Genomic DNA, 144,179 nt, shown 5'->3' with positions numbered 1-144,179 from the left:
TAGTGGCATGGCTAAGGTTGCACCTCTGACTGAGAAAGAATAGGCACTGGAACAATTTCAAAGGGGAAAGATAAAGGAGATCCAGACGAAGATAGCTCTGGAGCAGGGAAAAGGAAAAAAGAAAGAAGAACCCAAGACAACGGTGAGTGATGTTCAAACTACCAAAAAGGTCAAATGGGAGCCCAGCAACTAAAAAAGTATATTGAGGAAGCTCAGAAAATATCAGGATTCAGAAACCAAGATTGTGGTGGAGGAAGAATGGTGTGATGAAGGGGCGCGTGATGTTAACATGCTCCAGATAGAACCTAATGCTAGCCCGGCTATGACTGCAAAAGAGTGGTGGAAAGACAGCGACCTAAGTCATGCGTACACTAACAAATGGTGGAAAGATGAGACCCCGGATAACACTTGGTATACTGACGAGATCAACCATATGATCCGGAGTGGTTGGTACTTCAAACCCGCAGCATTAGACCAGCTAGAGACCTCTGGAAAAGAGACTGAGAGATCAAAAGAGAAGGATGTTGAGGAAAACTTGGTCTTGAAACAACTCAAGAATATTCAAGATGACATATCAATCTGGGGGCTAATAATGGCATCCCAGGAGCATAGGCAAGCATTGCTGGAGGCAATGAATCGGACCAAATTGCCTATCGATACCACTGCAGACCAATTGGTATCGTTGGTTACATTTGGAGACATTACGCCGGTGATATATTTTACAAATAAGGAGTTACCACCTAAGGGTGCCAACCACAACCGTCCCTTATATGTAACCTTGGAAAGTCGGAAAAAGTGGATTCTAGTAGTGTTAGTAGATACCGGATTGGCGATCAATGTATGTCCGGTAAGGACTGCCTGTGCCATCGGTTTGAGGCCGGTTGACTTTACACCCACGACCCAAGTCGTCCGGGCTTATGACAATACAAGCCAGGATGTTATGGAAAAGTTCAAGACCCATATCTTAATCGGTCCGTCTGAGCATGAGGTGGAATTCCATGACATGGACGTTTCGGCTACTTTTAATCTACTATTGGGAAGGCCCTAGCTACATTAGATAAAGGCTGTATCATCAACAGTCCATCAGTTAGTGAAGTAGCCCTTCAAAGGAGTGATAGCCACTGTGTACAGTAATTCTACGATCCATCCTCCCCAGGGAACCACTGCACCATTATTGGAAATCATATATGGAGAGGAGGACGTGTTCCTTTCTGGCTTCTCTCTAGTAGAAGCCAGACTGGTCCAATCCATTATGGCTGAGGGTGATGGGAACTACGTGTGACGACCCCACCACGTATAATAATTAGCATCTAATTAATTAAGGAGATTTAAATTTTAATTGCCCATTATTCTGATTTAATTTGGGATTTATGAAAGTTGTGGGGGCTGATTCATATATGATTCTTTTGAGAATTTATTTTGGAATTAGAAGTTAAAGCCTAAATGGCTCAAGAGAGTATAAATGGTGAATTGAATTATTGTAATTTCGAGTGTCGAACCATATGGGAGTTTAATTAAATATTCGATTCAGATTTATAAAATTGAGATTCGATTAATTGGGTCCAAATTGGAGTTAATTAAGTTATATGACTTAGGAATTAACATTATTATGAATTAAATTCATTTGTGAGGTGCCTAATTTGAATATGTAATTTATTGACAAAGATTTTAAAGTTTAATCTGAAATTAAAAGCCTTAATAATTTAAGAAACCAAAATTGAGTTTGGAAATAAGTTTATTTAATATTTGGAGCCTTTTGAGAGTTTAATTAAAAATCTGATTCAGAATGATAAATTTAAATATAATTAATTGGGCTCTAATAGAAGTCAAATTAGACTAAATAAATTATGTGAGATTTGTGATTAGTTATGATTAATTAAGTTATGTGCTAATTATAATTAATCAAGACTAAGTTGTGTTTAATTAAGCTAATGAGTAATTATGTATTAAGTTAATTCTATTTATGATTCAATTATAGAATTGTCTAGAAAGTGCAAGTGCGTATACGTGTTCTACTGCCAAAGAGGTGCATGTGTGTGTATAACTTCAAGAGTGTTTAGGTTAGCATGTATTTGATATACTCTAGAGGGAGAGAGAACCCAAAGAGCGAGAGAGAGAGAGAGAGCTCACCTCTTTGTGAACAAGAACCCATGTTGCTGGAATTTTGAAGCTAGCTCAAGGGATGAACTAAAGGAAAAAGAGAGGAAGCAAGAGGAAGTGAAAAATTAGGAAGAAGGCTCAAGAATTCAACAATATTAGGTAAATATTTATCTTAATTCTTGTAGATAATTTAGTTATAAGCTGAAATTAAGTTATGGAATCATTCTCATGAATTTTGTAAGAAATTGGGTATTGAGTAAGAAATTAATTTAAGTTCATGGTTATGGAAATTAATTTGAAAAAATGAATTATTTTTGGTTTGATTTTGTAGTGTTTTCTTATAATACTTGAGATTAAGAAGGATTTGAGATTCTATTCATGGAATTAGAAGGAAATTGGGTTCTAAACATGAAATGGGTTACATGCATGTTTATGGTGATGGAAATAATTGTGAGAATTCTTCAAATTGAGCTTGGGTTTGGAAACCTTGATATATATGAGATGTATATTTGCATGCACCATGAGTTTTGAAAGAATTTGAGCCATGCAAGTTTATTATGCATTTGATTTTGAAGAAAAAGTTTTGAAAACATTGAGTTCATGAAAAGGGTTTAATCATGACGTTAAATGAGGTTTTGATTTTTGTTTTGAAACCTAAAAATTGGTTTATTTTAATCTTTAATCCATGCATGTAATACAATTTAAGAGTTTTATTCAATTTGAACATGTTTTGGAATATATTTAGTTAGTTTTATTTGAATTACATATATGCAATGTTTGCTAGGAAAATTGACAGGAAAATGAAGAATTGGAGTTAAGATCAGGTTTATGAAGTTTAATTAGAAATTAATTATTTTGGGTTTAATTTAGAAAGTTATCGTTAAATTAAGCTCCATAAATTACATGGAACAAAGATTTATTGAAGATTGATCATGGCTCATAATTATGTTCATGTTTTGATGAAATTTTGCATGAGTTTTGAACATGAAATTGGGTTTTAAAAGCTTAATTTATGTTTTAGGATTTATGATTTTGAAATTGGGTTTGATATGAAGAAAATGAATTAAATCTAAAATTGAACAAATTAAGAAATAAATTATAATTTGAATTTGACAATCAATAATTAGTTTAATCTTAATTTGAATTTCATATATGTAGATATTTTTTTAAGAGCCTTGTTCATATTTTGTAAGAAAAAGGAAGAAAAGTTTTGAATCATTATATTCATGAAGTTATAGCTTTAATCTTGACAAATTAAGGAGATTTTTGCATTAAGATTTGGAAATTAAAGAACGAACAGAAATAACCGAACGAACAAGTACCGAAAAAACTGAATAGGTTTAAGAACCGACTGAATGAATTGAACATGTTTTGAGATATTGTGTTTGAATGTGTTTGTGTAGGTTAGACACCACACTATGATCACGTGTTTCAAAGAGCCAACTGTGATTAACAATGTTGTAAAGCTATGTTCAATTATAATTATTTTCTGAATGATTAACTATACTGCTTTCTGAAATGATATTGTTTACTGAATGAATGTTTGTCCTATTTTATGAACTGTACTCGTGGCATCCATAGCAACTGACTGTTACTGTTACTGCTAATGCTACTATTACTATTATTGCTACTGTTGCAGAGATCTTTGTCAGTTCCAACTCTTGGAACTACTGTTTATTGTACTGATGGCCATCAAATGATTGTTCGGTTTTTAAGACCTATTGTACTATTCTACTATTGGATGTACCACGTATGACTGCTATGATTTCCAAAATGACTTATATGTTATGAGAGATACTGATTGAGAAAATGATCTACTGATGAAATTGACTATTTCAATTACTGTAAGGACATCATTCATAACTCCTTTACACACTTGTTATTCACTGGGCTCTAGCTCATTATTTTATATTTATATGTAGGTGATCAAGTGCAAGAGCGAACTTAGTGGCGTCAACCTAAACTCTGTTTTGTCAAGCCAACTTTTGTGCCTCACTTTAAGGATCCTACTGAGACAAGCTTCAAGGTTTCATGGGTGGTTTAGAGTTCACCATTTTGTTTTGAATGTTACTGAGACTAGTTCTGAATGTTTTCATAGCTAAAGTTAAGACTGGTTTTGTTAATGGGATTTAATCCCTAATTATGTTGTGTTTTTGTACATAAGTTTGATGATTGGACTGATGTGTATATACATATATGAAAGTTATTTTGTTACATTTAAGTCCTCACAGCTCATTGGACATTATATTTTATTATTTACAAGCTTCCACCAGCCCTTATTATTGTGTTACTCTAAGCAGGCCTTTGGTAATCTCGGATTATCAGCCAGTCATGACACTAAAACTATAGGGGCTGGTTTTGGTCATGATACTACATGAGTGCATAATCGATCTACATGATGAACAAACAGGGGCATATTCCTGGATCAGGATTGGGCAGGAGTGGCAAGCAAGGAGGTACCGTTACTAAGGAGATGATTCACAACCCCTATGCTTTCAGACTAGGATACAAACTTACCGTTGCAAATTGGCAAAGAAAAGAGCAGGAGTTAAAAGAAAGGCTGAAAGCAAAGAGGACTAGGAGGCAATACGAGTTAGTCCATGAACGGACGTTTTGTCCGCAAAGGGGAAGACTTCCCCTTTTGTGGATTCCCAGAGCCCTGGTATGACTGGGAAACAAAAACAAGGTATCCGGGGGTTTGAGATCTTCTTCAGACACTAGTTACCAGAAGAGGAGGATAAACAAGTAGACTTGAGCCCTAGCACAGATCAAGACGGGACTACAAGCCTGGACATTGGAGAGGAAGAGCTATTGGGAAAAGCACTGGCTGACCTACTGGTAAGTTCTACTACCAGAGCTGAGACCACCAACTTGGGGGATAGTTTTACTATCTCAATGATCGGACATAACACAACAGCGGATTTCTCTAATCTTATCGTGGATGCATCTGAGGCTCCACGCCTGATCTGGAAGTTTGAGCAAGGTGTCATCAACAGTTCTTGATCGGATAATGTGTCCAAATCTAATTCCACTGAGTCTATGGAGTCGGAGTCAGATTCGAGTTCCTCTGAGTCTGGTACTTCTGGGAGTGGTAACCGGGATACCAAAGTCTTGTCCAGGTCATCTTTTAGCTTTTCTTTTGAGTCTACTATAATCGAAGATCCAAACTTTTTGAATAGGAATGCTGTGGACTTTGCCTACTTCTCTGTGCCTTTGGTTTGTTGTACTAATCTTAATTTTCAAAATTTTGACATAAACGACGAGGAAGAAATTCCTCGGGTTTTGAAAATTTTGATTGATCATAAGGATGTGAGGCGTGTTAAGCCCTGTACAGATGAAATCGTATCAATTAACGTGGGTACTGAGGAAGATCCTCGCTTGGTCCAGATCAGGTCCATGCTGTCTTCGGAGGAATGCAAGAGTTTAATCGCTTTATTAAAAAATTTCAAAGATGTTTTTGCGTGGTTCTACGAAGACATGCCTGGAATCGATCCTGAGATTGTACAGTACCGAATCCCTCTTGACCCTAAGGCCCGACCAATTAAGTAAAAGCTGCGCAAAGTTCGCCTAGATTGGGCTTTGAAGATCAAGAAAGAAGTTACCAAGCAGATTAAGGCAGGGTTCTTGCTTGTATCTGAGTATCCAACGTGGTTGGCCAATATTGTTCTAGTCCCAAAGAAGGATAGCAGAATCAGGGTCTGTGTCGACTTCAGGGATCTGAACAAGGCTAGTCCGAAGGATGATTTTCCACTATCGCATATTGACGAGTTGGTAGACTTCACCGCGGGCCATGCATTGCTCTTGTTCGTGGATGGGTTTTCTGGGTATAACCAAATTCTGATGGCACCCGAGGATAGAGAGAAGACCGCTTTCACTACTCCGTGGGGCACCTTCTACTATCGAGTCATGCCCTTTGGGTTGAAGAATGTTGGGGCCATTTATTAAAGGGCTGCAACCACCATTCTGCACGACATGATCCATAAAGAGGTTAAGGTGTATGTGGACAATATGATTGTCAAGTCCAAAGATCGAGAGGGTCACTACACCGCCTTGGAGAAATTCTTTCAACGGATTAGAGAGTATAGACTGAGGTTGAACTCGCAAAAATGCACCTTCGGCGTAATAATAGAAAAAATGTTGGGATTTCTGATCACACAGAGAGGAATTGAGGTAGATCCTTCCAAAATCAAGGCCATCTTAGAAATGCCACCACCAACAACTGAAAAGGAGGTGCGCGACTTTCTGGGTAAAGTGCAATTTATAAGACGGTTTATTTCAAAACTAATCTTGACTTGTGAACCACTATTTGGTCTCCTGAAGAAATAAAAGAAATTCTAATGGAATGATCGTTGTTAGTTCGCTTTTGAACAGGTTAAGCAATATCTATAGAATCTGCATGTGCTATCACCGTCAGAACTGGGAAAACCGTTGATTTTGCACCTGTCAGTCATGAATTCAACCATGGGGTGTATGTTGGCTCAGGAGTCGGAGGCCAAGGTGGAGAAAACCATTTACAACTTAAGCAAGAAAATGTTGGACTATGAGACCCATTACACTCCCCTCGAGAAAGCTTTCCTAGCCTTGGTATGGGCTACCCGAAAGTTGAGGCACTACTTGTTAGCTCACTCTGTAATCCTAGTTTCGAGATTAGATCCCATCAAATATCTCTTTGAGAAACCAGAGCTTACGGGTAGGCTAGCCCGTTGGTTGCTTCTTCTCTCCGAATTTGATAGTAAATATGTTACACACAAGTCGGTTAAAGGAAGAGTTGTAGCAAAATTCCTAGCTGATCACCCAGTAGAGGGGGATGAAACAGTGTAGTACTTTTTCCCAGATAAAGATATTCTGCAAATAGAGGAGAAAACGTGGATGATGTACTTTGACGGAGCAGCAAATCAATATGGTTATGGGATCGGTGTGTTGCTGATAGCACCCGATGACTCCCATATAACCTTAGCCTTAAAACTCTAGCTCAAAGTATCCAATAACGAAGCAGAGTATGAGGCGTGTATTGCTGGTTTAGAAGTCGCCCTGGAACTAGGAGCAAAAAGGTTGGACCTCATCGATGATTCAAACTTGGTTGTGTCTCAAGCCAATGGAGATTGGCAGGTTAAAGAGGAGAAAATGAAGGTCTACCATCAGGCCTTGGATATGTTAATTCTGAGGTTTGAAAAGCTAATGTTTACCCATCTGCTAAGGGAGAACAACCGATTTGCTGATGCACTAGCAACTCTATCTTCTATGGTAGATATTCCATTGGGAGTCAGGATGCACCTGATCATTATTGAACAGAAGTACACGCCGGCCTATGAAACCATTGACGCAATAGATGAGGCTTCAGACAAGAACTCCTGGTATTACAATATTTGGAATTTCCTGGAAAATGAGGCATATCCACCATGAGCAAATGCCAAGGACAAAAGGGAAATATGGCGTCTGGCTGTTCAATTTATCATTTGCAGGGACAAGTTGTACAAAATAGGCCATTTAGGAATGCATAAACTGTGTGTTGAGGAAGAGAAACCAAAGCACCTGATGGAGGCCATTCACGGAGGAGAGTGCAGAGCCCATATAAACGATGTGATGCTCACTCGGAAAATCCTTAGACAAAGCTACTACTGGTCAACCATGGAAAAGGATTGTATTGGTTTTGTTCGGCGCTACCACAAATGCCAGATTCATGCTAATCGCATAAACATTCCGCCGTCGAAGCTCTACAACATGACTTCACCATGGCCATTCTCTATTTAGGGAATAGATGTTATCGGTGCAGTCACACCAAAGGGATCAAATGGGCATGAATTCATCTTGGTAACAATCGACTACTTCACAAAATGGGTGGAGGACCAGTCCTACTCTGTGCTAAAAGCGTCACATATGGCTAAATTCATCAAGAACAATATCATCTGCCGGTACGGGTTCTAAATGAGATTATCTCCAATAATGGGTCGCACTTCAAGAAAGAAGTAATAGACTTGCTTGAGAAATATAACGTGACTTTCCACAAGTCATCAACCTACAGGCCACAAACCAATACAGCTGTCGAGGCCGCGAACAAAATTTTTAAGAGAATTCTACAGAAGATGGTGGAAACCTACAGGGACTGGCCAGATAAATTGCCATTTCCACTCTGGGGCTACAGAACTTCAATCCGAACATCTACCATATTCTCTCGTTTATGGGATGAAGGCTGTTTTACCGATCGAAATTCAAGTGTCGTTGCTACGAGTTATGGCTAAGTGTCAGATAACGGAGGCAGACTGGCAACGGAATGCGTTTGAGGAGTTAATGTTGTTTGATGAGAGAACCTTAACTGAACTACGTAAGGCCTAATTCCCATCTTTGGGATACATAGGCAACTTCACCCTAAAGTTCAGCTGTAATTATCTCCAACTCAACTGTCCTGCCCGATCAAAGTTGCTTTTACATCTTAAAACTTGAAAAGAAAATATCAAAGCAGTAAAACTAGGGGCACAGCTAAGTTAGGTGGCTCTATGCCAAAGACAGCCCAACCTCTGCCTCCTCTTCGGGCCAAGCCAAACACTCCTTAGACAAGGTGTAACTGAAACTAATGGTAGGGGCCAGAATCTCCCTCGTCCTCCAGGCCGCGAAATATCGGGGCAGGTGCGAGACATGAACCGGAAATGAAGTTGTGTATTTCACTCCCTCATCTGGACGTATCTGATCATGCCCGAACTGGCGTCTGAACCGAAGAGGAAAATAGAATACGCAATGTGTGAGGCCAATTAACTCTACACCCGATTGTCGGGACATGCTGTAGCTCATTTTAGCCAAATTAAGCCAGGGGGCAACGCCTAATTATGCCAGTTGCAAATTTGCTGCACATCCAATCACACCATAACCCCATTGAGGGGAAATCGACCAGTCGTTAGCGAAAGAAGTAAGCTCAGGCTGATTACTTGACGCAAGGGTCCACTACTTGCAGTTTATCCATCAACCATACCTGGGGAGGGATGAAAAATAAGAGAGATTAAATAATAGAGAGTGTACAATGAGAGAAAAGTAAAGAAGAGGTTATGAGAGAAAAGCATAGAGTGAGTGTTAAATGATGTGAGAATCATAAATTAGAAGGGTGAAAAATAATACCTAGAGAAGTAACGGACTCCCTGCAAAACGGGTAGTCTCTCGCCGATGAAAGGTATCCAAACCCATCAAGGTTTCAGCCAGGGCCAGGCCCATGCAACTCTTACCCTCTTTCAAACATTGGGCCACTTTGATTAACTAGATGCTAGCTCTACCGAAACTAAGGGCAAGAAGGAATTGTACAAGTAGACATAAACAAAAAGCATGTTGCCAGTGGCCTCGCCAAAGAAGGTCACACATGTCTCCAATAGCGGAAAATTGATGAACTAAACTAAGGATGTCTAGCTCCCCATCATGTGCCAAAGACTGAGCCTCGTGTAATGTTAGCCCACACATCCATCCTAAAGCTTGGGCATGGCTAAAACGGGTGTCACGACCCGAACCCGGCCCTATGGGTTAAGGCCATAACCGGCCAGTAATCACGAGTTTACCTACGGCCTCAAACCAAATAAAACAAAACTCATTAGAGTAAAGGGGCTGAACAAAAGCAATTTAAAACTTTGTCCATAGAGCTGTGCTTATGTGCACACCATAACATTTCAAACATTTATATGTTAATAACTCAAATCAAAATATGTACTAACGCAAAACACTGTACATACAGGATCATACAAGTTCAAGTCAGTCGAACCCAAGACTTATATACAAAGGTAGTCCAATACTTTCACTAACATAACAAAACTATAAACAAGATGCAAAGGCGAAGACAGTCTTGTGCGTGAGACGTTTGGGCTAACTCCTCAAAGCTTTGACTGTTCCTTACAATCTCACCGAGGCTAGTTCTGGACGTCCCTTGGCTCACCTACATGTACATGAATGAGCGTGAGCGAAAGCCTAGTGAATAATATCAAATGAGGAAGATACATAAGTAATCTTTGAAACAGTTACAGCAGACGGCCCTTGGCCCAATCACTTGTATCAATCGGCCTTCAGCCCAATCATTTATGTCAATCGGCCTTCGGCCCAATCATTCATGTCAATCGGCCTTCAGCCCAATCATTCATGTCAATCGGCCTTCAGCCCAATCATTCATGTCAATTGTTGTCCTCCATTCAAATTAATAAACTTACAAAACTTACATAAGAATAAACAATCGGACAACAACATGTTCAAATATCTTGTTAAGATATTACTCACAGTGATCGGCTTATGGATTTGCCCTGAAGCTTGATCCTACACATCATATAACACATGTGGGTCACAAACGATTCAATCCGTTCTTAAATTCACATATTCCTCTTTAGGCTTCATTCTTATCTCTTTAACTCAATTACAACGCATAATGCATGCCTAAGAGTGCTTGCAAGTGAAAGAGAACGGGAAACGAAACACAGAATACACTTTCAAATTTCAGAAAACAAGGTCCTCGCTCGAGCGTGGACTTCCCCACTTGAGCGGACCCTTGAGGCCTGCAAAAGTACTAGTTAACTGAAATTTACGCTCGATCATGAATTTTGATGCTCGAGCAGAAGGCCTCTCTACATGGCTCCCCACTCGAGCGTGAACTTTCCCGCTCCAACAGACGCCATGTCTACAAAAATATGCTGGGAGCTTGTATTTTACGCTCGAGCGGACGCTCGAGCGGCGGATTCCCCGCTCGAGCAGACACCATGAATTCTGGGTTTTCCAGAATGTGTTCTTGAGCTCAAATCCGACCTTCCAAGGTTCAAAACCCATAAATTTGGTTCCAAAACATGTAAACACATTATATAATATGAGCATATAAACAAGGTGAGGTCAATTGCTCAAAATCATGGTCCAATTCATCCAAATTAATCCACATTTCTTTGTAAACTCAAGGCTCATGCATTCAAACTTTACACAAGCTTCATGTCTTCCATAATCAAACATGCATGTCAAATTTTGACCTCATTTCCATTTCAAATAGCACCAATAATGCTCATAAACATGAAAATCAATAAAACCATGCTTACATGTATACTTCAATGCTCAATTCTTCGCAATTCACACATTACTTGCTAGATTATGCAATTTCATAGCAATTATATACATGCATGCATACATTGACCTTCAATTCAACATAAACAACTCAATTCCTCTTCAATCCTTACTCTTGATCATTAATCAACTTTGGATACACAAAATTACACATAAAATTCATGGATTCACTTACCTAGAGGCTCAATTCTTCCAATCTATAGCAAATTCTTAAGTTTAATTCTCCAATCTTCACAAAATTGAGCCAAACACCCCACTCTCCTTCTTTCTCTCTCTCTAGCCGACCCCTCCCTCTTTTTCTTAGAGTTAAATTGGCCAAGTTGATTAAAGAGAGAGCTTGAGTGTATATGGCCTATTATGTATAAGTTCACTAACCAATATAATCAATATTTAAATAATTTGAGCACTATGCCAACATTTTAATCTAATTAATTTGATCCTAATCAGTTTTCAATTAAATTTCACCGTAGGCTCTAACAATTATGCCAATCACCATGGCGCCGTCAATTTTGGTTTATCTGGCCGATATGGCCTTCAATTTAATTTCCAAAGCAGACAACCAAACAGATATTCCTACGGTGAACAGATAGAAATTCAAAACCACATATTTTCACATAATGGCACACAAAATCATATTAAACACATAATCACACTCATATTAAGGACCAATTAACATAATACAGAGCAGGGGTATTACAGTCTCCCCCCATTTAGGAAGTTTGGTCCTCCAAACTAATTTTACCTTCGTCGGGAAACAAATGTGGATAGCGTAGTCGCATCTCCTCTTCTTTTTCCTATGTAGCATCCGTCCCATACTGTTCTTTTCATTCCACTTTCACCATTGGGATGGACTTGCTTCTCAATTGTTTCACTTGCCGGTCAACAATCCGTTCCGGCCATTCGGTGTATTCCATATTTTCATCAATAGCTACCCGGTGATAGTCAATCACATGAAACGGGTCTCAGGGGTAACCCCTCAACATCGACACATGAAACACACTATGGATTTGCTCGAATCCGGGTGGCAAGGCAACTCTATAGACAACTGGGCCAAGTCTTTCCAGAATCTGAAACGGCCCAATATAACGGGGCGACAACTTGCCCTTCTTTCCAAACCTGACTTGGCCTTTCATCAGAGATACACGGATGAACACATGGTCACCAACCTCATACTCAAGAGGTCTTCTCCAAACATCTGCATAATTCTTTTGTCGGTCTTGAGCTGTTTTGAGCCTTTGCCAAATGATCTTGATCTTTTCAGAAGTGTCTTGCACAATTTCAAGCCCAAGCAAAGCTCTATCCCCGACCTCTGTCCAACAAATTGGTGATCTACACCGCCGACCATACAAAGCCTCATACGGTGCCATACCGATGCTGGAGTGGAAGCTGTTATTGTATGCAAATTCTACAAGTGCCAAATAGTCTTCCCAACTCCCCTGAAAATCTAAAGCACACATCTGAAGCATATCTTCCAAAGTCTGTATTGTTCGTTCTGATTGCCCATCTGTCCGTGGGTGGAATACAGTACTAAATCTCAGTTCTGTTCCCATAGCTTCCTACAAACTTTTCCACAATCTAGATACAAATTTCGGATCTCTATCCGACACAATAGATACCGGAACTCCGTGTAAACGGGCAATTTCATCAACATATATGGTAACCAATCTATAAAAATAAAAATACATCAAATTACAATTCTAAATAGTTTTAAAGTACATTTGACTCCTTAAAGTAATTTTGCATTCCTTTCCACTAACAGTAGCAGCCTCTAAATATATGGCACCCTTTTGAATGCTTCCAACACGGAGAAGTAATTGTGTCGTCCGTGGCTTCTGGCCCAGGCGGTTTTGCCTGTTCTTGAGGGTCCTTCGAGGTAGAGGGAGATTAGGCGGATGGGCCTCTACTCTGGTTCCTGTTATCAGAGGAGGAGGAGAGTTCTTCGTCAGTATATAAATTGTTTATATTATTTTTGTATATCCCTAATCTAAGAAAATCGTCTTCCTTCCAAACAGAGAGACAACAATTTTGACATAACTCGTACTGAATGCAATTTCGACTTACAAACAAAATATTATTTTCTGCCTATTTTTTTACTTCTTCATTTAAGAAAGGAAATGAATTAAAAGGGCTAGTATATGGGGGCCTCTCTCTTTTGTAATGATCTCTGGAAAATGTTTTTAATTGGGGGTATTTTGTGACGTAATCGGTGGGACATCTTTCTTTACAGAGAGCAAAGAATTGTTCCTCCGTTTCTGCTTCGCCAAGTATTCCCCTCCAGAGTCCGTCTCTGTTTTTCGAAGGACTTTTCCCCTTAGATGAAAATTCTCCCCATTCGACGAACTCGCCCCCTTTCTGTATATACTGTCGACTTGCTGCTGGCGAGTGGAGTTTTTCTATATTTGGATGGTAGATCCTCCCATTGGTTCCAGTGAGATCGAAAAATCTCGGGTTGGAGATTTGGATCTTCTTCGTGCATTGAACCATGGCATGAAGGTGAGGGTTTCCATCTTCATGGAGCTCCCTTGCGACAAGTATGTAGTATGGCTGACAGGCTAGTTGGAGGAGAGACTGGAGGAGTTCTAAGAGTTGTTCTTTTGGGCATGGGCATTATGGGTAGGTGAGGAAAACATTCTTAGATAAAAACGGAAAGAGGCTTGGAGAGGCATTATTTAGCTTATTTAGTGATTAACACTTAACTTACACAGGTGTGAATGTTGTTTGTCGAGGCTTTATATAGAGGGAGGTCACACCAGCTTGGGGGGCGCTATATATAATATTACTAGCGCCCTCCCTGTTGAAATTGTACCCGTTAGGCAATTTCATCCGTTGATGGACGTACGGATGGTGACATGTAAGGCGGAGATTAAATCCGTACTCACACCAAATAGTAATCACTATTTAGTGTGAGTAGCCGGGGCTTGGTGTGAGTAGACGTGGCCATCTCCTGTCCACCCACGTGCCACGATCGTGGTGGTTTTGCTTGGATATAAAGCAAAGGTGCACAAAATTCTACGTGAATGAACAGTAATGGGGAGCTCCATGAAGATGGAAACCCTCCCCTTTACTCTGACCAACCCACTAGCATTAGGTGCGCAAATGGGGGAATATTTTATCAATATTTTATCAACCTTAATACTTTTTTGTTTGTATCTTAACCTCAATTGAGAAAATAAATTAGGCAACGCAAGTTCAATACAACTGAAATCACTTGCCGAAACACCTTCAACAACCCCAGTTTTTATATCGTCCACCTCCATTAACCTGAACATTAAAAATAAAAATACATCAAATTACAATTCTAAACAGTTTTAAAGTACATTTGACTCCTTAAAATAATTTTGCATTCCTTTCCACTAATAGTAGCAGCCACTAAATATATGGCACCCTTTTGAATGCTTCCAGCATTTCCCAACAGCGTATCTTTGTAGTCCGTCCAAACATCAACTAGGAAGAACCGGTCTACAACTTCTATCCTGTGACGAACGTACTCTTTGTCCTTGCCACCAACGAGCTTGAATCTCATTTTCTTTAGCATCCGAAAACGGTCAGACTGGTCAGGATCAACAATCCAGGTCTCAGGATTACCCTCGCCAACTCCAATAAATATCTTGTCAGGTGTAGGGACGGAATCTGACAGACTATTATCACTGATGACAAAAAACAACACATGGTGGACCACAGCTTCGTCCTTAGCATCCTGTCCCAATTGAACATTACCAATGAATTTGATACCCTTAACCACGATCTTGTCTGATTGACGGTCAGATCTCTTATTACCCAACTCAATACCATTAAGTAATCTCGCCACGCCTTTATTATCAAACTTAACGTCCCTTAATTGTTCATCGTATATCTGTAATTTCCTTACTCCCCTCTTAGTCTTCTTAATAAATCGGGAAATATTCTGAACGTACCGTCTGCGAACATACTGGGTCTTAAAAGGTGCACGACTACGGTAACTACGCCTATATCCACTGGCCGCCGGTGTCCTTGACCTCCGGTACGCAAGGGGGGTCCGGTAATGGCTGCTTCCTATTCCTTCCATTTTTTATAAATAACTCCAAATCTTTTATACGAACACTTCTACAGGATCTATTACCTCTGCTAACCCTTCTGTTCAGACACCTTAGCTTTGATATTTTTGCCCTCTGCTCTCCGTACACCGGAACAAACTTCACTGGAGCTCTCCGCCGGCTCTCTTTCCACAATCCTAGTTGCCACGTCAACATTAAACGTAGTTCTAACTAGCAGAAAATGTGCAGATTTAGTCAGTCTATCAACTACAACCCAAATTGAATCCATACCTCGAGGAGTCCGAGGTAGGCCAACAACGAAATTCATAGTCACATGTTCCCACTTCCATTCAGGAATAGGGAGAGGTTGCAGTAGACCGCCTGGTTTTTGATGTTCAACTTTAACTTGCTAACACTGAAGACACTTGGACACATATTCTGCAATTTCCTTCATCATTTTCGGCCACCAATAGGTTTGCTTCAGATCCCGATACATTTTATTATTACCCGGATGCATAGCAAATATGGATCTGTGGGCTTCATCTAAAACCCTCTTCTTTAGTTTCGGAATGTTTGGGACACACATTCGGTTTCGAAACTTCAACACTTCATTTTCAATACTGAACTCTGCCTTCAGACTTGTCTCAAATTCATCAATCACTTTCTTCAGGAATTCATCCTCTTCTTGTTTCTGCTTGATTTCATCAATGATTGATGGCTCGGCTATAATGGCGGCTATCAGTCCGCCTTATTCACACATTACCACTTCAATTTCAGATTTTTCAAAATCTTGCAAGATCTCTTTCTGTTCAGTAAGCAAACAAGCTATACTCCCCGTCGATTTTCTACTCAAGGCGTCAGCAACTGTATTAGCTTTCCCGGGGTGGTACTGAATCTCTAAATCATAATCCTTTATCAATTCCAACCATCTCCTCTGCCGCATATTCAACTCTTTCTATGTGAAAAAGTATTTCAAACTTTTGTGATCCGTGTAGACTTCACACTTTGCTCCATACAGATAATGTCGCCAGATTTTCAAAGCGAAAACGACTGCGGCCAATTCTAGGTCATGTGTTGGATAATTCTTCTCCTGTGGCCTCAACTGTCAGGAGGCGTAAGCAATAACCTTTCCGTTCTTCATTAACACACAACCCAAACCTTTATAGGACGCATCACTGAAAATTACAAAATTTTCCATACCTAAAGGTAGTGTCAAAATTGGTGCAGTGGTCAATCTTGTTTTCAATTCATGAAAGGCTGATTCTCTTTCATCGTTCCACTCAAAAGGTTGCCCCTTGCGAGTCAGTTGGGTAAGAGGCACAGCTATTTTTAAAAAATCTTTCACAAACCTCCTGTAGTACCCAGCTAAACCCATAAAACTGTGGACTTCTGTTACATTGGTCGGTGTATGCCAATTCACAATTGCCTCTATTTTCTGTGCGTCCACTGAAATCCCTTCCTTGTTGATCACATGCCCTAAGAAAACAACTTCATCCAACCAAAACTCACATTTCTTTAGTTTAGCAAACAATTTCCTTTCCCTAAGTATTTGCAAGACAGTTCTCAAATGTTGTTCATGTTCAAGTCTATCTTTAGAGTATATCAAAATGTCATCAATAAAAACCACAACAAATTCGTCAAGGTAGGTTTTAAAAATTCGGTTCATTAGGTCCATAAATGCTGCCGGAGCATTAGTTACTCTAAATGGCATAACAAGAAACTCAAAATGTCCATACCTCATTCTGAATGTGGTTTTCTCAACATCTTCTACCTTTACCTTCAACTGATGATACCCGGATCTCAAATCGATCTTGGAAAACACTTGTGATCCCTGTAACTGGTCAAATAAGTCATCAATACGGGGTAAGGGATATTTATTCTTTATTATTACCTTGTTCAATTCCCGATAGTCGATACACAAGCGTAGGGTTCCATCTTTCTTTTTCACAAACAACACTGGTGCACCCCAAGGTGAAGTGCTAGGTCGAATAAACCCCTTATCAAGCAGGTCCTGCAATTGTTCTTTCAATTCTTTCATTTCAGCAGTAGCCATTCTGTAGGGAGTTTTAGAAATGGGTTGGGTGCCTGGCACAGTTTCAATAGTAAACTCTATCTCCATGTCTACCAATTCCCCTGGTAATTCATTTGGAAACACATCTGGAAATTTTCTAACAATAGGGATATCATTCAATTCAACATTCATAGATTGTTCAGACAGCCCATAGCACAAATAACCCTGGCACCCTTTCCTGATCAGTTTACATGCTTTCATTGCAGATATCAAATAAGGTGGAGGCACTACCCCATTACCCACAAACACAATCTCTTTATGTTCTGGTGGTTTAAACACAACCCGTTTTGTTACACAATCAATGGTAGCACAATATTTGGTCGACCAATCCATGCCCAAAATTACATCGAAATGCCTAAAGTTCAAGGGTAACAAATCTACATATAGGATATCATCCTCAACACGCATATCACAAAATTGGTATTTAGAATCACACAATACAGATTCCCCAAATAGAGCAGACACACATAGCAGATATGGCAGTAATTCTAAAGGTCTGTTCAATCTAGATGCAAATGCACATGTTACAAATGAGTGTGTTGATCCAAAGTCAATTAATACAAGGCGTCCTGATTACATATAGAAATGGTACCTGAGACAATTGCGTTGGCATTCCAGGTATCGCCCGGAACAAGCGCAAAAACTCTCCCTTGTCTCGCGGTATCTCCGACGGGAGTAGATCTCGTAGCATTTCCTGGTTTTGGGACTAATGCTGTCGAACTAGCAGCAAATTTTCCACTATTCTGTTTGCAATCTCTGGCCATATGCCCTTGTTTACCACAATTAAAACAAGCTCCTGACACACGGTAACAAACCCCACGATGCCTGTTACCACAAGTAGTACACAACGGGGTTGTATCTCTGGAAGAATTAGAAGTATTCGAGGAGCCCATATTTTGCTTCTTTGAAAACTTCTTCCTTGAAAAGAAGCCCTGCCTTTTACTACCCTTCCAGTCAGTTGTCGGTTTAGTTTCTCTAGCTATATTAGCTTCTGATATTATGGCCCTGTCTAGTACCCCAATGTAGGTTTCCAGCTTCAAGACATTCACCCTCTCTAGAATGTCGCTTCGAAGCCCGCCTTCAAAATGTCTCGCCTTCTTATAGTCTGTATCAATCGCGTGTAGCGCAAACCTGGCCAATTCGGTGAATTTGGCCTCATACTCTGCTACAGTCATACTGTCCTGCCTCAGTTCCACGAATTCTGCCACCTTCCTATCCCGGACACACTGCGAGAAGTACTTGTCATAGAAAATTTTCAGAAATTTTGCCCAATCAGCATCTTTGTAATTCTCACGCATTAACATCCACCATCTTCTCACTTCGTCTTCTAGCATAAAGGTGGCTAGGAGCACTCTCTGTGTCTCCGAACATGGGACACTTCAAACAGTTTTTCGATGCCAAGGACCCAAGCTTCAGCTTTCAAAGGATCTAATCCACCATGGAACTGTGGTGGTTTCATTTTCTTAGACTCTTTGGTGAGAGCTATGATTCGGTCATCATTCTGATTATCTGGCACAGGAGGTGCCGGAGGTGGAGGATGTTGCTGCTGCCACTGTTGTTGCCATTCCTGTTGTTGCCTCAATGTCTTTGCCATTTCCTGAATCAGTCTTTCCATTCTATCCAGTCTGGCAGTCGAAGATTCCTCTATCTCGTCACCTCTTGTTCTCACCATCTGACTAAACTTGCATTATAATTTATACAAAAGATACGCAGGTATGCATACACTAAAGAGCATACATAATCAAATAATTTGAAATGCAAGTGGTTCACAAACGTATAACACATAGTTGTTCACATTTAATAGTTAAAGTGTATTCTTGATGCTTTCAGATTCATACTTATCACATGAATGCATCCTAGATCTTTTCTAGACGCTTATTGCTCTTTTGGACAAGTTTATAAGTTATTAACTCGTGCTCTTATACCACTCTGTCACGACCCAAACCCGCCCCTATGGGTTAAGGCCATAACTGGCCAGTAATCACGAGATTACCTACGGCCTCAAACCAAATAAAACAAAACTCATTAGAGTAAAGGGGCTGAACAGAAGCAATTTAAAACTTTGTCCATAGAGCTGTACTTATGTGCACACCATAACATTCCAAACATTTATATGTTAATAACTCACATCAAAATATGTACTAACGCAAAACACTGTGCCTCAATGAAGCCCGGTCGTGCCTATTTGGGCCCAGCCAAGTCTAAATGGTGGCTCAGATCAGTGCAGTTGCAGAAAAAACTGGCCTTTGTCCTGACATACCACGACTGTGTTTTAAGTTTTGTTTTATTTGTACCAAATATTTTTTAGTATTTTCAAGTTGTTTTTATTTTGTTTTCTTATTATCGAGTTGTATTTTACATTTTGTCTAGTTGTGGGTTACTATCTGACTCAAGAATGAATGCAAGGGTAGATATTCATTGTTTTAAGTCGTATACGAAGTTACCATACAAAGGTTACGCCATTCATCACATTTTATGCAATGAGATCATTCAAAAAACTTGTCTTTTATAAACTAGAGGGTCCAACCCCCATCATTGTTTTATAAAGCAGTAAAACAAAAGAAAATCCTTCAAAAACAAAATGGTCTATCTGAAGCTAGTCTTTAACTACAAAGCAAAATAAAAACAAAACAGAAAATCATCATCATCATCAGTAACCCATCATCGCTCTCGTCCTTCTTGGCTGCAGAGGAAGTGCATCGCTGTCATCACTGGGGCTGCTAGACTGCATGTTAACCACCTCCTCCTCCTCCTCAAAAGTCGTGTATTCCTCGAAGGACTCCTCGGGAGGTGAGCGCTGCCTCACTCTGCCTCTTCCCCCGTTAGCTCCTCCTCTGTCCCTCACTAGACCCCGTCTCCGTCTCCTAGCTGGAAGAGGCCCAATCGGTGTAACTGGTGCTGGCTCAAGCTAAAGAAGAAAAAGAGAAACAGAATGGGATATCAGAAGAGGCCAATAAAGATATGAGCAAGACTATAATGACTGTAAACTAAAGGCAAAAGCATACCCCGATCCCATGAGCGGCCAAAGTAATCTGCCTCATCCGTTCCATCAGAAGCAGTCAGTCAATCGTCTAGAGGAGGTCATCAGCATATGCCCTGGGTACCTGCGAAAGGAAAAGCATTTGAGAATAGTAAACAGAAATAACAGGTGTGGGAGCCGAATATCTGGATGAAGACGGCCCAGGAAGGAGAATGTATTCGGCTCTAATCTAGTCCAGGGACCATAAAGCTGAATATTATAATCGGCATTTTAAACAACCGAACAAAGGCCGAATAAATAAACATGCAATGGACCAAAGGTGGGCCCAAAAAACATAAGGCCCAAGAGAAGAAGATATAAATAGGAGAACATCAGCCAAGGAGAGGTATGTGAGAACGAATACACTTAACTTTAAATCCAAGCAACTAAAAGAGTATACACTGACTTGTCCGTCGGAGTGCTAATTCCAACACCCCCGACCGGAGTGTTCATTCCTTTTCAGGTGGGTAGAAAAGGATCACGAGCATCCCACGGGAGCCAAAGAGTATTTCCAAACCACTTCTCCACAATTGGCGCCATCTGTGGGAATACTCAACTACATCCATGGCGGGCGTAACGGAAGACCCTCTGATAGTCACTGACAAAACCACACAGAGAGATGACCTCACTCCAACAAACATGCTTGGACCAAAGACTATCGCCGCAAGACGTGCCTTGAACTTCGACTCACTTGCCCAAAACTCACCCTCGACTTCAGCACATGAGACAATGCAAGCGATCATAGAACAGGCAAAGCAAAACGAACAGAGGCTGGAAAATATGATCACTGAGAACGAGCGCCTCTGTCAGGATTTGGCCCTGGAAGTAGCAAAATCCAAGCAAGCTGCACGCCAAGATCCCAGACGACCTTTGAGAGAAGATGGTCGATAATCTCGAGTTCGAAGACAAGAAAATGATAGTGATTCTGACTCATTATCCCCGGAACCCAAAAGGAAGGGACGAGTTGAAACCACCAGCTCCTCCAAAGAGAGTCCACGTGCACGCCATAAGTGAAGGCGAAATGGTTCAGGCGAAGAGGACTAGCATAATCCCTTTATGCGATAGATCACGAAGGCAGTACTACCCAAAAAGTTTAAAGCCCCATCGTTCACCCTGTACGACAGGAAATTAGATCCCACTGATCACATCCGACATTACAAGCAAGCTATGACGTTGCATGCGGACGACGAAGCCCTCATGTGGTGAATATTTCCGAGCAGTTTGGGACCGTTGGCCGTCCGATGGTATTACAAATTGGAACCGGCATCGATTAAGAGCTTCCATCAACTCCAAAAATCCTTCAGGGCAAGGTTCATCACCAATGAGGTCCAGCTGAAGCAGCCCGATTCTCTTTGGGCAATGCAAATCCAGTCAGGGGAAATATTACGGGCGTATTCGGCGCGCTATTGGGAATGCTTTAATCTTGTAGATGATGCCTGCAACGACTCCATGGCTATCACCGCCTTTAAAATGGGGTTGCATCCTGATAGTGCCCTCCGCAGTTCCTTAACTAGAAGGTCCCCCAAAATAGTCTGGTCGTTGATGAAAAAAGTCGAGGAATATTGCATAGTTGAAGATGACGCACTGCGGGTCAAAGCTGGGCACCAATCCATCCAGGCGGCCCCATCCGAAATTATTCAGCCGATAAGTTCTGTCCCATCACGGAGCCTTGAACCATGGGGTCGGGCTAAACAAGATAAAAGAAATTCGCACCGATCAAACGACCAATGCTCCTACCGAGCTAATGAACAACTTCAAGTGGATAACAGGCGTGCAAGGCGCGCAGCCAAGAAATATACGGAGCTGTCAGAGCCGATCAGCACGGTTATGACTAAAATTCAACATCTGCCATTCTTCAAGTGGCCGCCCAAGATGGTGGGACCTCCTCCAGACACAAGGAGACGGGACAGGCGGTGCGAATATCACAAAGATCACAGTCATGACACCGACAGTTGCTATGCTTTGAAAGACCACCTTGAAGAGTTGGTAGAAGACGGTCGGCTCTAGCAACACGTCTGAAAAAACAACCCAACCAAAATAGTTGCCCTAAGGTAGGATTCATCTCTGCTCGGCGTAATCCATATGATATACAGCCTGTTGTAGACGTCCCTCGAACGTCCCGCGGGGGAAATCCCCCGTTTTGTTCGTTGTGGGCTCACTACAGTTCGGACTCAAATTGTCACGGTTCTTAATCTGAACCAAAGAGTCCAAATCTGGCAAATCGTTTTTAAAAATAGATTTTTGTAAAGAAGTGCCAAACATGGACTGCTTTGCCAGATACAAAGTCGCCACCTAAATATTTTATTTTGGGAGAATTTAGGAAACCCTGACTCGTTTGCCTAAGGCCACGTGTCCGTCATCACCAGAGTTGCCTCGGCTCGGGAACTTGGGTACGATTGAGGAAGGTCAGCTATGAGCACCCCCTCTCGCCCAATCCGAAGATCGGCCTTTACTAATCATGATATCTTGTTTTGAAAACATTATGCGTTCTTATTCCAGTTATTAGCCTAGATTTACAATGTGATGCGCATAGCATACAAGTATAGACTGAATCGCCTGAGTTAGAACAAAACATTTCATGTTTGTTTTTTAAAGCAGTTTGCTACCCGTAAGTAGGCTAAAATGTAGGTTTTGCCACCCTCACGTGGGCTTTAGAAAATATGGTTTTTGCCACTATCAAGTGGGCTTAAAACTCACAGTTTTAATGCATTATTCCAATTTATGTAATTCAACCTTCATCCACAGGCATTCAAGCAGTTATATCACATAAGCAAATAGCCTCATGTTAATCAGGCCGTCATGGCAACACTCATACGCATGCAAGGATGCTAAAGCGTAAAAGCTTACCGAGTACTCCAAGCCAAAACAAAAGCTATGTTAGAAATCCATGCATAATCCTAACTATATAGAAATGCCTAATGCAACACATGCAGGAATGCAAACACAATAGGCTCGGCTATTCTAAAATGACATACGAAATGCTACAACTAGCACGTATTCAATTTGGAATTGAAGCACAAATGCAGTTAGTATGATGCGTCGAGCCCGATGCATGCAAGACAAATGTATGAATGCACGCATGCATAACATAAGGTATGCTAATTTAAATATGTCCTAATACTAACCATCGAAAGCTAGTAAATAAAAGGGAAGAAAGAAGTGGGGTTGGAAGACATACACACACTCACACACACTTATTACACAATTGCCCTCGCTCGGAGGGTACAAATAATATTACATAACCAAATGAATGCTGCTAAATTAATTATTACAGAACTTCTAATTAATTAACGAATTAAATATAGAAGGAAGATGGCCGCAGCCCTGCCTCGGAATGCGGGAATGGTGCATACTTGACTAGTCTCGCCTGGAAACCCGTACCATGCCACTGTTGCCTCTGTTTACACTGCCTCGCTCCTCTGAAAATTTTCACGGGTCCCAAGGATGCTCCTCTGAACACTGAGGAGCATCACCGACCAAGTGGGAACATCACCGGCCAAAGGGAATAGTCACCGACCATTGTTTTAACTATCGGCTAATTGTATTTGGTCGGTCGGCACAATAAGTAGTCGGTCGGCCAAATGTTCCTGCAAAAATCTGTTTTGACAGCAGCAAAGGACAGACAGTGTGTGGTATGGGATTTTCAAACAAATGTGTACGTGGCCGCACTCCCTATCATGCAATGCACTCAAGGGAGCGTGACTCTCGACCCTCGGGCCATCAATTATGCATTTTGATGCATGATGGCCTAAGAGGCCAAGCTTGCCATTCAATGTAAAAATGCATGCAACAAAAGAGACAAGTGCCTTACTCCCTATCATGCTTGAGATCAAGGGCATTGGCAACCGAGGAGTGAGACGTGTTTCGTCACTTTGACTACGAACACACCCCACCCCTCATGCTTGGTTTGACACCCCAAACCAAGCAATGCAATGCATGTATACAAACATGGCCCAAGTGTGCGAAATGACTAAGGCACAAAACATGCCAAATGCAATGTAACCTATGCATGCAAATGTAATGTATTAAGCATGCGAGATGCAATGCAATGCAACCTATCATGTAATGCAAACATGGTATATTGCAAGCATGCAACTGGAGGCAGTAAATCAAACATACTACTATACACAAGTATGGACTTAGACTGAAATGGGAGGCCTCAGCCACACCCCAAAACAGTGGCCAAAAGAGCCAAAAATGGCACAAATTATGCATGCAAGCATGCACACACCAAGGCCTATCATCTAAGCATGGAAGGGGACAACTCTAAGCATACTTAAAGGCAATATGCTTGGACATTAAACACTCATGTTAAACTCTGAAGAGCATGCAAAAGATGACACCAAGACATGCTAGGGAATGGATGCAAAATAGAAGGTATTCAAGGCCACAAAAGAGAGCATTGCTCAACACCTACCCCAAGCAAACATGGCATGAACTAAGCAACCCAAAACAGAGTTTTTATGCATCAAAATATGCCCCAAAACCCACTGATATGGCAGCCACAAAGACTTAAATACATAAGCATGCACAATGCTCATTTCAAGGCACAAAAGGACGCCTCTTCAAGGCATGAAAAGGGTGATGGATGCAGGCATAGGAACATGGATTAGGGACTGACATGGCATGTGAAATGACTCTAAATCATTGAAACAACCCAACTAAAACATGCTCATAACTCACACCCTCAAGGCTAACAAGCCAAAATGCAAAGAGGCTATTCCAAACATGGCAAATATGATCAAAACAGCACCCCACAGACCTCAAGTATCGTAAGACATGACAAAGAACTCCACAAAGTTTGGCCAAAATATGAGAGCATGGTAGGCTAGATGCAAGATGCACTTATAGGCAAAATAGGGGAATACAAGGCAAGTATATTAGGCATGAAAGGGGTCATTAATCCGACCAAAAACAGAGGCATATTGTGACCTAACAACATCCAAAAACCTCTGAAATGGTACCAAAGACAACTACTCATGCATGCTACCATTAAGAGCCAAAAATGCAAAAGAAAGAGAGACAAAGGGAGAGGGGTGTCCCTCCCCTATGCAACACCTCAAAACCCCTTCTTCAACACTAAAAATCCATTGGATTTCAGTGGTGAGAAGGCCAATACACAAGAGGTTCCAAAACTTAACAAAGAGAGTACAAAAGGGCCAAATAAGGCCTAAGAAGGGGAGATCGACCCCAAACAACAAAATGACCTTAATGAAGTATCGTAAGCATGCAAATACAAGACTTTTTTCAGTTATACACAAAGCTCAAATCAGTATGAAAAGTAGGTCAAAAGCTAGTGCAAGATTGGGAAATCTAAAGCAAAAGTGTTACCCTTGAAGAACACCTCAAGAACAGCAAGTTCAACCACCTTCTTCTGATCAAAACCAGCTCAAAACCTCAAGAATAAACCCTCAACACCTCCCAAAGTCGAAGTATGGTGTAATGGTGTGTGTTTTAGTAAAAAAGTAAGAACAAATCACCCTTTTAGGCCTTCAAACACACACAAATGAAGAGAGAGAGGGAGATATAGAGAGAAAAGATGTATGTATCAGAATATATATGTTCTAGGTCTGATTTTGCTAAACCAAAACAAATGAGAGGGGAGGTCTCCTTATATAGACAAAGCAAAGGCTTGAAGCTTCTTAGAGAAGCTAAATGAAAGGGTCAAAGGGACCAAGCTTCTAAGAGAAGCTATCCCAAAGGTCCAAGCTTCTTGAGGAAGCTAAGACAAAGGGTCAAGCTTCCTCAAGAAGCTTGAGCAAAGGGTGCAATCTTCTAGAAGAAGTTTGGATCAAAAAGGGTGCAAAGGGGCCAAAATAGCCACACACGTGTGGGGGGTAGGGTCTATGCATTCCAGCTGGCATCTGTGCATTCCAACTGGCACAGCTGGCATGCACCACGCCTGAAAAAGGCAAAAAGGTGGTACTGGCCAGAAAACAAGGCCATCGGCCAAACAGGTGGTCGGTCGGCCACACAAAGTGCCGACCGGCCAATGGACTATTTCACCAATGGCCAGTAGCCTCAAAACACGACCGGTGGCCTCAAGCCATGGCCGGTGGGTATCAGGGGTAGCTAGCAAGCTACTCTCTACCCTCAGGTGCAAAAACAAACAAGTCCTTGGTGTAAAACCAATCACAGAACAAGCAAGTCGAGAGATCCTGAGGCAAGGCGCGTAGCCAAGACCTCCGGGAACTCAAAAAAAACACGAACATGGATGATCACCGAGTGTTCAAGTGGTGACGTCCAAGTCTTGAGGACGGTCAAAAATGGGGTGTCTACAGTTGCCCCTCTTTGACAGAACTCGAAAGCCATAACAATGACAGGAGTGAGTGTCAAAGCCCAGAGACGACCCATTTTTGACAAGGCCAAAGACTTGGACAAACATACAACCTACAGATAAGATATGCACCCAAGGGCAGGGGCAAAATGCAAGACAATGGACAAAGCCGAGCATAACTTATGATCATGCAAGAAACATAGGGATGTGTCTCGGTGTTTCGGAAAGGTATAAGCATTGGAATGTATTCCAAATGCTCTTAACCAAAGAGGGAGAGACATAGGGACATATCCCGGTGTTTCGAAACGAAGGAGAAACATAGGGACGTATCCCAGTGTTTCGAAACGAAGGAGAAACATAGGGACGTATCCCAGTGTTTCAGAGTGGTTCAAGCACCGGAACGTATTCCAAATGCTCTTAACCAAAGAGGGAGAAACATAGGGACGTGTCCCGGTGTTTCAGAAAGAGAGAGAAACATAGGGACGTATCCCGGTGTTTCAGAATGGTTCAAGCATTGGAACGTATTCCGAATGCTCTTAACCAAAGAGGGAGAAACATAGGGACGTATCCCAGTGTTTCGGAGAGGTATAAGCATTGGAACGTATTCCAAATGCTTTTAACCAAAGGGGGAGAAACATAGGGACATATCCCAGTGTTTCAAAATGGTTCAAGCATTGGAACATATTCTGAATGCTCTTAACCAAAGAGGGAGAAACATAGGGACGTATCCCAGTGTTTCAGAATGAGAAAAGAAAACATAGGGACGTATCCCAGTGTTTCAGAAAGGTAGGAGGAACATAGGGACGTATCCCAGTGTTTCAGAGTGGTTCAAGCACCAGAACGTATTCCAAATGCTCTTAATCAAAGAGGGAGAAACATAGGGACGTATCCCGGTGTTTCGGAAAGAGAGAGAAACATAGGGACGTATCCCAGTGTTTCAGAGTGGTTCAAGCACCGGAACGTATTCCAAATGCTCTTAACCAAAGAGGGAGAAACATAGGGACGTATCCCGGTGTTCAGGGACGTATCCCGATGGTTAGGAACATATCCCGATGGTTAGGGACGTATCCCGGTGTTTAGGAAAGAGAGGGAAACATTGGGACATATCCCAGTGTTTCGGAAAGGGAGAGAAACATTGGGACGTATCCCAGTGTTTCGGAAAGAAGGGAGAAACATAGGGACGTATCCCGGTGTTTCGGAAGGAGAGAGAAACGTAGGGACGTATCCCAGTGTTTCGAAAAGGTATAAGCATTGGAACGTATTTCAAATACTCTAAACCAAAGGAGGAGAAACATAGGGACGTATCCCGATGTTTCGGAAAGAGAGAGAAACATAAGGACGTATCCCGGTGTTTCAGAAAGGTATAGAAACATAGGGACGTATCCCAGTGTTTCGGAAAGGAATGAGAAACATAGGGGCGTATCCCGGTGTTTCGGAAGGAAGGAGGAACATAGGGAGGTATCCCAGTGTTTCGGAAAGAAGAGAGAAACGTAGGGACGTATCCCGGTGTTTCGGAAGGAAGGAGAAACATAGGGACGTATCCCAGTGTTTCGAAAAGAAGAGAGAAACATAGGGACGTATCCCAGTGTTTCGAAAAGGAATGAGAAACATATGGACGTATCCCGGTGTTTCGGAATGAAGGAGAAACATAGGGACGTATCCCGGTATTTCGGAAAGGAGGAGAAACATAGGGACGTATCCCGGTGTTTTGGAAATAAGAGAGAAACGTAGGGACGTATCCCGGTGTTTCGGAAGGAAGGAGAAACATAGAGACGTATCCCGGTGTTTCGGAAGGAAGGAGAACATAGGGACGTATCCCGGTGTTTCGGAATGAAGGAGAAACATAGGGGTGTATCCTGGTATTTCGGAAAGGAAGAGAAACATAAGGACGTATCCCGGTGTTTCAGAAAGAAGAGAGAAACGTAGGGACGTATCCCGGTGTTTCGGAAGGAAAGAGAAACATAGGGACGTATCCCGGTGTTTCAGAAAGAAAGAGAAACATAGGGATGTATCCCGCTGTTTCAGAAAGGTGGAAAGGGCGTGCATAACAATGCAAGTGGAATGTGCGTGACTACGCAAGTGAAGAGGTGCATGACAATGCAAATATAATGTGCATACCAATGCAGGTGTAACGGTGCATAACAATGCTAGATAGATGTGCATAATAATGCAATGAATGGTGTGCGTAACAATGCGAGAAATGGTGTGCATAACGATGCGACGAATGTGCAACTTCAAAAGCGCGTTTGAAACAAAATGCCGAATAAGGAAATACAAGCCTTAACAAGACCAAATCCAAACGCGACCTCCGATTTACCTCTCGGAGGGGTTTGTAACACACTCCGCTTGAAAAGGGTACACCCTGTTTATATTGGCGAGAGATAACATCTGCTGCTGCTTTAATTGCCATTCTGACTTGAAGCAGGCTTAAGCTTGGAGTAGAGGCACACTCATTCTTCGGAGCACTGACAAGGCCTGAAGAGGTACATCCGGAGTACAATCACGAAATTTGCTGAAGGTGAAACACATTCAGATGCTTCGGTTTTCCCTCTTTTCTTTTGCTTTGTAGTCTGGAACTTATATAGCTTCAAATAGGTCCATGTTTTATTGTTTTCATGATCTGGGTTGAACCCTACGGTTTTAAGAAAGAACAAATTCTTGTTTTGCACAAATGTGGAGAATGGCACAGCACTCCGAGCACAGAACGATTTGATTGAAATTGAGAAATGAGTTCTGGATCGGGTATTGAGCCTACGACTGAACACAGCACACTACGACTCAACAACGGAAAACAAAAGGTAAACAACCAAAACACATCGAGTCATGCTCGGGATGACTCAAAGCAAGAATCGAGACAAACAAAACAAAAGACACGACACACAGACGTGTTACAAAGACGAGAGACCTCTCAGTACGCGAGGAGCCAGTTTTTTTCCGGGTATTATTTCCCACCCTTTTTCTCATTTGTGATTCTCACATCACTCGGCCCTCAGGCTCTGTTTTTCTAAAAAAGCCCTTTTTCTCACTTTTTCTCTCAGCGCACATCTCTCTATTCTTCAATCTCTCATTTTTTATCCCTCCCCTGGGTGGTTGATGGATAAGCTGGAAATTGTCGACTCTTGCCTCTGGTATTCTACCAGATTCTCATTCTTGTTCACAACAATGAGTTTCTCCCATAGAGGGGCTGCGCTACACTGGGTGTGTAGCAAATCTGCAGCTAACATCGGTTGATGATGCTCTGCTGGGAAGTTTGGACGTGATCAAATCTGTCCAGATAAGGGAGTGGAATATCTTGTCCCATTCCGGTTCGTGCTTCGCACTTGCCTTGATACCTCGCTGCTCGGAGGGTGAGAGAGCTTTCTGCCCTTTGTTGTTAACTTCAGTTGTGCCCTCTTCTGGCAGGTAGAGTGCCCTTTCTGGCAAGTAAAGTGCCCTTTTCTAGCAAGTATGTTGACAACGGGGAAAAGGCAGAACACCTGACTCAACTGTGCCCCTATTTCATCATTTTGACCATTTTTTTTTGGTTTTCTACTAAAACAGTCTTGACTAAGACGAGAGTTAGATCAACATACTTGTTCGATTTTTGATTTGAAAATCATGCAAGTCAGGCTATGAGCACTGAAAATTTTCCCTTTTTTGAGTCCAAGAAATGGTTCAGTTTTGGAAAAAATGGAACAATTTTCGAGAAAATTAGTCAACCTCAGTAAAAATTCTCAAAACTATTTTTGCAAACGATCACTGCTTAACAAGCGTAGAACTTACTCTCGAGATGTACAACCTCAGATCGGAAGGAAAACTTCCCCTTTTCTGAAGGACACTGCAAGGCAACGGAAAGTTGCCCCTTGTTTGAATGGCACCACAACACTTTGAATGGCAATGGAAAGTTGCCCCTGGTTTGAATGGCGACTCATGGCAACGGAAAGTTGCCCCTTGTCTGGATGACGCCGCAGCATACTGTAAACAGTCCTCCTTAGTGATGATCACAACCGAACTCTCGGATGCAGAGAAGACGAAGATGGTCAAAACCAATATATGGACACAGTCGCTTTGAAAACGTTGGGGGCTGGACTTCAGGATGAAGCTGCCTACGCATCCCAAACATGGGAATCAAGGATGATTAAAACCATTACATGGACTTAGTCGCTATGAAAACGTTGGGGGCTGGACTTCAGGATGAAGTTGCCTACGTATCCCAAACATGGGAATCAAGCCTTACGTAGTTCCAGTTAAGGTACACTCAGGTATTAACCTTCACTTTTTAGGCTCTAACTTTTGCCAAGGCGCCCGTTGCGGGTTTTCGACCTTGCGAGCTTTGTTCTTCTTTCCTTTTTCAATTCTTTTCTTTTCTTTTTTTTCTTTTCTTTTTTTTTTATTTTTCTCTTTTCATTTCTTTTGCATTTTTTTTTCTTTTTTTTTGTATTTTCTCTTGCTCTAACTTTTACCTGGGTTGCCCTCCCGGGTTTTCGGCCCAGCGAGCCTCTCAAAGGGTAAAAGTGTGACAAGTCCATGCCATATGGTTTTAAGATCCTGAAGTCATCTGAATCCAGGAAAATGACTGTTGTATTGATTTGCTGAAGGACCCATCTTCGGCTCTTCGAGCACATCGGACATTTTTTCCCCTAGTTGGAGGGGTGCTTCTGTTCTAGCTTCACAAGCTTCTTCTGATGAGATCTGATCTTCTTAATCTAACTTTGGTGCCTCTTGTTCGAGGGCTGCTTCCAATCTGGCCACACAAGCCTCTCTTGATGGTCGATCGTTGAACACTCTGAATTTTGGTTCAAGGTTTTAAAGCAAGGGCTCAAGTCTTGAGGCTGAGAGCGATCCTAAGCTGCACAATCTCAAGAGCGATTCCACACAGGTCTTCGCAGGACCGTGCAAAATATTTTGTTTTTGAAAGTTTTTAAAGAAGCGACAAATCTCTCGTGCTGAAGATAGTGTGAAACCAGTCTGGGTCAAGCCAGGGTCCTTCTCAGTACTCATGCTGACAAGCATGATTTCAATCATTAAGGGCTTAGCACGCCTCTCTTTCTCTCAATTTGATCAAAGTTTTGCAAATCCCGAGGAATTCCTTCCCCTTTGTTTTTACCGCAGTGTTCAAAAAGGTTTTGAAAAACTTAGGTCAATGCAATGATTTTCAGGGCACAAGAGAGCAGGTGGAATGTACTGCTATTCCATTCAAATCCTCTGGCACAACTAGCTCAAAATAGCAGTAAGCACGGAAACATGATAGCCGCAGCTGTTTCATTTAGATTCCCTTGTTGCAACTGGCTCCACCGCAGAGACAGACTCAAAAGAAAGCAAAAGGATAATTACAAAACAAAACGGTGTTCGAAGCAACAACCCTGGAATCACCTGACATTTTATACAATGGGACTAACTCGACACAACAAGACAGACCCTTTAAGCAAAAAGACTGACTTAAGACAATGAGACAGACCCAAAACAAAACAAAGAACTGACTCGACACCCAAGTCAGAAATTACAAAATTGCATTCGCAAATGCTCCTGACAGTGCGTGCCAAACGCCACATCTGAAGTACACCGAGCGCCGCCCGCAGGTTGTCCAACCCCTGATCACATACTTGCAGTATCCTCGAAGTCCAACAACTCAGTGGTAACAGACTTTGCTGAGGTAGGTGGGAGGATGACCTCATTGTCGATCAAATCTTGCACTTCATAGCGAAGGCGAAAACAACCGTCGGTGCTGTGACCGGTTTGCTGGTGGTACGCGCAGTACAAGACAGCATCATGTGTAAGAGGGAGATTCTTTGGGAGAGGTCGGGGTTCGAGGGGTTTAAGATGCCCCTTTTTAGCCAAAATTTGAAATGCCCTAGACAAAGGCATGTAGAGGGCATGAAAGACTCTGCGCCCTCAAGGCAGGTACTTCGAAATCTGAGGGTTCTTGTTAGACGTACTAGCGAAAGGGTCGGCAGGCACTGCCTTGGCTTTCTGATCTTTTCCTGGTGCAGGGTTGGGAATGGAAGGAACTGTCTTGACATGACGGGGCCTATCCCGATTTTCTGCCTGGCTTGAACTGCCCTCGGCTGGAGTGGGGAAAGCATCATCCACAACTTTAGTCATGACTGCGAATACTTGCTGCTTATTCATTCTCCCGGTTTTCAAAGCCTCGACTGCCTACAGCAGTTGTCCAACAGGATCAGCATCTGTTCCCACTTTGTTCTTACCTCTAGCCTCAGCCTGATCGAGGGTTTGGGTTACTACATCAGAGCGAAACCTGGTTGTTGTTGACACGTCGTTGTTGTAGCTGGAGGTAACCTCTAGTTGGTTAAGCTCGATCACAATCCGCCCCAGTAACAGGGGCTCCTGTGGTACAAAATTCCCGGCATATGATGTGGCTGGTGGCGAAGCCGACATTCCATAGGCCAGATCTGCCACGGATCTCAGGAGGTCGCCGATCATTCCCATTAACTCAAACGTGGTGGGCTCACAAGCCTGATACAACTGGGGGGTCCAGATCGGGTATGCAGCAGGCGACCTGGGCGGATGCGGTACATCAACATTGGTCTCATCCTGCAAGATGATCCCTTGGTCTAACGCGGCTGCCATAACCACAATTTCCTCTGAACTTTGGGTTATCATAAGTCCACTAAACTGAACGGTGACTGACGGATCAGATATCTGTCTTGCCTCAGCGAAGGAGAACACCAAGTCTCTGAACCCAAATCTCTAAACTGAAAGGGAAAACAAGCAGTAGTTCAGCCCAGACGGAACAGACACAAACATGACTGAATAACTGTACTCTACTACTGATCACTGTTCCCCAAAATCGCTGTCCCAAAACTGAGTCTGATACCCACAGATATAACTGATTCCCCAAAACACTGATACTGATGCCCTCAAGCCTGGTACTCAAACTTGTAAACTGATATGCACATTCCCTATAGAGATACACTCTAAAAGCACATAGCAAGTAAATGAGAACCAAAACACCCCTATGCTGGGGTAGGGTTTCCCTGTCCTATTTTGTCAAGAGCTAGGGTTTCACTACGCACGCAGCGGTTTCAAACAACCTATAATCGGGTAAGCAACCTGTCCTAGTTTGGAATTGTCACTATGGATTCCAAATATGCATTAGGTCGAATGGTCAAAAGGGTGCCCCGGTAAAAATCGGGATTTGTGTTCCCATACTAGCAAAGCCCGCAACCGGTCAGCCTTATGGTCATGCCTTGACAAGGCAAGCCTCTGGCAAACCGTTCAGGAATAGCAGATGGCCAACACGGTGTCCTAGGCGCACCAATGCACATGCAATGCAAAGAAACACATAAGTGTAATCAAAACAAGATATCATGAGTTCAAGTCAAGTTCTCTATTATCCCCAACAGAGTCGCCAGAAACTGTGGACGCGCCCTCGGGCTTTATGCCACCACAGTTCGGACTCCCTTTTGTGTCATGGTTCTTAATCAAACCAAAGAGTCCAAATTCGGCAAATCATTTTTAAAAACAGATTTTTGTAAAGAAGTGCCAAACATGGACTGCTTTGCCAGATACAGAGTCGCCACCTAAATATTTTATTTTGGGAGAATTTAGGAAACCCTGACTCGTTTGCCTAAGGCTACGTGTCCGTCATCACCAGAGTTGCCTCGGCTCGAGAACTTGGGTACGATTGGGGAAGGTCAGCTATGAGCACCCCCTCTCGCCCAATCCGAAGATCGGCCTCTACTAATCATGATATATTGTTTTGAAAACATTATGCGTTCTTATTCCAGTTATTAGCCTAGATTTACTATGTGATGCGCACAGCATACAAGTATAGACTGAATCGCCTGAGTTAGAACAAAACATTTCATGTTTGTTTTTGAAAGCAGTTTGCTACCCGTAAGTAAGCTAAAATGCAAGTTTTGCCACCCTCAAGTGGGCTTTAGAAAAGATGGTTTTTGCCACTATCAAGTGGGCTTAAAACTCACGGTTTTAATGCATTATTCCAATTCAGGTAATTCAACCTCCATCCACAGGCATTCAAGCAGTTATATCACATAAGCAAATAGCCTCATATTAATCATGCTGTCATGGCAACACTCACACGCATGCAAGGATGCTAAAGCGTAAAATCTTACCGAGTACTCCAAGCCAAAACAGAAACTATGTTGGAAATCCATGCATGATCCTAACTATACAGAAATGCCTAATGCAACACATGCAGGAATGTGAATACAATAGGCTCGGCTATTCTAAAATGACATACGAAATGCTACAACTAACACATATTCAATTTGGAATTGAAGCACAAATGCAGTTAGTATGATGCGTCGAGCCCGATGCATGCAAGACAAATGTATGAATGCACACATGCATAACATAAGGTATGCTAATTTAAATATGTCCTAATACTAACCATCGAAAGCTAGTAAATAAAAGGGAAGAAAGAAGTGGGGTTGGAAGACATACACACACTCACACACACTTATTACACAATTGCCCTCGCTCGGAGGGTACAAATAATATTACACAACCAAATGAATGCTGCTAAATTAATTATTACAGAACTTCTAATTAATTAACGAATTAAATATAGAAGGAAGATGGCCGCAGCCCTGCCTCGGAATGCGGGAATGGTGCATACTTGACTCGTCTCGCCTGGAAACCCGTACCATGCCACTGTTGCCTCTGTTTACACTGCCTCGCTCCTCTGAAAATTTTCACGGGTCCCAAGGATGCTCCTCTGAACACTGAGGAGCATCACCGACCAAGTGGGAACATCACCGGCCAAAGGGAATAGTCACCGACCATTGTTTTAACTATCGGCTAATTGTATTTGGTCGGTCGGCACAATAAGTAGTCGGTCGGCCAAATGTTCCTGCAGAAATCTGTTTTGACAGCAGCAAAGGATAGACAGTGTGTGGTATTGGATTTTCAAACAAATGTGTACGTGGCCGCACTCCCTATCATGCAATGCACTCAAGGGAGCGTGACTCTCGACCCTCGGGCCATCAATTATGCATTTTGATGCATGATGGCCTAAGAGGCCAAGCTTGCCATTCAATGTAAAAATGCATGCAACAAAAGAGATAAGTGCCTTACACCCTATCATGCTTGAGATCAAGGGCATTGGCAACCGAGGAGTGAGACGTGTTTCGTCACTTTGACTACGAACACACCCCACCCCTCATGCTTGGTTTGACACCCCAAACCAAGCAATGCAATGCATGTATACAAACATGGCCCAAGTGTGCGAAATGACTAAGGCACAAAACATGCCAAATGCAATGTAACCTATGCATGCAAATGTAATGTATTAAGCATGCGAGATGCAATGCAATACAACCTATCATGTAATGCAAACATGGTATATTGCAAGCATGCAACTGGAGGCAGTAAATCAAACATACTACTATACACAAGTATGGACTTAGACTGAAATGGGAGGCCTCAGCCACACCCCAAAACAGTGGCCAAAAGAGCCAAAAATGGCACAAATTATGCATGCAAGCATGCACACACCAAGGCCTATCATCTAAGCATGGAAAGGGACAACTCTAAGCATACTTAAAGGCAATATGCTTGGACATTAAACACTCATGTTAAACTCTGAAGAGCATGCAAAAGATGACACCAAGACATGCTAGGGAATGGATGCAAAATAGAAGGTATTCAAGGCCACAAAAGAGAGCATTGCTCAACACCTACCCCAAGCAAACATGGCATGAACTAAGCAACCCAAAACAGAGTTTTTATGCATCAAAATATGCCCCAAAACCCACTGATATGGCAGCCACAAAGACTTAAATACATAAGCATGCACAATGCTCATTTCAAGGCACAAAAGGACGCCTCTTCAAGGCATGAAAAGGGTGATGGATGCAGGCATAGGAACATGGATTAGGGACTGACATGGCATGTGAAATGACTCTAAATCATTGAAACAACCCAACTAAAACATGCTCATAACTCACACCCTCAAGGCTAACAAGCCAAAATGCAAAGAGGCTATTCCAAACATGGCAAATATGATCAAAACAGCACCCCACAGACCTCAAGCATGGTAAGACATGACAAAGAACTTCACAAAGTTTGGCCAAAATATGAGAGCATGGTAAGCTAGATGCAAGATGCACTTCTAGGCAAAATAGTGGAATACAAGGCAAGTATATTAGGCATTAAAGGGGTCATTAATCCAACCAAAAATAGAGGCATATTGTGACCTAACAACATCCAAAAACCTCTGAAATGGTACCAAAGACAACTACTCATGCATGCTACCATTAAGAGCCAAAAATGCAAAAGAAAGAGAAACAAAGGGAGAGGGGTGTCCCTCCTCTATGCAAGACCTCAAAACCCCTTCGTCAACACTGAAAATCCACTGGATTTCAGTGGTGAGAAGGCCAATACACAAGAGGTTCCAAAACTTAACAAAGAGAGTACAAAAGGGCCAAATAAGGCCTAAGAGGGGGAGATCGACCCCAAACAACAAAATGACCTTAATGAAGTATCTTAAGCATGCAAATACAAGACTTTTTTCAGTTATACACGAAGCTCAAATCAGTATGCAAAGCAGGTCAAAAGTTAGTGCAAGATTGGGAAATCTAAAGCAAAAGTGTTACCCTTGAAGAACACCTCAAGAACAGCAAGTCCAGCCACCTTCTTCTGATCAAAACCAGCTCAAAACCTCAAGAATAAACCCTCAACACCTCCCAAAGTCGATGTATGGTGTAATGGTGTGTGTTTTAGTGCAAAAGTAAGAACAAATCACCCTTTTAGGCCTTCAAACACACACAAATGAAGAGAGAGAGAGAGATATAGAGAGAAAAGATGTATGTATCAGAATATATATGTTCTAGGTCTGATTTTGCTGAACCAAAACAAAGGAGAGGGGAGGTCTCCTTATATAGACAAGGCAAAGGCTTGAAGCTTCTTAGAGAAGCTAAGTGAAAGGGTCAAAGGGACCAAGCTTCCAAGAGAAGCTATCCCAAAGGTCCAAGCTTCTTGAGGAAGCTAAGACAAAGGGTCAAGCTTTCTCAAGAAGCTTGAGCAAAGGGTGCAATCTTCTAGAAGAAGTTTGGATCAAAAAGGGTGCAAAGGGGCCAAAACAGCCACACACGTATGTGGGGATAGGGTCTGTGCATTCCAGCTAGCAGAGCTGGCATGCACCACGCCTGAAAAAGGCAAAAAGGTGGTACCGGCTAGAAAAGGAGGCCATCGGCCAAACAGGTGGTCGGCCGGCCACACAAAGTGCCGACCGGCCAATGGACTATTTCACCAATGGTCGGTAGCCTCAAAACACGGCCGGTGGCCTCAAGCCATGGCCGGTGGGTATCAGGGATAGCTAGCAAGCTACTCTCTACCCTCAGGTGCAAAAACAAACAAGTCCTTGGTGTAAAACCAATCACAGAACAAGCAAGTCAAGAGATCCTGAGGCAAAGCACATAGCCAAGACCTCCGGGAACTCAAAACAAACACGAACATGGATGATCACCGAGTGTTCAAGCGGTGACGTCCAAGTCTTGAGGACAGTCAAAAATAGGGTGTCTACACCTGCCGACAGCCCCCGCCGTATATTCAATTCAGTCACATCCTGGTCCCCAAACGCAAATCACACCCGCAAAACGGCCCTATGAAGCTCCTAGTATTACCTTCGACGATTCTGATTTGATTGGCGTAATACTCCCCTACATTGATCCATTGGTCATCGAACTACGCGTGAACCGATTCACCGTTGAACGCGTTCTCATAGACCAGGGGAGTACTTCAGAGGTTATGTATTACAAGACCTTCATCAAACTCAGGCTCACCGAGTCTGACCTGTCTCCGGCTCCCTATCCGTTATTTGGCTTCAATGCTAATCCAGAATATCCGTTGGGAAAGATCACACTACCAGTTCGAGTGGGCTCCCAAACAGTGGATGTAGAATTCCTGGTTGTAAAGCTTCCTTCGCCGTATAATCTCATCATGAGACGAACTTGGCTACATACAATGCAGGCTGTGCCAAGCACCTATCATCAACTGCTCCGCTTCCAGACTGAATACGACATTGAACAAATCCACAGCTCCCAGAAATCAACCCAATCTTGTTACCTCCTTGCCGCAAAGACTCCAAGAGAGCTAGAAGTGAATTCTATTGAGGTACCAGATCGCGAGAGCCTCGATGATGTTGGATGGCTCCCAACTGAAAAGGCCACGGAAGCCCTGGATTGATTTGAAATTGACAATGATCTTGACAGGTTCTTCATGGTCAGCGCCTCCTTGAGTAAAACTCACAGGCAGCAGCTAATTACCTTCTTACTCGGCAACTTGGATGTATTCGCGCGGTTGCTGTATGAAATGCCGGGGGTAAATCCATCTGTTTCTCTGCACCGTTTAAATGTCGAACCCAAATGCATGCCGAATATTCAGAAAAATCGACGATCAGCAATAGAACACAACTGCCGTTGTTGAAGAAGTTGACCAATTGCGTGATGCCAAGGCAATCCGGGAAGTGACATATCCTAAATGGCTGTCGAATACTGTGGTGGTAAAGAAGAAAAATGGGACATGGCGAGTCTGTGTGGACTTCACGAATTTAAGTAAAGCTTGCCCCAATGATTGTTTTCCTCTCCCCAAAATTGACCAACTAGTAGATGCCACGGCCTGCCATCAACGTATGAGCTTCCTCGATGCCTACAGAAGCTACCATCAAATCGCCATGCATCCGGAGGACCAAGACAAAACTGTATTCCTCACCCCAAGAGGAACCTATTGCTATAAAGTTATGCCTTTTGGGCTGAAGAATGCGGGGGAAACGTACCAAAGACTAGTCACTGCCATGTTCAAGGAGCAACTCGGCCGAACTATGGAAGTGTACATTGACGATATGATGTTCAAGTCTAAAGAAAAGCAAACTCATCTAGCCGACCTGGAAAAGACATTCGACATTTTACGCAAGTACAAAATGAAGCTGAACGCTTCCAAGTGTGCATTTGGGATCGGATCCGGCAAATTCCTTGGCTACATTGTCAAGCACCAAGGAATCGAAGCCAACCCGAGGCAAATCACAGCAATCTTGGAACTCGGCTCCCCTCGTTCGGTGAAAGAGGTTCAAAAGTTAATGGGGATTGCCGCCGCACTCAACAGGTTCATCAGTCGTTCCACAGATCGCTGCCGACAATTCTTTCATACTCTACGACAGGGTAAGGCCTTTGAATGGACCTCCGAGTGCGAAGCCGCTTTCAACGGCCTGAAGAGCTACCTCCGATCAGTTCCACTCTTGACAACACCTTTGGCAGGTGACCCGCTCATTTTGTATCTGGCAGTTTCAGACCGGGCCGTCAGCGCCGTACTGTTAAAGGAAGAGCTTGGGGAGCAGCGGCCAATGTATTATGTGAGCAAGGCAATGGTTGACGCCGAAATGCGTTACCTTCCATTGGAAAAAACTCATCCTAGCCCTCGTCATGGCAGCAAGAAAGCTGATGCATTACTTTCAGGGGCATACCATCGGAGTACTAGCAGACCACCCCCTCCGGTCAGTACTCCATGGCGCAGAAGCATCAGGGCGCGTTTTAAAGTGAGCTCTTGAACTCAGCCAGTACGATATTCAGTTTCTGGCTAGAACCTCAATCAAGGGGCAAGTGCTTGCCAACTTTGTGGCCGAATTCACTGGGGGTCTTACTGATTTCAGGTCTGATGAAATTCAACCTAAGCCGAACTAAAAAATTTATGTTGGGGACATTTAGCAGTTGTACTGTGATGGATCGTCCAATCAACGCGGCAGCGAGGCCGGAGTAGTGATAATGGCTCCTGACGGGCCAATAATTGAGCAGGCTATCAAACTCGACTTCGAAGCATCAAATAATGAGGTTGAATATGAGGCCCTGCTAACCGGCTTGTGGAATACACATCTCCTCGGTGCTCGGCGTCTGCTTATATTTTGCAATTCAAAGCTGGTGATCAATCAGCTAAATGGGGAGTACGTGGCAAAAACGACTGTATGGCCGTTTACATTAAAACGGCAAATTCCTTGCTGGCAAAATTTGACCATCATGAATTGAACCAAATAACCCGTGATTAGAACACACATGCAAATGCCCTGGCTTGCCTAGCCTCCGCCATTAACTCAGAGATTAAACAGACAATTGAAGTGGGTTTCATTCCTAAGCCGAGCATTGGCCCTTTAGAGGAAGTCCAAATCAATGTCTTAGAGTCAGGTCCGAGTTGGATGGACGCCATTGCTGCATTCCTATCTTTGGAACAGCTCTTGTTGGATAAGAAAGAAGCACACAAGCTGCGAAACAAAGCCCTGCGATACTACTTGGATCCGCAAGGAAAGCTTTACAAAAAATCCCTGGCCCATACCTAGAATGCGTTCATCCAGATAAAGTCAAGGAACTCCTGACTGAAATTCATGAAGGTAGCTGTGGTGCCCATTCTGGCAGGCACTCTTTGGCCCATCGAGCTGTGACATAGGGGTATTATTGGCCGACAATAAGAGCTGATGCCGAATGTTACATGAAGAAATACGAACAGTGCCAGAAATTCTCCCTTAACCCATCTGCTTGCTAAAGAGTTAAGCTCTATAACCAATCCTTGGCCGTTCGCCCAATGGGGACTTGACATCGTCAGACCATTGCCTCGCGCCCCAGGTAATAAGCGATTTTTGATTGTCACAACCGATTATTTCACAAAATGGGTGGAAGTGGAGGCCCTAATGCACATTCAAGATACTAATGTGAAGCGTTTTGTATGGAGAAATATCATAACGCGATTCGGTATTCCAAGAGCACTTATTTCAGACAACGGCACCCAGTTCGATTACGGTGTCTACCGAGAACTGTGCAGCAAGTATGGTATTCGGCCCTATTTCTCCACCCCGACTTATCCACAGAGTAATGGCCAAGCTGAAGCTTTCAACAAATCTATTTTGAACGGCATCAAGAAGAGGCTGGAGAAAGCTAAAGGCAGATGGGTCGAAGAATTGTCGAGTGTGTTATGGGCTCATTTCACCACACCGAGGCGGTCCACCGGGGAGACGCCGTTCGCTTTGTGCTTCGAAACGCAGGTGATCATCCCCTTAGAGATCGACCTCCCAACCTTGAAATCAAAAGTCTTCGATATGGGCCGAAACAACATGATATTGGCCTTAGATTTGACTCTAATTGAAGAACAAAGAGACCGCGCCCTCGCATCCATGGCACGATACCAGCAGCATCTTGCTAAGTCATACAATCAACATGTTCAGCTACGCCGCTATACACCAGGAGAGTTGATCTTGAAGAAAATGCTTCCATCTTCTAGGAATCCGGCTGATGGAAAATTGGGTCCTAACTGGGATGGCCCCTATCAGATCGACTCAATCGCGGGAGTAGGGGCATATCTGCTCAAAGACATGTCTGGGAGGAGTCTGCCGTGGCCTTGGAATTCAACGCACTTGCATAAATTCTATCATTAAACCTGACCTGTGGGGCATGATACTTGTTTTGAATAATTCACCATGTACATACTTCACTTTTGCAATGCAAAGTTCCATATTTTCTCATTGTTAAGTTCAAACGAAAAAGCCTCCGAATTTGGAGCCCCATCCTTGCAGGTCACGTTTGGGCCGAATAAGACTCTGGATTCGGAGCGCCTTTCGTGGATACCACGATTGGCCAAGACGAAAAAGCCTCCGAATTCAGAGCCCCATCCGTGCAGGTCACGTTTAGGCCAAACAAGACTTCGGATTCAAAGCACCCTTCATGGATATCACAATTGGCCAAGACAAAAAAGCCTCCGAATTCAGAGCCCTATCCGTGCAGGTCACGTTTGGGCCGAATAAGACTCCGGATTCGGAGTGCCCTTCGTGGATACCACGATTGGCCAAGACGAAAAAACCTCCGAATTCGGAGCCCCATCCGTGTAGGTCACGTTTGGGCCGAATAAGACTCCGAATTCGAAGCGCCCTTCATGGATATCACGATTGGCCAAGACGACAAAGCCTCCGAATTCGAAGCCCCGTCCTTGCAGGTCACGTTTGGGCTGAATAAGACTCCGGATTCGGAGTGCCCTTCGTGGATACCACGATTGGCTAAGGCGAGAAAGCCTCCAAATTCGGAGCCCCATCCGTGCAGGTCACGTTTGGACCGAATAAGACTCCAGATTTGGAGCGCCCTTCGTGGATATCACGATTGGCCAAGACGACAAAGCCTCCGAATTCAGAGCCCCATCTGTGCAGGTCACGTTTGGAACGAATAAGACTCCAGATTCGGAGCGCCCTTCGTGGATATCACGACTGGCCAAAACAAAAAAGCCTGCGAATTCAGAGCCCCATCCGTGCAGGTCACGTTTGGGCCGAATAAGACTCCGGATTCGGAGCACCCTTCGTGGATATCACGATTGGCCAAGACGAAAAAGCCTCCGAATTCGGAGCCCCATCCGTGCAGGTCACGTTTGGGCCGAATAAGACTCCAGATTTGGAGCGCCCTTCGTGGATATCACGATTAGCCAAGACGACAAAGCCTCCGAATTCAGAGCCCCATCCGTGCAGGTCACGTTTGGACCAAATAAGACTCCGGATTCGGAGAGGCCTTCGTGGATATCACGATTGGCCAAGACAAAAAAGCCTCCAAATTCAGAGCCCCATCCGTGCAGGTCACGTTTGGGCCGAATAAGACTCCGGATTCGGAGCGCCCTTCGTGGATATCACGACTGGCCAAGACGAAAAAGCCTCCGAATTCAGAGCCCCATCCGTGCAGGTCACGTTTGGACCAAATAAGACTTCGGATTCGGAGCGCCCTTCGTGGATATCACGATTGGCCAAGACGAAAAAGCCTCCGAATTCGGAGCCTCATCCATGCAGGTCACGTTTGGGCCGAATAAGACTCCGGACTCGGAGCACCCTTCATGGATATCGCGATCGGTAGAGGAAAAAGCCTCCAAATTCAGAGCCCCATCCGTGCAGATCACGTTTGGGCCGAATAACACTCTGGATTCGAAGCGTCCTTCGTGGATATCACGATTGGCAAAGATTAAAAAGCCTCCGAATTCGGAGCCTCATCCATGCAGGTCATGTTTGGGCCGAATAAAGACTCCGGATCCAGAGCGCCCTGCGTGGCTATCACAATACACACCGAAAATTGAAGCATACAAGCATTCAAAATGAAATGTTTCATTCAATTGAACTGGGACAAGCCGTATAAACGTAAGCTGAAACATGCAAACATTCAAAATGAAATGTGTCCTTAGATTAATTGATTGGCACGAAGTGTATTAATATAAGTAGAAAATACGCTCACACTTGAAAACGAAGCCTTTTATTAAATTAGCCAATAACTACATAATTTTGCACTTAATCTGCATTTGAGCATTACAATGTCTACTTTTATCCGGCATCTCCCTCATCATCACTTTTCTCGACTTCGAAGGTGAAAAGGGGGAAATGATCACGTTGGTATAGCGGCGACGCCGAATCAACGCCTGCTACCCGAATAGCCTCCGCGGCCTGAAGTGCCTTGATCCAACCATGCTTAAATCCATGATTTTCACATCGGTAAACTTCCTCGGCGAGCTTTTCCTTGGTCTTCCCTATCCCAACTTTCCGGCCATCATGGAAGCCTTTTTCATAAGTCCTTCCCTTCACGGCCTCTATCGCAAACATGCTCACCGTATCACAATCAGTAATTGCATGACTGATAAGCCGTTGGGTCACCCTTTCTTCCACAATTGGATTAGCTTGTCCGGCTGGTTGTGTCTGAGCAACTTTGACCTTCCTCAGCTCGCACTCAGCCACTTCCACGCGAGCTTCCAAGTTTTGAATGCGTTCATCCTTCTTCTCTATTTCACGTTACGCGGCACGAGGCCACATGCCGATTTCATAGGCGATGTACAGCCCTTTCACCGCCCCATGAACACCCTCTCGAAACACCTCGAAGTCAAGTCGACCAACCATCGACTGCTGGACTTCTGGCGGAAAAATCTGTCGTGCAAATTCAACTACCACGTTCGGATCGCGAATGATGGAATCTGCCTCTGTCATCGGTTTGTCCCCGATAAAAACTGAAAAGCTCAATGGTCATGGTGGCCCACTGGGCTCACTTCGCGAACAAGGGGAGCTCCCCCGTTGGCGCTTATCCTTCCTCAGTGACCTGCTTCGTCGACGTGGAGAGTGGCGCCTCTCATGTTCTGCAGATGCCCTACCTCCCGTACGAGGAGGCTCACCACCACGACTCATTGCTGAGTCCAACTCAGCCAGCGTCCTACCCTCTCCCTTGCTGTTAAAGAATAGTCTAGTTTACATTCACACTTTTCCGACCACGTCTAACAGACAGAATTGAGTTGCTTTTTGAAATACAAATGGAATCTCCCCTCCTTTTTAGTCACTCAGGAGTGCACCGCACTCTCGAGGCGACCTCATAATACGCGCACTCCATAAGCCACCGATATTCGACGTTATTGATTCGTTCCGAACTAGGGCAAAGGCAAATTCGTTAATCTTAACGGCTAAAGGATGGCCAATCAAATCGGCTAAATCCCTAAATCCTATGGCCTTATGCCGAAAGGATCACGTGCCTCAGTCATCTTACGAACCGTCGATATTCGGCGTTTCGGTTCATAACTAAGACAAGGGCAGATTCGTTAATCTTAATAGCTAAAGGATGGCCAATAAAATCGACTAAATCCCTAAATCCCATGGCCTTATGCCGAAAGGATCACGTGCCTCAGTCATCGCACAAACCGTCGATATTCGGCGTTCCGGTTCATAACTAAGGCAAGGGCAGATTCGTTAATCTTAACGGCTAAAGGATGGCCAATCGAATCAGCTAAATCCCTAAATCCCATGGCCTTATGCCGAAAGGATCACGTGCCTCAATCATCTCACGAACCGTCAATATTCGGCGTTCCGGTTCATAACTAAGGCAAGGGCAGATTCGTTAATCCTAACGGCCAGAAATTTATGCCGAAAGGATCATGTACATTTATATGCAAGGGTATGCTCATGAGTTTATTCGACTAATTTGAAAGTCTAATCGCGAAGATACGCCGCTATCTCTTTAGCAACATTTAATTTATTCATCTTTTTAATGGAATGTTTATCTACCGCGCAACAGACAGCAGTAGTCTTATCCAAAATAGTGAAAAGCCATAATTTTCATTGATAACAACAATTGCGTATAGGCAATAATGCAAAAAAAGGGAAATTTTCATTCGTAAAGTGAATACAGATAGTCATCATTTTATACATGAAGATTACCCCAAATAAATAGAAGCCTACTAAGAAAACAAACATGTTTACAAAAACATACACTGAAATTCCTAACAAAACTAAAGCGTCGCCCAAATCAATCCTCGGGGTCAGACTCAAGCGGCTCAACATCCACTTGCTCATATGGAATCGGCATGGCCAATGTCACATTAGCGGCAGCAAGGGCTTTGAGTCAGCCGTGTTTGAATCCCCGATTCTCGAATTTGGGGACTTCTTTTACATAATTTGCAAGGGCGGCACTCTTCCCAGCCTCGAACGCTTTGGAAGCCTCAGAGTCGGCTATTTCCTTTGCCTTCTTCGACTCTTCCAATTCGGCCTCCAGCTTGGCAATCACCTCCTTGGCTAACTTGAGCGAACCTTCGCTCGCGTTTACTCTCTCCTCGGCAGCTAACTTGAACTGGTCACAACTCCACGCCCTTTCCGCCTCGACTTCTACCCTTGCACTTTCCATAGTTGCTCTCGCCGCCTTGAACTCGGCCCTGCTCCTTTTACCTTCAACTTCCGATTTCAAACGGCCAATCCGTTCAATGGCGTCATGCTAGCAACGGCCTATTTCAGCTATCCTTCCGACCGTCTGCAAGACAAAGTTTAAACCAAAACGAAACCAAAACAATATACGCAGAAAGCGAAAATTAGGATCAAGTCACATACCAGAAAAGCTGATTGAGCGGCTAATGCTATTGCCAGCAAGTCCGGCTCCGCCCGAAAAGCTGTCTTGTCAGCCGACAATGAGACCGAGGAAGCCAAGCTCAACGCCACAGCTGGATCTTTCAAGGCCGACGCATCAGAGGAGATCGGCACGTTTTTTATCTTCGGTTGAACAACAAATGGCACAACCACATCTGACTCCTCTAAGCGTGGCCGTTTGTCAATGGGATTTTCCTTAGCGCTGACCTCGCTCTCGGCGGAACGTTTCTCCTCCCTCTGTTCTTGGCTTTGCCGTTCGACTTCCTGCACCATCTCGGCCACCTCCATTTGGGCTGTTTCTTTTATAATAATAGGCTCAAGAGATTCAGTTGGAGGTTCAGAACAGATGGACTCAACCCTCCGTCGGGCGGCCATCCGTTCAGCATTTTTCCTTTGTGCCATTTGCGAGAGCGTTTCCCTAACCATGTCCTCCGGATAGGAGCCAGGGAGATCTCCCAAACCAAAATATATATCTTCAAAAGAAACTTCCCCCCAACCTGAAGTGGAGAGAGGGTTGTCCTGGTTAAGGCCTGCTGCTTCGAATGCCGAATTAAGAGCCTCGTCGACTTCTTCAGCTTCTAAAGCAGACTAGCTCGGCTGTTCGGTGATCTCCTCAGTTATTGGCTCTTCAGCTTGGTCTGAATCAGAAGCTTTGAAACCGATCTACCTAATGCTTTTGAAGCGAGGGAAGATGCGAGCCGTGAGATGTTGTTCGCCACATGGAATCGAGATGTTTTCCGCGGCCGAGAATGTTGTATAAGTTGGCTCGTACCTCAAAAGTATATGGGCGGCTCTCCCCTACTTCTGGATATTGGGACGGCCAGAAAACTAGAGTGCAGTTTTGATTTCTGCAAGAATCGCGTCGTCGACCGAAACCAGAACTTTCTTCAAATGGTTGCCTGCACAAATAAAAAGATTACTTAGAGAGAAAGTCGAGCAAACGAAGATTAGATAGGCGAAAGAAGCTACATGGCAACTTGGTTCGCCTCTCCGTCTAGGTATAGGGTTTAGGTGGTCTTCGCCCTCGCCGAATTCCCAGTTAACTCGGACAATGACCATTACATCATCAACCCGCTTGCCAGAGCTGGCAAGCATAGTTACCAAGTGATGATCAGTGTCCTTGGCCCTGAGAAAATAGCGCCCTTGCCGACCGGAGGATTTGGCCAAAGCATAACAGTGCCGAATAGCGGGAATGCCAAGGTTGATCCTAAGGCGCCGGTTTAACTCTATGATCCCCATTACGATTCAAAAAAGTTTACATTAGGTTGGGAAGGGATCAAACCCCAATGGCGAAGGACAACCATAAGAAATGGGTGTAGGAGAAAACGGACCCCGCCCTCTGTAATTGACAGAAGAGGAAAGATGATTGTACTCTCATCAGCCCTCTCCATATCAAGAGTGTTGTCTGCCACGAGGGATAAATGGACATCATCAGGGATACAAAAATGGCATTAAAACCCAGTAATACGATCCGCAGAAAGGAGGTCTTTTAAATGCTTAGCCATCCTAGCAAGTCTAAGAAGTATGCTAAACTAAAAATAAGCAAGGAAATAGGATTCAAGAAGAAAAGAAAAGAGAACTTACAAGAAGCAGAGGAGAAAATGAGAGACGGAGGGAAGTTGCAAAGGACGCAAGACGGAGTAAGTATATCGACTGACAATCCAAGAGGTTCGATATTTAGAAAGTATGCACTCGAATAGACAACAAAGTTTCAAATCATAATAAATGAAGAGAGCGTATGAAGAGGTGGGAATATGTAATAGTGCTTAGAAAACGTGTACTCTAACACACGTTGAGATAAGTTTAGCTGTCATCCCTCTGGATTCTCAAACTCGAGTAAATATGCCGTATGAAAGCAAACATGCCGAATAACCGAAGTTAATAAGATGTTTGGGGGGCAATTGTGGGAACCGAATATCTGGCGTTCAATAAGGCCGAATATCTGGATGAAAACGGCCCAGGAAGGAGAATGTATTCGGCTCTGATCTAGTCCGATGACCATAAGCCGAATATTATAATCGGCATTTTAACCAACTGAGTAGAGGCCGAATAAATAAACGTGCAATGGACCAAAGATGGGCCTAAAAAACATAAGGCCCAAGAGAAGAAGATATAAATAGGAGAATATCAGCCAAGGAGAGGTATGTGAGAACGAATATGCTTAACTTTAAATCTAAGCAACTAAGAGAGTATACACTGACTTGTCCGTCAGAGTGCTAATTCCGGTACCTCCGACCGAAGTGTTCATTCCTTTTCAGGTGGCTAGAAGAGGATCACGAGGGTCCCACGAGATCCAGAGAGTATTTCCAAACCATTTTCCCACAACAGGGTACAGTGGACAGAAATAACACAAGGTAGTGAAAACATAAAGTAACACAATGGGCAAAAACAGGAAGAAGTGTGTACTTGCTCGACACCAGGAGCGAACACCAATCTGCGATCCCTCTCCTCAATGTGCTCAAGGGGGATCTGCTCGATCACCCCGTCTAGCCGCATGTATATGACCTCAGTCAGAATCATAAGAAACCCTGGAGTGAAAGCGGCAGCGGGAACGCCTCTAGTAGCAGCAGCAGCAACAACAACCTCTAGAACAGCGCGGACCATGCTCGGGATAAGAGATGCCATCACCCAAGTCTGTAAGAAAGTGGTGAAGTCGTCGGGCTCATGATGTCGGTCACCATCCTCTCCCAACATCAGGAAGTCGATCTGAGGACCGTCATGAAGATCATCCACCACTCTTACACCGAGAGGAGGAGGATGTGGAATGTCCGGATCTGCTACCGCTCGTGTCTGGCGAATGAACCTCTCCCCCAGGTAATAAGCTTAGCTAAAGGGGTTCTCAAACAGAATCCGCATGGTAAAGGCGTTCCATGCAGCAATGTAGGTTGCCATCGCTGCTTGAGGGATACTCGTCTAGGGGTGCTAGTCAACCTGTGGAAGCAGATGTCAGATGTCAAGGATCTAAGTAGCATGGAGACACAGTATGGAAACAATGGTATAAAAAGCAACAATGCAGCGGAAATAATGTAGTATGGAAACAATACGATATGGAAATAGTACAATATGAGAATAATAGTAGTATGGAAACAGTAGTATGTAAATGTGAAGACTAGCATTTTGTTACCTGATCTGTAGTGATGGGGTCAAAAAAAGGGCAAAAGTAAGGGAAGTCTCGGTCTACGCGGCAACGTCGCTCGAATCGAGAGTTGTATTACCAAGAGTGGGGTATTGACAACTCAATCGGCCTCACCAGGACCGCAGTTAGAGAGGTGAAATATGTGTAAACCCATAGCTGCAAGCAGAAAAAGATGGATGAAGTAAATGAGTAGATAAACAGGAAATGCAAAACAAAGATGAGCAGGAAATGCAGAATGGAATAGAATGCATAGAAAAAGTAAGTGTGAGGCATACCTCCCAAACCCTCCAGTAGCCGCCGAGTGAATCCTCTTTACAGCTGGATACGAAGCTCATATAGCAGTAAAAGGTGGCCAGGCCAACGCCACCTCAGTCATACTCTGTCACCTGTGGTAGGTGCATCAATTCGCAAACAGGGTAGTGCCGAGGAGATACATAAGGAAACCGCAGGTGTACTGGGTGACCTCATCTAGAGTAGCAGGCTGAAAATCAGAGAAGTGATCAAAAAACCAACTATACCTCACCATCCCGTGACTAGTGATGTCTGGGATTGCCTCGAGAAGCTGACGCTATGCGGCTCTCCACTGTGTCATATCAGGATCACATGGGATCGGGCCGCCAATCCCTACCTGTAGGCCAGTGGGCATTGAGAAATCGTATGGAGTCAAGGTCAACTCCCCAATCAATCAAAAATGGAACAAGTCGGTGGTGTCCTACCATCTCTCTACCAAGGCCCTGTAGAGCAATGACTCAGCCCTCATCTGTATGAGCCCTGAACAGAAAGGCCCAAAACTGGCGGCGTCAACCAGTGTGTGGACCTCTGCGAAAAGCCTCTCATACCAGCACTAGAGGCCGGGATATGGATCCATAGCTGCCAATCCTCCTAGCTATCACCTGTAAATGGGGACTGTATGTAGCATTAATGAGTGGTTTGTTTATGAGATTCAACATATGTCCAAAACAAAGGAATACCGTGGAGGAATCGGCGGACAAGTGCTTCACGGGCTCTAGTAGCAAGATGTCGTCATCTATCCCGAGGATGAGGCCCTCAAATCTCAAAATACCGTATAGGGATGGAGCATGTATACGTGGTCGATAGGTGGCCGCATCAAATGGCCTATCAATAAGGAGTGGCAGCGCGGGAGCATCCTCGGCCTCCATATATGCACCTAAGATGGCCCTAATACCAATGGCAGGGTTCAGGATAGGGACCTCGTCACTAGCCATAGAGAGAAAGTGAAAAAGTGAAGAAAATGTGAAGGAATGAGTGAAAGTGAGTAAAAAACCCCAAAATCCAAGCCCTATGAGAGAGAAAGTAAAGAGGGATGGAAAATCAAATGGGAAAACAAGAAAAGCGTGGGCAAATGTGAGAGAAATCAAGAGAAAAATTCAAAACTCCACCAAATCAAGTTTTGTTCGGTTCAAAATATAGAGAATTAAAAGAGTTTTAAGGAAAATTTTGTGAGGATTGTTGAGTAACTCAAGGAAAGGGGAAATCTAGAGAGAGGGGGAGGTTAGAGAGAGGGGAGAGAGAGTTTCGGATGAAAGGGTGTGAGAAATGAGGTTTGAGTTTGCTTAAAACAAACATGGCTTGTGGAATGTTCGATTTGCCCCTGTCTCACTATCAAAGCCCGACCGGTCGTATTGAAGCCCGATCATGCTTCATCGAGGCCCAACCGGTCCTCAATGTGAATTCAGTCAATTTTTGTTCTTTTTTTATCTCTTGTATTGTCTAATTTGAAAAAATATATATAACAAAAGCAAAAAAGGAAAAAAATAGAGAAAATAAAAGGGGAAAGAGAGAAAAGAAAGAGAAAACAATAAGGGGAAAAAACAAAGGAACAAAGGAAAATGAAAGAAGAAAAAGGTGAGCGAAAAAATAAAAAGGAGAAAGAAAGGAAAATAGATGAATTTTGTTCATTCTATTTTGTTTTATTGTGTGAATGCATAATCTGATTTATTTGATTCTTGATTTAATTTGTTTAAACTTATTTATTTAACTCATAGTTTAAACTTATAATGTGATTTGCTTTGTTTAAGACTTTTAATTAGTTTAAGCTGTTCCGTTCGCTTACAAATTGTTTTGCCTGAATCGTAATATGTTCTGTTATTCCGTAAACACACGATATTGTATGTACGGTTCATTCAAAGGAATTCTAAATAAAATCATTCATGCCACAGCAAAATCATCATCCATTTTACAACCAATTTGAAATGTGGTGCGTTCTGTTCAAATTAAAGCCCATTTTCAACACATGGCCAAATTGGCCTTCACTTTACTAAATTGCTTTGATTGTTTTGATTTTATGTGTCTCTGTGTAGAATCTGTGTTTACTTCTAATTCACGTTTATGCGTTGTGTCTTGACTTAAGCTATCTCCGTGGGCCTTATGGCTTCATTTCCGAGGCCTTCCCGAGAATGAGATAATTTCACTTTAGAGTTTGCCTGCTTCTAATTTCGACTGCTTATGCATTATTCTGATCTCTTCCTCTAGCGTGCGATGCGTGAGGATTGTTCACCTTTCCTCCTGTAGCGCGTGACACATTAGGAGTGCTCGGTTAAAAATGACAGGTGCACCTGTTCGTTCACACCACCTTTTCTCTTCTTGCGTGTGACGCGTTAGGAGTGCTCATCTCGGTTAAAAACGGCAAGTGCGCCTGTTTATTCACACCAATATTTTCCCCTCTTGCGTGCGACGCGGTAGGAGTGCTTTTCTCGGTTAAAAACATCAGGTGCACCTGTTTGTTCGCAACACCCTTTCTCCTATTGCGTGAGACACGTTAGGATCTCAATCGAAACCTCGAGTGCGCTCGATGGTTACGTTACTTCACCCTTCCTACGCGAGGCGTAGTTAGGTCTACATTTTCTTACATCCTTTCTACGTGAGACATAGTTTGGTTTGTGCCTTTTTCCATGTGAGACATAGCGGGGTTGTTTGCATTTTCATTCAAACGTTACATTCTTGTTTAGATTATAGCATTGTTTCATTGCTTCATTTACATTCGAATGTTTCATTACATTGCTTCATTGCATGATCATAAGTTATTTGCTGCATTTCATTTGCGCTTTGCCTTCAAGTTCAATCTTTGCATTTATGTCTTGATTTCTTGCCCAAGCCTTGCGGCCTCGTCAAATAGGTCATCTTTGGGCTTTAACATTCACTCACGTCACTTTATGACTTCGAGCTCTATCAAAGAGGGGCAACTATAGACACCCCATATTTGACCGCCCGCAAGGCTTGAGCGCTTTGCCTGGTACACTAGATGATGAAAGTGGTGTTGTGCGTAGATCGAGGTTTCAATGAAGGGGCTATGTTTAAACTCCGAAACAATCCCAAACCTTTCATATTCCCACTGATTATACCCCAAGAATCCATTTTTACACATTGTACCACCCTGTGCTAAGTCTGAAGTAGGGAAACAGGGGATCCCTTTGAGGCCCGACCGTGCCTCATTGAGAGCCGACCGTGGCTATTGATGGCCAGCCGTGCCTTAGTAGTGAGAAACACTGTTCTGGGTGGGAGCCTGCCAACTATCCATTTTTTGAAGATATTTATGAACCCTCTTGCTCAAATTCTATAAAAATGAAGTTGCATCTCTGTTTTGAGGGTTAAAGAATTCCTAAAAAGCTTATACACCTTCTTGAGAGCTCCTTCTTCTTGTGCAAGCAACCTTTGAGCAAGCTTACCACCTTGAACTTATATCCATACACCTTCACACCTTAGCCCAGGAACCTTGATTGAGCCTTGAGCATCACAATTCAAGATTGAGAGTGTGTTTGGACTTACTTTGATTCACAACAAAAAGCTTACCTTTCAAGAGGTATAAGCTTACTATTCTCTTCTCTTGCTCTCTTTTCTATCATTAGCTATCAAGTTCTTGTATTTTTTGTATTGTTTTGATCTTCCTTCAAGTGTCTAAGCTTGGGTTTGGAGAGCTAAAGAGTTAACACTCTTTCTTACACCTTCACCTATAGCTCAAAACCTTGCTTGTACACCATTTTCTTTGCTTTCTAAATTGATTTTCATAGTTTAAAAAAGGCTAAAAATCATACTTTGAGGTTGCAAAAGTGGAGGGGTTAGCCACCCTTCCTTGTTCTTGCTTACTAGCCTTATTTTCTTTCTTTGTTGTTTAGCTTTTTAGGCTCTTTTCATGCACTTTGAACCATTATTTTTTACTCATTAAGGGCTGTTTTAGGGCTGTCATAGGTTGTTTAATTAATTCATACTTTGATTATTTTGCTTGTTGTTTCATATGTTTGCATACATAGCTTGTTGCATATTGTTCTTGGCCTTTCCTTGTCTAATTTGCTTGTTTAAGAGCCTCATTTTAATAATCAATTCACCATTCATTTCTTTCATTTGAGAGTTGTTTCAATCAGTTGACGGTTATTCAAAACATGAACTAGAGATCTATGCTTAATGGCTTAATCTCTATGGAGATTCATTATCAACGGCGTAGTCTCTTTTTCATGTTGAGAATCACTTCCCGTTTGACATGTTTCTCACTTAGTGGACGTAATCTTTAGTGGACGTAGCAATCATCTTCGACAAATGGGTTAAAGAATGGCAAAAAATAATGAATTTGGCTTAAAATGAACCAACCCATATAAAGAAAATGAGTTATATTGCTTGGGCTCGGCCGAACGTTATGCCGAGTCTATTGTGTCAAGAGTCGTCACATATCAATTCATGGTGTTTTGACGACCCTTGAAGCATCTTTACTCCCCCTTTTGGAGCTCATCTCATGACAAAGGGAGGATGGTTGTTACTCATTGCATTCATTAAATTTTGTCTAAATTGTAGTCGAAATCATCAAGCAAACAAATTGCTCATTGATGGTTTTGGAAACGATTCCAACCTCCTCTTAAGGCTTTCCCATGACAGAGAAGTGTGAGAGGGACAAATAGAGTTCAAAATAACTCTGTCTGCACTGTTTTCACTTCAGAGCATAAAACAGAACTTTGCATAAAATTAAGGCACGACGGCCTTATTTAGGCTCGGCCGAGCTTCATTAGGGACCGGCCGGCCATCAATATTTGGTCAGCAGTATGTTTTGTAGAAAACAGAGGGCAGTGGCTAAAAGTGAAACAGAGCAGACCTAGGCAAACAGAGCAGTTCTTGGACACTATGCATGCAACCCTTGTGCATTCTTGCTTACATCAATGTTGTAAATTAATGCTCCGATTATTGTTGTAATCATTATTGTTATTGTTTATTTGTAATTGTTATAGCTAATTAACTTAGATAGCTAGTTTATTTCTCATTATTATCCTTATTGTAACAGAGTAGCTAGCTAGTTAATTCTTTACTTAGTTATTCATTCGGTTTTGTAATAATTAGTTTAATTCGGACTTTCGGACCTTGATTCGCACCCTCTTATGTAAGGGCCAATATGTAATAAGTTGTATGTCTTCCAACCCCACGTCTTTCTCTCTTTTACTTACTTGCTTACGATGGTTAGTATAAAACATCATTTTTCAAATTAGCGTTCTTATGCTTTGCATCCATTGTCTTGCATGCATCCAAGGTTCGGCTCATCATACTAACCCAATATCAATGTTCGAATTCATTGATTGAATACGTGCTTTATCATATGTCTTGAATGGAATCACATACCATGCTCATAGTCGAGCCTATAAATTACATAATGTGTGTGCGTTGCATTTAGTCATATTGCATTAGTTAGAAACATGCATATTTTCTAATTATTTTGCTTTGTTTTGGCTCATAGTACTACATGAGAAATTTTGAGTTTTAGAATCTTGCATCGAATGTTTGTGTTGTCATACCAAGCATATTTCCATGAGGCTAATTGCCTAAATGATATACCTGTTTGAATGTCTGTGGATGAAGGCTAATTGCCAAAATTAGGACAAATTGATTAATGTACAACCTCACCTTTTCGAGTGACGAGTATCAAAAATAATTTTCAAATAAACATGAAATCAAATGTTGCAATCTTTGCAAATTAGTCTATACTTATGTGCATCACATAGTAATGTTAGTCTAATAAACCGAGACAAGAGCATATAATGTAAATAAAAATTACATCATGATTAATAAAGGCCGATCTTTGATAAGGCGAGTGGGGTGCTCAATTCATGATCTTCCCCTCTCGTACCTAAGTTCCCGAGCCGAGACACTTTAGTGATGACGGATAAGTGGCCTTAGGCACAAGTCTCAGGTTTCCTAGATTTTTCAAAAATATTTAGTGGCGACTTTGAAATCTGGCAAAGCAATCCATTTTTGGCATTTGATTCAAACATCGATTTTCCAAAGAATTGTTAGATTTGGACTCTTTTGTGTTTTCACTATTTCACATTGCACTTTGTGAAATCAAATTCAGAACCACAGGAGTCCAAACTATGGGGCTAGTTGTATCCGAAAGGAGCACGAAAAGCAAGCCATACCTACATATCACACACACCACTTGATAAGTAATTCATTCTTTTCTTAGCTTTTTTGATTAACTTTAATCCATTCCTATTCGTTCTTTTGTTTTCTCTTGTGTTTATATAATACGTATGCTCATGAAATTAGTGGGACACTATGCAATTGGAGGCCCAAAAATCAGAGACAACAGAAGAAAAATAAACCTAGGTTGGTCCTGCTGGCCGCACATGCGGTGGCCCCAGCCGCACGTGCGGTGGTCTAGCCGCTCGTGCGATGGCCTTGGTCGCACAAGTGGGCGAACTTCAAAATTCAATTTTGGCCAAAACAGGGTTGGTCGCTCGTGCGGTGGCCCAAGCCGCACGAGCGGTTTGGGTTGAAAACTTCAGTCCGAAAATCTCCAAATTTTAAGCTTTCCAAATGCCTTTCTAAGGCCCAATTCAAGTAATTTCACTTCAACAACATCTCATATGATCACGATAAACATGAAACCTAAACTCAAGTAGATTTTAATTTGGCATATAGAACTCTAATTTCCATATTTCCTTCATCTTCTTCATCTTTTCATGATATATATATATATATATATATATATATATTGTAGACCGCTCGAACTTCGCTCTACGTGCGAGGGCACGAATCGTGGTTCTTAGCTACTACAGTTCGGACTCCTGTCACAGTTCTGAATCTAATCTCACAAAGTGCAATGTAACACTGATAAATCACCAAAGAGTCCAAATCTGGCAATTGGTTTTGAAAAATCAATTTTGAATCAAAAAGCGCCAAACATGGACTGCTTTGCCAGATTTCAGAGTCGCCACCTAAATATTTTGTTTTTAGAAAATTTAGGAAACCCTGACTCGTGCCTAAGGCCACGTGTCTGTCATCACCAAAGTTGTATCGGCTCGGGAACTTGGATACGAGAGGGGAAGGTCCTGAAATAAGCACCCCCGCTTGCCTGATCAAAGGATCGGCCTCTACTAATCATGATATGTTGTTTTTTAAAATACATGTGTTCTTATTTCGGTTTATTAGCTAGCTTACTATGTGATGCGCACAGCATACAAGTATAGACTCAATCACGCAAATTGGAACAAAACAACTCATGTTTGTTTTTTAAAGTGGTTTGAAAGTGCTACTCGCAAGTAGGCTAAGACACGGATTTGCCACCCTCAAGTGGGCTTAGAAAAACATGATTTTGCCACTTCAAGTGGGCTTAAAACTCACAATCATCGAGTTGTTCCAATTCAAGCAATCGAACCTTCATCCATAGGCATTCATGCAGTTTAAACAATTAAGCAGTTAGCCTCATGGCAAGCATGCTATCATGGCAATATGCAATCACACTCATGCAATATGCTAAAGCGTAAACACTTATAGTGTACTCCGAGCCAAAACAAAAGCTTGTTAGTAATCATGCATAATCCTAGCTATGTCAACAATGCCTAATGCAACACATGCAAAAATGCAACTAAGATGGGCTCAGCTATTCTAAGATGTCATGTGAATGCAACTAGATAACATGTATTCAAATTGGTATTGAAACACAATGCAGTTAGTATGATGTGCCGAGCTCGGTGCATGCAAGACAGATGAATGAATGCAAACATGCGAAGCATAAGTATGCTAATTGAAACATGCCCTAAAACTAACCATCAAAAACTGGTAAATAAAAGGGAGCAAGACGTAGGGTTGGAAGACATGCATCACGCATCACACATACGCACACTTATTACAAAATTCACCCTCTCGACGAAGGGTCCGAATGAATACGCTAAGCTAGCTATGCTAAGCTAATCAACTAATCTAATAATCTAATTAGACTAATTATTACACAACCAAATTGAATAACTAGCAACAACTAATTATTACAAAACTTTAACTAATCAAACGAGTTAATTAAATTACAACACCAAATGCTAATTAACAAGTAAAGCACTAAATCAGGTTGCCTCAGCTCTGCCTTGAACAAGGAAGGATGCACGCTCTAGATTTTCGTCCCGAAAAGCTCTTCAAATGCTCTTTAGAGGCTCTGCCTGCAGGGTGTCTTTCAGAACTATCTACTAGATCTCACCAAAACAGTGCTGGGGAGTGCACCAGTGGCCTGCCAGCCATGAGGAGTGGCTGCCGACCCCCTTGTCGACCAAGAGTGCACACTGCTGACCAAGGATGAAGGCTTGCCGGCCAGAAATAAGAGGGTGCTGGCCACTGATGTACTGGGACACCAAGCTGTAGTAGAGCACAAAATAGAGAAAATTGAGGGTCTCTCAAAGGTATGTACGCACTATGCCACTCCACATCACTTCAAAACATCAATGGAATGGGCATCATTAGATCCAATACCATCAATCACGCATCTCAATGCATGATGGCCAAAGATTCAACATGTGCAAATTCAATAAATGCATGACAAACAAGACACCAAGACCATCTCCTTATCATGAGAAATCAAAGGTAATGGAGACCAAGGGAGATTGGCTCATTTCATCACTTCAAGTATGAAATGAGCTAATCCACCTTGTGTTCAAACACAAGACTGTGTTGAACACAATGCAATGCACACAAACAACATGACATGCAAAACTCTCATGCTAATCTTGACATGTTAAGATGGCATGCAAGGCTCTATCATGCAAGCATTCATGCACAACATGTTAAGGGGCCAAGAACACCAAGGCTAGTGAAGAGGATAACACTATAAGCATGCATGACAATGCTCAAACATTCAAACTAGCTCAAAACAGAGTTACATCAAACCCAAAACAGTGGCAAAACATGCTGAAATGGAGACTCAAAGGACTAGCCAAGCATGCATACATGTTAGTGCAAGATTAAGGCACAAGACACAACTCTCCAAAGGCATTGAAAGTGTGAAACTTGGAGTACAATGGCATATGTTCCAGCACTGAAATAGCATGCAAAATGACTTAAAATCATGCAAACCACCCATGTAATGCATGTTGCAAGGTTTAGGCGTCAAAACTAGTGAAGTGTATTACACTAGAGGCATGCAAGGAAATGCTCAAATGGCCAAACCAACCCCAAACAGACCTTATACAGGCCAAAACAGTAGCCAAAATGAACTGAAATGATGGCTTGAAAGGCAAAAAAAATGAGGCTCGTGTAATGACTCACCAACAAGGCATAAAGGTAAAACTCTCAAGAGCACTTAAAGAGTGAAAAACATGGAAGTGCAACAACACTATATGCTCTGAAATATCATTCCAAATGATGCCAAAACATGTAAATACCTCAAGACAAGCATGCAAGATACCTCAAAACTCAAGGCTAGTCAAAGCTATTGCACTACAAGCATGCATAACAAGCATCATTCGACCAAAAAGCCTCAAAACAAAGCTAAAACATGTTAAAACATGAGTGAAAACTTGCTGGAATGAAGTCAAAACATGCTAGAATAATGGATCATGACATTGAACACACAAGGCTAAATGGCAAATTTACACTACAAGTGTAAAAAAGCATACATGAGGTGACCAAACTAGCCATGAACAGAGTTATACCAGACCTAAAAACTCACAAAAACATGCTCACACTAAGCTTCAAGAGGATAGAAATACATGCTCATTCGATAGGCCAATAACACAAACAAACAAGACAAGAAGAGAGGGGACCACCCCCTCTCATTTGAGGCCTCAAAACCACATTTCTACCACTGAAAATCCACTAAATTTCAGTGGTTAAAAGGCCAAATAAAGATTGCCTCAAGGGCCTTAAGAGATGGCTCAAAACAAGTCCAAACAAGGTACACAAGAGGGTAGAACACCCTCAACGCCAAAGAGGCCTTAAACAATCATCAAAAGCACTTAAATACATAACTTTTTTCAGTTGAAAGTAAGGCCTAAAACAATATGCAAGGATGGCCAATATGGTATACAAACAAAGGCTTAGAAGGGGAATACACTCACACTTGAAGCACAACTTCGAAACCAGCAGCTTCTGAGGCAAAAAACAATTTTCAAAGCTCAAATAACACTCCCAAGAACCTCAGCTCAAAGATGGTAGTGTGTTACTAGGTGTTGTAGTGCAAAAGTGAAAATACACTTTAAGGCACAAACTAACTCAATATAGAGAGAGAGTGTGAGAAATATATATATATATATATAGAGAGAGAGAGAGAGATATTACCTCCCAAGGTTGCTGAACCTCTGTAAAGAGGGAGGAGCCTCCCCTTATATAGAGGCATGCAATGCAAAGCTTGTCAAACAAGCTTGGAATGGGTTTCATCCCTCCATACGTGGAGGAGGGATGAGTGAAAACCAACTGGCTCAAAAGATCTGGCGTGAAATCTGCTAAGACAAGGTGTTCTGCCGGCCATCAGTGATGGCCGGCAGGCTTCATCAATGGCAGGCAGGGACAACTCCAAGGCCGGCAGTACCAAAAGGGGGCCGGTAGTGCACTACAATAAGCATGCTGAAAAGACCAACACATGGTCCAAAAATGGGGCAGAAAGGATACAGGGTTTGGAAAGCTCAAACCTGTGACATTCCACCGCGAAATTCGAATACTCGGCGAGCAATCGAACTTGTCATTGGATGTACCTACAAGCATATCCAAGTCTTGAGGATGGTCAAAAATAGGGTGTCTACATATATCTACAAACATTTATACATGAGTTCAAAGCATGCCAAAAACCTAAAGATAAAAAGGCAATGACTTACAATCTAACTCAAGGCAACTCAAAACACAAGAATCAACCATTTATTTAGCCAAATCCAAAGATTACATGTTCAATTTCATGAAATTGGTTAAGTTAAGATCATAACCCAAAACCCTAACTTAGATACATGTAAGAAACTTCATCTTAGGTCTTGATTTTCATCAAGTGAAGAAAGAGTTAAGGTATTCTAGGTGATTTCCACTTACCTTGAGTTAATTCTTTGAATCTTCTATCAATTTCTTCAATCTTCAAGCTCCTATGTTGAATCCCTTTTTTTCTCCCTCTTTTCTCTTCTTCCTTCTATAGAAGCTCCCCCAGGAGATATGTTTTTATGTTTTAGTCTAAGTCTCCTAAGGCTCTTGTATATATCTCTATTAAGTTTATTGAGTCAAAATAAGGCTTAATTAAGAAATTAGCCAAGTAAAGCTAATTAATTCATTACGAATCAAATTTTTACACAACTTCATATTATATCCTAAAAATCATGATATTCATAACTGTAAAGTCAATTTCCCGTTATCGCGCCTCCAAGGCCTTTAATTTTCAATCCAAATATTGTAATTTCAACAAATTTTCTCATAACCGACATATACAAATTGATAAACATATAGTTCACACATTAAAACATGGAATTTCACATCAAACACATAAACACACATATAACCGCACATGTAATGAGGAATTAAAGCATATTAGGGCGTCGGGTTATTACATCTTTCGTCGATGCTGCCTTCGACGGTATTAGGTTTCCTAGTTGTGTTCCCTGTATGTACATAAATAAAAGAAAGATTTGCTAAAGAGTTTTTTTAAAGTAATTTAAATTTTTGAATTTGTTGTATTTGGATGTACTTCAAAAGTGTAATTTAAGAGAAAAAAATAAGGTGTACTAAGAATAAATTATAATCTTAAATAATTTAATAAAGTGTTAAAAAATTAGACTCACTTAAATATTTTTTTTGTAGTGTAAATTAAATTCCTCGTTGACTATGGTTTAAAGTTTTAGGCTAAGATCGGCTTCAAAATCGGGTTAAACACTCTTGGAATGAATTGATTGACGAATAATACTTGAGGGCTCGAAAACCATTGCCCCAAATTAACTCAAATACCCAAAAACGACGTCGTTTTGGGTATTCCTCCTTTTTTTCCCCCCTTTTTTCTTTTCGTTCCCTTCCCTTTTTGAAACAGAGAAGAAAGAGAGGAAGCGAGAAAGAGAGAGGAGGAGAGAAGGAGGAGAAAGAGAAGAAGGAGACGATGATGGTGGTGATGGCGGCGCTGGTTGGCCGGTTGGTGGCTCTCTCTCTCTCATATGTATATATATATATATATATATGTATATAGATGTGTATGTGTATGTATAGATCTGTGTAGTGTGTGTATAGATTTGGTGGCTCTCTCTCTCTCACACATGTATGTATATATAGATATGTGTGTATAGATCTGTGTGAGATCTAGTGTTGATGATGATGTGTTAATGTGATGAGAGGGAAGAAGATAAAGAAGATGATCTAGTGTTGATAATGATGCTCTCTCGATTTTTTTTTTTTTTTTTTTTTTTTTTTGATGATCTGTGTATAAAATTTGATGATCTATATATATAATTTTATTTTTTATTTTTTATTTTTTTTGTGATTGTTGGTTATTGATGTTGATGATGTGTTGTTGTTGATGTTGATGCTCTCTCTCTCTCTCTCTCTCTCTCTCTCTCTCACAGTTCCCAGCTCCCTCTTCTCTCTTTCTTCTCACTTCTTCTTTTCTATCTTCATCTTCATTTTCATCCTCTCTATTTCAGAACAGAGAAAAGAAAGAAAAAGAGAAAAAAAATCCTAAACAACGTCATTTTGAATTCGAGCCAAACTTTTTTCGGACTACGTAGCAGCTCTGTTGATTGAAATTGCTTCAATCACTTTAGCCCCCAACTCATTACCACTCAATTTTGATCCATATAAAGTCAAAGCTTGCTTTGGTGTGATTTTTATAATTTTTTTAAAAATATTAAAAATTAAATTGATAAAAAAATTTAAAATACTTTTTATAAAATTTTATTTTTTAGGAAGACATAAATACTTAAAAATAATTTTTTGATATTTCTTTTTGTTAAACTAAATTATATATATATATATATATTTAAATTGAAAATAATTTCAAAAAACTAAAGATTCGTTTAAGAATTATCTTTTCTAGTAATTTTTTAATTTTTCTTTATGAAAAAGACGTGGAAAAAAAGTAAAAGAATAGATTGACTTTATGATTATTTTCCTTTCTTCTTAAATGACCCCAAAACTAATGTGTATTTGTGGTTGCTCCGCCATCAAAAAAAAAAAAAAAAAAAAAAAAAAATTGAATATTTTATACCCTCGTAGTGAAAAATTATTGGTTGATCTTAGAGTATCTATTATAATAATAAAAGGGTAAATTATATAAATAATCTCTGTAGTTTGCATAATGTGTCAATTTGATCCATATTGTTTCAATTTGCTCGATTTTGTGTCTTAATTTAACGAATTGTGTCATTTTAGTCTAATAAATAACAGTTGTTAAGTTTGGTGGACGGAAAGTCAAACAATGGTGTCAATTTGATCCTTATAGTTTACACAATGTGTCAATTTGATCCCTTTATAGTTTACACAATGTGTCAATTTGATCCCTGTCAAAATCAAGCAAATTAAAACAATAGAGACCAAATTGACACATTGTACAAACTACAGGGACCAAATTGACACATTATATAGACTTTCCGTCTACCAGACTACCATACTTAACAACGTTTATTTATTAAACTAAAATAACACAATCCATTAAATTAAGGGAAATGTAAACTACAGGATCATTTGCATAATTTACCCATAATAAAATGTCATTATGTTTTAGAATTGACCTTTCTATGAAATGTGTTTTCTCTTCCTCGCATGAAATGTAATATCTACTGTACAGCATATAGTTCACACTTCCTGTATAGAGTTTACAGAACTCATGTCCTCTCCCTCCATATATGCATGGTTCCTTTCCTTTCTATAATCTATGAAGTGAAATTCCTTTGCATGGCAGATGATGATGATGATACATGTGGTTGAAAATTAAACCAAAGTGGTAAACAGAAATTCAAAACACCTATATAGCTGACATTTGCATTTACTTCCCCCTCAACCATTGTTTGTACATTGTAAAAAGACTCCCTGAGCTACTACAGTCAATTCCCAGAGCAAGCTGTCATGGCTCTGCCTCCTCTTCCCATCTTTCTCTCTCTCCTCCATAGGGCTATTTGATGAAGTTTTCTAAAATTTAAAATTGATAATCAAAAAATAAAAATTAAATGCATTTTCCTATGGATATGTTTGAGATGTGGGTTTGTTTTTTAACTTTTTAGTTTTTTGGTTACAAGTCTGGGGTTAAAAAATCTCGTTTGAAATGAGGTTTTTAACTTTTGTAAGAAAAAAAATAAAATGATTATAGTTTGAATGTAATATTTTATTTTATTGACTTTCTGGCTTATTTTATCTTTTTGTGACTATTTTAGTTCCGTAACCTTATGCCAAACGAGTGCATACGAAGTTGGAGATGCTGTTGTGCGACGAAATGAGTCCATTTCGGGGCCCATTTTAATAATCTGAACCGTTCACATTTTAGAGCACATCAAGTAGAATATACCTGTAAAAAATCAAGTTAATCGGATATCGTTTACTTCTTTATCCACTCACATATGTATCTATAAAAATAAATAATAATTGTGATTTAAAGTATTAAAATGAATACAAATATGAGTGGATAAATAGATAAACGATATCCGATTAACTTAATTTTTTACAAGTATATTCTAATTGATGTATTCTAAAATGTGAACGATTCGAATTATCAAAATGGATCCCGAAATGAGTCCATATCACCCACAGTAGCATCCCCCATTCCGTGCATACTCTAGCTTCAAAAGGGTTGTTTATAACCCTTTTTATTTTTAAATAAAATTATTTTAAGAATCTTTGTCAAATTTTTTTATTAAACAAAAATAACTTAAAATTAAGTTTACAATATCAATTATTTGAAAGTTGAGACAAAAGTGTTTTTGATTTTTATTTTCTGATTATCCGCTTCCAATTTACCAAAAAAATGCACCAAATAGTTTTTTTTTTTTTTTTTCCATTTCTTCTTCTTCTAGTTATAAACAAAAACAGTATCAAATATTTTAATACACGCCTCAAAATAAATTAAGAGGGAAACACTTGGTATTTTATAAGGGTGAGAAAACAAACTTCTACCATGTTAATCTAACAACTAATAATTGACTTTCGTCAATATTAAAAAAAATAAATAATGTTTGAGAATTCTAATGCAACTCTAATGATGTGGAGAGTAACAATGTAAAAATAGGGCCTACACTCTTCTCTCTATCTCTCTCTACTCTCTCTCTCTCTCTCTCTCTTATCTCACTAGTACTCCAATTAGAACACTCAAATTAGAAGCATCTATCATTACTAAAAAAAAATACACATCTCAAAATAATTAAAAATTGTAAGCATCCCCAAAAATACACGAAACAAGATCGGAAAGCCATACACTTGGAGGACTGATTTAGGCATACTGGAACGCAGTAATTGCTTAATGTTAGGAGGAGTAACTATTTCTGAAAAGCAATTGCAGAGTAAGAAAGTAATGACCCTTTCTATATATAGTACCTGACCTCACCTAACCATATTATTGACTCCCCTGCATAATCAGCTTTGCCTATCCATATTTCAAGCTTTTCTTGTATTTGTGATCTTTTGAAAATCAATCAAGTTCATGTAAACGACAGGATTCAATAATCTTGTTTCATTTAGTCACCTGACTTTGCTTTGTTTTTGTTATAAATGCTGTAGGTTACCCACTACTGAAAAAAAAAAATGCTTTTGATTTATTAGTATTTGAAACTCATTATATAAAAACAAACTTATATATACTGTTCAGTTGCATGTACATATTATTGGTGATGAATCTTGTATGGAAATAACCAAGACTGATGGCAAAAGAGTAACGAAATGAAATATAAGAGTATAGTTTTTGAAGTATAAAATTTTAAAACACGATTCAATTATGATCTATATTTGTCAATAGAGTGAGGCTATACAAATATAATTTTTATACATGTAGCCATTTATTAATCTTTTCATTTCAAATTGAAACAATCATAACTCTGACTAGTAATTTCAAAACTGTCAATGTCACATTATTTGAACATGTTTTTGTGCAAAAAATTAAAAAATGTTATGTATAAACAAATGTTTTATTTAATTTTATTACCACTAGATACAAAAGTATGCCTCATACATGAACCCTATTGTCTTTGTTTTTATATAGTACTAAAAAAATTTAAAAAACTCTATTTATGATTGGCTGATAATTAGAAAAATATGAGAATGATTGGTTAGTTGATCATTGAGTTTTAAAAATAAATCTAATTTTTTTATTAGAATATGATTATTTTTGTAAGTTTTTTTTATTTGTGAATCATTTTTCCTTGTAACTATTTTAGGACACGAGAAGAGAGCCACAAAACTAGTTTATATATTGAGAGAGCAAATCTACACTCTGTCGTATGTATTTAACTCCATTTAATAATCCCAACTGTTCCCAACACCCCAGTGCTGTCTTTAAAAAGGAGACCAAATCACCACAATACTCACCAGGTCTTAAAGTAGAAGAAAAGAAGAGAAGAGCAAGAGAGAAAGAGTGAGAGAGAATGGCAAGGTGGTCAATCATAGTAGTTCTTGCTCTAGCAGCAGTATTTCAACTCATCACTGCTAGAAATGTGCCTGTGGCTCCTAATGACAAAGGTCTCAATGACCAAAAGAACTTCATCACCTACGGTGGAGTCGGTGGCTACAGTGGACTCGGTAGCAATGGACTGCCAGTCGGCGGAGTCGGAGGCATAGTCGGTACGACCGGAAACATTGGAGGAGTCAACGGTAATGCAGGCATGGGCGGTGCGGTTGGGTACGGTGGACCCGGCGGCTTGACCGGTGGCGTATACCCTATTGGCGGTGTCGGTGGTACAGGTGGTGGTGTTGGTGGTGGTGCTGGTGGTGGCGCTGGTGCTCTTCCATTTCCTTGAAAGTCATGCATGGTAGTGCGTACTACGTAACTTAGGGTTTCGATGTTTTAGTGTTTGGCAGTTATATTTTTATAAGTTAGTTGTTGTTGTTGTTGTTGTTGTGTGTGTGATTTCTGTTTCTTTTTTGAGAGTCTTTGCTTTGTAATCTTGCTTTCTGATCAGGTTGTTTTAATTATGTTGAAAAAAGAAGAAGGGTAGTACTGTCTGTTATTTTACGCATGTACTTCTGTTAAGAAATGTTTACAACTTCTATGGAGGTTAGACTCAAAATGTTTAGGTGTTTTATATGATTGAGTTCGAACTATGCAAATTTGCAAAGAGTAATGTTAGGTATCATTAAAAAAATATTATGAAAATGATCATGAAAAAATTTTCACCATTAGATTACACATACAAAAAGACACCACGCACTAATTAAAAAATGAAAATTCTTCATGAAATATTTCATGATATTTTTTTCATGGTCCCTAATATTATTCTTTGCAAAGTACGAAGTTGGAGAGAGTTCGTGGGAAGGAAAAGTTTAGGCAAAACAAAAATGATATACAAATTTATTTTTAAATATGTAAATAATATAATTGATTGATAATTAGAGAAGATATAAGAGAAATTATTATTGTTAATATGTTAATTGATTATCAATCAATTTAAAAATTAAATCTAATTTTTTATTTTAAATAATAGTGTACATAAATTAATTATAAAATTAAATACGATCTTTTTATGTGAGTTATGTCTCATTTTTTTATAAAACCCATATTCATGTAAGAATGTATGAATTAAAAAAATCGTACCATGAGTTCAAACTTCTGATGTGATAGGTCAATCCAACTTTAGGAAAAATTATTGTGTACGGATAATATATCACGTTATACCATGTAAGTGCAATCTTAATATACTATTATGTACTATCTTATATTAAGGTTGTCTAGTGTAACATTTTACGAGTTAAAAGTTATAATTAAAAAATAAAAATTAAAAATATTCCCTCCATCTTAAAATAGTAGTTTATTTTGGAAGATTTAATGTTTTTCTGATAGTGCAATTATTGTATTTTAAAAAATTTGTTTTTTCAAAATTTCATTTGATAGTATATTTTTTGAGGAATATTAATGTCATAATTGTATCTTTTATGTTGTTAATGAATTTAAAAGAATGGTAAAATAAAAAATTTACATTATTTTTGTACTTGACTATTGAAATGGGATTAATATTTTAAGATAATGAAAAATAGAATAAGCGATTAATGTTTTAAAACGGAGAGAGTATATATTTTTTAACTTTTTAATAATCAGTTCTTTTTTAAATAAAAACAAAAATTTATTTAAACTATTTTATCTTATAAATTGTAATAAACAACAGTTGTGATAGGGATTTCCAAGACCCCCATATCCCCACACACATTTGTGAGAGGGAGAAAGAGGAGAGAGGAGGGAAAAAATGAATAAATAAATAATGAGTGGTTAAAAATCAATTGAGGGTTGTGAGGGTTACAAATTTTAAGAGTCTCAAGTATTATTCAATAAACAAATGTACCCTAAATATTTTGAGACTGATTTTTAAAATGAAAAAATTAATGTTATAGAGCATCAACCCAACATAATTATTAATTGTCATACTCATGGTGTTAAGCAAAACATCAACATGAATGTATTGAGTCACACTATTAATGAATATTTTGAGACTGATTTTTAAAATGAAAAAATTAATGTTGTAAAGCATCAACCCAACGTAATTATTAATTGTCATACTCATAGTGTTAAGCAAAACATCAACGTGTGAATGTATTGAGTCACACTGTTAATATATTCTTTTTGAGTATGGTATTGTTTAGGGTGCTACTATTAGTTCCCTACCAATTATTTTAAACTCTCTATTTTTTAATTTTTTTTTATTACAATAATAACCTTTAATAACATTATTAAAAAGGACATCAACAATTTTGGGACATACCAGCTCACAATTAAGCCCACGTACCTACTACATCATGAGTTAGAGTTTATGAGATTACTCACCTCCATCACCACCTATCCATCTTTCCAAAATCTCACATTCAAAACATACCCACTCTCAAAACCTTGAAAATCTTTTAGCACCAATCACCACAACATTTTCTTAGTTTAGTGACATTTAAAAGTGCCACAAAACTATTCTTCTAATGACATTTTATAGTCTTGTGGCATTTTGAACAAGTGTCATTTCTATCGGTGCCACGGTAGATACTTGCAAGTGTCACTACACCATCATGACTAAAAACTTTCAATGACATTTTGATATCATGGTAGATATTATTTGTGGCATTATCAAGCGCCATTAAAAAAGGAGTTAGTGGCACTTATAAGTGTCATTACACCATCAAAATTAAAACCTTTCAGTGACACTTTAATGTCATGGTAGGCATTATTCGTGACGCTATCAAGTGTTATTAAAGAAGACTTGCATTCTAAAAGATGCCACGATATGAATTTTTAATGACGGGTATTATGCCACAATTGATATTTATAACACCTTCATAAATGCCACTAAATCCAATTCATTTGTGCCATTAAATAAATATAAGTGCCATAAGAAATATTTTAGTGACACTTTACAAAGCTACTATCACTACTACAAAATACCACTTATATATTTTTTTAATTGACACTTTTAAAACCTACAATTATGCATGCATAAATACCTATAAAAATTGAATCAATTTTATAAACAATTAAATATTAATTGCCACATCATATATTAATTTGACATCCATTCATCCCGTAATATTTTCATAATAATAAACAAATATTACCACCATAAGATCATCACATCAAAAATTAAAAAAAAAAAATTCAAACCACAATCAATTATTTATTATTGAAATATAAATTTATTTATATTGCAAAAAAAATCCCTTGCCAAATTATAAAATATTCTACCACACTAACAAAGTTGAAGCAAAAACAATTTAAAAGAAAATTATTCTAACCATAAGTTCTAAAAAGCCATAGTGATATCCATATTCCGGCGAGAGAAAGTATCAAAAATAAAATCAGTTCCCAAATTCTCAACCTCACTTGTATAAATATTCTCGACTAGCATCCATAACTTGTTAAATCTGCATCCAAAAGATAAACATATGAAGGTAATTGAAACTATATTAAGTTAATATAAATTTGTTAATGAAATTAGTATTTACGAAAGAAATATACCACAAATGGAGAAGGCCAAGCAACATGAGCTCTAATAGCTTGTCCAACTGCTTTGACAAGTCCATATGATCGGATCAAGCTCTCATTAGGTTTGATTGGCACTTGAACATGTACCTCCCAATATTCAGGTCCCAATTCTTCCCCTTCTACTTCTTTAGATGCGTCTATGCTTTTAAGTACTCCGATTGCAATTGTTTCTGTTGGCCTAATGATACTTTTTAGAGCAACTATATCTCTCACCTGTAAATCAAGATTTAACTACTTAAGTAATTGTATATTTAAAATTAATAAATAGTAGTTAAAAAAAAACTAGTACAAACTGCTAGAGTGAAGATGACCACAACTGAAAGTGATATGGATTTCTCTAGTAGATAAGCAAGCCAAATGCTTTAATCACTTAATTGGTTCACTACATTACAACAAATTATATAAAAGTAACAACCGTAAATCTTTAGACCATATCAAACAATAACTTAAAAATTCAATAACAACCAAAAGCACCAATCAACAACAATCAAAACCATGTCCATTATCAGGATCCCCTAACCTCAACAATGTAAATCAAATGTAACTGTGAAAAATGACAATCAACTAGTTACTTTCAAGCAATATTTTCAGAGAATCAGAAAGAGCCCATGCGGTAATAAATGATGGAGAGATGTCTTGTTAAAGCTTCAGAAGAAAATTAAATTAATTTTTTTTAAAAAAAGCCCAAACTTCGTCATGTCATGATTTAGACTATGTAGCACATTTTGTCTAGATTTAAATAATGAAATTTATGTCTGCAATATTCATTCCTTGGTTAATTGTAAAATAAGTGTTGCATGCTATTCTAAAATAAAGTTGGAAGTAATGTGATATCTATGATTAGCTCTTAGTATGTACCTGAGTAAGAGAAGTATCTTTTATCGATGACAAAGACCATACTTGATGTCGAGCTGCCATGTCGAGGGGAGTAGAAGTTGTTGTGGCCTAACCAAATTTGAACTATTTAACTTTACAAACACACACACATAGATATATGTATGCATATATAAGTGTAGGAAAACATTAATAACTTATAAATTCTATTAAAAAAATTACCTGATTAAATGTGTTTGTCAAGTTATTCGGAGCATGCTGAACATGGAAAACTTTGGACCTTAGCTCCGAATTTTCAGCTTCCATAACATCCATTGTTATGTCTTGGTTTGCTTTATGACCAGATGTATCTCTCCATAAATTAGACGGGGAGACACCTAATCCATACATGCGAACTCGTCCATGTTTTTCTTTGCCCATCACTTGTCCAAATGCATCATTTGGGCCCTTATTCGATAAATTTGCATTTAAGGTTGTCCTCTCATTCATTTCATCCTATAAGGTTGCAAAAAACATAACTTAATATATACATTTCAATAACTCAACACTATAACGTGGAAATTTTAACTAATCTACAAGTTCAAATGGACATATAATTATTTGGTACATACTATCATTGCTTTCATTGCCTCAGGGGTTCCAGTCTCCTTTGTATAACATACTTTAAACATGTGAGCAGGAGTTGGAGAGTGTCCCAACTTATTTTTCTACAAAATAATATATTCCAAAATATAAATTATATCATTCTATCACATTATGTATACCTTATCATATTAAATATACAACATGAAAAGATGAATTAACCTGCTCCTTTCGAACACGTGGAAAACTTTTTGTTCCAGTAGTATGATTATACTTTCGCTCTGCACGACTTGCTTTGTTCTTATCACCTTGTGCCTAAAATTACAAATGCATAAATTAATGGTGTCCAAACTACAGCAAGTAAAATAACATATAATGATCAGATCGAGTATACCTTTACTTTTTCAATGGCCCAATACTTAGGCCAAGTTTGGGAAGATCCAAAAAAGCCAAAAAGCCAAAAAGTTACTCAAAAAGCTAAAAAGTTAACACTATTCACCAAAAGTCAACAATTACGGCTGCACAACTCCCAATTCAAATTTTTCCCTACAAATCAATTTTTACAATTTTTTATTACACATTTTTCAATAAAAAGTCAAAAAGTTAACCCAAACATCCATATTTTCAACCTCAATTTTTTAGTCTAAAAAGACAAAAAGTGCACTTTTTTAGTCTTCCCAAACTTGGCCTTAATAAGGTGTTCCCACTGATCAGCATATACTTTACTATCTTTATAACTAGCATTCACCCGTGCTATGCACGGAATAAATATTTTTTGTCGATATATATTATACTCTTTTTTTTTAATCATTTTGTTTCTCTTATATAAAACTTTTGATTTAACTCACTTTTTAGAAAATTAAGTTTTTATTTTTTAGTAATTTTTTTAATATTTTACTTAGTTTTTTAAAATTTTCTAGATATACTTAATCTAGATACACTTAAAAAGTATAATATTTATATATAAAAAAAAAACTTTTAAAAAATTCACCAAATACACACACACAAAAAAAAAAAAAGAAAATTCAATATATTTTCGCATTTTGTTGTATTCAATAAATCTTTTAAAGGTTTTTGTATAAATTTTATACCTTTTAAGTATATCAAGATTAAGTGGATCTAAAAAATAAAAATAAAAATATTTAAAAAATCACTAAAAATATAAAAATACGAATTGAAAATTCAAAAAACTGTTTTTGAAAACTCCAAACCAAATAGAGTATTATTTGTAAATTTAAAATAAAAATAAAAATACGAATTTAAAAGTTGTGTAAAATTATAAAAAAAAATTTAAAAAAAAATTTATGAGTTTAATGCACAAATGACTTAATACCTGTTATGATTTTATAATATACATAAAATTAATTAATTTCCCCTTACTCCACCCAAAATAAATTTAGTTGTATTATGTGTAAAATTTTTGATTTTATTTTTCATAACATAAAATAAAAATAAAACTAATATGTATTGTTAATATAATGGTAAACTTGCATTATCTTATTGGTGGAACACTGCAAATACCTATCAAAAGATACTTTTAACCATCATAAACTTTTTTTTTAATTGAATTATTTATCCACTAAAATCATAAACAAAATATAGTATTAAATTTAATAGATTCTTGAAATCTAAGAAATTAAAGAAGTAATGAAAATAATTAAATTTTAATCTTAAATTAAAAAATATAAAGAAAAACAAAAGAATTGAAATCATGTCTAATATGGTAGAATTTTCATTTCAAAACATAAAAAATATTTCCAATTTTCAAACCAAGTATGTACATATATATTTTGGATTTTGTAAAACAAAATAAAACATGAAAGATTAAAAATTTTGATTGGAACACTCATAGTACCATCCGCAGTAGTACCGTTATAAACCATTTCCTACCATATCTCAAAGTAAGACATGTAAAAAATAAAAATAAAAAAAAAGAACAATACTACTACCAAAAGAATTTATATGAACATAATTTAAATTACAATCTGCCAAAAATAGAATGTATATGAGCACTATTTAAATTCCTAATGCAAATCAAACCCATACTTTTCTCAATAAATACAAAAATGTGTCTTTGTGCAAGTGTATTCAAGGTATGTCAATAATAAAAGTACACCATTAATGAGAATAAACATAATGAATCTGCAGAATTGGGCTTGAAAGTTATTTGGGTCGAAATTCTCTTTAAACTTAAAAGATTGTAAACATAAATTTCAGAACATAAACCTTACACTTTGGATCATTTACCATGTGTATTATCAATAAATCAAGACAAAATGACATACCTGAATCCATTGATGAACGGTTAAACGGAAGCGTCTGATTGTCAATAAAACCTTTGTTATTGATTATGTTATTGCCTTCTAATCCTTTCCCCTTTGGTGCCTTATGTTTCTCCTTGAGAGGATTTGGAAAAATGGCAGTGTTCTTATTTTTCACCTTGGGAAGGAATAGGGACCATAACCTTTTAAAGGTTGTAATTGGTTTTCAAAACTGAAAGGTTGTGGAAGTTCAAAAGGAATGAAAACCAACTTTAACTAATATGTTTTAATTTCTATTTCTGCCCCTCATAGAAATAGAAATTATACAACTAGTATCTACACATTAGGTCCATAACACATATACCCTTAAGCCTATTAACTAAATTGAATCACTTAAATTGTAGGCTTCTTATAAATGATAACACCACATTTAATTATGTGGTCCCATTGAGACATTATCTAACAATCTCCCACTGGACCACATATGTATCCTGAAAAATGTGCTTAACTTTAGTGAGCTCAGAAATTTGTTATCATAACTTGAGGGTATCCAAACAAACTTGTCCATTAACTATATTAATATAGGATCAAAGCGGTCTTCGTTACATCAATCGTAACTCGACTCACCAATGGTCACGTATACTAATACAGCTAAATGACATAGATCAATCATGGATGCGTAGCATGGAAATTACATGTGATGTGATCCATACATGCCTATTTCCAACTGGTCCTACTTAACTTTATTGAGATCAATACTTCACAATACGTAACAGAGCGTAATAAACTGAATATTTCATTTCTGCAGAAATTAATCTAATTACATAAAGTAGTAATATAAATACAAACTCCCACTAAACCAGAATGTTCTCAAATAGAACAACACCCATCTGAGCAGTGTGCTCACGAAAGACCTTGGGTGGTAGTCCCTTCGTAAGTGGATCCGCTATCATGGAGTTTGTCCCAATGTGCTCTATGGAAATCTGTCCACTCTGCAATAGACTTATATTCTTCATTCATGGCTTCTATCCACTTATGAGAGTTTGAACTTTCCATGGCTTGATGAAAGTTGATTGGATCATCTTTCGACATTCCATTTTCTACCTCATGTTCCTGGAGATATACAATATAATCATCTGAAAATGCAAATCTCCTTTCTCTGGTGGATCGCCTTAATGGCACAGATTCTTGAGGTTGTAGAGTTTGTTCCTCAGGAACAATTACCTCATCTTGAATGGGGGTTTGAACTATATTATCTTGAACAACATTGTCTGGTTGAGGATCCGAAATTACTTCTCGAGCAATGACAGGTATAGGAACCTGTGATTGGTCAAAAGTAGTAGTAGGAAGTGGGATTACTCCTGCTTCCTCCTCAAAAAACAATGTCTCTAACTAGATTTCTCCCCCCAAACTCAACATCCTCAAAAAATGTTGCAATTCCCGTCTCAAATATTGACCTATTTGTGAGATCATAAAACTTGTAACCCCATGATCGTTCGGCACATTAAGTTACCAAACAGATAATCTCTAAATAAATTAATTTAATGACAACATCTCAAGATACCTAGCACAACATTAATACCAAGCCTTTGGGTAGTGATATTAACTGTAAGTGGTATTCTTGTTGTAATGATCAAACATTGACAATAAATTATGTCAAATAACAAATCTATCTTTTGATGGATTTATTATTCACATTAGGTTTTCTTGACAATTGGCACATGTTTATCACCACAAAATGTGTGTGTAATTCTGCCAAGTCTTAATCATGTCTTTGGACCGATAAATACCCGCATGAGATACACAGATATGAACTTCAAAACATTCCATATAAAACAATCTAGACAAGAGAGATCACTTTTGTGACATCTTGTTTGAATTGACTTATATTGAGAATGTTAGAAAATTAAATTTCTGTAGACGTTGTATGAAATTACATTAAATTTAAAGATTTCTAAATTTGTGACCCCGTATATGTTATATAATCTGCAGCAATTCCAATTATATATATACATATATAATAGAATTGACGGGTCCAAAAACAAATAGTTTTTTTTTTTATGATGTTCAAAATTAAACCAATCAAATCGCAAGATATATCTATATATATATATATATAAATACATGATGTTCATCCATTTGAGAGAAAAAAAAAAAAACTGCCCACCGAATCATTTTACAATTCCAGAAAACAGATTGCCATTTTCACAGAACAAAACAGGAAAAAACAGAATTTACATCCATAAAAAAATTCAGAATTTGATTCCAGGAAACTAAATAGAATGAATAAAGCATATCAATTCTGATAAGACACATGATATGCATGCTCTGATACCAATTGTAAACATAAATTTCAGAACATAAACTTTACACTTTGGATCATTTACCATGTGTATTATCAATAAATCAAGACAAAATGACATACCTGAATCCATTAATGAACGGTTAAACGGAAGCGTCTGATTGTCAATAAAACCTTTGTTATTGATTATGTTATTGCCTTCTAATCCTTTCCCCTTTGGTGCCTTATGTTTCTCCTTGAGAGGATTTGGAAAAATGGCAGTGTTCTTATTTTTCACCTTGGGAAGGAATAGGGACCATAACCTTTTAAAGGTTGTAATTGGTTTTCAAAACTGAAAGGTTGTGGAAGTTCAAAAGGAATGAAAACCAACTTTAACCAATATGTTTTAATTTCTATTTCTGCCCCTCATAGAAATAGAAATTATACAACTAGTATCTACACATTAGGTCCATAACACATATACCCTTAAGCCTATTAACTAAATTGAATCACTTAAATTGTAGGCTTCTTATAAATGATAACACCACATTTAATTATGTGGTCCCATTGAGACATTATCTAACATTGTGGTTTCAAAATCTGCAACTTCAGCAGCCCATGCGCATGTTATTCTAAGCTTGTAATTTTTGAACCGTAAGTGCAGCTGGATTTGTTAGACTGATCTGCCTATGTCTGCACGTAAAGTTATGGGTAAATTACACTTTCTTTTTCTGCAATCTTTATAATGAAAATACAAAATCACAAATGGTGCAATATTTATAGTCAAAATACAAAATCACAAATGGTTGGAACAAAAAATAAATTAGTAAAGCAAAAGAAAAAGAAAAAGAAGAACCGAGACATGCATTCGATCGAGAGGCGGACTGTTGAATTCAGGGACTGCTAATGTTCACTGCTGAAGAAGGAAGTTAATGAAGTATATTTTAGATTTGTTTGACGTGGGAGAGGGATATGTATATCTTGGATATGTATCTATTGTAGGAGTTGTGGGAGAGTGAAAGTCTTTATATCTATCTGTTATAAGGATATGGATAGATGGGTGTTTTTTGTTTTTAGATTTGTTTGAGGTAGGAGAGTAACGTGGGAGAGGGATATGTATCTATTGTAGGAGTCGTGGGAGAGTGAAAGTCTTGATTTTTTTTTATAGCTTTTTATAGATATGTTTTGTTTGTTTGTTTTTTTTTTTTTTTTTTGACAACTTTTATGGATGGGTTTGTTAGGAGTTTTTATTGTTCCGAAAGTCGTTGAGAGGGGAGGAAATGAACTATAAACTAAAAAGAGAGTTGCCACGTATTTTTTAAAATTATGAGAATTTTAGAATAACATTTTGAAGGTTTTTAGAAACACCTATCTTGGATATGTATCTATTGTAGGAGTTGTGGAAGAGTGAAAGTCTTTATATCTATCTGTTATAAGGATATGGATAGATGGATGTTTTTTGTTTTTAGATTTGTTTGAGGTGGGAGAGTAACCTGGGAGAGGGATATGTATCTATTGTAGGAGTTGTGGGAGAGTGAAAGTCTTGATTTTTTTTTTATAGCTTTTTATGGATATGTTTTGTTTGGTTTTTTTTTTTTTTTTTTGACAGCTTTTATGGATGGGTTTGTTAGGAGTTTTTATTGTTCCGAAAGTCTTTGAGAGAGGAGGAAATGAACTATAAACTAAAAAGAGAGCCGCCACGTATTTTTTAAAATTATGAGAATTTTAGAATAACATTTTGAAGGCTTTTGGAAACATCACTACATTCTGTTATATATATAGTATAGATGCTTTTGTTGGTCAAAACTCAAGTGGTTCTTATAATAATTTTTCTTTATGTTTGCCTTCCAGTCTTTTAACTTCTTACCAGAGCACTTCATAACCCACTTCCTAGCATGACTTGGAAGATCAAACTTTGATTGAAAAGAGAGAGAAAAAGAGCAAGAGAGAGAGAAAGAGAGAGAGAGAAGAATACAATGATAAAAAATTAATCTTCCCACATAAAAAATTAAAAATAAACAAAATTATAAATAGTGTTGTTTTAATCACATTACTCATGTTTACTATTTTTCACATGTGATCATCTTTCGCACAATATTGTGTCATTTACCTGTACACATGCCCATATGTGATCTTTGTAATGTTCTGGGACTTTATGCCAATTCTTGTAAATGAGTGGTGCATTTTTCCCATCACGCACAATAGTTCCAATGAACGATGATAACTTTGTTTCCAATTTGTCATCAGGTTGGCCAAGTTTGTTCCAATTGACTGTTAGGCGCTCATCATCACGAGTACCCCAAATATTACGCATTTGAGTGGGACCTCTAGTTTTCTTTTGTCCACTAGCACCATCTAGTTATAAAAAATAAATAAATAATAATACTAAAAATAAATTATATACGAAGAAATAATAACATTTTTATAAGGTTTGAACTTGCATACCTGCATTATCATTGGGTTGACTAGAATTTGGTTGTATCTCAGATGGAGTTGGCTCACTAAACTCACCAACATTGCCTGAGCGGAACTGAAGATATGGGTCCATAGGCTTTTTGCTTTATAGATGAATCCTAGTATGATTCAAGTAAAATAGACAAATCAAATTGTAAACTTAGAATGATCCAAATAAATTATCTGCAAATGAACAAAATACTTGAAGAAAATTAACAAAAAAAAAATTGTGAATCCACTTTTATTGCGTTGCTATCTTGGTAGTGACTAAATGTAACATATAGTGAATAAATATTTTGTAGCCACATATGAAAATCTCATAGTTAAATTAAAAACGCATTATTCATTCTTCAAACAATCAAACTAAATTAACAAAAACAATGATAAAGAAAGAGAACAAAATGAAACTATAGAATTGTTTTCAAATATAAATAACTAGCAATGTTCAATAAGTTTAACAGTCACATAAGATCTAATTCTTCCTCATCTCCATCATCATGAACATCGTTGTCTCTCAACACCTGAGAAAGTGGTGCATCTACAATTGCAGCAGACATGTCTGTCCGAACCAAATCAAAATTATTGTCCCCATCACCACTTTGTGTATTGCATACAACACTCTGCAAGTATGCCTCTACATTGTCCACAAAAGACCCCGCATTCATATCATAAAAATCTCTCGGATTTATCTTGATAGCAACTTGCCAATCTTTGTGTTTCAGGTCTTCTACATACATTACCTGTTCTGCTTAAGAAGCCAACACAAAAGGTTCAGCATCTTTCATTAATCGTGCAAAGTTGACTAGTGTGCAATCTTTATCTTGTCTTTTCCCTGATTGTGACACCCATTCACCTTTAAATAACACAACCCTCTTCCCAAACAAATAATCTAACTCAATTATATCTGTTAACACACCATAAAATGTAACATCTCCAGAGACCGGATTTCCATCTCTACCACTTGCAAAGCTTCGTGTTTTTGCCGTGACAATAATCCCACTATTTTGAGTTTTTCTCTTTCGCTCGATCTCCTTAGTATGGAACCTAAAACCATTTATCAAGTATCACTTATATTTTGTGAAAATTCTATTTGGACCATGAGCCAAACATCTAAGCTCTTCAGTTATTTGACTATCCCCTGCATTATGCAATTCCTCAACCTGTTTTCAGACAATTGACGACATAACTTCTATAAGTGTGGAATGAAATTGAAGTTAATATCAAATCAAATTTTAAGGAACTTCAAAACACTGCTTACATGTTTATCAAATCATGTTGGAAATGTTTCACTATGAATGCGATCAATGGCCATTTCACGAAGACGTAGATTTTGTATGGCAACAAGTCTACGGTGTTGTCTGTATGCCATATAAAAGATTTGTGAGTGTGTGAAAAAAGTATGTAAAATAATAATAATAATAATAATAATAATAATAATAATAATAATAATAATGAAATTGATTACAGATGTCGAGTGTCTTACTCAATAAATTTGTTGACTGTCTCACAATTAAATAGCACATATTGATGTGCCTTTTCTTTTGTGCCATCATCCATTGTGTCTATCACGCCCTTACCTAATGGTCGGCCAGGCATTGAGAAAATAGAAAATCCTTCGGTGCCATTACCCCCTCATCATAATTTCGAGACATCCTGTTGAACCGTGTCTCAACACCTTCCATATACCTCGAGCAAAATGTCAAGCATTCATTTGCAAAGTATCCTTTTGCCATACTACCCTCCGGTCGACTTCTATTTCACACATATGACTTTAATCTACTCAAGTACCTATGTTTTGGAAAGTTCAAAAAACAAAATTTTAACTCAAGTTCGATAATAACAAAAGTAAAATATAATAGTGATGGTAAAGAAATATGTAATTTAATATAAACATTACCTCTCAACAGAATACATCCAACGATAATGCACAGGTCCTGTTAATCTAGCCTCAGATGCTAAGTGAACCACCAAATGCACCATAATGTCAAAAAAGTTAGGGGGAAATATTTTTCAAACTTACCAAGTGTTATCGGAATTTGCCTTTCAAGACGCATAAAGTCTTGTGCCAAACCAACTTTAGAACATAACTCTCGAAAGAAATTACTCAACTCAATCAAAGGTGAAGTTACATGTGAACTCAACATTCCTCGAATTGCTAAAGGGAGTAATTGTTGCATCAAAATATGGAAATCATGACTTTTAAGTCCAAAGATTCTACGTTGCTTTAAGTCGATGCATCGTGAAATATTCGCTGCATAACCATCAGGAACTTTAACAGTCTTCAAAAATTTACAAAAAACATCTTTTTCTTGTTTCTTTAATGAGAAACAAAAAGGAGGCAAGATGGTTTTATTTGCTGCATTTTCTTTTGGATGGAGTTCAGGCCTTATACCTTGAAGTTTCAAGTCAAGACGTGCATTTAGATTATCCTTTGTCTTCCCCTCTAAATTTAGTAGTGTTCCAAGCAAGCTCTCACATACATTTTTCTTAATGTGCATCACATCAAGATTGTGATGCACTAAATTATCCTTCCAATATGGTAATTCAAAGAATATGCTTCTTTTCTTCCAACACTACAAGAAAAAACACTTTCCGTGACCAACATTTTGGTCGCGAAAAGTACCATATTTGGTCGCTAAAACCTTTTCGCGACCAAAATATGTTGGTCACTAGTTGGTCGCTAAAGCCTCGTCACCGATAGTTTTTTGCGACCAAAAAAGCCTTTGGTCGCTAAAAGTGACCATTCGCGACCAACTTTTTTGGTCGCGGAAAGTCCAATTCATTTAGCCAAAAGTAAACTTTTAGCGACCAAAGATAAGTTGGTCGCCAAAAGTCAGCGCCTTGACCCAAAAAAAATAATTCTTTTGTGTTGCCTAGGACTTGAACTCCTGACCAAGAAGTCACCATGCACCCAATCCACTCTGCCAATAACATGCTTCTTGTTCATATTTGGCAAAAAATATATATAACCCATAAAAATTGGGTTATATATTATTTTATAAAACTTTTAATGCCTAAACAGAAAAATAGCATGTAGTTACAGTAGTATCATTTTTTTTAAAATTTATCCCGCCATAACTTTCCGCGACCAACTTTTTTTTTTTTGTCGCCAAAGGGTAATCTTCCACGACCAAAAAAGCCTTTGGTCGCCAATAGTATACTTTCTGCGACCAACTTTTTTTTTTGGTCGCCAAAATGTGATCTTCTGCGACCAAAAAAGCCTTTGGTCACCAATAGTATACTTTCCGCGACCAACTTTTTTTTTTGGTTGCCAAAGGGTAATCTTTCGCGACCAAAAAAGCCTTTGGTCGCCAATAGTATACTATCCGCGACCAACTTTTTTTTTTGGTCGCCAAAGGGTATACTTTCTGTGACTAACTTTTTTTTTTGATTGCCAAAAGGTGATCTTCCGCGACCAAAAAAGCCTTTGGTCGCCAATAGGTATACTTTTCGCTACCAACTTTTTTTTTTGTCGCCAAAAGGTGATTTTCCACGACCAAAAAATTGTGGTCGCCAAAAGTTAAATTTTGGTGGCAGAAAATGGACTATTTGCAACCAAAAAAAAATAGGTGGTCGCCAAAAGTGTTTGTTCTCGTAGTGCAATTATATGGTAATTCTGGATTAGTACTCATCTTTCCATAAGTGATATTGAAGCCATGCAACATATCCAATACCATAGAACCAGTTAAAGGATTGGGTCCAGTTCTTTTTTCTTTAATGCCATCAAAAGATCGCTCATCATCTTGAAATGCATGATGTTTGTCCAAGAATCGACGATGACCCATGTAACAATGTTTTTGGCCATGCTTCAACCACTGGAAGCATGTGTCTTTGTGGCATGAAGGGCATGCATACTTCCTCTTAGTACTCCACCCTGACAAATAAGCATAAGCAGGGAAGTCGCTGGTAGTCCACATTAATGCTGCACGCAATTGGAAATTTTGTTTAATTGATGCATCATATGTCTCTACTCCATCCACCCATAATTCCTTTAATTCATCTATTAAAGGTTACAAATACACATCAATATTATTTCCAGGTGCACTACGACCAGGGATAATCAATGATAATAGAAAATTGGTCTCTTCCATACACATTCATTTGAGGCAAATTATATGGTATAAGAATTACAGGCCAGGTGCTATACGTGCTGCTCAATGTTCTGAAAGGGTTCACACCATCACACGACAACCCAAGTCTGACATTTCTACAATCTGCTGCAAAATTAGGATATAGGTGGTCAAAAGTCATCCAAGCTGGAGAATCAGCAAGATGTCTCATACAACCATCATTGGTGCGACCTTCTTTATGCCACTTCATAGATGATGTTGTTTTGGATGACATGAATAACCTTTATAGCCTTGGTATCAAAGGAAAGTAATGTAGAACCTTAGAAGATGTTTTATAGCTGTCTTTTTTAGAGGATGCCTCGTTGCCTGAATCATTTTGCTCTGTTACATACCTAGACGTATGGCAAACATAACATTCAGAATCAGTTTTGTGCTCATTCCTATACAACATGCAATCATTGGGACATGCATGAATTTTCTCATAACTAAGTCCTAACTCCATGACTATCTGCTCAACTTCATAAATAGTATTAGGCAGTGTTACACCCTTTGGGAATGCCTCCTTCAATAACTCTAATAACATGGTGAATGATTTATTACTTCATCCGCCTAAATTCTTGATATGAAATAACTGAAGGATGAATGAGAGCTTTGTAAAATTCCTACATTATGGATAAAGCTCCTTTTGTCCATCATGTATCAACTTGTAGAACTTCTCTACTTGTGGATTTGGTTTATCTCCCAGATCTTTAGGGTTGTCTCCATCGACTCTATCATCATTATTTGAGATTCCAAATGCCTCGTGTACTAATCCATGTGTATCAATATTTAATTGTGGCATATTCTGCATGTGCGTATCAAGACCTGTTGTAGCAACAGATGATGCTTCACCATGTAAAACCCACTTAGTGTAACCCTTTGTGAAGCCATCACATACTAAGTGATCATATGCAACTGATCAAGTGACGGGAAGTGTAAGTCCACACTTGATGCATGGACATATGATCTTATCCTCATAACTTGCATTAGTAAATGCAAAATCGAGAAACATGTCAACTCCTTTCTGGTATGCATCACTTAATCTTGATCGATACATCCATGTCTTATCCATAAGTAAACAATCTCGATTAAACAAGTGTCCAAAGTGTTTCTAGAACATTCAAACATGCATATATCAATAACAAGTATTTGAAAGTTATGATTGACAAAAACAACTAAACTTGATTTTGCAAGAACTATAAGATACTAACAACAATGAATAATATAACATATTCAATAGTCTTGGGTAGGGCCTGGGGCATGCCCCTTGTATGTTGTGTAAGCTTTTTGTTTTTAATTTATGACTTACTTACCCAAAAAAAATCTACCTCCAGGCAAGTATGTTATATGTTATTCTGTAAGCTAACTGTTGCAAGTTTGGCTAGCCTCTTTTAGGAAGTGTGTTGAGTGATGAGAACCATATAGATAGGGAGTGAGTAATCTACAAAGCTTTGCGGGTTGTGTGATGTAAGCCCTCAAATGGTTTTCTTATGGTTGGGCATGCAGGTTGATCTGAATTGTTCTAATCTGCTTCTAAAACTGAGTATTAGACTACTATGTAATTGTGAGTGTAACATGCTATTCAATTGGGGGGGATGTACGTTTGAATTAAATTATTTATGAGAATATTCCAATATTTGTGTCCTAAAAGTATCATAGGTTATTACAGTCTAGTATCTTATAGCATCTAACTTGACTTTTCCTTTTCCACTTTTTGGGAATATTCTGAATGGTACGATCTGTTTTGTGTATCCAGAGATGTCAGCCTTCTTACCTTAAGGAGAGAAAAATAAATAAATAATTTGTTTTTTTCTTCTTCCACCTTTATTGATATATATATATATATATATTGTGTTTTTTGTCTCATTTTATGAATTCATATATTGTTTCCTTACAATTCATATCTCTGAATGCAGCCGTACCCACATCTGCACATTCGCAACAAGGAGTTCCCTTGGGGCATGTTATTTATTCCTTTGTGAGGCCTTAAATCTAATGGTCATTTAATTTTCTTCTTAATGGTATTTGGATCAATTGATTTTATCCTTTTTGGTAACAGTTTATATAGGCTCTAACCATATTTAATTTGGCACTCAAGAGATTGCTTTTTAAGTTAAAAAAAAAGAGTTCTTTTATTTGGATTTTTTGTGTTTATCGCTGCATTTGACACAACAATTTGAATATCATTGGTTGCTTTGTCTTCGATTGGATAGATTACATGGAATAATGATCTACCATAGAGGGGCACTTAAATTTAAATTTCAACTAGGACCATGGTTTAAATTTATTTTTGTTGATGATCTCATATTGCAAGTATTATAGTGTAGTGTTGTAGGTTGAAGCCACCGACATTTAGCCATCCTTCCACTACTAGCACCTAAGCACAGCACAGACTAGCAGCCAAACACACAGCACAGAGTAACAGCTAAACATGTAAGCACCTAAGCTCTCAACTCAGCCATTCAGCCATCCTTTCATTACTAGCACCTAAGCACAGCAGCCCAGCATAAAACAAGAAAAACCCCAAAAGAAACCCCAAAAAAACCAAAAGACAGCAGCAAGCATCCCAGACCAAAGACAACATTCTAGAGAGCTGCAGACCAGAGACAGCAACCAAACAGATCAATAGACCCAGACAGCTGCATACTAGATCAACAGATCAAACTCCAAATCAGACAGATCAACAAATCAACAAAGCATACTCTCCAGCCACAAAATAGATCAACCATCTAACTTACAGAGCTAGCATACTCTCCCAGACCAAAAGCAGACCCAGACAGTTGTATACTAGATCAACAGATCAAACTCCAAATCAAACAGATCAAACAGATCAACAAATCATACTCTTCAGCCACAAAATAGATCAACCATCTAACTTACAGAGCAAAACAGAACAACCTTTATGTCTGTTGGATTTTTGCAAAACATATCAACATATCAAAGTTGATAGATAATGCAAAAAAGATCAATAGATCCGTAAACATAACATGCAGACTCAATTGCAGTCCCTAAAAGTATGATCTGTTACTTGATTCCTTACTTATTGCAAACACCACCTACCTCTAGTATCATTACAGCATCCCCAAAACATGCACCACAAAAACAGCATTTATACTTCTGCACTAAATAGCAGCAAACAAACCTTGCAGCTTCACCACTACTAACAAACCTTGTGACTGCTAAATATATGTGCACATGCATGTTGTTAGATGATGCTGTTAAAGTTCAAACAACAAGTTTGCATGTGGGTTTATATCGTGCGTTAAGAATTTTTTTGTTCCACTTAATTGCATGGGTTGTGAGAGGTTGCAGCCTTTTCTTTGTTTTTTTTTTTTCTCTTAATTATTTTTAGCAGTATTTTTTTAACTCAAACTCTTCAAACACAATTAACGGTGACATTTGTTGAATCTTTTATGATATGTGCAAGTCCTGATGGCCTTTTTGAGACTAAGCATCATCATTGATCTTCGAAGGCTAAGATTGTGAGGATGTATCTAGGAATAATGATTGTTCAGCTCAATTCAGCTTATGCCATCCGGAAATTTACTTTTTGAGACAAACTTTAAAATCTCCATGACTGTTTAATGTCAAGACCTTCCCATTATGGAAACATGGTTTTTGGGCTGCATGTTGCAGGTTGCTGGTTATTTTTGTGTTTCTTCTTTTTGTCACTTTGTTTTTCGTATTCTGTTTGCTGCGAAATAAGGTTTTATGAATAGGATGTGCTCTTTCGAGTTCATTGGTTTACATTGATACTTCCAATTTCTTATTCTCGAGATGCTTAGTTGCCCTTGATGAGTATTTTTGTGATTGGCTCTCTCTCTCTCTAAGTTGCGGTCATCCCTCGAATGTCATGGCAGGGCAGCAGACACTTGGATGCTCAACATTTTACCAACTGATATCGACATGGGAAAGGAATTCTATATTGTAACTCTGATTGTCATGTTAGACTAGAACATATTGCCTATAGATTATTTGCATTTGATGTTATGTCGTTAATGTGTCCCACCAAAAATTCTAAATGATAAAGTAGTAATATTACTTATGTAGATAAGCTTATGGAATAAATGAATACGTAATAAATAAATAAAACCAATCATAAAACTTGACTAACATCCATGATTGACTAGTTTCCATGGTTTACAACCTTAATTATAGGGGAAGTTAATTGTTACAATTGATTACAGAAAATTAATTATTATTAGTAATCAAAAGTAGCAAATTTGAGCTAAAATCTACGATAAAAAGAAACTTCTAAGAGAAAACCCAACTCCAACCAATAAATTTTTATTGAAATTCTAAATCGAGTAGTGAAAAATCTTTTCAAAAATAGTAAATTTTCAAATTTAAAGGCTTAGACAAAGGGAATTGGCAAAAATTTAGTTAGTCACTGTGCAATAGTGAGTATGTTAAATTAAAATGGATGTTTGGATTACTTCAATTTGAAATTTCATTCAAAATTAATACCAAAGGCATTTTATTTCTCAAGAATGTTGATAAGAACACTGGTGAATTAGAAAAGATGAGGTAAAAACACAGACTTTCTTTTTGCATGAGGTGAGGGGGAGTCAGGGGTTTGATATGGGGACTGATCTAGGGGTCGATTGAGCTTTAAGGGGATTACTTCAACTTGAAATTTCATTCGAAATTTAATGCCAAATACATTTTATTTCTCGAGAGAATTAACAAGAAACTGGTAAATTAGAAAAGTTTACCCTCACTAACGATAAGGGTGATTAGTTGAGCCAAAAACAATTTGAACAATTGGCTGGGAATGTGAATAAGTTGATTGGTAAAGACAAAAAGGTGGGCAAGTGATGATTGTACTAAGACGAAAATAGGAGGAAAAACATCCTCTAGGAAGAAAGGGGAACTTAAAAGTAGGGGTGTAAAAAAACACAATCAAACTGACTCAACCTGCTAATCTTGGTCAGGTCTGTAGTTGCATACAATGTTTTGTATAGATGTAGGCTGATAGCTTCATTCTTTACTCATTCCACACTAGGAAGAATCACTGGACATTGTTTATTTGCTCCTTTACCTTTCTATTTCCTAATGATATTTGCTGAGCAAGAAAGTGAAGGAAATTTTTGTTATTTTTTTCCTCATAGAAGTGAATACATAACTATAGTTGCATAATTCATTAAAAAAATTTACACACCAATTAGTGTGATTATTCCAAGTCAAATGTTTTTTTCTAGGTACTTGGCTGGAGTACCAGTGTAGGATGCTAATTAAAAAAATCATATTGTGATAAACTAAGTAAAAGTGTATCTCTAAGGCTCAACGGTCTACTTATATCATGCATTGGATCGGTTAGAAAAAAAGTGCAAGTTCTAAATATGCCACACTATTTTTTGTATACTGATTTCTAATTAAGAATAAGGCGGGGTACTGGTTCAATTGTTGAAAACACAGCTTATCATCTTGAGGTTGTGGGTTTGAACCTGAGGGCATTCATTTTATTCTCAGTGGTGCTCTGTTCTTTCCTTGGAGTATGTTAAATACAAACATCCATTTTAATTTATGTGATCATATGATTGTTAAGTTGTATTTTATGAAACAATGACCTCATAACCATATCAGGTTGATTGTCTTAATCAATGTTGGAATTAGCTAAGTACATCTAGATCTTGTGAAGTAGAGTTTAGCATAAAAGGCGCTATGAGATCAGATCATAGTTACGGAACCATATATGTATATATATATATATCATGTTTTTTGCAGCTTAATCAACATATACTACAACAATCTGACATAAACAAAAATAATTTCCAATTATTCATGAGCTCGTCCAATATTTCAACTAATTAACAGCATAACCAATAAACATAAATATTAAATAAAACTCACTGAAGCATTTAAACAAACACTTGCAAGACATTAAATAAAATCACAACATAAATATAATAATAGTAAATTAAAAATAACATTTTATATTGAAAGATGAAAATTAATATATTCATGAGTTAAAAGATTAGATTTTCAGATTGTATAAAGTTTTATGCCTAAAACAAGAAGATCATAAATAAGTGAGAAAGAGGTATTGTGTGTCTGATGAGGGTGAGAAAGTGAGAAAGAATACCTAATGAACTCTGATCGTAGAAGATGAAAACAAAGCAAATTTGTGGTGTAGATGGTAGATAAGGATTGAATGAAAGACAAAGAATGATAAAAACTTGCTTCATATTTTGGCTCCCGCGATTTTGACCCACCTAAATCAAATTTGGTTCACCAATTTCAGGAAAATCAAACTTCCCCCTGTCTCTATCTCGATCGCCTCTGCGGATTTTGCCTCATCAAATATGGTTTGTTTCCTTCAGTTCGTTATTTCCTTGGTTGTATAAGAAAATAAAAAAAAATTAAAAAAATGGAAGAGAAGAGAAGAGAAGAGTTTGGCTGAATTAGGATGCTTGATTGAGTTTGTTCATATTGTAAATAATAAAAAATAAAAAAAAATTAACTTTGGCCCTTATATTTTTTGTTAAATCAGTTATAACCTGTAATTTTTAATTTTATATTAATTTGCTCTAATTAATAATACCGTTAGTGTTTTTAATGAAAAATAATCACTAAATTTGTTGAGATTAACTGAACAAGTGAGCAAATTTATTATTTTACCTCTAAAAGAATGACATAGCTCACTTGTATGCATATTTTTCATTAAAAAATGCTAACAATTAGGGTTAATTACACTATTAGTCCCTCTATTTTGGCTATTATGTCATTTTACTATTTGTAATTTCAATTGAATTGATTTTAACCTTGAATTTTAAATTTTGTCCCAAATTGATAGATTTTTTTATGACAAATGCAACCTGTCATCGTTTTGGGAGTAAAACAAAATACTGGTCAATTCAGTGACTTAACCTTAACCAATCCATTGAAAATTTTCTATTAAAGACCCTAAAGATGTTATGAATTCGACTAAATTGATGTAAAATCTAAATTTAACTGCCAAAAGTGAGTCAATTAAAACTATATGGAAGAACAAAATGTAAGGATTAGTGATGTAATTTACCCAACAATTATAAACAATTGAAAGAAATTGAGATAAATCCGTAAACTCAGACTGAAAATCGAGTTAATTGAAAATACATGGACTAAAATTCATGAAACTTTATCATTGTACATGAGAGCAATTTCAAATTTTATTTTTCCTGAAGTCATATAAAATCATTGATCAATTTTGTACATGTGGCAAGTACAATTAAAAAAATATGTTATATTGAGTTTAATTTATTTATTTTTATTCATTTTGAGCATTTTAAAAATTTTGTAAATATATTAGCATTTTTTGTTTTTGTCAAAAATGGCATTATAAGATTGGAAAGTTTTTGGCTTAGTGGCATTTCTCAAAATGCTATAAAATATTTGTTTATGACACTTTTCACCTAATGCCATAAAAAGTAATTTGCACCTACCTAGTATAGTGACATTTTTTTTAAAATGTCATTGTTACTAAAGTTTAGTGGCATCTGTTGAAAAATGTCACCAAAAAAATTTCTTGTGTCATTATTTTATAAAATACCATAAAATTGATATGACATTTCTTTATTAAAATGCCACTAGAGCCTTATATGTTTGTGGTTTTATGGCATTTATCTAAATGTGTCACCAAATATTATTTTTGTGGCATTTTCTAAAAACATGTCACTAGTATAGTGTCACTAAAGTGTGTTTTTGTTGTAGTTTTGTGACACTTGCTCATTGAAATGTCACTAGAGCCTTTTATGTTTGTTGTTTTGTGACAATTTTCAAAAACGTGCCACTAAATGTCATTTTTGTGGCATTTTCTAAAAATATGCCACTAGTGTAGTGCCACTAAAGTATGCTTTTTTTTGTAGTGAATATTCCAACGATAACGGTGGCAACCATTTGATTACCTACACTTCCTCGGCAATGATAATGAGTTTTTTCGGCAATCATAACTCTATGAGACGAGAGGAGTACGATAATAAAAATTCAAAAGAGATTCATAACTTTAATGGTGTTCTTAGCTCAGAGGAGATTGACCTTATAAGGGTAAGTTTCCTGCAAAAAATGACAAAAATAATAAAAATTATTCGTCATTTTTTCGGGACTAAACTCCCGAACATATGACCAAAATTCAAGAACACCGGCCCGAACATTGTTTATTTATTCAAGAATAGATAACCAAATATTTATTTTCTAAGGCCATTAACAAGTATGCAGAAATAAAGTAGTAATCACCTTCATGGGTTTCGTTAGGGTTTTGGGGAGAGAGGTTTTTTAGAGTGTGTGAGTGTGCATTCAATTGAATGGGTAAAATATTTTCATAAGGATAATTTTGGTATTATTTGGTGGAAGAAAAGAAATTTTACGGGTTTTATATATAATTTATAAGTAGGGATTCAAAGAAATGGAAGGTTCAAAATAATTGATAGAGTATTAATAGCAGTATTCATTATTTAACAATACCTTAACTTGATAATGACTCATACTTTAAGTTGATTCTGGTCTCGAAACTTTTGGGATAGAAATGTTATGAAACAAATATGTGGTGAAGTGTCTAAAATTTATTATTATATATTGTAAAATTTAAATTTGAACTTAGTGTAATTGGGGATTAGACACAAATATGTATTAATTTGATCTATAGATTTTAAATAATAAACAAATTTTTAAAAATATTTTTTTTAAGTAACAATATTTGTATTGCTTGTGGCGTGTTGCAAGTTTCAACCCCTAAAATAATTTTTAAAAATTTAAATATATATTTTTAATATTTATTTTTGTCAAATTAATTTCTATTTTTCTAAACTTTACAAAAATAAAACCAAATATTACCAAATTCTTGGAACATAGCGATATTTGTAAAATGCCTCCATTGAGAGCTGTGAATCTGTGATGCTGAAACTTCTGAGCACTAGTAGTACTCTGTTGAATGCATTCAATTAAGCTGCATGACTTGGGTACTTTTATTTATTAAAGTAGGTTCCACCATGGAGAGATGATAACCTCTCCATGCCTCCGTTTGGGAAGTGAGTTGATTTTTTAACTTTTTAATTTTTTTAGTTATTTTAGCTTGAGTTAAAAAGCTTAATTTGGGAAGAATTTTTTGGCTTTTTGGCTTTTTTGACTTTTTTTGTGAGAGCATCTCCAATGCACTAGGCATATAATACTTGTTAGTTAAAATGCCTAGTGTGATTCACTTTTTTCAATTCCAATGCACTAGGCATATGATTAGGCATTTTGACTCAACTCGTATTCACTAGTCACATGTAGCTAGCCTTCAACGCTAGGCAAAATGTATTCAATCATTAGGATCATTTCCCTCCATCTTTGCTGTTGACGTGGCATTCTATAAAATTAATAGTATTTGGATAAATAGGTAAAATAAAGAGCATGGTTGGAGTAAAAACATGAAACAGTTGATAGGCAAAATAAAATATACACTTTATAGTAATATTTAGATAGGTAAAATGCCTATTACCGTTGGAGATGCTCTGAGAGAATAGTGTAATGATTATGAGTTAGATGTGATGTTTTGTTTGTTGTGGCTAAAATAGCCTATTTTGTCTTTTGTGGCTATTTTAGCCCCAACCTTGCTTGCCAAACGGACCCTATAAAGTTTTTAGGATTTTTCTTTTTTAATTTAAAAAATTAGTTTGGTAAAAAAAAATATTCATTATTTTTATTTGATTTTTAAATTTATTTTTTAGTGTATAAATAATTTTATTTTCTCTGTGTGTGTGTGTGTTTTTTTTTTTTTTCTGTGAAACTAATGTCTAACTTCTTTAAAAAAAATTAGAAAACAAATATTGAAAAATCAACCAAACAAATATATATATGTATATATATATTTTATATCAAAATTCAGGCATTTTTAGACGTTATGATTAAAGGCAAACAATTTGACATTAATATGTAAACATTTCTTAGTTTAATTGATTTCAAAACAAATCAACAATTAATAAATAAACAATTCGAGTCATTAAAAATAAATTTAAGAATCATATTAAACAGGTCTTAAACATGCTTCATCATCAAACAAAACTCAACCTCCCTTAAAATCCTCTACCCAGAGCTATGGCCTAACTTGACATAATTTTAATAGATAATTACCAATAAGTCTTATATACTTTATTTACTTACTCATAAATCTAAAGTGAATTTTTTTTTTTTTTTTTTTGTTACTTGCCCCTCATTTCGAAAAATGAGAATTTTTTTAATACGTTTTAGATATATGTTTTGTGTTTGTAGAATAATCATTTGGTATTGATAATTATACTAGAATATTTACCAAAGTAATACATAATTAAGACATTTTAGTTTTTTTTAAAAGATTTGTAAGACATTTTAGTTTTTGTTGTGAGTTTTTATTTATTTTAAGTTTATTTGTGTTAGTTTGGATTGAAATATGACATATGAAGTATAAGTTATTTATCATTAAAAATTAAAGCATGCGTTATTAATAAACAAGAAAACCGTCCCGCCCTCAATTTTAATCCAAAACCTATAAAACCATTATCATTTGAAAAAAAAATCTAGCACATTCACTTGAAATTAATTCATTTTTTCTCCCAAAACTCTTCACGAAATTATTATCAATTTACTAAGATTTTTTTTTTCTCGTAACAAGTTAAGTTGGCGTAAAAACTTATTATTTATCCATTTTAAAATATAACTTCAAATATTTGTGTGTATATTTTATTTAAAAATATTTAAATAAATAAATATATATGCATTATACACATAAATAAATAATTTTCATAAAATAAAATAAAATAATAATCCGGCCAGCCTAGCTTGAAGGACTATTTGCAAGTGGGCCCGTTTAATAAACAATTCAAATTTGGGCCCAATGTGGCCCTATTAATTAAAATAAAAATCTGAAGTCCTGAAAATGCGGATTAAGATGTACAGGCTGGACCAGCCTATGCCACCTCAAAGTGGGCTCCAAGGTGTTTTGGGTCCAGTTAGAGATTAGGTTGGACAAATGAATCATTGTTTGGCCCTTCAACAAAATGTTTCGGGCCCATTATATATAAATACCTCGTCGTTTTTTCCTATATATACAGGATTGATAAAGTTTTTTCTTGATAAGCAAGATACAAGATTCGAAACAAACCCAGTTCACAAGTCTCTCTAGAATCACAGCAAATCATGGGTCAGGGAACACCCGGCGGTTTGAACCGGCAAGGCCTCGGCGGCGACCGGAAGAACGAGGGGGATAAGAAGGAGAAGAAATTCGAACCGGCGGCTCCGCCGGCCCGAGTCGGCCGGAAGCAGCGGAAGCAGAAGGGGCCCGAGGCCGCCGCCCGGCTTCCGACGGTGACGCCGCTGACGAAGTGCAAGCTGAGGCTGTTGAAGCTGGAGCGAATCAAGGATTATCTTTTGATGGAAGAAGAGTTCGTGACCAATCAAGAGAGATTGAAGCCCCAAGAGGAGAAGACTGAGGAGGATCGATCTAAGGTCGACGATCTGCGAGGCTCGCCGATGAGCGTTGGCAATCTCGAGGAGCTGATCGATGAGAATCACGCCATCGTGTCGTCGTCGGTGGGGCCGGAGTACTATGTCGGGATTTTGTCGTTCGTTGACAAGGATCAGCTCGAGCCTGGTTGCGCGATTTTGATGCATAATAAGGTACTGTTCTTGTTGTTTGATTGTGATTTTTATTGAAATTAGGGTTTTGAATGATCGAGCTAGGGTTAGGGTTTGATTATGATTTTATTGGTAATTTTGGGGTTTGAATGATCGAGCTAGGGTTAGGGTTTGTTATTAGAATGTTCATTTCTTAAAAATTCGAGAACTTAGGGTTCGAGATCTGAAATTGTGTGCCTTTTTATTTGTTTATTGGTATGGCAAAGTAAGAGTTCGTGGTTTGATTCATTGGATTCGTGCAAAGGTATGGCAAAGCAAGAGTTCGTGGTTTGATTTATTGGTGTGCATTTTAGTTTCACGTACAGAACCTGTGTGCATCATAACATATTACTTTTTTTGCTGGTAGTCTAAAGAAAACTACACTTGTTACTAGATATAACACAATAAAAATGTGTGTTTTGTGTAGTTGACTCCAAAGTACTGTATCTCAGGTTTCATGTACTACAGTTTTTTGCTTTTCATTCTAAGTAACATCGGTGAGAATTTAGATTTTCATTACTAAACTGTACTGTTGAAACCAAAAACATGGAATGCAAAGAAACATGCGTATGCTTAGGACTAGGAGATTGTAACTGCTATAGGTTTAATAAAATTGGTTGTGGCTCTATTAGGCCCCAAATCCCCACAAGATTTGGGTAACATTCAGACTCGGTGTTTGGAGAGCGTGAGTTCGGATTTTGATCCCCATGTTTAATTTCATTCTTTGTAAGAATGGCAATTTTGTAATGCAGAAATTGATCAAGTCTCTAAACCATTTTTTACCTCAATATTATCAGGATTCCAATTTTTGTTGTTGTTGTTGTCCTTGTTGATGATTTTCTAATTGATAACTTCCTTTAAGTACCGATTGCCAAATAAAAAGAAAAAAAAAAACCCAAACGATCAGTTGTTTGATGGTTTGAAACTCGTAAACTGAACCTGCAACTTGCTGTTTGAATGTTTCTTCAATAATTAATCATAGAGAAATATCCATTTTTGCTTGAAGTAGATTTGAAATTGACAAAAACTATGGGAAAAGAATTTAATGTTTTTGTATTTTTAATGCTCTTTCTTAGGTTCTTTCTGTTGTTGGGCTTCTTCAAGATGAAGTCGATCCCATGGTGTCTGTCATGAAGGTTGAAAAGGCTCCTTTGGAATCGTATGCTGATATAGGTGGGTTGGATGCTCAGATACAGGAAATCAAAGAAGCAGTTGAACTCCCTCTGACACACCCTGAACTATATGAGGACATTGGTATCAAGCCTCCCAAGGGAGTCATACTTTATGGAGAGCCAGGAACAGGCAAGACCTTACTTGCAAAGGTGTGTACATTTTCTGTTGGATTGCTGCTTCTCCAAATATTTTTTTTCTCCCCATCTTCTCTTATGTGCAAGAAGGCCAAGAATCTCAGTGATGAAATGTAAGTATACTTTGCTCATGTTGTTTGCAGTCATTGGCTGAAATATAAAACTTGTGCATATCAATTTAAAACCATTTATTTCCATGGAAGTCGATTTACACAGTGTTTTTAAAGGCTCAAGGCGCACTAAGGTGCCGAAGGTCTCTTGGAGCCTAGACGCAAGGCGCAAGGCGAGGCGCAGGCTTTTTTGAAGTAAGGCGCACAGTATTCGTAAAAAATAGAAAAATTAATATAGACTAATCATTCATAATACTAAGACAATTTTTTAAAAAATAAAAAGTAATCAAGATTCAAGACAAAATATAGAATAATTCTCAAAGCCATGAAAGTGCGTATTACATAACATTTCAATTTTCAAAGATCAAATAATCCACATTCAATAAAATAAAAACATAAACACTAAATATCCAAAACATAAATATCCAACAAATACTAATATATGTCTTAACACTTAAAAACATCAATATCAAAAGAAAGGGTAGGTTAGGTCGGTGTCAGTCAATCATCATCCTCAACATCAATGGCAAGCAAACTATCATCTTCTTCTCCATCAGTTGATTTGTATCCCTCAACATCTTCCTCCTCTGTGTCATCTGAGCCCGCTTCCTCTTAATCTATTAATTGAAGTGGAGTCAATGTTGATGATTTAGATATCCTCGGTTGTGCCTTTGAGCGTGAACTTGTTGCTCTACTTGCATGGCTACTTTCTTCTACTCCAGAAGCTCTAGCAACAGTGGCCCACGTCAAGCCATCATCATCATCAAACACAGGCTCATTATCTTCATCTGATTCTCCATCCATCCTCCCAAGCAACCACTCATTGCTTTCATCAATATTTTGCAAAGATATGAGATCAAGAGTGTTGCGCATGTCATACCTAAATCTCAATGTTCTATTGTATTTGACATACACTAAATCATTGAGACGTTGTTGTTCCAATATATTTCTTTTCTTGCTATGAAGCTACAAGTATTAAAAAGATATTAAATTCTATATAATGAGAATAAAAAATATTTGAATTGAACAAAAAATTAGTTAGAATGTTAAATACTCACATGTTCGAATACACTCCAATTTCGTTCACAACCCGATGAACTACATGTTTGGCTAAGGACTTTTATGGCAAAAGTTTGTAAGTTTGGAGTATAAGAACCATATGATGCCCACCAATCAGCTGCGATAATTCACTAGTTAAAAATAATTGTTACCAAGTATTAAGTTTTACTAAAAGTATTACTAAAAATAAACTCTATGAGTTTATAATATATTACCTGGTGCTCTTGTATTTCTTTGCCTAATCGCAACAACCTTGCCAAAAAGACTCTCAGCCTTCATATAAATACTCATCTCATTAGTGATCAAATCTTGAACAGTGACATCCAGGACCAACCTTTGCATGCATTCATAAAACCCATTCATCACTTCATGATCTCTTTGCACCTAACGCTTTTGGGTAAAAGAATTCTGGGTTAAGAAAATGCGCAGCTGCATGTAAAGGTCGATGCAATTGGACATTCCATCTTTTGTCTGATTTCGAAGATTTCATTATACTTCTCTTCTTTATGATCAAATGAACTTGCAATGCATTCTTTTGCCCTATCCATTGCCTCATAAATGTATCCCATGAGAGGTTTCTTCTCGGTATCAACCAATCTAAGCACTTTGACAAGAGGACTCGAGACCTTAAGGGCAAACACAACAGTATTCCAAAATGAAGGCATCAACAAAGTTTGTGCCATTCTTTTACCTTCTGGCTCCTTTGCCCATTTGCTTGAGGTCCAGTCTTCGGAGGTAACCATCTTTCTCAAATTGTTTTTTTGTTGATGCATCCTAAACAAAGTCAAAAAGGCGGTTGCAAATCTAGTTTTTGCAGGCTTGATCAAATTCTTCAAATTTGTATAGCGTCTCATCATGTTTAGCAACGTAGGCCGATTGTAAATGTAGCCATGTACTGCAATATCCCTTTCAAATGTCTTTTTCAGTCTAGGTATCTTGAAAATGTCTTCTAACATCAAGTCCAAACAATGAGCAGCACAGGGTGTCCAATACAAGTGTTCATACTTAGCTTCCAAAAACCTCCCTATAATGTAACAATAATGAAGAATTATTATTTTCAAGTTTTTAAATTTTAAATACAAAACAAACTATAAGTAAACAATTTTGATGTAAGGAATGAGAAAATATTCTTACCCGCCAACACATTAGCTGCAGCACTATCAGTGATAACTTGCACCACATTCTCTTTTCCAATTTTCTCCACAAACTTGTCTAGTAATTCAAATAGCTTTTGTCCATCCTTTGAATAGCTAAAAGCATCAACCGACTCAACAAACATGGTTCCTCTTGGACAATTAACTAAAAAGTTAATCAATGTCCTTCCTCTCTTATCAGTCCAACCATCAGCCATTATGGAACACTCGTATTTTGCACAATCCTCTTTATGATACTTCATCAAATCTTCAGTATGTTTCACTTCTTTTTTGAGTTGGGTAACCCGCACTTCATGGTAAGTCGGTGGCTTCATACCAGGACCATATTGGCCAATGGCTTCAATCATTGGTCCAAAACTCTCATAATTTACTGCATTAAAAGAGATACCAGTATCATACATCCACCTTGCAAATCTTTGCAGTGCCCGAGCTCTCATTTCTTTTTTGTAAGAGTCATTTGCATCAATTTTGATTTGCTTCCCTTTTGCTTGGTCTTTTCGATTTTCACCACTGATTCAGGATTGGGTGTGAAGTAAACATTCATAGGCCCTTTTCTCTTTGGCATTTTTGATTTTGATTTGGGTTTGGATTTGGATGTGGATGAACCTTGGCTACTACTTGTCAACTTGCGGTGTTGATTGACATTGATCTCAACGACATCTTCATCTTCATCTTCATCTTCCATGTCCATGTCATCAAAATCAGGCAACATGTTCATTTCTTCTTTTTGTGTCTTTTTTTTGGACATGAACTCTCTAATCTCTTCTCTTACATGAGAAGGACACTTTGGGCAAGCAGTGACATTCCTATAACCTCCTGCAAGGTGTTGTTTCACCCGATAAACACCTCCATTTGATACTTTACCACAAAAATTACACTCAAACTTGTTTAAATTATTCTCCTCCACCAAATGGGCATATTGCCACGCCGGATCTTTTCTATTACTTTCCGATGTCATTTTCTACTTAGTACTTACTACACAACACAAAAAATAAATAACAAAAAAATAATTTCAGTATAATGAATGTAATGCATGTTATGTGATGAATTAATTAATGTATGTAATGTATGAATCAATTTTCTATTTTTTTAATTAATTAATTAATGTACATTACATTCCATTACATTAATTCCTATGTTACATTCAATTTTCTTGTAATGTAATGTAATGTAATGTATGTAATGTATGAATTAATTAATGTTATGAATCAATTTTCTATTTTTTTAATTAAAGGTGAATTAATTAATTTCAGTATTATGATGAATCAATTTCAGTATAATCATAACGAATGTAATATATCTATTTTTTTATTTTTGTATGTATGTATGAATTAATTAATTTATTTATTTATTTGTTTATGTAATAATCAGGGTTATGAAAGTCAAATAATTGAAAAAAAAAATATTTATTTATTTATCATAATCAATTAATTAATTTATTTATGAATTAATTAATTTAATTAATTAATTTATTTATTTATCATAATCAATTTCAGGCTTCCCATTTTTTTTCAAACTCAACTCAAATAATTGAAAAAAAAATAAAAATAAATAAATAAATAAAAGCAAAACAAATCAGTCGAAGGCAAAAAGGAAGTCGATCAAAGACGAAGAAGAAGGGGAAGGGGAGAAAGTCGAACCTGCGAAGCCGATCAAAGTCGATCGAAGTTGAAACCTGCGAAGTCGATCGAAGTCGAACCTGCGAATCGAACCTGCGAAGTCGATCGAAGTCGTAGTCGCAGAGGAGAAGGAAGAGACGACTTCTTTTTTTGAACACAGGAAGAGACGACTTCGATTAGGGTTATCTGAGTCCTATTTGGCTCATATGGTTCATGAGTCGTAATCCTCTGTGATTACGAGGCCTTCGATTAGGTTCATCTGAGTCGTTAGATCAGATCTACAATTTGAACACTCAGTCGCGCCTAGGCGATCGCCTTGCGCCTCTCTCGCCTTGCTCCAGTCGCGGCTAAGGCGCTCGCCTGGCTCAAGTCGCCTCACCTGGTACCTTGACAGGCGCAGATGGTGCGACTCGACTCGCCCTGCGCCTAGGCGCGCCTTTGACAGCACTGGATTTACAATTTAACTTTTCTGGCTGGAGCTGTTTATTTTTGTGTCCACAATTGTGAAAATGTGCAAGTTTTTCCTTTTGTAGACATAATATATTATGGTGGTTGTATCGTCCTTGTTTGCATAAACATAGAGCAATTTAATACTTTATGTTGAAAAACAATGTGGCTAGCTATGAAGCATGGACACGCCAAAATGGAAGCCGTGGCGGTGTCGGATACGGGGACAACGCCGGGGACACGTACGGGACACGGCATCTGGCTTGTCCCCTTAATTTAATTAATTTTTTTGCGAGTGACACGGCGGAGACACGGTGGGGACACGCGTGTCCAAATCTGAACAAACCATGGGACACGGGAGAAGAGTAAATGAAAGAGAAAATTAGTACAAACCTGGTCAGCGACTTCTCAGCCTTTGATCTCGAGCCAATCGACCTCCATCCAGTCCATTTCGACGATCCAGTCCACTTCGACTCAGAGCTTTCTCTCTCGCCTTCGGCTTCGCATTTGCAGAGCTCTGTCTCTCTCGCCTTCTCTCTCTCTCCCTCCCTTGAGATCGCGATCGCGATCGCTTCTGTCTCCCTTTCTCTCGCTGATCGCGATCGTTGGTCTTCTCCCTCTCGCTGATCGCGATCGCTGGTCTCCCTCTCTCTCGCTTCTGCTTCTGTCTCCCTCTGTCTCTTCTGTCTCCCCATCTTTATCCTTGATTCATATAGGAGTATAATATATGTAACTATTATTTATTATAATAACTATTATTATATATTATAACTAATAACTATTATTATTATATATTATAACTAATAACTATTATTATTATATATTATATAATAGTTATTATATAACATAAATATAGTTATAAGATAATATATAATACATATTATAAGATAATATATACTTATTAATAAATAAATAAACACATATATGTAAAATAAAATAAAAAAATTAATTTGAACACATTATTTAAAAAATATAATAAATAAATAAAATAATTAATGTGTATTAAAATAAAAATATTTATAAAAAAAATAAAAAATTTGCCGCGTCCCCTGCCGTGTCCGTGTCCCCATTTTTTTGAAATTACCGTGTCCCATTTCCGTGTCCGTATGCGTGTCCGTGTCCGTGCTTCATAGGTGGCTAGTGATTGAAGCATATTTGGTCTAGGTTATTGGTTTAGACTAGGTCAGGATTTTCAAAAACACGTGTTGGGAGAAGTGTTTACAAAGGCAAAGCTTGGGGGAAACGTTTGTTTGGTATTTGTGCTTCAATGCTTCTAGTTGGTAGCCTTTTGATCCAAATAATGATTTCGATACCAGATATGTCTCACATCAAATGTAGAAAAAAGAATTTTAGAAGTCAGTTTACACTGTGAAAATGCTAATCATAGCACTGAACTTGTTTTTCATGCATACCATGAATCTTTAACTAAATATAAACACAGACTTTAACAAACAAACCTGGAGTATGATATGACAAGTCAGCAAATACTTGATTTGATAAACCATTTGCTTTGTAAATACACGGGCTTTGCATGGTTAAGCATGAAATCTATGACCAGCTGCATTTTTACTGCACAAATTAATGGTAAGAGTTATTTGTCTGCTCTTGACCTTTTTCTTCCTTTTATTTCCGTCTAAGGGTTGATACAGGTCACTGTGTGGTTATTTAAATGTGTTATTCTATTAAGTATAAACAGCATGAATGATTCTGAAACCTTGGGAGTTGTGAGAATTTTCTTGGATGATCTTTGAAGTGTAATATTTTTACATGTTTCTTTCTTAACATGCTCATCTTTGAATAGTTTATGTGCCACGAGGGTGAGGCAACATTATGTACTTAGCCTCCGTTTGGGAAGTGGGTTGGCTTTTTGGCTTTTTGGCTTTTTGGCTATTTTAGCCTGGTTTGGGAAGAGCTTTTTGACTTTTTTGGCTTTTTTTGTGAGAGAGGATTGTAATGATTATGGGTTGGATTTGATGTTTTGTTTTTTGTGGCTAAAATAGCCTATTTTGTTTTTTGTGGCTATTTTAGCCAAAAAAGCCTGGGCTTTTTCTTGCCAAACGGAGGCTTAGTTTGCTTCATTTCTGTTCTTATTATAATTGACCATCTTTTGCCAATTTCTTTTTACCATTATGTATGAGCTTGTGGTTTGGTTGAAGTAATTTATTTGTCAAAATGGACTTTAGCTTGTGAATCTCATGTGTTCTTTCAGGCAGTAGCAAACTCTACATCAGCAACTTTCTTGCGTGTTGTTGGAAGTGAATTAATACAAAAATACCTGGGTGATGGTCCAAAGTTAGTGAGGGAACTTTTCAGGGTTGCTGATGATCTCTCACCTTCAATTGTGTTCATCGATGAAATTGATGCAGTTGGTACAAAGAGGTAAGTCCATGAAGATTACTGCGTGAAAAGGCCAAACTATTGGGTATATTTTTAATTGTTTATGTCCTGCAGGTATGATGCCCACTCAGGTGGTGAACGCGAAATTCAGAGGACCATGTTGGAACTGCTGAACCAGCTAGATGGTTTTGATTCAAGAGGAGATGTGAAGGTGATTCTAGCAACAAACAAAATTGAAAGCCTTGATCCAGCACTGCTTCGGCCTGGTAGAATAGATAGGAAGATAGAGTTCCCACTTCCTGATATTAAGACTAGGAGACGCATCTTCCAGGTAAATGCATGACATGATTATGCAAATATAAGATTAATTATTAATATAGATTTCCATTAACCCCATCTTTATGATAACTTATGTGCCAAGCAAACCTTTTGTGTCTGAAATGCAGATACACACATCTCGGATGACGTTGGCTGATGATGTCAACTTAGAAGAATTTGTTATGACCAAGGATGAGTTTTCTGGAGCCGATATAAAGGCAATATGTACTGAAGCTGGTTTACTTGCTCTAAGAGAGCGCCGTATGAAGGTGAGACAACTTCATTGTTGATGAATTATATATGCATCATTTGTGTTTGTTGCAATTCCATGTTGCAACTAATTCTTAAAACATGATGCTTTTTGGCTGCTCTGAATTTTGGCTTGTAAAGTGGAGATATGAGAGTATTAGACACAGATGAACTTTAAGTAAGGATTAGTGTTTTCAGACCCATAGTTATACCATATTGGGTCCCCTCCTATAGATCTAATTTTCAACTTTGTACAAAGAAAAATGATGGGAGTTTGTGAAGGGAAAATATCAAGAAGCAAAACAAAGGAAGAAATAAAAATGAAGAGGCAAGATTATGGCCTCTTTTTTTTTTTTTTTGTTGATCAAAAAGATTATGGCCTGTTTTGTGGACATATTCTGTTGCAAATCCCCCAGTCCAATATTTAGGCTTGGTTTGGGATGTTAGAAAAAATTCAAAAAGTTAAAAAGTTACAAAAAAAGTCATCACTATTCACAAATTAAAAATATAAAAAAATTAATATACATAATATTTTAATACAAACCAATTTTACACTGTGAAAGGTACTGAATTGATGGGAAAGTACCGTAAAAGGAACAAAAAAAAAAATTACATATATATAATAAGTTGAAGGTAATGTTGGGCCCGTGGGGGCCTACCACGGGTACCCGTTTTAATAATTCGAACCGTTCAATATGTAGAACTCGTCCAATACTATATGCTTGTAAAAAATCACATTCATCAAATATCGTTAATTATATGATCAAATCAGTTTTGTATAAAAAATGAATGGTGTTATAGTTAACGGTTGACAAAAAAACTAATCCGATCAGATAGTTATAGATATCCGATCAATAAGATTCTTTACAAATATATAATACTCGACGAGTTGTACACATTGAACGGTTCCAATTAACAAAACAGGACCCATGGTGGGTCCCCACTGGCCAAAGAGCACCGTCTAAATAGTTACCTGAAAAGAAGGTAACCATTTCATATTACACTACTCTGCAAACCTTGTTGCCACCGTACACCCTACACTGTCAAAAATTTTCCTACACACTAATTTATACAATTTTTTAGTACACATGTTTTCGTAAAAAATCAAAAAGTTAACTCAAACATCTATCTTTTTTTCCTTAACTTTTTAGTTCAAAAAGTGCACTTATTTAGGACATCCCAAACAACCCTTTATTTTGCTGGTTGTTTGGAATCCTTAAGGCAGTGTTTGGTTCATTCATGGATTTGGGGAGGGATTTGGCAAAGGAAAGGGAAAAGGTAGGTGAAATGTTAATCCCCAAATCCATGAATCAAACGCAGCTTAAATCAACAATGTTAGACTGGAATCTATTTGGTTAGTAAATTTCACAAGTATAGATTTTTTTGACTTTGTATTCAATTTTTAGGCACACAACATGCATAGGTGACATTGGCCACGGATATGTTAGTGAACTCATGATGTCTTGCCTTTTCAACTAGGGAAAGAGCAGAACAAAGTGAAATCCAACTAATGATAATTAGACTAACCAAGAACAAGAACCTCAATGATAATTAATTATTACAAGAGTAAATAAATGAACCGCTGTGTTAGTTATGTGTTAGTTATTTCTCTGAGTTTGCCTGTCTATTAAATATATATGTCCACGTCAGTCTTGAGGTCCTTGACTTTGTCCTTGTGAATTCAAAATCTATACAAATTATTGGATGCTTTATTCAATTGCATGTTGTTTAGACTCAGTTGTCTAATAGAAATTGTTCTATATGTGCCTCAGGTTACGCATTCAGACTTCAAGAAGGCTAAAGATAAGGTCATGTTCAAGAAGAAAGAGGGGGTGCCAGAAGGACTCTACATGTGAAAATACTCTGTTCTCTATGGAAATAGTCATTTGTTTTGCTTGCTTTTAGACTTCCATTTCTGTGCTTATATACTGTTGAATATTTTGCTATGAGATATATTGCCGTCTCATGTGGGATGATGATGGGGTAGTTTCTGCAAGGAACGTTCTGGTTCAGTCAGTTGCCGTTTAATCAATGAACTCATTTCCTTTTGACAGATTTTCATTTCATCAAACAGCTTCAATTTCTGAGGGTAATGTGTGTTGCTAATGTGTCATTTATTGTTTCCGTTGTTGTGGGTCTGATGGAAAACTACTTTCATCTCCGGTTTAGAGAGCACTTTTTTCGTGGAAAATTCCTCTGGAACATGAGAAGCTAAACAGGTGGTTACCTAGTCATGGCATGGGTGAATTGTAATTTTTAGGGACATGCTTGCAATCAGGGATGAAAGTAAGAATTCAATCTTGTTTTGCTTGGTAGTATCCGTGAAGTGGGTTTCATAACTGAATGTCGGGTGAATTGTGTTGTTCTACCGATCCTCAGTTGTTATAGTAATATACTATTGTGAGGTATGCTTTTGAAACATTTTTATGCATGCAACAGCAGCAGCACCATGCTGAAAAGATGCTATTGAACAATTTTGCTCACAGGCATGGAATCATCAGAAAATATGCGCAGGGTAAAGATTTGCTTGCTTGCTAAATAAAAGTATTGGGATAAGGTAGGGAGAAAAAAAAAAGATTTTTGCGGGCATTTAAATATTGGGAGATCTATAAATCATACTTATACGAGGCTAGTAACTTTTCGTCTCAAAATATTAGTTTTTTATTTTATTTTTTATTGTCTCAAATGTTAGTCTTTTTTCAAAAATTAATGATTAAAATAATATAAATTTTTTATTTTGTTATTCTTTTAAATTTATTAATACAAAAAGTATAATTATGACAATTGATATTTTTTTTAAAAAATGTATTATCAAAGAATAATTTTTAAAAATTAATATTTTTAAAATATAATAATTTTATTGCGAAAAAGAGTTAGATTTCTTAAAAGAGCCTATTATGTTGAGGGAATAATTTTGGCCAATGGGCCTTATCTCTTTTCTTCAAGGCAATATCTGTTTCAAGAATGGGCCGAAAAGCCTTTACAAAAGGCCCAATACCAAGCTACAACCCAACTACTTTTAGGGTCCAAAGCCAATCGAAGCCCAAAAGCTTTTCTCACTCTAATGAGGCTGTATGTTTGAGTTTTTTTTTTAGTCAAATCTGACTTTTGAAAAGTTATTTTGAACTATTTAATTAAATTTATTTCAAATAATTTTTTATTCTAACAATTTATTTTAAGTCAAAAAAATTGATTTTGAGAAGTTGCTCACCCTTACTTCTGTTCTGCTGTGGACATGTTAATTTACCGTTATACTCTTAGATTTTTTTATTTTATATTTTTTAAAAAATAAAAAAAAAGACATAAATGGACTATAAAATATTATTATTATTATTTATGAGAAATGTAGACAAGTAGTGAATAATAAAAAATAAAAATTAATTAAAAAAGCTACTTCATAACTTATTTAACAAACACTACTCAGCAACTTAAATCTATAATTCAACAGTTACCCCTAACAAATTAACAATTTCTGATTAAAATCATAATTTATGCAACAATGATTTATCTCACTAAAAACATCACCACTAATAACACTAATGCATTAAAAAAGTAAAAAAAAAAATAAAAAAAATATAACTCTAAAATCAAAACATCACATCATTAATAACGAGAACCACTGCCACCTAATTAGTGGGAGCACTAATTAGTGCTCCCAAACATTTTTCTAATTTATAATATGTTTTAACAGTCACACGGGCCAATCACTTCAGCTTGTTTGGACTTCGGGAAAGTGAAGGAAACTAGAAAGAAATAAACCTGTTTCGCGCTTAGACGCTCGCGCGCGCTGACTGTGTGTTGCGTGTAGATCAATCGACCGCCTTGCCCTAGTACAGACGGCGGAGCTATCATCGTCTAGGAAGAAGAGATTACAGAGAGAGAATGGGACCAAGGAAGTGTCAAGTGTGCGACGAAGCACAATCCAAATACAAGTGCCCCACCTGTCTCATACCCTAGTATGCACCAGTCACTCTCTCTCTCTCTCTCTCTCTCTCTCTCTCTCTCTCTCTCTCTTCGATTTTTTTAGGGTTTGGTTTGTTATGAACACTGATTAAACCTCTGATGCTTTGTTTTTGGACTCGCAGTTGTTCTGTGGTCTGTTTCAAGAAGCATAAAGGTACAGTAATTGTTCTTCTTTTTGTAATGCTTTTTTTTCTTTTTTCTTTTTTCTTTTTTTGTGGTTGCAAAGGAGGGAAATTGAATGTGGAATTGTGCATGAATGTGCAGAAGTTCCATGCGTTAAGCCAGAATCATCTTCTGAAGCAAAATTGAGTGAGTATTCTGTTACTCTGTAAGTCCTGTGTTGTAATTGTTATCATTTATCTACAGGCATTGCTTCAGCATATTTAACCTTCTTTGAATCTTTGGTGCCTTTTTTTTTTGTTTTGTGTGGAACTTGGATCGAAATTTTCTTGATGTTCAGAAAAATGAAAGTTTATTTTCCATTTTGTTGTAGGAATGTTATCCAATTACATTGACTTGTAATGAAGCATCAAATTTTTTTACTGTTTCGCAGCAATTTTGAAGAGTCTCATTTTGAGAAAATCTAAACGAATTATCTTCAAATCTTGGTGCAAACTTCATGATTTAGAATCAGAAAGTGTAGAGTTGCTTAGTAATTGGAAGGAGTAGTTAATTTTAAATAAATAAATAAAGAAGAAGAAAAAAAAAAAAGATAAGGACCAGGAAAAGCTTTAAGTTAGTTAACCCCGGGGATAACTTGAATTAAATCAAACCCTGCAAATATGCCAAATGAATTATATTGTGGAATCACTTAAGACTATGACAATCACATTTGATCAAGGACCCATGTTTATGTAGTATTGAATGCATTGATTGTATATATATATATATATGTATTCAGGGAACTTTTTGAGGCGCTGAAAGGATTTCCAATGATCATTGTTGTTAAGGTCATCAAGGCTTATATTGGTTTACATATGTGATGCCTTGGTTTATAGTTTCATATGAATGATGCCAGTGCCATGCCATTGCTGTATTTGCCTCTTTCACAACACATTGTTTGTTTGTTAAAAAATAGTACTTAGCTAACTGGAATTCTATGTAACCTTCAAATAGTTTAAAGTCTCACTGTGGTTCCACGTGCAATTACATGTCAAAATCCGTAGTTATAGAGTACTTGCTACCTCTAGTGAAGTATCTCAAGCTCTTAATATGATGTTACATCAAATTATATATATATATATGTATATATATATTTGACATGTACATAAGATGAGTGTTGTTGAGATGAGAATATTAAGGTGTATGTGTGGCAAGACTAAAAAAGACAAAGTTAGGAATGAGTATATTTGAGAATGGATAAGAGTAGTACCGATAGAAGATAAGTTGAGAGAGAATAGATTGAGATGGTTTGATCATATACAATGGAGATCAACAGGGGCAGTAGTAAAGAGATGCAATACAGTGACAATAGATGGTAATGTTAAGGGAAGAGGTAGACCTAGATTGACATGGACTACTGTAGTAAATAGAGATATGAATCTCCTTAATTTGACTAATGAAATGGCCTTGGATAGAGTCGAGTGGAAAAGAATGATTCATGTAGCCGATCCCATTTAATGAGATTTAAGGTTTGGTTTGATTATATATATATTTGAGGGCAACAGAATACATCCCCATTGTGTTACCACAGGAATAATTTCTTCCTGCTTCAAGCCTACGGCATCTTCTTTGACTAACGTTCCTGAGTGCATCTAGTAAGAAGCACTCCCGAGTCCTGTTCTACGGGATTGTATTTGTGGAATCATGGTACATAAAGTTAATTATCTTGAAGTAATTCAGTTCTGTGTTTTTACATTCAAGTGTTGTTCATTTAAGGGTATATTTATGTCTATATGGTTGGCACCCCTGTTGCCTTTTTTTTATTTACATATATTTTAAATATACCTTTACTTTATGAAAATAACTCTTCGCTTTCATTTTTTTTAGATTATAGCCTGAGATTCTCCATAATCCAAGTACCTCTTTTTCAACTCCTCCCCTTAGTGACAGGAGTAGTATTTTGCGTAAGAATGTGAAGGGCCACAATTGATACAACCTATGGGCTTTTCCAAACTCTTCCTGCAGGTGATCCCTTCCTGCAGTGGAGTAGCATACTGTTGAAAAATTGCTTTTCGAAAGCTAAAAAATGTATGTTTTAGGGTGCCTGTGCCTATGTTAATGCTAGGTTAGCACATGAAACTCACACTGCTGAATTCTGCGGCTATGATACATGGTAATGGTTTTACATGCCATTGACAACTTCCTGAGTTGCCTGTTGGGTCCACCTATTGTATAGTTGTACCTTGCTGCTTAAGTGGTAATGATCCTTTACTTTCTTCAGTGGCATAGCTACTCAATATTGGTGTCAATAGAGATATGAATCTCCTTATTATCAGAGCTGTGTCTTTATTATTTATTGTTATATTGTCCAAATGTCCCAAGATGACCATAAGATTTGTTTAGTGATGTAGCCTGGTGGACTTGACAGCAGAGGTTCCCACATCTTCCCCTCGCCTCTGCTTCTATAACTACTTGATACAAAATTTGAAAGTCATTTTTTCCTATTTTTAACATTCTCCATCTGCTAAATTATCAGCTTCACCTTCAGGTCCAATATTGCATGTTGAAAGATCATACCATGTTGATGAACCAAGTGTGGTGCTCCAACAATTGCAATTAGAGTCTATAGGTATGGTTTTATAACTTTTGTTGTAATATTACCTTTTTAAATTCTTTATGCTAGTGACAGTTCTGTTAGTTTGAAATCGTGAACTTAAATTTTGTGGAAAATATATCAGATAAACAATTGGCATCATATCCTGATTGAGAGTGAAGCATGGGAATGTGGTAAGAAAATTACAAATTTTTTAATCATATCTTTCAAAATGGTGGTGCCTATCAAAAACAGGAAAAAGTTTTCTAATGGTGGGCATCTATGAAACATTGACAGCTGCAGTAATGTATCCCGGAAAAAAGCTTGATGGCTGCAGTAACATTTATATCGTATATTCAATCTGTAGACACAGTGCAAGAATGGTGTATGAGAACCAACTATAATAAACTTCCAATAAAATCTTGGAGTTCACAATAGATCATGAGATTTTTGGTACTTGGAGCCTTCAAGGGATATATGTACATAACAAGAGATATTTGTATTAAGACTCTTTTAAGAGGATATTTTTTATTATTTAATCTTTTCATTATTAGAATCTGGATTTTGGGTAAGACTTGTGCATGATTTTTCAGGATTGAATCATTCGACAAAATCAAGATTTGAGCTTTTTAAAACTATTCGGTGGCTAAAAGAAAATAATATATATTTTTATAACACTGGAAACCACAACTCTTGGGTTCATATCAAATTTGGACCCTGATTTAAGCCTTTGACAGCCCTAATTGCAGAATGATTAGGATAAGCTACTTCCTGTAAGCTAAGTGCTGGAAATTTGTGTTAATGCATATAATAAGATAGTGGCATATGATAGTGGTGTTGGTGGTAGATAGTGGCATGTATAGAATATGATAGTGGTGTTGGTGGTAGATAGTGGCATGTATAGAATATGATAGTGGTGTTGGTGGTAGATAGTGGCATGTATATAATATGATAGTGGTAGATAGTGGTAATATATAATATGTAAGTGGCATATAATGGGTTATAATGATGTTTGTAATATCTCCTATATAAGGAGTGTCATTTGGTCTTGTAAAATAAGAAGTTTTGAATATAATAGAAATATATTCCTTCTTCCTCATATTTTCGGAGTTCTTCTTCCTCATATTTTCTAAGTTGGTATCAGAGCTACAAAAAACACAGCAGCCCTAAAACCGTCATAGCCATGTCGGAAGTCACGTCCGAAACCACTTCAACCCCTGCCGCTGCCATTCCGTTGAAAACATCAAACTCTCACTCTGTCCAAATCACCACCATCCGCCTAAATGGTGATAATTTTCTCCGCTGGTCACAATCTGTCCGGATGTATTATCCGTGGGCAAGGAAAGATCGGTTACATCACTGGTGACAAGAAGGCTCCTGCTGTTAATGATCCGCTGTTCGACAGTTGGGACGCTGAAAACTCCATGGTTATGACATGGTTGGTCAATTCCATGGAGGAGGATATAAGCTCTAATTACATGTGCTATCCTACTGCACAAGAATTGTGGGATAATGTTAGTCAGATGTATTCTGACTTAGGAAATCAATCTCAAGTTTTCGAATTAACTTTGAAGTTGGGAGAGATTCGTCAAGGAGATGATTCCGTCACCAAATATTTCAATTCGTTGAAAAGGTTGTGGCAGGATCTTGACATCTTCAACACATACGAATGGAAATCGGTTGACGACTGCAACCACCACAAGAAAACTGTGGAAGACAGCCGTATTTACAAGTTTCTTGCTGGCCTCAACATTGAGTTCGATGAAGTGCGAGGAAGAATTATTGGCAGACCTCCTCTCCCATCCATTGGCGAAGTATTTGCCGAAGTCAGAAGGGAAGAGAGCCGAAGGAGCGTCATGCTTAAGAAAAAAGGTACTGGTGAATCAATTGAAATTTCTGCTTTAATTAGCGATGCTGCGGCCAACAAGGCTGCAAATTACCAGCGCAGGTTTGATGATAAGCCACGGGTCTGGTGTGATTTTTGCAACAAGCCTCGCCATACACGTGAAACGTGTTGGAAGATCCATGGCAAACCTGTCAACTGGAAAAGCAGCAAACAAGGAGAGAAGAATCGTGGCTTTCCTACCGCTAATGAAGCCGATTCAGGTCCCTTCAACAAAGAGCAGATTGATCAACTCTTAAAGCTGATAAAATCCAACTCCTCATCCGGTACTCCTAGTGTTTTGTTGGCACAAACAGGTAGAAATCCTAAAGCCTTCTCTTGCCTAAACTTCTCTCCGTGGATCATAGATTCCGGTGCCTCCGATCACATGACTAGTTTTTCCCATTTATTTAGTACCTATTTCCCTTGTTCCGGTCATGACAAAATCAGAATAGCCGATGGTAGTTTTTCACCTATTGCAGGAAAAGGATTTATTAAACTAACTGAGAAAATTAATCTCAATGCTGTTCTTCACGTCCCCAACTTAGCCTGTAACCTTTTGTCTGTCAGTAAACTATCTAAGGATTCTAATTGTCGTGTTACATTTTTTGAATCCCATTGTGAATTTCAGGACCAGAACTCGGGGATGATGATTGGGCGTGCTAGGATGCTTGAAGGTCTTTACTACTTTGATGAAGTACCTGTTAGTAATAAAAAAGCTCAGAGCTTTAATAGTACTAGTTCAATCTCTGTTCGAGAAAAAATAATGCTATGGCACTATAGGCTAGGACATCCTAGTTTTCTTTATCTGAAACATTTATTTCCAGAATTATTTAAAGGGATTGATTGTTCTTCTTTTCATTGTGAAAGTTGCATTTTTGCAAAATTTCATCGCTCTACTTATTTGCCAAAACCTTACCAGGCTTCCAAACCTTTTTATTTGATTCATAGTGATGTTTGGGGCCCTTCTAAAATCACTACTCTTTCTGGTAAAAGATGGTTTGTTACATTTATTGATGACCATACCCGCTTATGTTGGATTTATTTGATGAATAAAAAATCTGACGTGAAAAATTTATTCACAAATTTTTACAATATGATTGAAAACCAATTTCAAACCAAAATTGGTATTTTACATTCTGATAATGGAACAGAATATTTCAATGAGCAGTTGGGTGAGTTTTTGGAAAAAAAGGGAATTTTTCATCAATCACATGTCGGGATATCCCTCAACAAAATGGCATTGCAGAACGAAAAAATAAATATCTACTTGAAGTAGCACGTGCTATAATGTTTTACATGCATGTTCCTAAATATTTATGGGGTGAAGCAATTTTAACAGCCTCTTATTTGATAAACAGGATGCCTACAAAGGTGTTAACATACAAAACGCCTTTCGATTGTCTCAAAACTTTTTTTCCTGACACAAGGTTGTTTTCTGATTTACCCGCCAAAGTTTTTGGATGTACTGCCTATGTTCATGTTCCTAGTCAGTTTCGTTCAAAACTTGACCCCCGTGCTATAAAATGTGTTTTTTTGGGTTATTCCTCAAACAAAAAGGGGTATAAGTGTTTCGACCCTCAAACCAAGAAATTTCATGTGAGTATGGATGTGTCATTTGTGGAAACAAAATCCTATTTTCCCAACACTTCTCTTCAGGGGGAGACAAGTGGAGTAGAAGACCGTTTTTGGGATATTTCTATCCCGCTCCCCAATGTCATTTATCCTACACAAAAACCACATCTATCTGATAATGATCACTTAGGAGAACCAAGTTCTATGGTGCCTAGTCAAGAAGATTCTTGTTTAGGGGGAGAAGTACTACAAAATGATCTAAATCCTGAGCTTCAGGTTTATACTAGGAAGCGATTTCATCTGAGGAATAATGACCCGAATGTCCATCCTAATGACCCGAATGTCCACCCGAGTTCTGGCATCGAAATTTTAGGTAATCCTATTCCTTCTATTTCCGACCTTGATGTTCCTATAGCAATTAGGAAAGGTGTCCGAAATTGCATTAAACATCCTATTGCAAATTACCTCTCCTATCAAAGACTGTCTAAAAACCATAGAGCTTTCACATCTAGGATTTCACACTTGTTTGTTCCAAGGAATATACAGGAAGCATTGGATGATCCGAATTGAAAATTAGCAGTCATGGAGGAGATGAATGCTTTAAGGAGAAGTGGTACTTGGGAGATAGTTGATCTACCCAAAGACAAGAAAACAGTTGGGTGTAAATGGGTGTTTACGATAAAATGTAACGCAGATGGAAGCGTTGAGAGATACAAGGCGAGACTGGTGGCTAAAGGCTTCACTCAAACTTATGGGATCGACTATCAGGAGACGTTTGCTCCTGTTGCTAAAATAAATTCCATCAGAGTACTGTTATCTCTTGCAGTAAATTCAGATTGGCCTCTACATCAACTTGACATTAAAAATGCATTTCTCAATGGTGATCTTGAAGAGGAGGTGTTCATGAGCCTACCGCCGGGATTTGAGCAGAGACTTGGAAGCGACAGAGTATGCAGATTGAACAAGTCATTATACGGACTCAAACAATCACCAAGAGCATGGTTTGAACGCTTTGGGAAGGCAGTTATCAGTTGTGGCTTCTCGCAGAGTCAAGCAGATCACACAATATTTTATAAACATTCAAAAAACAGTAAAATTGCAATTTTGATTGTTTATGTTGATGACATCATTTTAACTGGTAATGATGAAGCAGAGTTAGCAGCCCTCAAAGAGAAACTCGCAAAAGAATTTCACATTAAGGATCTGGGAGCCCTCAAGTATTTCCTCGGAATGGAATTTGCAAGATCCAAGGAAGGTATATTCGTTAATCAGAGAAAATATGTTCTTGATCTCCTTGGAGAAACAGGTATGCTTGGTTGTAAGATGGTGGAGACTCCGATCGAGCCTAACTTGAAGTTACAAGCTGCTAAGGCTGAAGAAGTCAAAGAGAGGGAACAATATCAGCGACTTGTCGGGAAATTGATTTACTTGTCTCATACGCGGCCTGATATTGCCTTTGCAGTCAGCATGGTAAGTCAGTTCATGCACTCACCAGGGGCAGAGCACTTTGAGGCCGTTTATAAGATCTTAAGATATTTGAAAGGAACTCCAGGGAGAGGCTTACTGTTCAAGAAACATGGACATCTTCAAGTTGAAGTATACACAGATGCAGACTGGGCAGGAAGTGTTACAGACAGGAGATCAACATCCGGATACTGCTCCTTTGTAGGTGGGAACCTAGTTACATGGCGGAGTAAAAAACAGAATGTGGTAGCTAGAAGTAGTGCAGAAGCAGAGTTCAGAGCTGTTGCCCATGGAATCTGTGAAGTAATGTGGATTAAAAGAATTCTTGAAGAATTAAAGCTTTCTCACCCGACACCTATGAAGGTCTATTGTGACAACAAAGCAGCTATATCTATAGCTCATAATCCAGTTCTACATGATCGCACAAAACATATAGAAGTGGATAAACATTTCATCAAGGAGAAAATCAATGCTGGCATAATCTGTATGACCTACCTTCCAACAGGTGAACAATTAGCTGATGTGCTAACGAAGGGACTACACAAGAAGCAATTTGATAAGCTGACTAGCAAGCTGGCTATGGAAGATATCTTCAAACCAGCTTGAGGGGGAGTGCTGGAAATTTGTGTTAATGCATATAATAAGATAGTGGCATATGATAGTGGTGTTGGTGGTAGATAGTGGCATGTATAGAATATGATAGTGGTGTTGGTGGTAGATAGTGGCATGTATAGAATATGATAGTGGTGTTGGTGGTAGATAGTGGCATGTATATAATATGATAGTGGTAGATAGTGGTAATATATAATATGTAAGTGGCATATAATGGGTTATAATGATGTTTGTAATATCTCCTATATAAGGAGTGTCATTTGGTCTTGTAAAATAAGAAGTTTTGAATATAATAGAAATATATTCCTTCTTCCTCATATTTTCGGAGTTCTTCTTCCTCATATTTTCTAAGTCTAAGTTATGAAAATTCACGTATGTACACATCTGGAAGATTCCCCAGGGTTTTTCATGACTTGACATGCATGGTTGTGATTTAAACTCATTATGCCATGATACATCAGAGATGATATTTCCAACCTTCAGTTTTTCTCCTCAAAATGTGTGCTTCTATTTCCTGGACTTGTCTCTGAACCATCTCTCTCTTTTTACTGCATAAGAGTGCATAGTCTATATTCATGGTCGTAAGGGAACCTTCACCATACCAGGCATTTCTATTCCTCTGGTAAATCAACTCCAGTTAGAGATTTTCGGAGACACCTCTGTGTTTAGATTGCAATTTTATCAGTTAGATTGTTTTCCATGAATCCATATTTGTTGGTAGTCAAAACAGTTTGATAAAGAATGCATGTCTGTTACTGGATGTATTTGAACACGATTCTTGTACGTTTTAACTACTTGAAATTAATGGATTGATAAGGAACTTTGGTCTTCCAGTAACTTCTTTTTTCTACATGGTAGAGGATCAGATGGATCCAGCTTAAATTTTCTGGTTTCAAAATTTTGCTAGAAAATAATTTTGAAGATTTATTTATTTAATGCGTGCCTTGCCAAATGCAAATGGAATTCATGTTTTTCCCTGCAGCTTCTTCTAGTGAGATCCGTGATGCTTTAAAGGATAAGGAGCTTCAAAAACTTATCTACAGCATAGATTGTTCTGCAGATGCTGAGAATGTGAGTGTTATTATGTCTGCTTTACTGAACATTGAAGATGCGAACTTGTCACTTACAATTAACGTAGATTTGACTAAAATATTGGAAGAAACTCAATTATTTCTATATAACCCTTTATAGGAACTCAATAAAGCAATGGAAGTTGAGGCATTCCGCATGTTTTCTGACAAGGTATCACTGGCAGTTGCTTTAATCTTTAAAATTTCCGTAAATCCTTCTTGTTTTACCTTAGAATTGTTGATTTTTTGTGAACTGGATTTGATTGCTTTGAGCTGTTAGCATTACTTGTTTATGTTTCCTCAGATTTTATCAACCATTAGTCCACAACAATGAGCAGTTGTATCTAGATGAAGATATCGCAAGAACCTTGATTTCTTATCAAAGAAGCAGTTCGTAAAGCTAGGGCTTTTGTCACCTTTTTTACACTAAATCTTGGCTGTTCCAATCTCGATTGAGAGGTATAGCCCTTCACCTTAGATTTTGATCAGAAATTTATCTCATTAATACTTGATGAAAGAAGAGCCAAATTGTGTATAGATGCATGCAGTGGGAATCTTGTTAGATCTTACCTGCTTTGAAATTATCCAGTGGCTACATAATTTTTGATGTATTATTTTTGACGTTTGGTGAACTTTACATGTGAAAATGTTTTAGAATTCTCTAGTTAGCCACATAATGAAGAGAAAAGGACAATCTTACCTACTCTAATTCTTTGCACATGGACCACATTATGCACCTGTGGGCTTGCACAACTCTACTCCATCAGACTTGCTCAAGCCATAATAGATGGTCTGTTGAGTTTTTTTGGTTATCTTGTATGCAAAAATCTGTGTAGATTTTGTGTAGATTCTTCTTATTGCAGCTTAGGCTTTTTTTCTGGAAACTGTGTTAATATGCCATGTGTGCTTGAAGCTATTTGGATGTACAACATAGGGAAAATTATAATATGGTCCTAAGATAAATCCATGGGGTGTCCCAACTTGTCTTTTATTGGTTGAATTAGTGGGACCTACCACTTTTGTGTTGGCTTTTGAGAGACAACATGACAAGTGTCGCACAATCGAGAGACCTCAACTAGAGTGAATTGTCTTCTTTATGCTCTTTCTGCTCATTGTTTTAAAAGGCTCTAAGCGCACTGAGGCGATAAGGTCTCCTATAGTCTAAGCGCAAGACGCGAGGCGAAGCGCGCGCTTCACCAAAGCAAAGCTCAAGTAGTAGAAGAAAAGTAAAATTATAAAATAGGCAAATTTTTCAACATAACAAATACATATATATAATTTAAAAAATCATAACCATTTTCGATAATCTCTAAACATAACCTTTAATCTTCTAAAAATTAGAAATACAATATCCAACAAAAGATATAAAGCATATCATTCAATTTTTTATCACTTTCTGGTCTCTTTTGACCACATTTGGTCATTTTATATTGAAGAGTTTTGAATCCTTGTGCGTATGCCCACAAAAAAAGTGCTTAATCAACAATTAGAGTAAAAAAATAGGTAAAGCCAACGAAGCCCCGCCTTGCGCCTCGAAAAAAGTCCTCACCTCAGCGCCTAAGCTGCACCTTGCGCATTGCGCCTCGCATTGACTTATTCGAAGCGCAATACCTTCTAAAACACTGGTTCTGCTGTGTAAGATGAGAATGTCTCTTTAGGGTTGGACATGAATCTGAATTGCTTTCAATTATTGAATCCAAGTGCCTAGAAGTCAGTATAAACAGAACATAGTTGACAACTTTTTTATCTCCATTTTCATACTTTTTCTTGCTAGCATACACCATTAGTCTGGCTTCCCCATCTCTCCTCTTATTTCCACCAATCCTCAATCTTGCACCTTCCTGTATAAGACAGTCGATGAGATACCTAACTTGATATATGAGTTAGTGTCATGTGGTTTTGGGTTAGAACGTTTAACCACTTATCTTGTGTTTGGTTTATAGGAATGAAAGTGAAATAGAATGAAATGATCATTCAATAATAATCTCTTTATGAAAATGACAATTCCTTTACAATGTGAATAATTATTTCATTTGCAATGTGTTTATTATTATTTGTCCCAATTACTTGGGAGTAGGACTATATGAATCCATTTTGCTTGGCCTTCTTCCATTGAGTTTGAAGCCACATTTCATTTCTTATCCTCTCAACTCAACTTATATTTTACGTGGTCTTCTTCCAACTTTCATAACCTGCATGTCTTTCTTTGCCGAGGAAATCCAGTTACAGTAGAGCCTAAAGCAGCTGTCGTGGTAAATTGTAATGATGTGTGCCTCCTTTTTGGAAAATTTTTTGTTATCTCCAAATTAAAATAAAATCTCAAGTGTGGGAAAAAATTACACTCAGGTCTGTATTAATGGAAAATATTTTCCGTGCAACTTTTTGCCAAAAAGTCTTTTGCGCTAGTATGGGCGACACATAATTGTTGTGACTGGAGTGGCAGTGATGATAATAGTAGTAATGACATTAGAAAGATTATTGTATGTCCCAATAGGTCTATAGTTTTTTCAAAAAAATACATAAAGAAACAAAACATTTTACTTAAATGAACTCATTTTTCATCAATTTTGAAAAACAGTATACATTTTTCTATTGCACTAAATGTCAATAATGTATAAAAATATTTTTCAAAATATATTTTTTTCGAGTACAGAGGGAAGAGGGTAAATGTCGAATACTTGAACACCATTTTTTTATATTAAAAAAAATAAAAAAAAAAAAATAAATCCAAACTAGCTTTTTTAAGCAGAATAAAAAAACATGAAAGACAACAAATTTTCTGCCCTCTTCTTTTTCCAAATTATTACTCCCCAACAAGGCCTTAGATTATGACTTTCAGATATAGATTCCAAGCTTTTCTTGTATATATGGCTGGTCCAATCATATTCTCTTTTTTTCTTTGTCCATATATTAAAGGAATCTCTATGGCAAAAAAAAGGGTCGTTATCATTCTCCAGGTCCAGAGAACCCGTACCCATCTCTTGGTGGTATAAATTCCACTGCCACGAAAACTACGGAGAAGGAAAACTTTATATATATATATACACTAATGGTCCGCGCACACGTGATGTGATGTGTAAAAAAATTAATCGTATAAAAATAATGATAAAGAATAATACACACATAACATGTGCTGTTCAAGAATTTTCTGTTAAATTCATAATTTCGGTTTCAATTCCTATTCTCCTTTTAATATAATTTTTACATAAACACTAACTATAAGAGTATTTTGTAAAAATCCAAAATATGAAATATTTTGTGTCAACACTAACTCAAATCTTTACATATATAATAGTATAGATATAGATAGATAGATAGGTAGATAGATAGAGACAGATAGATGTAACGAAAGCTTGTGCCGTCGTGATCAATGGAGAGAGATGACACTGCGAAGAAATTTGTTGGGCAATCAGTGTTGTTTCCTTCCCATCAGCAATATTAGTAGCAGTAGAGGTGGGCTAGCAGTAGAGGTGGGCCTCCTGCAACAATTAAATAATAATATACCAAAATCAGAGTGTCACACATAAATACAACAACAGCTGGCTGCTCCTTAAGGCCCCTTGGCGATCACCATGCTCACCTTCAATCATATTTTGGGTTATGGCTTTGTTGCACTCAACATTTACCCATTTGTATAAATCATCATTTCTTTCCATCATGTATCTTAATAGTTTTGTAAAATAAAAATAAAATAATGAAAACTAAATGTTCCAATACTATTTAACAAATTTTAACAGTAAGATATCTTATGATAGGATTATATGTTCACTTTCCAAAATATTTAAGGAATCAAAATTTTAAAATAATAAAAATTCTTTTGATCAGATAGTTTTTCAAGTGTAGTGCATCTAGAAAAATTCTATAAAATAAGAAGATATGATTTTTCTTTTTCTTTTTCTTTTTGTTTTTAAAAAAAAAAAACAAAACAAAACAAAAAGTAAAATATTGCAAAAATTAAGAGTGACATGATCAAGCTGAAGCAAATTCAACCTCAGATCAAAAAATTATAATACAACTAGGGAACAAAAGGTAATGGAAATAATTACATGTTAGCTGTGTTATATTATATTAGCCATCCGGTATTTTGACTGTACTAGTGCTGGTGTTTTTCTCTTACACTACAAAAACTCGGCAGCCGAAGTGCTTTTCTTAATCCATCCTGTCTGTGTATATATATATATATATATATCAACCTGCAATGCACAAAGATTCTCAAAATGAATCATACGTTTTAAGTTAACTAGAACAGTCTCCAACCCAACCCTCTGTTGTAAACCGGAGGATTTAACAGATTGGGATCCTAACTATATCAACTTTCTTGTAGAACATAATCCATAAATTTTGAAGACATTTGAAACGAGGTTTGAAGCGGATAGCTTGGCTTGTGCAATTGTGTGATGGTTTGAAAATCACAATTTTCGAAACCAGTGTGTGCCGAATTGTGTTTGTATGCACGCATGCGTGGGTGCAAGAGAGGCACTTAATTTACTGCAGCTAACTATATGACACTTTTCTATTTCCCTGTCAAAACAGTATGCATAGAATCAATAACCAATCAAACAGAATTACAAGAGTTTTCAGCATACCAGAGTGGAGATTCTCATGATTCTCCACTTCTCTGCTGCTACTTGGCTTGCTGCTACTTGGCTGCATCATTTGTTGATTCTGTACGAAGATTTGAAGGACCAAGTCAGTCGACAATTCTAACAATTTGATGATGCAATATTACTTGTAATGTAAGAATATTCAAGCTCCAATAGACACTTGACGGGTGAGTCCAAACATACCTGTGGCATTGGTACTTGTGTGTGGTGGAAACCAAGATACTGCTGATAAGGATCAGGAAAGCTTGGCATTCGCGGTTGGTTGGGATCATGGTTTAGCATGGGCTGTGTCTGACTAGGTACTTGGATTCTGGATGGATCATGTACAGGAAGAGGCGGCATATGAAACGCTGGCACGGGGAATCTTGGGGCCAAATGAGATGCTGCAGCTCGTGTTGGCAAGGCTGAACCAGCCAGAACAGAGGGGAATGGCATCATTGGTCGACTCATGCCCATCTCCATTCCCATGCCCATTCCCATCCCCATCCCCATCCCCATTCCCATTGGAGGCATGTACTGCTGAACACCAGGAAACATCAGGGGAACCATGCTGCATCCCATGGACATCATCTGCAGAAATTGGTTACAACCTAGTTTTCTTCATAATTAATACAGGAGCTAATAAAAGTTTTTTCAGGTGAAGAAAACATGCCATAAGAGTAAAAATATTAAATAGATTGGCCAGAATGTGACTCCGTAAAACGATGACATGAATGCATGCAACAATCCTATCCTATTACATAATCGTAACAAATGTAGATAGGGTTGAATTTCATAAGCCAAATACATGATAACATGCATGCAAGTATTCTAATATAAGCTGGAAAGAATTGAAATAAAAATTAAGTTCTACTAGTAGAAGTGTCATATACATAAACAAGTAAAACAAATGCATTCTCAAATAGACAGTGACATGAGATCCGTCAATTTTTTTATGCAGCTGAATGTCAGTTTCATCGGAAACCCACCCAATCTTTTCCCCAGCAAACATGATGCACACTACTAGCTCATTTAGGCATAATATATAATCACCACATAAATCCACCACATCTAGGTTAGAAGGAAATTCCATGACCTTGGTGCATGGAGGGTGCTTGGTGTTGTCATATGACGTTATACAACCAAATAGTGTTACTACCTCCAAAACTACAGCTCTAAAACTTCAGCCATAGGCAGGTGATGTTTCGGGCTAGTCAAATCCCCAATATAAGATTCCAATTTAAAGTAAGGTATCAAAAAGCACAGGATACAACTGCACATTTTCATCTTGCATTTCACCCAAAGAGTTTCCTGCGACTCATTAAACCTTAAGGATCCAATCAATAGAGAGGCTGGTTGTTTGTAGAAACTTCTATGTGTAGTCTAGTTAAGCAGGCTAGAAGTAACTCTCTTTTTTCTTACTTTTTTTTTTTTTACTTCTTTGATGAATGAGAGGTGCCTGAAAATGTTATAATTATTCAAACATGTGTGGGTCTGCCTCCTTTGGGTGATTCTATATTGAAACTAATGTAATAATTATATAATGGAAGAATGTAGGGGATTGAGATCGGCTAATACTGGCTATTCAAAAAATTTGTACCAGCCTTCTTTTAGATTTGAATTTTACAGGAACAAATGAAGAGAGTATAAAACCACAATATAAGAAAGAATAGAAAAGGAATGTATGCCTGCACTTGCAATTGGAGTGATTTCAAGTACTCAATAGCCTCATCCAACATAGATGCTTTGTCTGACTGCAATGCATATAGGCAGAAAAAAAAATTAAAAATAATAAATGAAGAACCTAACTCGGGAAGTAATCCCTCCACACTCACAAGCGTCACATAGACAGAATCAAACACGATATGCCAACCTTGTTGCAACGAGGTATAAGCTCCTGCAATGCCTTCATTTTCTCATTTATCCTATCTCGACGCCTCTGCATGAGATGCAATATTAGACCGTGAAGAAAAATAACCACATAAAAAGGGAATGCAACAGCACTACATCAGTAAACTGTAAAAGAACGTACTCTTTCTGACAGATTGTGGACCTCTGCAGCACGAGATCTCTTCGTAGATGTTGATCCACGAACTTGTTTCTTTGCATCAGGATACACATCCTGTGGTGGTAGAAGAGCACTAGAACTTCAGAATGAGCTAAATCAGACAAAGAAGGTACAAGATCTTTGAAGTAAACCAACAAACATCCCCATGAAAAATCATGATCAATGGGCTGATACAGTGCTTCTTGTCATTTTATTGCCGGGGTTAGCAAGCCTAGCATTATGTAAAAGACAAGATACTTATGCTTCAGCACATGGCTATCATACATCAAGCTTTTATGGAGCAATCAATTATTCAGCTTCCTATTTGTTGAGTAAAAAATGCTTGTCAACACAAATATAACCCATACAGACATTGTCATTCAGAGTTGCATTCAAAATGATGTCTCCATTTAAGGGGAAAACACTAAAAGGAAACTAAATAGCTCCTTTGTTAAAACCAATGGGAAAACTTGTTGCAAAATAGACTATGTAAATGATCTTATACAACCTATTTCCAAAACCAACGAAACAACAAAGCAAGTGACAAATTGAGAAAGCTTATTTATAAAAGTGGAAAAATAACTAAACTAAATGGTACACCCAATTTAGTCCTATATTAATGGGGTCTAGTAGGGGTGGATTTGGTAAACACTATAACATTTGATCATTTTGTACCAAGTGATTCTACATATCATATTCTTTTCGTCCCAAAACACTTAGACCTAAGATTCTATAACAAGAATTTCAAGATATAATCTAATGGCTATTAGAGTTTTGTAAGGAGAAATGAAACTCACGGCCTTTTTAAAAAACTTAATTTTTAAATTTAAATAGTTTTGAACTTATTTTCTAAAAAATCTTCTTTTTTTTTTTTAACAATAAATTAACTATAGTGATGACATATGTTTTTGAAACACAACTTCAAATTTGAAGTCATATTTTCAAAACGCTAAACTATGTAAAAATGTGAGTAACAACAATAAAAAAATAAAAACTTTTATTTATAATTTTTTTTGAAGTTAGATTTAGAATAATAATTTATTAATAATAACTTCTGGTTGCAACCAATGTTTATCTTTTTACTAAGAAGATGATTGAAGGGCATTGTTCAAGTTTGAATTAAAAATTTCGTTTCAATAATTCAAATTAAAAAATTCACCTACTAAACGTGTTTGAGTAAAAATAAACCAAAAAAACTTGTTAAGGGTAACAAGAAGTTATTTCCCTAAGGACCTCAAACCATCCCAAAAGCAAGTTGACAATAGGACGAGGAAACTAGTCCCGTGATACGCGCCGAAAATGGTACTTCCCCTCGTCACTTAGATTTGATTGTTACTGTGCCTTTAGCACCACTAGGTGGGTCAGACCCCCTACACACCTAATACCAATATGCACAAAATTATGTGAAAACTTGTGGCATTCCCGCCGTACACGTGGGAGACTGATATCAACAATAAACAGTAACAGAAGTCGCCATGCAATGCCACGTGTACGATGAGGAATTAGGAATGATGCAACTACTTGACCAAATGCTAACATGCGCCGAAAGTAACATGGGAAATTGCAATTAAGTGAAACACTGTTGGTATGTTTGGTTTAAATTTGTAAAGTGATTTTGAAAAAAAAAATGAAAAATTTGTTTGGTTGATAATTTTTTCAAAACAATTTTTAAAATCACTCTCTCTTACATATTAATCAATCACTTTTTCTTTCTCCTCTCTCCTTCTCAATTACTTTTTCTTCACACACATCTACTCAATTATAACAAAATATCAAATCATTTCAAACTCTCAAACTCCAAAACTACTTTCAAAATACATAACCAAACAAACCAAAAAAAATTTTAAACTCTCTCCAAAATAATTTTTAAAGTCTACTTTCTCAAAACCAAACCAAACATTTTTTTTATGATGATACAAGTGTTTTATATCTTTTAGGCCTATTTTGAAAAAAAAAATATATATATATATATATATATTGATTAATTAATTTATTTTGAGTTATATATTTTTTTTTAATTTTTACATGTTTTTAAAAAAAATTCAAAAATCAATAAATTAACTTCTTTTTCCCCTAATTTCCAAAACAAACCTTAATACAAATTTTTTCTATGGGACAGAATTACAACGAAAAAGATTCTATGTAATTATTTTGCAGGCCCACCATATCTTTTACTTTTGTTTCTTCCAATTTTATATCAAATGATGAGGTTAAAACATGTAAAATGATTCTACATTCATCTCCCTTCATCTTTAACCCCTCCAATCCTAGTGAAATCGGAGATGTAAAATTAGATAATATTTTTTATTAAAGCATTATTATTTGAGACTAAAAATTAAATTAATTTTTAAGTCATATAATATGATAATTAATTAAAATATTAAAAAGCAATACTATCTCATATATTCTCTAATTATCATCAATTATATCACTTATGTATTATTAAGATTTTGTTTGTCATAACCTAAAAAAATTAAAAAGTTAAAAAGTTACTATCCTATTTAAATTATATCATCTTATTTAAGTCACATCACCTCTCTACCACATCACTTCAAATCCATCTCACATTTCATAAAAAATCAAAAAGTACACTTATTTAAATTATCCTAAACCACTCCTAAATCTAAAAATTAAGTCTAAACCTATGTTTGGGAAGTAAATTAAGTCCTATGTTTGGGAAGTGAGTTTTGTGGCTTTTTTTTTACTAAAATAGTTACAAAAAACAAAATAATTTTTTTAATCCAATAACACAAAACATCACATTAAATCCATAATCATTACATTATTTCTCTTACAAAAAAAAATTAAAAAACTAAAAAAGTCAAAAACCTTTTTCAAACCAAACTTTTTAACTCTAAATTAAAATAATCAAAAAAAATCAAAAAACTAACATCCTTCTCAAACAAAGCCTAAAAAATAAACTCATATATCATTTTCTTGGCCGTTATTATTGTGTAACGGTTATACTATCTATGTGCAATGTGTCAAGAACTAATATATACTCTTAACTCGCTCTGATATCATCTAACCAACAAGGGGAGGGGATGCGCACGCTAAACGACGCGACTGGTCCTACGCACGATAAACGAGACGAATACCTGGGGAAGGTGGAACGAAATATGACTCACCTCACTCTGACACTCAGTGTCGTCGACTTCTCTGCCCTTTCGCTTCCGATCCTCCGTCGTCATCGTCGTCGTCGTCGGCGGCGGCTTGCTCACCGGCTCGGCACTCGCACTCATGCTGGCTCCCGAGCCACCTGGCGATGACGTCAACGTCAGATCACAAGTCTGAATCTCTCTGCCACCGGACGACGTCGTCCCTGCGGCTGTAGCACCACCACCGCTCATGCTGCCGCACCCTACGTTTACGCCTGAGATTTGCGCCGGCTTGGCACATCCGGCAAAGTGAGAAGCCCTGGATTCTTGCGCCGCAGCTGCCGGAGTCTCGCTCGAGTCCACGACCGTCGATTCCCTCACCGCCTTGTTCGAAATCGACGGTCCTGGCTCTGTCCCCTTAGTCCTCCAGAAATGAACGAAATTCTGAAACCTCGCCGAGTGTTCCAACTCCGCACGCTTCGGCGGAGCTATTGGCGGCCGAGAAATGGCCGCCGCCTCGGATGGCGGCGGAATCTTGAGTTCAGGAATTGGTGTAGTATGGGCGAGAGGATCGACGGGAGAGGTCGGCGCAGGATAGACTAGATCAGCGTAGAAGTCACGGTAGAAGGAAGAGTCATCGTTAGGGTAGTTTAACCAAGAGGCCATCTCATCTTCTTGCATGAAGAGCTGAGTAGTCGATTCTTCCTCTGGTCTGATGTCTCTGGCCGCCGACTGCTCCGCTGGTGTAACGGCGTCTCCGATGTCGGACCTCTTGATGGATCTCTGGTTTTGGCTCTGCATAACAACTTGACCGTTTTGCCAAAGTAGCTCCATGATCTCTTCCTCAGCCCTGTTGAATCAAATACAGAGAATCGTATTTATAGAGAGAGAGAGAGAGAGAGAGAGAAAGCGAGCGAGCAAAACGAAGAGTCCAGAGCTTACATTAGTGATTTCTTTGGGCGAGTTAAACCTGAAGAAGTTGGAATTGAGTAATCTTCGTCCATTTCGAAATCTGGAACGCAGTTATTCATCGCCTGCGAACAAAATCAAAGCACGGAACGAGAATTATCAATTTTAGTTGAACAACCTAAATTCAAATCAATATATGTTCAAAAACAATCGAAACAAAAACTTACAGCATGAATTTCAGAATTAATTCCGCAGTTGAAATCCAAATTCAGAAAACGATCGTTAATTTGCATTGAATCATCAAGTCGCCGCCATTGACTTTCTAATCAACAGGAGCTTGAGCTGCTGCTGCTGCTGCTGCTGGCTCTGGCTCTGGCTCTGGCTCTAGAATATGTTTCTCTCTCTAAAACTCTCTTTCATCTGCAATGGTCTGCAATAAGTACATAAATGTCTCTCTGTCTCTGATAGGTATGGCAGTAGATATGATATGATGGGGAAATGGGAAAATTTTCAGAGGATTTGCGGTTGAGGTATTCGTACTTGGTTTGCTCTGCTTTTGCCCTATGTGAAAACGTCCAGCCAACAAAGATAAGGTCATCCCCCCCCCCCCCCCCCCCCCCCCCCCCCCGAATAATAGTGGGGTAAATTACATGACACTCTCAGGTTTTATTTAAATACAGATTCTTTGTTAAGATTTTATTGAGGTCTCGTTTTGAGAGTAATGCCTTTAGTTTAAAAGTTTAAAAATATATATAATTTGTATTAAAAAGTCAAATTTTTTTTTTCTTTTTATTTTTTATACATATTTTCATAAAACATCAAAAAGTCATTCTAATCATATAAGATAGTGTTCAGTAAAGCTTTTTAAATATGATTTGAGAATAGAAATTGTATTTTGAATTTGTGAGTTTTGAAATTATAATTGGAGCGTGAAAAATTTGCTTGGTGAATGAATTTTGAAAAGAATTTTGAATTGAGTAAAAAAATTTTAATGTGACATATGATATTTGATACAAAATTTTACAATTCATAACCAAACACACAACTCAAAATTCTATTAAAACTCATAAAAAATTTTAAAAAATTCGAAAAATATTTTTTGTTGAATATATAAAAATTAATATGTATCAGTTAAAATATATATATATATATATGCACTGTTCTGGTCAACCGGTGGAACGACCAGTTAACTCAAATTTTTTCGCCTTCGACCGCGTTTTCAAAAGTGAGTGGAATTAATTTTTGAAAGCTATAAACAAACATCATATGCAATGGTGGAACTAAAGTTCCAAAACCCTTCCAAACACGGCTTAAGTTTTTCTTATCTCATATTTTAACTAAAAAGTCAAAAAATTATTAAAATAGCATGTTTCCAAATGAGGCCTTAATACAAATTCTTTATTTATGTTTGAAAAATTGCATTCTCTTCGATGAGGTCTGTAATCTTATTACAAATTACTCTTTAAATTATTGATGTTATGCCTTAAAATTTTTAAATGATCATTTTATCCTTTTTTTTTTTACTATTTCTTATTCCTATCATTATGACTACATTATACAATTTTCCATCATTAAATTTTACATGAACCTATTCTTATTGAGTGATTATATATAAATATGAATTTTATAAAAAAAAAATTCAAACACGATGATATAATTTAATGGTGACTTTTCACTTTAAAACAAAACGCTCATAAACATGATTTATATTTACAATAATATCACTATCACAATATTTTAATGATATTTTTTATATATGAATAGAATTTTTCATTTTTATTTTCACCATCATTTTTATTTTTGGTCTATTCACCCACATTTATTACAATATTATCAAATATCATCATTCACATTTATAATAGTATATTACATTTTTATATTTTTTGTATTTGGTGAATTTAAAAAAAAAATCACAAAATATTATACTTCTTAAGCATATCTAGATTAAGTGTATCTAAAAAATAAAAAATTATTAAAAAATAGTAAAAAAAAAATAAAAGAAATTTAATTTTTTATATAAATTAAACTAAAGAAGATGATTATTATTTCTCTTAAAATGATATAAATAAAATATTAACATTATTTTATTATTTTATATGTTTTTTTTTATCAGTATTATTTTATATGTTTAAAAGTTAAAAAACAAATATATTATTTTAATTTAACAAAAATAAATATAATTTTTAAATATAAAAAAATCTATATTAAATAAAAATATCAAAAATATCAGCGTAATTTACCCATAAAAGGAATAGTAAGAAAAAAAATAATTGAGAAAATAGTATCACTAATAATGTGGGCCTATGTCTTATTTTTTTATTTTTTTATTTATTTATTTTACATTCTCAATATATTAATATTATTAATATTTTTTTTTTTAATAATATCAATCATTATTGTAGTAAGGGTGAGTGCAAGAGTGAAAGCCGAAAGGGGATTTTGACGGTATATGTGGTATGCATAAGGCGCAAACATATCCTGTCGCTATCACACTCTCACACGCACACTTCCCACCATTGCTGAGATCAACAAAGGTGTCTTAGGTACATATTTTGATTTTTTTAATTTTTTGAGTCAAAAAGAAGTCATAAACAGGTTACAACCTCATTTCATAGCTCGAAATGGCGTACATCCATCCTTTTTCTTTGTACACCCTTCCTCTCTCTGTTCATTCTCTCCTTTTGAAAAACTCTCACACACATACAGAGCTCCGTTCATCCCCTCTCTTTGGTGTCTTTTTTTTTTTTCAGAAGAAGTAGAAAATCAGAGGAGAAGAAGGAGGAGGGAGGAGGGAGGAGGGAGGAGGAGGAAGGAGTAGAAGGACTGGAGGGGGCCCAATTATTAGGGCTGGAGGCGGAGGCACGATCGGAGCGGAGGCGACGAGCTGCAAGCTACGACGGCGGGCGGAAGCGATAAACAAGCTACGAGCTGCGACAAGGACGACGGGCGGAGGCGACGGAGGCGACGAGCTCCTCGCGGCTGAGGCACTGGCCCTTCCTCTCCTCTCTCTTTCTCCCTCTCTCCTCCTCTTCCCCTCTGTTCTCTTGTGTTCAACGAAATTCAACGAAGAAGAAAAAGAAAATCGCAAAACGAAGTGATTTTTAAATTTTGGGCCATTTGACCCTCACCTATTTCGAGCTACCACCTATTTTTCAAAAGATTATTCCTTTGGTTTCAAAATATTAATTGTTTATTTTATTTTTTATTATTCTAAAATATTAGTTTCTTTTCAAAAATTAAGTATAAAAATAATATAAATTTTTTATTTTATTCTTTTTTTAAATTCATTAACAACATAAAATATATAATTATGACATTGATATTTCTTAAAAAAATACACTATCAAAGAATAATTTTAAAAAATTAATTTTTTTTAAAGTACAATAATTATACTATCAAAAAAATTAAACTTTCCAAAAAAAAATATTAATTTTAGAACAGAAATAATAACTTTTTCAGCTTAAAAAAGTCAAACTAAAAAATTAATTTACAACCAACTTTACAAAACACCGAAAACAAACTCCCTCGTGGCCATTGCTATATTTGTGACTACGTTTCTGTCCCCCTCCATTCCAATTTCCAACCCTACTCCTGCCCTAGCCTTCTATATCAAATATTAGTTGAAAATATTATATACAATAATGGTGGCATTTAAGTGTTGTTTTTGGTATGATTGAAAAGTAATTTTTTTTTTATTTTCATAAATAAATGTGGAAAAGAGATGGCGGGATCAATAAATAACTTATTTCTTGCGTCTCCAAATGAGTTTTTATTTTTGTTAAGAAGGTCCAAAGACTAAAAAGTTATCAGGTTGTTTGTTATAAATTCAAGAAATCAAAGTCATTTTAATTTTTTTTTTTACTATAAAAAATTAAATTTTTGAACAACTTTTAAACTCCTTAATTAAAAAAAGTCAAAAAAAAAAAAACTAAAATAATTAACCCTAAAACACTCACACTCACTCAATGCACAATATTATTTTACAGTATAAATCACAATATTATTAATTTAATAATAATTTATTCAGTTAATCTCATTCAATTTTTTTTATTGACCAATAACACCCTACCCTCTATATTCATTTCACATAGGTAAGTTTGTCCTACACTCAAATTTTGTATTGGTAGGGAGAATTATAGTAAAGATTTTCTCACTTTGGTGAAAACTAAAAAATAATATACATTTGTAAGAAAGAAAGTATTATAACTCACTTATTTTGGTTACACTGCATGGGAAAAGAGATTTTATTTTTATTTTATTTTACTAAATATAAGGTGTTGTTTGGGAAATAATTAAAAATAATTAAATAATTAAAAAAATCACTGTCAATTTATTCTCTTTACTTTTCATTTTTACTTCTTTCTATGAAAAAAAGAAAAAAAAAAGTGTCCTGTCGAATTTAAAAAAAGTGATGATCAAAAAAAGTATGACAAAGTACGTTTTTTATTGATTCAAACCTAGTATTTAATACTACCCTAAGTACAAGGTTAAGAAGCAACATATAGTGGCTTAGGAATGGTAGTTGAACTTAAATTATTCTCTAAAATAATGCTTGTAAGATTGCCCCTATTAGAATATAGTTTTAAGTGTAAGAAAGTGGTATTACTTTAAATAAACAATGACAATTAACGATAAACTGTCTAAAGTTACCACTGTTACTATTATGCGAATAATTCATTAGAGCATCTCCAACGGTGTACCAAATTTTTCACCAAATCTGAGTGAAAAATGAGTCATTTCCTTAATTTGATACTTCGCGCTCCAACAGTTCAACATCAAATCCGTTTCATCAAATTTGCACTGGGCAACCGGTTGGTTGACCGGCCGGTCAACCGGTAATGGCAAAAATTTTTTTTTTTTTTTTTTTTTTTTACCGGTTTGAACCTTTTTTTTTGAACTTTTTCAACTTTTGGTGGTCGACCGGGTGGTCAACCGGCCGGTCGACCGGGTGGTCGACCACCTAGGCAAAAATTTTTTTTTTTTTTTTTTTTTTGAGTCGTTTGAACCTTTTTGTGAACGGTCTGAACTTTCTCTGGGGCGACCGGTTGGTCAACCGGATGGTCGACCCGTTCGTCTCATCCCAACGGTTAGGAACAGTGATTTGGTTAAACGCTTCGCCTGCACTCAGTTTGGTACCATTTTTGCTGAATTCTGGATTTGATATCGATCTGATGAAACCGTTGGAGCTTAAAAAAGTGGCTTTTTCACCAAATTTTAAATTTGATGCCAAGTTTGGTTCAGCGTTGGAGATGGTCTTATTGAGTCGTTTCTTAGTATCATCTAGCATTTTTTATGTGTTGTTTCTAATGAGTGATGTAGGGAAAAAAATATACAAATAAGATAATATTAACCTATCTTTATTAAATAGTTACCGGATTAAAAAAATTGGTCACTTTTTCATAAATCTCTTTTCACTTACGCCTCCGTTTGGGAAGTGGGTTGGCTTTTTGGCTTTTTGGCTTTTTTGACTATTTTAGCCTGGGGCTAAAAAGCCTGGTTTGGGAAGGGCTTTTTAGCTTTTTTGGCTTTTTGACTTTTTGGTGAGGTGGCCTCCTGTTAATTTACCAAAGTGCCCTTGATCCACATGTACCTATAATTCAAAGATTTTGGCATCCACGTCAGCTTCCCAAGCGGTCCACCAATGTTATTTTTTTATTATTATTTGTTTTTTATTTTTCTCTTATTTTCGATTTTGATTTGCCGTTTTTTGCTACTTTTTTTTTTTTTTTTTTTTGGGTTTCGATTTGGGTATTCTGCTTAAATTTTTTTATTTGTTTATTTTGGGTTTTATTTTGGCGTAGTTTGGTAAAATGTTTTTTTATTTATTTTTTGCTTAAATTTTTTTTATTTTTTTTAAATTTATGTTTTTGTCATTTATATTTTTTTATACATTAACTAGTTCTTATTCTTTAATTTACGTTCTTTAAATAATTTAAAATGTTAATATTTTTAATTTAAAAACAACTCGATACTCAAATCGTAACTAAATATATAAAACAAAACTTAATTAAAATTTTATTTTAATTTTATTTATATTTTTTTTTGTATTTTAAATATTTAAATAATGTAAATATTCTAAAAAATTTACCTTGGAAAAAATTTAAAATAAATATTCAAAAAATTATTTTAACAAACAAATTTAAATAATTTAAATATTCAAAAAATAAAAATAATTTAAAATGTTAATATTTTAAATTTAAAAACAAGTTTACACTCAAATCGTAAACAAACACGTAAAATAAAACTCAATTAATAAATTATTGTTAATAATTTATGTATTTTAAGTTCCTTTTTTTTTTTGCAAATATTTTTTCATGCGTTTTTTATTTTTATTTTTATTTTAATTTTCGGTGAAATGATAAAAAGTGAGGTTTTATTTTATTAGGATGTGTATTTTAAATAATTTAATTTTAATTTACTTTTAAATATTTAATTTAATTTGAATTTGAATTTTATTTTAATTTTTATTTTAACTTTAATGTTATTTTAAATATTTAAATAATGTAAATAATCTAACAAATTTATTTTGCAAAAAAATTAAATATTTAAAAAATTATTTTAACAAAAAGATTTAAATAATTTAAATATTCAAAAATTTTAAATAATTTAAAATGTTAATATTTTTAATTTAAAAACAACTCTACACTCAAATCGTAACCAAACACATAAAATAAAATTTTATTAGTAAATTATTTTTACAATTCATAACCAAATACATAACTCGAAACTCCATACTACTTTCACATCTCTACACTCAAATCATAACCAAACACATAATAAAAAAATTTTAAAATATTTACAAATATTTTTATAAATAGAGTTTAAATTTATTTTTATAAAATATTTTAACAAAAACCAAAAAAACGTTTTTAATTTTTTTTTTTTCAACGTCCTGTGTATTTTTTTGAAAATAGGTGTTTTTTGGGAAGTGACTGTGAAGCTTTTGTGGTGATGCCCCTCTCTCATGTGGGGGTAGATTTGTAAATTTACCTTGACAATGGTTGGTGGCAAGTGATTATGAAGTTTTTGTCTCTATGTAGCTAAAATCAACTTTTTTGTCTTTACATGGCTAATTTAGCCCAAGAAGTTCTTCCCAAACACCACCGTATATTCTATTTAGTCCACATTATTTTCTTATATTTCAATAAGTCCTATTGTTGACGTAATTATCAAAATACCTTTAATAATATTTATATTTGTAGTGTGAATATTTCATGATGTGAATGTTAACACCATCAATGTGAATGTTAACATGTTAATATGAATATTCATATTATCAATATAAATGTTCACACTATCAATGTGAAGATTCACACGTCAATGTGAATATTCACATTGTAAAATATGAATGTTCACATCACCAAATTACTAACCGTTCAAAAAATATTTGTAAGGGTAGAAATATTCATAAAATACCTTAAATATAATAATTTTGATTGGTAGATCAAATGTTCAAAAAATAAGACTTTTTAAAATATAAGAATATCTTATACATTAATTGGGATACAAACACTTAAAAAAGATTTTTTAATAAACCTTCTTTAAAAAATTACTCATCTAATATATTTTGTGATTTTTTTCTTTTTTAAAATCAAATATAAGCAATGTCATCGAATACGAGACTATGCTGATCAAACATAAAATATTGAAAAATGATTTGCACTCCCAATTTTGAAGACCCCCAGTGACCCCCCAGCTGATGTGGCAGCACGTGATTGGTTGAATTTTTTTTTTTTTTTTTTTTAATTTTTACTTGGTCCACAGCCTCCCGCGTGGAGTGGGGGTGCTGGGGGTCACCCCCAACTGGGGGTGCCCAGCACGGCTGTAAAATATTATGAGACTAGCTAAAAAAATTCTTTAGCAGGAGGGAAGTTACACCAACTAAAAACATCACTATCCGTTAGATTTTTATAGCCAAACTCAAGTAGTTTAATAATTTTATATAATTTTAAATTATTAAATTAAGCTAAATTAACAATTAACTGTTTAACTTTAGTTTAAAAATTTTATTGAGTTTCAAAGTATATTCCATTTATTTACTTAACGAATTAAACTCAAACAAACTTTTAATAAATCAAATATAAATTAAATTTAGGTTTCGTTTGGGAAGCAAAAGTTGGGACTTTTTTTGACTATTTTAGCCACAAAAAATAAAATAGACTTTTTAATCCAATAAGACAAAACATCACATTCAATCCATAATCATTACATTCTTTCTCTCACAAAAAAATCAAAAAAGCCAAAAAAAAACCTAAAATCCTTCCCAAACTAGCCTTTTTAACCTTAAGCTAAAATAGTCAAAAAAATCTAAAAAGTCAAAAAATCAATCCACTTTCCAAACGAATCCTTAAATTATTTGATTCGTTTAACACCTGAACTAATCATTCTCGAAATTGGCTGCCCCAAAGCAGAGTCTGAAGAATGAGAATTGTGTCTGTAGGTAAAAAGATGTACAAAATACCATGAATTGAATTGAATAAGCGTTTTCTTTGATGTTGGCATTTTTCTTCCTTTGGTCATCATACGCAACACAACACTGCAAGTCGTTTAGATTTTGGGAAATGGAAAGTAAAATAAAATGGTATCGGAACTTGGAAGGTACCTTGTATTTTCCCTCCAATTTTAATTTTTTAATGAATAATGTTATATGTATTAATTGATATATTAATTAGTGTACTTAATAAATGATGTTGCATAATTTTAGAGATTTTAAATATTTGTAATTTGTATAATGGGAGAAGTTAGTAATAATGACATAAAATATGTTAATGCACTAGTTGGTATACCAATTGATGCATATAGTACCATCGTTTTTTGATAAAAATAAACGTGTTGTACAATGTTTTAAAAATTGAACTAGCAAGTTAATTGAAAAAATATCAGGTCAACGAGCCACTGGTTTATCCGATGGGTAGGATCAAAATCGAATTGTGATATCATAATTATTTTATGAATATTTTTGCAATTTAAAAATAAATAAAATACATTTATTTAAAATATTTTTATAATTTAATATATATATATATATTCATCAAACATATATATTTATATATATTTTTATATTAATATTGTTTGTAAAAATATTAATTATACATGTGTTTGAGGAACATTAGTTTAAATATAATTAATATTATATATTTTCTATATATTTAAAATGAACCATGGTGGCATAGTGAAAATTCATGCTCTTTGAAACTTGATGTGTTAGGTTCAGGTCCCTTTGGTATTGACTTTTTCAATATTTGACCAAACATAGCAAACTGGTCCGGTTTGCTTCAACTCAGGCCAGTTTGTCTAGTTTAGCGATATAACCGCGGTTCGCACCGGTTTAACTTGAAATGACCGATTTTCAAAAGGGAACGGACCATAAACCGGTAGATGGTTCAACAGGTCGAACCGACCAGTCCAGTCCAGTTTTCAAAACATTGGTGATGTGTTTGTAATTTCAAAAAAAAATAAGGGCATTTACACACAAGTCCTAAATAAATTTATATTCCATTAAGTCTTAACTAAGATTTTTTAGACTTTCAAGTCTCATTAAATTTTTAATAGTCGAAATTGTCCTTCAAATAATGATTGTTCATCATTTATGATTATCTATAAAAGAACATGATGATTTTATATTTATTTTGATTTTCAAAACTTTATAATGTCAACTTTCAAATTGAAAAAAAAAAAATTAAATTATGTGATTTTTTTTTGAAAAAATTGAATTATTTTTTTATGCAAAACTGAAAATTTTGTGTCTATAAAGAAGCATGATGATAGAACATTGATATGCAAAACTTAAAAAAAAAAAAAAACACCTTTATAAATGAAAATTTTGATAATGTTCTCAGTTTTAAAATTGAAAAAAACTGTTAATGTTCTCGATTTTATTGGATAATTGAATCAAATCAATAAGTAAAATGGCAAAAATATTTAATCTCATGCTCTCTTTTTTTATCAATTAGTGAAATAATTATTTGAAACATTACTATGTAAAATTAATAATGTTCTTAGTTTTAAAAATTGTGAAATATTGATAATATTCTCAATTTTTTTTAAATAGAACCTATTGGTTTAAAAAAATTTAAATACAACTTGAGTTACCATAACATTTATAAATATGACTTTTAGGTAATTAACTCAAAAAATAATAGTATAAAAATTATAACAAAGAGTATTGTATATATAGTATCTGTTGCTTAAGTAATAGGAGCTTTGTTCGCTAAATTCATAATTTCATTTTTCAGTCATGATTTACATAAACACAAACCATAAGAGTAATTTAAAAAAATCTAAAATACAAGACTTCACCAACTATAGGAGTATTTTGAGTTATGAGACATTTTGTGTCAATATCATTTCAAGACTTCACATATATAATAATGTACAAGTATTAATAATGCTAGAAAAAAAAAATTCAAACATATTAAAATACTAAAAAAAAAATACGATTCAGTACTTGTATAGCGGAAATTCCACTCATATTTGAATCATATTTTTTATAAAAAAAAATTATATTAATTTTTCTTGAGCTTAGAAAAAATATTTAAAGTCACAATTTTAATTTAATTATATTGATTTTTTTTTATTATCGGAACTGATATAAATTGTATGAACAAACAAACGAAAATGTAAAATATATATTTTAGTGTCATAATTGTTTCATCAATTATAATTTAACCAATAATTGATAAAAACAAATTAAGTATTATGTGATCATTTAAAAGTTATATATTTTTTAAAATTTCAAAAACGATTAATATAAAATACATTTATTTTCTTTTTTATATATCTACCTTATTAATCCTCAACAGTAAGGTCAAGTTTGACAACCTAAAAAAAATTCATCTTTTTATCTTTTTATTTTATTTCCATCACATCACTTTACATATCTTTTTATAAAAAGATAAAAAATACGCTTATTTAATTCATTTCAAACAACCCTTAAGTATTGATTAGAATAAGCAGCATAGATGTGATTTTATCCTAGCGTGCCATGTTGGCCCATCAACTACCGACACATTTGGGCTCCATGTGGGCTGGGCCCCACTTATCTTTTCTCATTATTCAATAAATTTGATATGTAGAAAATGATGCTGATGACAGTCGATTTATCATTCGATAAGAATTAAATGATATGAAAAATATTAAAATTTCAATATTGTTGTGAAATATTTGGATAATAATTAAAAGAGATGTAATTGAAATCCTAATGAATTTTGGACTAAAGTAAAATTAGGGAAAAGTTTATCATGTGGGAAGTTTGGTATGTTATGGGGTAAACCACAGAGTGTGATGAATAGTGGTGTATATAGCAGGTTTTATTATCTATAAATATGTGAGTTTGTATGGTAATGAAGATAAATTGTGTATTACAAGTGTGATCTTTTATTTATTCTTCTATTATGACTCTTCCTAATTTATTTTCTTTAGTTTTATAATGCGTTATCAGCACGAGATTCTAGTTAGCTGAAAAGACAAAACTACTGGGTGGTTGTAATAAGTATAAACAAATTCTAAAACTAATTTTATATTTCCTTAATATATTTACGTAATACTAAATACATTATTTTTGTTAAATTTAGTAATCACGTCAAATATTTCAAAATTAGAATTCTCAGCTCTTGACATTTCTGGAAAAAAATTATTTATCTTAGGTCATGTTTGTTTGGCGGATTAGGTTGGATGTGATTATTAGCGAAGGGATTGTTAGTGAGGGGATTGTTAGTGAGAAGATTAAATAAAAGTGTATTTATTTTGATGATAGTGTGAGAGATGGTTGGTGATGAGATTGTTATATTATTTTTATATAAAATAAATAAATAAATTATTTCTATATTAAAAAAAACTAAAACAAATATTAAAACAAACAGATGCACTTGGTAAAAATAAATAAAAATAAAAAATAATTTTTTTTATATAAAATAGATTCAATCCCCTCATTATTTTTCTAATCCCACCCAAAATTCACCCAAGCTAATCCCCCTCACGCTTGAAGTAGCAATCCCTCTCTACAAGGAAGCCACCAAGCAAGTCATAGTGAGACCCACCTCCTTACAACTCCAATCCCACCCCCTAATCTCCCAAACAAACATGACCTTAGATTCTTGATGTTGAGATCCACCTTGAGGCAATGAATCTTGGAAATACCATAAAACATGAAAGTGAAGCATCCTTATAGGATCGCGCAAAGACATTGATAGTCGTTCACCATTATCTCCAAAAAGAATTAAAAATGAGTACCTCATGGTAAAAGATCCACTAATTCTGTGGAATAATTTGAAGGAGAGAAACGAGCACCAAAAGATCGTAATCCTTCCAAGAGCCCATTATAATTGGTTGCACCTGAGGTTACAAGATTATAAATCAGTGTTAGTAAGTACAATTCTGCTTTATTTAAAATAATCTCTCGATTAAAATCATGTGAAGAAAAAATTATTGAAGAAGATATGCTTGAAAAAATATTCTCCACATTTCACACTGGTAATGTGCTCTTGCAGCACAATATAGAGAGCGTCGTTTTTCAAAATACTCTGAACTGATTTCATGTATTCTTGTGGCTAAACAAACTAATCAATTGTTATTGAAAAATCATCTATCCCGTCTAATCGGTTCTGCTTCATTCCCTGAAGTGAATAAGGTTGCATTTTATGGTCGTGGACGAGGGAGAAGTCTTGGTTTTGGACTAGGGGTGCAACTTGGGTGAGCTCAACCCGAGCAACCCGAACTTAGCCCGAATTTTTTTAGGGTTTGGACAAGATATTTTTTAAATTCGGTACAGGCTTGGGCAAAAATTCAGAAGTCCGAATTAAATTTGGACGGGTTTGGGCAAAAATATCAAACAACCTGAGCAACCCGAAACCCGAATTATACATATATAGATATATAAAAAAAAACTAAATATATATATATATATATATAAATTATTAGCCATAACATGATATTAAAGTAATTTAGATTATTAAATTATATTAAATATATATTATATATATAAATAACATAAAATCTTACTTTTTTTTATTTCCACTTATATATTGTAAAGACTACTATAGCGGCACCTCTCTTACATTATATAAATTATTTTTTTTGATGGTATTAATAATTTTCTATATAAAAAAAATGTAAATAGAGTCAAATTTTAATAATTTAATAATGTAGCTGGGAAAAAAAATACAATTCGGGCAATTTGGCAATTCAAGTTTAACTCGGGACGTGCTTGGACAGGCAACCTCGGGTTACAATTTAGGCATGGGCGGGCCTAGGCAGATTTCAGCACAACTTAGGTTAGACTTAGACAACCTCTCAACCCAACCGAACCTACCCGAGTTGCACCCTTATTTTGGACGTAGCCGAGATAGAAATAATTACCGAATCCGTGCGGGATATGTTCAGAAAAATAGCATGGCATTCCACTAGAAGTGGAATAATTTTAAAACATCACAAGAAAAGGGAAAAGGTTTATAGAATAAACCTTCCAAGAATCATGAAAATGCTTGTTACAGATATGGCATGATAGGGCATTGGTCGCTACCTATCGTACGCCTAAACATTTAGTAGATCTTTATCAAGTCTCAATAAAAGAAAAAGGAAAAGGAACTGAGATGCATTTCACAAATCATTATGAACCCATTTATATTAATCATCTTGATGTTTCTGATTTCTTTAAAGATTCGGAAGGAAAAATTGATCATTTAATTGGTGATGAAAATGTTCACATTGATTAACTTGACTTTCTAGATACCATGATGTATTGTCCTATTTTGATTATGATTTTGAAGTTTGTATTTTTGGGTTTAATAATTTGTATTTTCTTGCTTTAAATTTTGAGAAAAATGAATTTCAGTTTTTTATAGGCATGGCTTTCATTGATGCATTGACTAACTCCAAAATGATTGGTGATGATATTTGTCTAGTGGACAGTGTAACCATACACACAATCTTACGTGATGCAAAATATTTTATACAATTAGTCATGGGAAAAACTGATGTCAATACAATTTCAGGTTCTGCAAACCTGATTGAGGGCTCCAGAAGAGCCAATATTATGTTGCTAAATTGAACAAAAATTTGTATCGATGAAGCTTTGTATTTTACCAGATCTAGAATAAATCTATTAAATTTTAAAGATATACGTCGTAATGGTTATCATATTGAAACTATAAATAAAGGTCAAGAAGAATATTTATTGATCACTTCAACTAATTCTAGTAAGAAACTAGTCACTACAACATTTTCTTAGTTTAGTGACATTTGAAAGTGCCGCGAAACTATTGGTTTAATGACATTTTTTAGTCTTGTAGCATTTTGAACAAGTTTCATTTATATCCGTGCCACGATAGATACTAGTGCTACGGTAAATACTTGCAAGTACCATTACACCATCATAGCTAAAAATTTTCAATGACATTTTGATGTCATGGTAGATATTATTTGTGGCACTATCAAACGTCATTAAAAAAAGAGTTAGTGATACTTATAAGTGTCATTACACCATCAAGACTAAAACCTTTCATTGACACTTTAATGTCATGGTAGGTACTATTCGTGACGCTATCAAGTGTCATTCGTGACGATAATTCATTGTAGAACAATTAATCTACTCTTGCGGAGACTCGAACCGCCAACCTCCCGCACCATAAACCTTATACACCACACTCTTCCCACTACATCTCTATAGCACCACATAATTATATATGCAGCATATATTATTTATATAGTGCATACATCCATATTACTATAAAAGCATATGTATAAACATAATTATTTTATTGAACATAATTTATGTAAAATAAACTATTTACTAGCAAAATAAAAAAGAGCATTTTTGGCGACTAGAATTTTTAGTCGCCAATTTTATACTTTTGGCTACTAATTATTTTTTAGTTACTAAAAAACTTAGCTTTTGCCGACCAAAATCGGATTTGGTCGCCGAAGATGCACTTTCAGCTACCGAAATTTTGGTCGCCAAAAAATTTAATTCCCGCCTTAGGATTTTAGTTCTCCCGCACTAAAAATGACCACTTTTGGCGACTAAACTTATTTTTTAGTCGCCAATTGTAGACTTTTGGCTACTAAAATTTTTTTAGTTACCAAAAAGCTTTAATTTTGGCTACTAAAATTTTTTTAGTCGATAAAACCCATATAATCAGCGACCAAACTTATTTTTAGTCGCCAATTGTGGACTTTTGGCTACTAAATTTTTTTAGTCACCAAAAAGCTTTACTTTGGGCTACTAAAAATTTTTTAGTCACTAAAACCCATATAATTAGCGACCAAACTTAGTTTTAGTCGCCAATTGTAGACTTTTGGCTACTAAAATTGTTTAGTCGCCAAAAAGCTTTACTTTTGGCTACTATTTTTTTTGGTGAGGAAATTTAGTCGCCGAATGTGCTTTTTCCTGTAGTGTATATTGAGTTTTATTTATTTATTTTTAATCATTTACTGCATTTTAAAAATTTTAAAAATATATTGGCATTTTTTGTTTTTTCAAAAATGTCATTATAAGCTTGGAAAGTTTTTGGCTTAGTGGCATTTCTCAAAATGTTATAAAATATTTGTTTATGACACTTTTCACCTAAGTGCCATAAAAAGTAATTTGCACCTACCTAGTGTCCTGTCATTTTTTAAAAAATACCATTGCTACTAAAGTTTAGTGGCATCTGTTGGTAAATATTACGAACATAATTTTTTGTGTCATTATTTTATAAAATGTCATAAAATTGATGTGACATTTCTTTAATGAAATGTCACTAGAGCCTTATATATTTGTGATTTTGTGGCATTTTTCTAAAATATTTAATGTCAATTTTTATTTTTGTGGCATTTTCTAAAAACATGTCACTAGTGTAGTGTCACTAAAGTGTAAATTTGTTGTAGTGACATTTTTGTTGTAGTAAATTGACACTTTTTTTAATTGAAATGCCACTAGAGCCTTGTATGTTTGTGACTCTATGACATTTTTCTAAAAAATGCCACCAAATATTCTTTTTGTGACATTTTTTAAAAACATGCCACTAGTATGGTGTCACTAAAATGTGTTTTTGCTGTAGTGAGTATTAGAAAAATTTCTTGCATTTTCATATGAATTATATTATACGACAATAAAAACAATTGAGTCACATATTGTCATGCACAAGTAGTGCTCTGACCAAAAAATGTTTATGCTATAACATAACTAACTTGGGCATTTGGGATCTATAATGATGCGTCGAATAATTAAAAATTCACATAGATATCCATTAAAGAACCAGAAGATTCTTTTACTAAGTAATTATCCATGTTCTTCCTGTTCACAAGGGAAATTAATTATCTAACCATTACCTACAAAAGTAATTGTTGAATCTCCATCCTTTTTGCAAAGAATTCAAGAGGATATATGTGGACCCATACACCATTCTTGTGGACCATTTTGTTATTTTATGATTTTAATAGATGTATCAACCAGATAGTCACATATTTGTCTACTTTTTATACGTAATGTTGCATTTGTCAAGCACCTTGCTCAAATAATTAGATTGCAAGCACATTTTCCAAACCAATTCGTCTTGATAATGTCAGTGAATTTACATCCTGAGCATTTGATAATTATTGCATGTCCATTGGCATTGATATTGAACACCCTGTTGCACACACTCATACCCAAAATGGTTTAGCTAAATCTTTCATTAAGAGACTTCAGTTAATTGCTCGGCCTTTGCTTATGAAAAACAAATTACCTATTTCAACATGAGGTCATGCTATATTGCATGCAACATCTTTGATTGGTGTCAGACCAACTGCATATCATGAGTACATGCCATTACAACTTGTATTTGGTCAACCACCAAATGTCAGTCACCTTAAGTGTTTGGTTGCGTTGTTATGTTCCTATTGCACCTTCACAACGCATTAAGTTGGGTCTACAACATAGGCTTGGAATTTATATTGGTTTTGATTCTCCATCAATCATTAGATATCTAGAACCTTTGATTGGTGATGTGTTTAAGGCAAGATTTGAGGATTATCATTTTGATGAAACAATTTTTCCATCATTAGGGGGAGACAGGTAGTAGCCTGAAGCTCGACAGGAAATCACTTGGAATACTTTGACGTTATCTCTTAATCCTCGTACTAATCAATGTGAAGTAGAAGTTCAAAGGATTATTTGTAAAGTATTATAAATCAGTTACTAGATACATTCACCAACACAAGAAAAAATGTGACAAAATCTTACATATCAGCAGCTAATACCCCAGCAAGAATTGATGTTCATATCGGACAATTAGTGGGTATAATAGCAAATAAGTCTAAGGCATGCCAGAAGCGTGGGAGATCCATCGGTGTAAAAGATAAAATTTCTTGAAAGAGGAAAGCTCAAGAATAAACAGTTGGTACTCTAAAAGAAACCATAAATGGATCTCCTAGAGAGATCATACCCATAAATGAAAGCACCCCTAAAGAGGTTAGAACCACAAAACAAGCTATAGTAAGTCTATCCAAATTTCCTACTTATGAACCTCCAGAAGAAAAACATATAAAAGAGAAATCTCCTGAAGAGTTATTCCTTGAAGTGAAAAAGTACCTAAAAATAATGAGACCTCAATACATTATATGAGTACAGGAGAAGTTTGGGATAGAAATTAAATTGATGTCGACAATATATTTTTGTTTAAAGTTTCTCTAGACATTAC

General features: G+C 36.8%; 5 protein-coding genes and 1 long non-coding RNA gene across 12 annotated transcripts; 3 read left to right on the top strand and 3 right to left on the bottom strand.

Annotated features, from left to right (window-relative positions):
• Positions 1–66,241: 66,241 nt before the first annotated feature.
• Positions 66,242–66,966, top strand: LOC114268257 (uncharacterized). Its single transcript, XM_028209397.2, has one exon. The coding sequence runs from the start codon at positions 66,310–66,312 to the stop codon at positions 66,679–66,681; it is 372 nt and encodes a 123-aa protein (XP_028065198.2). The 5' UTR covers positions 66,242–66,309; the 3' UTR covers positions 66,682–66,966.
• A 2,428-nt stretch (positions 66,967–69,394) lies between these two features.
• On the bottom strand, positions 69,395–72,002 carry LOC145788889 (uncharacterized). Of its 3 annotated transcripts, XM_082906453.1 has the most exons (6): positions 71,535–72,002; positions 71,342–71,437; positions 70,953–71,225; positions 70,755–70,841; positions 69,870–70,109; positions 69,395–69,775 (listed from the first exon to the last, which is right to left on the bottom strand). In XM_082906453.1, exons 2-6 carry the CDS (start codon positions 71,399–71,401, stop codon positions 69,770–69,772), a joined length of 666 nt encoding a protein of 221 aa, XP_082762579.1. In that variant the 5' UTR covers positions 71,402–71,437; positions 71,535–72,002; the 3' UTR covers positions 69,395–69,769. The 3 variants fall into 3 exon arrangements, with proteins under 3 accessions (XP_082762579.1, XP_082762578.1, XP_082762580.1); XM_082906452.1 differs by lacking the exon at positions 69,395–69,775 and having other exon boundaries at positions 69,782–70,109; XM_082906454.1 differs by lacking the exons at positions 69,395–69,775; positions 71,342–71,437 and having other exon boundaries at positions 69,782–70,109.
• Positions 72,003–77,845: 5,843 nt separating this feature from the next.
• Positions 77,846–88,738, bottom strand: LOC145807732 (uncharacterized). Its single transcript, XR_014351056.1, has 3 exons — positions 88,503–88,738; positions 78,300–78,427; positions 77,846–78,209 (listed from the first exon to the last, which is right to left on the bottom strand). It is a non-coding gene; the product is annotated as an uncharacterized LOC145807732 (long non-coding RNA).
• Positions 88,739–93,315: 4,577 nt separating this feature from the next.
• LOC114268240 (26S proteasome regulatory subunit 4 homolog A) lies at positions 93,316–104,677 on the top strand. Its single transcript, XM_028209373.2, has 6 exons — positions 93,316–94,027; positions 95,101–95,346; positions 101,930–102,099; positions 102,172–102,388; positions 102,504–102,644; positions 104,397–104,677. The coding sequence occupies exons 1-6, from the start codon at positions 93,548–93,550 to the stop codon at positions 104,478–104,480; spliced, it is 1,338 nt and encodes a 445-aa protein (XP_028065174.2). The 5' UTR covers positions 93,316–93,547; the 3' UTR covers positions 104,481–104,677.
• A 971-nt stretch (positions 104,678–105,648) lies between these two features.
• Positions 105,649–116,594, top strand: LOC114268244 (HIT-type Zinc finger family protein). Of its 2 annotated transcripts, none has more exons than XM_028209379.2 (7): positions 105,649–106,580; positions 106,710–106,741; positions 106,852–106,896; positions 109,238–109,318; positions 115,798–115,886; positions 116,007–116,057; positions 116,190–116,594. In XM_028209379.2, the coding sequence occupies exons 1-7, from the start codon at positions 106,507–106,509 to the stop codon at positions 116,217–116,219; spliced, it is 402 nt and encodes a 133-aa protein (XP_028065180.1). In that variant the 5' UTR covers positions 105,649–106,506; the 3' UTR covers positions 116,220–116,594. The 2 variants fall into 2 exon arrangements, with proteins under 2 accessions (XP_028065180.1, XP_028065179.1); XM_028209378.2 differs by having other exon boundaries at positions 109,226–109,318.
• A 2,422-nt stretch (positions 116,595–119,016) lies between these two features.
• On the bottom strand, positions 119,017–127,190 carry PIL5 (phytochrome interacting factor 3-like 5). Of its 4 annotated transcripts, XR_003631193.2 has the most exons (10): positions 126,750–127,170; positions 126,556–126,647; positions 125,644–126,463; positions 122,501–122,590; positions 122,342–122,407; positions 122,157–122,222; positions 120,673–121,059; positions 120,472–120,550; positions 119,932–120,078; positions 119,017–119,364 (listed from the first exon to the last, which is right to left on the bottom strand). XR_003631193.2 is itself a non-coding variant. In XM_028209375.2 (9 exons), exons 1-9 carry the CDS (start codon positions 126,813–126,815, stop codon positions 119,324–119,326), a joined length of 1,707 nt encoding a protein of 568 aa, XP_028065176.2. In that variant the 5' UTR covers positions 126,816–127,190; the 3' UTR covers positions 119,017–119,323. The 4 variants fall into 4 exon arrangements, 3 of the variants coding, with proteins under 3 accessions (XP_028065176.2, XP_028065178.2, XP_082762577.1); XM_028209375.2 differs by lacking the exon at positions 119,932–120,078 and having other exon boundaries at positions 126,750–127,190; XM_028209377.2 differs by lacking the exon at positions 119,017–119,364 and having other exon boundaries at positions 119,798–120,078.
• Between the last annotated feature and the right edge of the window lie 16,989 nt (positions 127,191–144,179).

This window comes from Camellia sinensis, chromosome 14 (assembly GCF_055761805.1).
Source record: "Camellia sinensis isolate YWXY chromosome 14, ASM5576180v1, whole genome shotgun sequence".
In the NCBI taxonomy this organism is placed as follows: Eukaryota; Viridiplantae; Streptophyta; class Magnoliopsida; order Ericales; family Theaceae; genus Camellia; species Camellia sinensis.
This window is presented reverse-complemented; position numbering and strand designations above follow the sequence as displayed.

Excerpts from the sequence above, each read along its gene's own strand:
- LOC114268257 (XM_028209397.2), top strand. The coding sequence starts at position 66,310 with ATGGCAAGGTGGTCAATCATAGTAGTTCTTGCTCTAGCAGCAGTATTT.
- LOC145788889 (XM_082906452.1), bottom strand. The coding sequence starts at position 71,401 with ATGTTTAAAGTATGTTATACAAAGGAGACTGGAACCCCTGAGGCAATG. Across the intron at positions 71,226-71,341 it reads AGGCAATGAAAGCAATGATA|GATGAAATGAATGAGAGGAC; the intron begins GTATGTACCAAA and ends GCAACCTTATAG. Across the intron at positions 70,842-70,952 it reads TGACAAACACATTTAATCAG|GCCACAACAACTTCTACTCC; the intron begins GTAATTTTTTTA and ends AAATTTGGTTAG.
- LOC114268240 (XM_028209373.2), top strand. The coding sequence starts at position 93,548 with ATGGGTCAGGGAACACCCGGCGGTTTGAACCGGCAAGGCCTCGGCGGC. Across the intron at positions 102,100-102,171 it reads GATGCAGTTGGTACAAAGAG|GTATGATGCCCACTCAGGTG; the intron begins GTAAGTCCATGA and ends TATGTCCTGCAG. Across the intron at positions 102,389-102,503 it reads CTAGGAGACGCATCTTCCAG|ATACACACATCTCGGATGAC; the intron begins GTAAATGCATGA and ends TCTGAAATGCAG.
- LOC114268244 (XM_028209378.2), top strand. The coding sequence starts at position 106,507 with ATGGGACCAAGGAAGTGTCAAGTGTGCGACGAAGCACAATCCAAATAC. Across the intron at positions 106,742-106,851 it reads CTGTTTCAAGAAGCATAAAG|AAGTTCCATGCGTTAAGCCA; the intron begins GTACAGTAATTG and ends ATGAATGTGCAG. Across the intron at positions 115,887-116,006 it reads GTTCTGCAGATGCTGAGAAT|GAACTCAATAAAGCAATGGA; the intron begins GTGAGTGTTATT and ends AACCCTTTATAG.
- PIL5 (XM_082906451.1), bottom strand. The coding sequence starts at position 126,815 with ATGCAAATTAACGATCGTTTTCTGAATTTGGATTTCAACTGCGGAATT. Across the intron at positions 122,591-125,643 it reads ACACTGAGTGTCAGAGTGAG|GATGTGTATCCTGATGCAAA; the intron begins GTGAGTCATATT and ends CTACCACCACAG. Across the intron at positions 122,408-122,500 it reads TCCACAATCTGTCAGAAAGA|AGGCGTCGAGATAGGATAAA; the intron begins GTACGTTCTTTT and ends CATCTCATGCAG.